This window comes from Calidris pugnax, unplaced genomic scaffold (assembly GCF_001431845.1).
Source record: "Calidris pugnax isolate Ruff unplaced genomic scaffold, ASM143184v1 scaffold41, whole genome shotgun sequence".
NCBI lineage: Eukaryota > Metazoa > Chordata > Aves > Charadriiformes > Scolopacidae > Calidris > Calidris pugnax.
The window spans coordinates 25,358,982-25,503,160 of record NW_015094509.1 but is presented as its reverse complement, the minus strand read 5'-3'; positions in this window follow the sequence as shown (position 1 = coordinate 25,503,160).

Sequence of the window (144,179 nt, the reverse complement as noted above, 5' to 3'; positions counted from 1 at the left end):
ATTGACTGAATCCCTGTGCGGGGTCTTGGATGTTGCCACCACATAACATGTAGACGCCAAAGGCCATGCGAACGCAGCCGGTAGCACATTGTTCATCGCAGTGTTGTCCCATACAGCCCAGTGTGGTCATCTGCACTAAATCAGTCATCCCAATTCTTTCTGCAGCCAGCTGACAAACCCCTCTGTAAGACAATTAAGTCCCCTAATTTCAGGTATTGTAGACTTTTGAGGGGAAGAAATCCTATCGGTTAAAGTTAAGACAGATTACTTTTATATGTGATATATTAGTTTCTCACCTCTAAAGCATGAATAATAGCAATTCCACGCACCAAGGCAGTAAGAGCATGTTCTTAAAAGACGATGGAAGATCAGACAGCACTCCAAGGCAACTCATTAACTGGTGAACTGAGCAGGGCCCAGGAGCAATTCCAAGCACTGGAATTCAATCGTCCGTATTGTTAAATTCACAGAACTGTCCCTGGCATGATTTTGGCAACACTCCCAGATGGTTCCTGGGCATAATTTAGATGTTAGCACTCCCAATAAAGAACTTGGGCACGGCCACCCTGTCTAGAGAATTAGATGACCAGTATGGATGGAAGCCTCTTTGTCCTGCTGCTGGATTCCATGTCAGAGATTGTAGCAAGGAGTGCTTTGCAGTTTTAGACACGCTGAGCAAGTATGTAAGACAAGTCCACCATTGATCCCCAGCTGTATTTAACACAAGTGATTGGAGGTCTGTGGTTGAATGCACACTGTCTTCACAGTGTGAGATTAGAGGAGCATCTCTTACTCAGACTTCTTCATTTATGGATCTCAGAGTGATCTGTATTGGGTTTTCATGGCAAGATTTTGGTAGTAAGGGGGCTAGAGGGGCGGCTTCTGTCAGATGAGAAGCTGCCCCCATGTCCAGCCAGTTCCAGCTGACTCCAAGATGGACACGCTGCTGGACAAAGTTGAGCCCATCAGTGACATAGCACCTCTGTGATATAGTATTTAAGAAAGGGAAGAAAATGCTGCACAACAGCAGCCAGAGGAAAGGACTGGGAATATGTGAAAGCAACAACTCTGCAAACACCAAGGTCAGTGAAGAAGGAAGGGGAGGACGTGTTTCAGGCACTGGAGCAGAGATTCCCCTGCAGCCTGGGTTGAAGACCACGGTGATGCGGATTGTCCCCCTGCAGCCCAAGGAGGACCATGGTGGAGCAGATATCTACACCGCAGCCTGTGGAGAATCTGATGCCAGAGCAGGTGGATGTGCCCTCAGTGGAGCTGTAGCCCATGGAGAGTCCATGCAGGAGCAGCCTATAGAGAGTCCACACAGGAGCAGACTCCTGGCAGGAACTGTGGCCTGTAGAGAGGAGCCCACACTGGAGAAATCCATTCCTGAAGGACTGTACCCCATGGAAAAGAGCAATGCTGGAGCAATTCTTGAAGAGCTGCAGCTCATGGGAAGGACCCACATTGGAGCAGTTCGTGGACTGTATCTTGTGGCTGGGACCCCATACTAGAGCAGGGGAACAATGTGAAGAGGAAGGAGCAGCAGAGACAAGGCATTAGGAACCGACAGCAACCCCCATTTCCCACCCCCCCTGCACTTCTTTGAAGGAGCAGATAGAAAATTTGAGAGTGAAGGTGAGCCTGGGAAGAATGGAGGGGTGGGGGAAGATGTTTTTAGTTTAGTTTTTAGTTTTTATTTTTCTCTATCCTACTCTGTTTAATTTGCAATAAATTAAATTTATTTCCCCAAGTCAAGTCTGTTTTGCCCTTGATGGTAATTGGTAAGTGATCTCCCTGTCCTTATCTTGACCCCTCGTATTTCTCCCCATGTCCTGTTGATGGAGGAGAAGTAATAGAGCAGCTTCATGGGCATCTGATGCCAGCAAAGGTCAACCCACCACAGCAACTTTAAAAACAAGGTAACTGCTGGAACTGCATTTTTTAAAAAAAGTTTTCTTTTGGAAATTAAAAGTGCAGCAATCTTTTAATCATGATTTGACAAAAAAGTCAAAATGTTCGTTATGCACAAAATGTTAAAAAAAATGAAAGGCTGGGAAGGAAGAAATATGGATGGGTCAAATCAAACCATTTCAGTTTAAAAATTAGAAAGGATTTGTTATCAATCCTGTATGCATGACAATATAAATTAATCAGAAATTCAAAATATTTTTTTTTTAAAACTGGGGGAGGGAAAGTCCCTGGAAACATATTGTAGTATCCAGAACTTCATCTTTCAAAATTTGACAGAAGATATCAGTCAAAGCATGTTTTTGCCTTCAGAAGTGTAGGTTCTGATAAATCAGTATTGTCTATTGGAGAAAAATAATGGTAAAAATGAATTACCAACCAGCTGTGGTAAATATCAGCCTTTCATTGTACATCCTGGGAACTGAAGCACAGAACAAGAAATAATTGCAAAGGTTGATTAACAGAATCAAATCTTTACTAGGAGGTGCTATTATTTTGAAACACTGATCCAGAACCAAATGAAGGGAACAGGAAAGAAAATCAGTTATTTTCTTCTGGCTCGGAACCAAGCTTTTAATTCAACACCTAACGGTTTGAATTTGTTGTTTAGGACTTGTGAGAGGAAGGAGTTTGCACTGTCCAACAGAGGACAAGTTTCATCAGGTGGATATGAGGAAGAGGCTCTTACTGTACCTTACTACCATCAGCAAGGAAGAAATATTCATAGGAGGCTATTTCATTGCTGGAATCTCTGCAACTCCATTGTACAGAGTTTATTTTAAGCTGGTTCAACTTGATTAGCACTTTGTGTGACTGCTCACTACTTGCTGTTCTCTGTCATGCTTTCTCAGTTCACTGTTGATAGCTTTTAGCAACACTTCCTTTGTACTTCAGTAATATCAGAACATCACAGAGTACAGTTGGAAGGAGAAAAGGACAAGATTTGTGCATGCTCTGTGCATTACATTGCACTACTTACCAACCCAATCTCCTCTGTCTCTATACTGGATACCTTAACTGCCCACACAACTTTTGTCCTTCTTGTCTTTCTTTTCCATGACTGAACATAAGAAGAAAAGAAACAAGTCGTCAGTACTGAGCAACTGAGAAACATGTGTTTCAGGATAAGATCAGTACTGTTATCCTGACGCAAATCACTCTGTGCTTGGTCAGTCTCAGCAATGTCTACTTCAAACATATCATTTAATATGACGCGACATTTTCTGCTCCACGATGATTTTCCTCCCACGAACTACCAGGAGATTTGACAAACAAGCAAACTAAAATTAAACAAATTCCCTTTTTGTCTGTATGAGAAAGAATTATAGGAAGATCACTATGCACACAAGTCCCAGTCAGGAGTTGCCTTTATTAGAGGAAGGTGAAGCCTGTACTGTCTCAGAGGAGAATTGCCCTGGCCAGCTCCATGGTAGCACCACGTGGCTCTGTCTTCACAGAAGTGAAGTTCTGGAGTTTTCACTCAGGTGACCCAGACTGGACATGTGGTGTGGACCACCTTGGAGGAAAAGCAAAAGGCAGACTGCTTTCAGAAACATTCTTCTTCCCCAGGGCAACATGCACAGATTTAGGCTGCTACAAAATGGGCAGTGTCCTCACTAGTTCCTTTATCAGTGAATTGCAAAATGTCCCTGGGACATGGATGTTACTTGCCAAGAAAAATGTAAATGCAGTCTTTAAAAGAGTCAGGTTGGATACTCCAAGTTCAGTTTATTAAGAAGGTTGCAGAAAACATCAGGAAGAGCCCAGAGGAATCACGTCTACCATTCTGGTCAGCTGCATTCGAGAGTGATACATTCCGACAGGAACAAGTTCAGAGAAAGGCTACTAAGGAGACCCAAAGAATACAAAAAGCTGTTACAGAAAGGGAGACTTAGAAAAGTGTCTTTTAGCTTAGCTAAATGAAGATTGGGTGGGGATTGGATCGTACTCAAGAGGACTAAGCATTAAGGAGGGAAAAGAACTACTTAAGTTAACTGTCAGTGTTGATATGAGAAGAAATGGTGTGCATTTAAGCTAGAAAATAGAAGGTTTCTAGTAATCTAAGTGGTATCTTAAATAGCTTTCCACAAGGTGTATAGGAATCACTAGCCAATCTAGCTTTAAAATGGATCTTGTAGGATTATGAAAAAAACTTTGTGAGGTGGTTACTCACTTTAGGAAGATAAAATATATGATGGTGTCAAAAGTCACATACTTCTCTACCTACTGAGTGAAAAAGAGCATGACTCACAAACTTCATGAATGTCTAGGATTTTTTCTGGCAGTTGTGATGCTACTTGCTCTATTTTTTTCCTACAACTGATAGCACAAATGGAAATATATTGCAGTTTGCACATGAAACAAGTTGGTATTAATGCCTCAAGAAAACTTTAGCATAAGTAAATTATCATAATGTGTCTGAATCCTACAGTCTAATGGCCTTGAGACACTAAAATTGTAGAATAAAATATTTATCACAGAATCAAAAATGGTTGAGGTTTGAAGGGACCCGGGACCTCTCTTTTCAATCAGGGCCACCTACAGCAAGTTACCAAGGACTGTGTCTGGGTGGCTTTTGAATGTCTCCGACAAGGAAGACTCCACAACCTCTCTGAGCAACCTGTGCCAGTCCTTGGTCACCCTCACAGTGAAAAAGTCTGAAAACTTGCTGAGGGTACTCTCTGACCCGTAATCCAGATCAGTAATGAAGATGTTGAGCAGGACTGAACCCTGTGGTACACCACTTGTCACTGACATCCAACTAGATTTTGCACCACTGATCACCACCCTCTGGACCTGGCCATTCAGGCAGTTTTAAATACATTTCATTTTCTGCTTATCCAGCCCACACATCAACACCTTCTTTATGGGAATCTTATGGTAGAAAATGTCAAACGCATTCCTGAAATCCAGGTAGACAATATCCACCACTCTCCTCTCATCTAGCAGGCCAGTCACTTCATTGTAGAAGTTTATCAGTTGGTCAAGCATGATTACCCCTTGGTGAAGCCTTGCTGACTACTCCTCATGATTTTCTTGTCCTTAATGTGCTTGGAAATGATTTCCAGGATTAGTTGCTCCAACACAGCAGCTCCTGGCTTTTTTTCTTAGCGTGTCTAACCAGTTTTCTTGCAATTACTGTGTCAGGTGCTAAAACCGTATGTCTCATGACTTCCATTTCACTTTTAAACAGTTGAACAAAGATCCTCTGTACTGCAAATTCAGAAAGTGCTATATTCCAGCAGAATTTTAGTAAGACTACACCTGATTTTACTGAGAGGCTTGGGTAAGGATGCAAGTTTGAAGAGTTTAAAGAGTTCTTAGAGCTTCATTAAAACAGCTATGGTGGAAATATGCACACAAGTTTGTGGAATTCACTATGCTTAAACTAGTTAAAGGTCATATATGCTATACATTTATTTAGGAAGACTAAGAAAGAACTACATAATTCCTTGCTTGCTTTATTTGCAGTGTCAGACAATTCACATGTCAAAGTAAGAGCATAAACCCCAATCACCTTGAATTATAGTTTGGACCCTGACTAATTACCCACTGAGGCCAATAGGAGATCTCAGGAATTCTGATATCAGGTCTTCTCTGCCTTTCTGAAAGAAATGATAAAATAAAGATCCCATTTTTCCTTCATGCTCAATAATAGCTACGTCTATGATTTTGTTATATTTCTAAGTATGTACACTGACTTATCTATATACACCTATACTGTATTCTACTAAATAAAATAAACCTCCACTTCATATCGTATCATATCTTATCATATCTGACTATGCTGATAATCTTGTGACTCAGACAAGGTTAGCTCTTTTAAGTTGATTCTGATGCAGATAACTAGGGAATAGGTATCATTTGTTAAAGACTGACTCTTCTTTGACTGTCACTAAGGGATGTACAAATACAGTATGATATCATTTATTACTGAGGGTTGTTTAGAGGTAATCCTCTACAGCTGCATTCGCTATAAGGAAAAGAGCTTGCATGTGAAGAGCAGGTACCTTGTGTTACTGTCAATATGGTGTTTTATTGTTTCCTCACTTGTCACAAAAATCAGGCATTTTTTGCAGATGAAATGTATTTATGTCCATGTTTAATAAGGTGAAGAGTTAAAAGATTATCTATGGAATAAAGCTGATATTTTGGATACCTTATATAACAAACATTTTTATCTGAGAAAATGGAACGCACATCTTTTTCTTATGTTTTGGTAATGTTGATAATAATCTTATTTTATATGATGCTGCACTGGTAGCTACCATTATAATAAAGTTGTCAGCCATGTTCAAAACTGGTATTGTAATCTGCACCTAGAGTATATGAGCTGCTGTACCCTTATAGCATTGGCACAGAATACAATTGGGAAAGAAGCTGATTTTACTTCTACCATAAATATAAGAACAACCTTAATAAATTGAAAGAATTACACTGCAGTGTAAATTAGACTGTTCTAATGGATTCTAGCATCATAGTGAAATCGTAACCAGTGTAATTACGTTTTGCTACTTGGAAGATAATAATTTTTAATTTTACCAAAATACCAATTTATTTTTCTTATTCAGTCACCTACATTTCTCATATCTGACAGAATAATTGGAATTTATTCACTGGAATTTCTTGCTGGTGCATAGACATAAGCTTGGGCTAAGGAAAATAAATAAGACCATAGCATGGTATATACAGAAGGAAAATTAATATGGAAAAAAACCCAAAAAATTTTGGATCAAAAGCCAGTCTACCTTGACTTTCTATTAGCTTTTATAGACATTAGGCTGGGTTCCTACATACTACTAAACCACAGATCTCATGGCCATTCCTCTTTGTAAACTTTAACTCTGTAAAGCCCTTACTGAAATGAACTACTTTTAAAATGCCTTGTTTTCTGCTGTATTACTGGGAGAGAAATCTTTTTCTTCCCCTCACGCCTGTAAAAGAGACAGGAGAATGTGGTGCTCTAGACCTTGTACAGAGCAATGCATTACATTGATAAACACAAAACATACACATTGAGGCATGAGATAAGAGGATATTTGTAAGGAAACCCTACAGTGGAGTTAACAGATTTTATAATTAACTTTTCCTATACCCATCACTTAATCTATTGGAGTGCTCTGGAGCTGGTCAAGGCCAGACTGGAGAGGCCCCAGAAGGGCCTTCCTGGGATGGGAAGACGGTCGGGAGTGAGAGGGGAAGACGGGAATGGGGAAAAAGAAGGGAGGAAGGTGGGAGCAATCCTAGGGAGCAATCTAAGAGTCTCGTCAAGAGAAGGACCACTAAGTGCTTTAAAGCTCTTGGTGTGTGCTTTGTATTGAAACTGTTCCCAGTAAATTTGGAATGTATTTTATACATTATGTCATACCAAGGAGCCTATTCAGTATATTTCACCTTCCAGATCAAGTGACAATGGAAAGTCAAAAAGGAGAATTCTGGGTAGAGGACTAAGTTGCTGACAAAGGCCAAAGTTTAAATAAAACATGTTCAGTGGAGTTGAATCAATACTTTATTTGTTAAGGAGAAGTAAAAGTACAAAAAAGCTTGTACAACTAGGCATAAAAAAGTGAGAAATCAATTCTAGTTAATTCAAAATGCTTGAAGAGTCACCTATGCCATTATGTATGAATAATTCAGGAACAGAAATTTATTGCAGACACATATTGTTTGGTTTGGATTTAGTTTTGCCCCTCGTTTGACCTGAATCCTGTAAAGAATGATATTCAACTAATTGAAATAACATTTTGCAAGTAAGACAATACCTTAGGGATATTTCAAGACTAATCCTGAAATAAAATTTGAAAGATAAAATGTCTGATAAAGTTTATATAAATAATGTTATTTTACAGTGTGTTAAACATTGTACGTGAGGGTCTTCTTATGCAAGTTTGTTTTCCCGTTGAAAACAGATCAGATTTCCTTTCCCCTTTCTTTTTCTCAGTCCCTCTTTATTCTTCCCTACAGGCCTCTCTCTCTCTGCAAACGTTGATCATGTTTGGAAATATTTATTGCCCTCCATCTTTTATTCACAAGAGGATTTTTTGCAAGACATTATTGAGAATAACTGAAATAAACTGCAGTGGTACCAGATGCTTTCAGATGGAATCAGCACAAACATATTACTCCTGTCCTGAGATGCTGCATAGATATCTGAAACCATAAAAGACATGGGTTGACTACGCATGTGTGACAGTGACTTCCTGTGTTGCCATCACTGCAACGATTTCTCAAAAAACAAGAAATATGGAATACAAATATGTTTTATTACCGGCTTTTATCTGTATTATGCTAGCATTTTTTTGTCCTAGTGTAGGTCTCTGTCTGTCAGCATCTCAAAATTTTAAAATTATAAATGGATACAAAAAAGCAAAACAGCAGCTTCAGTAACAAAAATGTATCACCCATCACTGGTTCAGAGTTACATTCAAGTCCAGTGCCAGGTCTAGGCTTAGAAACCAGGCAGAGGAAATAATTTTGTGGCTTGCTCACTAAACTAAATAGCTGCCCTCAAACAGGAAATTAAAATCATTCACACACAGCAGGACTCTATTCGTTGCATAGAAGATGTTCAGTGTATTGAATTTATGCAGATACAAGTTTTCAAGAGATGGCTGCTGTAACTCATATAAAACCTAGTGCCGCCCAACATCAGCGTCTCCATTACCAACAGCCAGCTTTAGGGATAGCCTGTGGCTAAGGTCTGAGAAATCCAGATGCTTAATTTGAGATTTAAGTATTGATTCACACACTTGTCTTTCAGGTGGCCCAATCCTCAACACAGTCACATCCTTGGTGCACATAAAGCCCCCTAATACCTCTCTGGTGGGTCTGAATATTGTTTCTATGTCTTCACTCACATGTGCATACATTCAGAAACACTCAGCTTCGGCACTAATACTGTCTCCCAATTCAGACTCTTGCACAGGAGCCCACATGTCAAGAACCCAGGACGTCAGCTCTGATTAGCTATTGACATAAAAGAAGTAAATAAAAAAATAGGCAGAGGAAGTGACAGTACTTATACGTCGCAGAATAGTCTTCTTGCCAGAGCACATGCCCACTTGCTTTGCTTAGGGACTTCAACCCACATCTGCAGACAGAGCTCTGATCATAAAGATGAAGGTCATATAGTGGAACAAAGGAAAATAAGAGAGAAAGATTTAATCTGTCTTGACAGATGGATTCCCCATTCAGTCAAGAATATGAAATAATCCGAACAAAGTTTCCAAGCAAAAGTAAGCTTAGTTCAGGAGCCTACAGCTCACTGACCCTTGTGCAGTAACCACTGATGGTGGGGTTTTCTTTTGTTTTGTTTTGTTTTGGTTTGGTTTTGTTTCTAACATAAAATACATCAACAGCATAAACACCTTGAACTCAAACTCCCCCATGATCAAGATAGGTGAAAAACAGAGTTTTCCTTTCTGGGGACTTATGCCCTAACCAAAGGGCTATTGTGAAGACATTTCTTCACAAATCTTTATTATACTACAGAGGACTCCAACAAACCAGAATCAGAATTTTCACATGAAATTTGCAGTTATAATAGTAGGCAGCAAAGTTAAGAATTGATACAGTAGGGAAAATCAAAGTAACTGGGAAAAAACCCAACTAAACACTGAAATACTTTCAGTGAGCATGAGCTACGTGGCTTGTGAATAAAATTGTAATTATACCAAACATTTTTTATTGAGGCATATATCATTATCCTCTGGGTAAATTATTCCGTGATTCATTGTCTAAAGAAATTTGAGTAATTTGTCACTTATGAAACAATTCTTGAAAAGCATTGTCTTACTTTCATATTCTGTGGGAAGCCCTGTGTAACAGAAGCAACTCTTTTGAGGACACACAGGCAACTCATATCTAATTTTGTTAATGAAGTAAAATGCAAAGCAACAATCTCACTGGAGACTTTGTGAGCTCTGCTAACTCCTGACGCCATTCATCCAAGTCATAAAAGTCATTTTAATCTGGCTGGAGTAGGCAGTATGAGAACATGTTGTAATTGAGAAAGAGAAGGAAAGCCAGTTGTACCATAAGCTGGTCAGCATTTCTTCATTACATTAGTTGTCTCAGCAAAGCAATTTGCCAATTTACTGCACCTACACAGTGATTTTTTTTTCCAATGAATTTTAGGCACACATTCTGTGTTAGAAAAGAGCTGTCTTTTTTTTTACCATTTTAATGGTGGCATTAGGGAAACAAACCCAGTTTAGGATAGAACGCTTCAGATTGTAGTGGATTGTAGTGCTTCTTGAGAAGCATTGAAAATATATTTCCTTAACCAGAACTGTTCTTGAATTATCTCCACAATATTCAGGGTATTTTAAAGGTATAAATGTGAAACACTTGGTTTTTATCCAAAAGGATTTGTGATTGTTAAATTTTGTCTCTACAAAAACAGTGTGTTTGAAACTACAAATGTTGCTCAAAAAGGGATAAGATCTAGTTTCTTGTTTAAAAAAAAAATTGTTCAGATACAGCAAGGTTAAGAACCAGGGCCATATAACTTTTGGCACATAACTGAACTAGCTAATTTGGGGATATAACTGCCCTACACTCATTAAAATGAATGGAGAGAAATAGGAAATCAATGGAGAAATATAGGACATTCCAGAGGTCATTTAGATTTCAGGTGGGTAGCATCAATCTCATTTTCTATAGAGGAAGCATAAACTGACTATATTCCTTTCTTATACATTTCAGTCAGGTGCTCAAATTCCAATGGCCTCTACTGAAATAGAAGGAAAAGCTCCTGTAGATTTAATAACAGCTAGCACTGGGCCTTAGATCAAACCTACTGCCTTGAGCAGAACCAGATGGCAGCATTTACCTTCTCATTGCTTCAGAGAGAAGACCATGTTGACCATTTTCGAGGAGCCATGGTTATGCAGAGTTGCTGATAAACAAATGAAATGTTTAGGTACTTTTTTGGCGGTTTTTTGTGGCCTCCATGATTCAGTGAGGTACATGTAATGCAGGCTTATTGGAGAAAGAGCATACACCATAAATGTTCAGGCCTTTTCTGCGTTCTTCCCTAGGACATTTGGACTTCCATAGTTTTCTAATGGACATCCTGCTCAGCAGCTCCTATGCTTTATGCTTTGTGCTCTTTAGAACTAGCTCTTCCTTTTTGTTTTGTGTCTTCTCCCTCCCTGAAAATATCAAATTATTGGGAATTTCATATTCAACCTCTTTTGACCAGGGTATACTTTTTTCCATATTGGACATGGCACATTCATCTATAATTTTATCAGTGCAGTTAAATTAATACAAATAAAAGTAAAACTCAGGTCGGGTTTGAAATCCAATAATAGCAATGCACAGTACATTATTAGCTCAGTAGCACAGGTAACCATGGGAAATTAGAGATATTATCTCACTCACTAGAGAGCACTGATATTTGATACAATAAAGTGTATATATTATGTATTCATTGTTAGCCAAATAAAAATAAATGCATGGATAAGGAATATAAATTAGAAGACAACTACACCTGCTCTCTCTTATGGCCAGGAAATTCTCTGTAGAGGTGATACTTATGGCTCTACGGTTATGAAGACAGTTTCTCACCAACCTGATAAGCTGCTGTCATGTATGGCTCCTCCTGAGAATATCTGTGAGGACAGACAGAGAATATTAATGTTGTTTTCAGTATCTGAAGCTGGCTTTCTCTGCAAATATCTGCCTGATACACAGTATATGCATTAGGAACTGTCTGTATCATCTCTGATTACAGCTATACCAATAAATTAAGTAGCATCAGAGATTATGCACTAACATCATAATACGATTGTTAAATACAATTTTATTTTATTTTTTTTTTAACTTGCTGCTCAGCGGTTGGATCGGTCTCTTGCTTGGAAAAGTAGCATTCTCCCACACAAGTCCTGGTCACAGTGCTGGTGTTAGCCTCATCAGGAACCATTCCCAATAAACAGTTTGAGTGGTGACTTGGGTTTGGAAGCTGAGAGAGTCCAACAGCACAGATGTGGGCTTTTCCATGCCAGTTGCTCTCAGTGCCTGGAAAAGGTCCCAAAGGTATTTACTCATTTAAGACATAACCTCTATGTCTCAGCTGGGGAAGACAGCTTTGACAAAAGTGTCATGGGATTTTGGGCCAGTTGTTACCTACAGGTGTCCAGTATCCCAGAAGCCAGTCCAGCTTGAAATCTTCAAAGACTAAAAGCAGTTTCAGGGATCCTAAAGACATTTTCTCACAGATAGAAGTTATCCTAAGGCTGGAATTCTAAGAAAGAAAGAAAGGAAAGAAAGAAAGGAAAGAAAGAAAGAATGAAAAGAAAAAAAGGAAGGAAGGAAGGAAGGAAGGAAGGAAGGAAGGAAGGAAGGAAGGAAGGAGGATTGCTGTCATCCCTTTCAGTTATTAACAATCAGTCTGTCCCTCGAAATCCATCATAATTTCTAGAATCACATTCTTTTTCTGTGGAGTTTCAATTTTTTTCTGTTTTCCTAGCCTGGATTATTTTACAAAAGGTTTTTGTTTGGGGTTTGAAAAGAGCTCCTGTGTTCTACCTCACAATTGAGGCATGAAGGGTTTCTGTAAAAAGCACATCCTTCAAACAAACTCTGTTTTGCACTGTTTCAGAACAGTGCCTTCTAAGAAAAAGGTCCTAGCCGCTGACATTAACACCTAATGCTGGTTCTATCATACATATTAATATACACATGTGCATGTACACACACACACAGAGGCACACACATAAGTTTTCTTTTAAAACAGCTCTTCTGTACTAGCAAGAGCCCCAGATCAGTAAGGCGTTATCATTATGATGTTGTTGGAAATATGAAAATAAGGAAATAAAACTGTGAAGAAATCTTTCTCCATGTGTTAGTTTTAGTCCGTCATTATGAAGCTTATAAATATAGCATTAAAGAAACTGCCAGTTTTTATTACAGTCATTGTTATTATCTGCAAAATCTACCTCTGCAAGAATTGCAGCTTCTCAGAGGCAGACCCTCCTGTCCAAAGTGCTTCTGCTCCGAGAGCTGAGACCTTCTTCGTCTGTTTTCTCACCTGTGTGATACTGTTGAGTTAAGGATCACCAGCCAACTCCCTGCTTTCAGGATTTGAAATCCCAGAAGACCTGTCACAGGGAGATGTCAGCAGGAAGGCAGACATCTCCATTCTCTAGTTGAGTGGTCAAAGAGCATGAGGAAATATTGTCCTCTAAATCTCATAAACTGTTAAAATCTGAAGGGAATATCTATGCCACCGACCTGCATGCAGGGTTAGGCAACTGGACAGTAACTCCACTGATCACACAAAGAAAGGTTTTTAGTTTTCCTTTTTTTTTGGTAATACATGTAGACTAAAGAAGCAGTTTTCATTATTTCTCCCTCGGGTCCCCAGTATTGGTCTCTTGTTAGGAAGAAATTGCATAGAGTTGTCTTCCTGACCTTCTCTGCCTCTTTTAATCTTCTTCTGCATCTGTCTCCATGACTCACTGAAACCTGGTCCTACATCCGGAGCGTGGGTGTCTGTGGGCAGCTGCAGACACCCCCCCTCCCGCAGAGCCCCCCCTTGCCATGCAGCCACAGCTGAGCACTGGTTGGCCATTCCCAGCAGCTTCTCATCTGTGCTTCCTGTGTGCCAGAGGCAGCGAGGCACACAGCAACACCCAGCAGCCTCTTACAGACAAGCGTGACACCCATGGCACGATTAAAACAGGCAGATGGGGAACATGTGGCTTTCCTGCAGAGAAGGGGGATGGCCACATGTTCACTGTGGTGTCCAAGCTTTATAGAGCTGGTTTAGTGGGTGTCCAGCTTAGCTTTTTCTCTGTGAAGAGAAGTAGAAATTAAATTCAAACGAAACAAAACAAAATAACCCCAACCAAATAAAAAGCCAAAAAGAAACCCACGAAGCATGAGATTAATTGCAGGCTTATACCACATGCTGTAAAATGTAGATAATTGTCTATGCTCTTTGAAACAGAAATTGCATGGGTGCTAATTGGCCCATTGAATTTGCACTGTCTCTGAGGGTTTAATCCCTTGGCAGTTACGGGTTACAGGCTGAAAGCCCAGCTACTCCATTGCATGCACATCAGTATAAAAGGTCTGGCAGCTGCTCAGACTCATACGGGGGCAATAACATCAGTGCTCCTTCCCCAGTTTTCTCAGGTTCTACCTTCTTTGCTCAGAGGAGAAATACATTTTTGCATACATAGTCTTCATGTCCACCAGTGCTGCAGTGAGCAGCAGGATCTCTTTCTTTTCTTTTCCCTTCTTGTACTGAAAAATTGCACTTCCTTAACTCATAAATAATCTCCCTTGTGGAGATGTACATTTTGTCTATATTATTATTTTCCTGAGACCAGAATATTCACACATTGCAGTGCCTTGGCAAAGTATTCCTGATGGAGGTGCAGATAAGCAGCGCTGACTAAAGAAACCTGTGCCAGTCACAGAAGGATTTGGCCTGTCTTTACCTAAGGAGCTTCTGCCAGCTCACATTTGCCAGTCAGGTGGCAGCCCTGTTGCCACTCTGAAGCTGAGCCAACAGAAGTCAACATAAAGATGCCTTTTTGGAAGTAAAACCATTCCTTGATTGGCAGGAGGGGAAAGCAGGCATTTGCATGCCAGGGTGACTGCAGGACCATGCAAATTGCAGCTGCACATAAACTGGATCTACCTGTAGGGCAGACCTCAGGCTGTGACCGTCCAGGTTTTGGCAAAAAAAAAAAAAAAAAAAAAATAAAAAAGATAACAAAGAAAAGGAAAGGAAAGAAAAAAATAGGAACGAAAAAATAAAAAGAGTAAGAGAGAAGGCATTACTCAGAAGCAAAAGGACAAGGAAACTCATGGGAGGAGCTCATAATTACCAAGGAAATGGTGACACGGGTAAAAGGTTTGGGTATGTTTTATTACTTTCCAGAGAATTAATTTCTCCTTGTGTAAAAAAAAAAAAAAAAAAAAAAAAAAAAAAAAAAGGTGTGAAAAGGTGTGAACAGAAATCCAGGACTCCCGCTGCCTCACAGCTCTCCCTTAAGCACAAGTACATGCTCCTGGAAGGTTGTAGCATCTGTTTTTGAAAGCGGCTCTGTGGCACAGTAGTGTGATATAATAGAGGGCAGGTTCCTCCCTGTCCTACCTTCCTATTTCCCTCTTCCTGATTTTAGGCTGCAGCACACGTCTCCATGCCTGGCCCATCTCCGTGCTGCTCATTAGCTCACAAACGTTGCATTGTGTCTCTGTCAAGATCTTTGTTTTCTGACTGCCGTGCACAGATTCCACTGGGAAATCAGAGAACACAGGTGGACATTCTCGTTGTTGCTTTGTTGTCATTAGGGTAATCTTAAAAAAAATCCCCAAATGCACAAAAATAAACAACCAAAGGACACGTAACATTCTTGTCAGAAGGAAGATGCCTCTTTTGACTGTCTCTGAGAAATGATCTGTTTATGTAAAATTAAATATACTAGGTACTTTATCTAACTGTCAATTCATTTAACTCTTCCACTCTTAATAAGCAGAAATGAGCTTCAGGAACTGGAAATGTGTACAAACAGATGAGATGTGACAATACTAATCTTAAGCATTAAGACAGTGTTGAACCATCCATGGGAAGCCTCATGGCAGGTGATGATATTTTTCCCAAGTGATGGTCTTGAGAGAGATGCGCTATTTTTTATTATTCGTAACACCTAAGAGTTTTAGCCAAAGAAAAGCTTCATTAATCTCTTGAAATAGGAGGAGCTGGTTATTGTTGCAGGCACAGAAGACAGGAAAGGGCCAGGAGATAAGAAGTACTATTTATATATATTTTGTGAGACTGAGAGATTAAATTATGTTCTGAGGATGCCACAGAGCTTACATCTGTATTTGTGAGCTAGTAGCAGTAGAGCATGGGCTTAAATATTGTCTGTGATCATCCATAACATTTGGTAGCGTGGTCCTTTGTATGGCTGTGGCCTCTGCCAAGACACACTGTTTTGCTGGGCAGAGTTTATAGGACATCATGAACCCTCATGGTATGAGCAGTCACCCTGTTTGGAGAGAAACAGAGTTGACCCCTAAGGTTGCTGGTTGTGCTGCATCACTCAAGCTCAGGGCCAGAAGTGGAACTTGTTCCTTATTTAGCTTATTGGACCAAGAACTGGTCTGGTATCTGCTGAACCTCAGATGAAAGAAGATGCTTGCTTGTAAAAGCTTCCTTGTCTATTTCTTCAAGAGCAGTTTTCCTTCCAAACATAAATGCTAATAGGAGCTGTATCTTTTCATTCTTTCCTGGATTAACAAAGGGAGCTAGTAACGTGTAAATAAATCCACATGAGAGGGAGACATCGTTTAATTAGATGGGAGTTGGTGAAGGCTAGGAGGCTTATACTGGATACGATTACTAGCAGGCAGGCAATTTATCTGCTCTCTCGCTCCTGAGACATGTTTATGGTTTGGGTATTCATAGTAATCATTAGCATGGATAAGTGTTGCTTTATTTTGTATGAACAATTTATAGCATGTTTTCTTAATTTTTTCCCCTTTGTTTAACTGCTTAAAAAGCTGAGAGAAATCTCTGTAGAGAAAAAACACAGTAGCTATTATTTCAAAGTACCTGCACCTCCAGGTACAAATTGTTTTCTTTGTGAGCATAAATACTAGCATTTTCAGAAAAAATAGCCATTACAGATCCTGTCCCACCTGTGTGTCATTCATGTCCATGATTGCCTGTGCTGTAGTGGAAGGCTGACAGGGGAAGATACACACTGCCATTAGCTGCACAAATTGGCTAAGAGGCTGGACATTCATTCCCCAGTATCTTACATGGGAGAGAAGTCTTTTTCACAGAATGTGTGAATGGCATCTCAGATAGTTGTTTGGGTTTTCTTAACTGACTTGAAGCAAAGTTTTGACTGGCCAACTGAAAATCCTTGGTGTCATTCTGAAAGTAACGGTTTGCAGACCTTATATTTATTTGCATCACCAAAGGCTTTGTATGTGGAAAACATTTGTTGTTCAAACATTGTCCCTCAAATCCTGATAGGGAGAAAGAGGGAAGACAGGTATGTATAAATGGGCAGAGGTGGGTGAATAAGGGGTTGTGTGATGTGCTGAAGCAAAATTTCTACTGAATTTCTCTATCCAGCTGACCTATGATCTAATGTGACCAATCCAGTGCACATAATTGAGTATCTAAAACTTTGTACAAAATGTAGTATAACAACTTGAACTATTTACAAAAGACTGACCTACTTGACTGCCTCTGCAGGAGCAACTCCTATTGATCATTAGCAAGCATCTTATCTGTGTTCAGTTTGGTAGATTCTGCAGTGGGAACCTCCCAGCAGAGTGCCTGGAACAGCCAGATTGCTCACCAAGGATGTTAACCAGCACACAAGTAGCTGGTTGAGGGAAATCTGTGGGACTGTCCAAAATTCCCACACTGGGGAGTTCCTATAGCAATGAGTCGAATGAGCCACTGTGAAGCCATGTAAGAGTTCAGTCCATTGCGTTGTTTCAGGTGGGCCCATCGTGTCATCTGTGCAGCCAACTAGATGGGAAGTTTCTGGACCAGTTTTATGGGATCTCACAACTTCTGTTTACACAGACACAGCCCAGACATGCAACTATATCACAATTATAAGATAAACCTGAATTTTGTTTTATTTCAATTTTATAGCTTAAATCCTGTAGTTCTTACCACAACCTTAATGATACTATGATTCCTGACATGCTAACTCATGTTTTGGTAGACTATTTCAGCAGTACCTTTGGTTTCAATCTTACAAAGGACAAAGCATCCATTGGTATTTCCATTCATTTTCTCATGAATTATTTGCTCTATTTCAAAGATCAGCTACTGAATTGGTATCTTTTCGGGATCAGATGGTTAGTTCAATTTTTACACTAGCAGGTGACTTAGAGAACTCAGTTAAATAATTTTACATCTGTCATAAGGCTTGAAAATGTCCACCATTGTGTCTACCTCATTTTATTTGACATATAATGGAGTTTTTTGGTGGCTTTGGGTGGTTTGTTGGTTTTTGTTTGGGGTTTTGGGTGTGTGCGTGGAATGTCATGGGATCACAGACAGCACTCTGACTTCTTGTGTTCTGCTTCCATTATTTGTCTGACTGATCCTTCAAAAAGCAGGTCTATCTGCTTTTAAGATTGGAAACTTCAGCATAAATTTATGAAAACTTTTGAAGACAAAAATAAACCCCACAAATGTAATAAAAGTCTGCTTTCATATCATGAAAAAAAAAAGCCTCTAAATAATTTATTCAGTATTTAATTCTTACTCACAGTGAAAGGTATGCAGCCAGCTTTAGTGCTCATCTATCTGTATCTCTTAAGGCTTAGGCCAATAAATATTGTGGTCAAGAAAACATTCTGAAAGCACTTTCTTATTTGAGGATATACATTCTTTTCTGATTTAAGAAATACCATATATTTAAAATCATCTATTCCTCTCATATCTCTGGTTTGAAATAACATGACCTGTTGCTTTGAAAATGTGGGCACAATAGATCTACTCTTATAATAAGTCAACATGAAAGAATGTAAGTTATTCTTTTTATTATCCATTTTGCAAGACATAGCAAAATGTTTGCAGTTTGAAGTCAGGATGGGAGACTGTATCATTTAAAGAACAGCAGCTGGTGATATTTATGCCTAGTAGAGAACAACGTGTGCTCTTCCCTAAAGTACCTCCAACTTTTATCTTGGCAGTGCGCCATACCGCATATGCAAGATAATCAATGGGCTGACTCAATATTTATAATGCAATTCGCAAGATGAATCTATTTGTGATTGAGCTAAATCTTTGAACGCAGCCCTTAGGAGGGAAAATGTCTCAGAACTAACAGAATCTTAGTTTTACCTTCTCAGAGATACATATGTAAATACATGAGTTATAGACAGAACAGTCAAAGAACAGGGCTGAGGTCACTAACTCGCTAGTTTTAATACTTCAAAGAATACTATATGAGTTACCACATACAGCACATTTTATCCTTCTTGCTGTGTGTATATGAGTCCATGTGAGCTTTTGTGTGTGCCTGATGTCCCTGAAATTTCTTGCATTGTGGTTGTGCACACAAGCAAACAAAGTGAGCTCAGTGAAACAAAGGTTGAAGTTCCTTCCTTGCCATCACTGCTCACTGTGATTTCTGAGCGTTATTTCCAAACACAACAAAATAAAGCTGTCTGTCTAACTTCCCTACAACTTTCGAAGTTACCTTGGGGTCTGTCTTAGAAACCTTTGAGGCTGATTGCAGTGAATCACTTTTACAGTCAGCTTAGCCACGGAGGAGACAGAGCTGTCATTGCATGAATGAGAGCTCTGCAACACCATAATGTCTGGAGTTTATATTGACATGACTGGAGAAAATTACATAAGCCAAATTTCCAGTTTTAAGGTGCAGCTTTAAGGGTTCTGCTTTTGAAATATGAGCTTAGAAAGTTTTCCAGCCTTGTGATGTACTGCTAATAAGGTGGGTAGACAATAAATTAAATGAACTACTAATATGCTGCCAGATATCACTATTCACAGATGACTGCTACAATTATTGCTAGGTAGTTTGGCATGACTCCAAGACTCCTAACGTATAGTCTAGGACACTCAAACAAATGAGCAGCTCCTTGGTTATGTGCTGCTGTAAGCACTGCCAGCTTTGCACTTGCTAGGCATATGGCATCATCCTCTGTTGGAAAATACACCTGACTTCTGATACAGACATTTCAGCTCTGAGCAGTATGAAGAATGATATTCCACCATAGGAAAAATATCTTGAATGACGTACTTCCAGGTGATAGTCTTGCATTGATTTTAATACTACAGACAAATGTAAATCTTATTCTGACTATTTTAATTGTTCTTTACTATTATTTTTAAAAGTTCTTTACTCTCTAATATTTAACAAGGTTTTGTCTTAGTTGTGCCTGTAACTTTGTGGCACTAAAGAGAAGTAGAACTGTATTCATTCCCACTTGGGCAAGAGGAGAATTTCCCCAGATGTTGATTCCATGTATGAAGGAGGAGAAAGTCCTTATGTTCAGCGTGCCTCTGTGTAGGTGAGGATGTGGGGGAAAGTAAGAGATGGGAGATGGAGATACGATCTCCCACCACTGCCTTTGGGACATGCAAAAGAGTCAATTGTATGAGTGAAGGAGAGTGTGAGCTCACATACACAACATTTTACTGCTTTACCAGGATCGGATGTGTCACAGTTACATGTCCCATGGTGAACTGTTCGTAAAAAAACCAAACTGCAATAATTGCCCCCAACTCATGCAGGTAGAAGTAGGCTGACTTAGCTATCACTCCCTGATGCAGACTTGTTACACCCATGCTGAGGAACACTGGGTAGATCCGAGACTCAGATGTGACATGTCCATGTCCTGACTCCAGTCCTACCTGAGACCTACCAAACTCACTAGATTTTTACCAAAACTAACAGATGCACATGACTGGGGCAGAAGCCATGATGTTCTCTGAGGAGAGGTCAAGGAACTGAAGTGTGCTGCAGGTTATTCTTTCGTATACATGTGTATTTCTGAAAAAAAGAATGTGTGTTCTACGTTATTCCTGCTAACGACAAAAGTCAATGATTCTAGAGTATAAATGCAATTCAAGAAGAGGAAGTACTTTCCAAGCAAATCCTTCTCTATTGCTCCTATGGGGGCGAAAAACTCCCAGGCAAAGTCAGAGAGATAATGCCTTGTATTACACTAGAATGGATTCTCCCAAGACATGTTGCCAATTTAGATGAGATAATAAGAATTTGTTCTACATTTGCATATAAACAGGTAGAATTCAGAAAGTCAAGCTCAATATTAAATTAACAAAATGTCTTATTTCCATTAAAAAAATAAATGTCTTTCTTAGGGGATCTCTAGAAGGACAAGGCAACAGAGAGTAGTTCTTGCTTGACGTCTAGAAGGTCCATCCTAACCCTTCTTTGATATTACTGGTCATTAGATCAGACATTCATTAATGTCTGTTGTGTCAGGATATATGCATTAACAAAGAATGGCTTCCTGAATAAGAAACTTTCAGTTCCTTGTTTATCTTCTTGGTCTGTTTCTGGCATATTATTATGGAAATATCTAGATGGCATCAAAGTCATGATCTTTCTGCACCTAATGTTAGAAGATTTACAGAAGTGCTCAGGTACTATAGCAATGATCAGAGTGGACAAACTGTCTATAGCCAGGCTTATATTTGGGTGATTTTCTGACCAGCCAGGTCAAAAGGGTAGATCTAATACTCTAGGAAATTCTGATAGGTGACAAAGAACATTTTTTTTTTTTTTTTTAATGTATTCTTACGACAAAAGTCATCTTCCTACCTTCAGGCACTGGGAAATAGGAAAAAATTTGAAACATGGAGAATTACTAGAGAAAGGATAGGCAGGAGCTTTAATGGCACTTTACTTAATGAGGATTAAGTATATTAAGTATTTTCTGTTCATAAATTAAGTTCTGGGCACTTTGCGTGTAAAGATAAATACTGTTAGTTTTGTGAGCGTGTTTGTGTGAATGTGCTTGACACCAGTATCTTTCTAAATAAATAAGAAATTAGCTATTAACCTGTTAGCTCTATCTGAAACAGTGTGGACACAAAAAGATTAAATTAGTTAACATTAAATTAGATTTGATGAGACTAAAGATGAAATTTAGAGTGTATAAAATTATTTTCCTTAGGCTCAAGGTGAGAGATTAATCTTACCTAACCTTAACTGTCTAAAAGTAAGCTGTCTGGACTATCATTTAGGTTCATACTACTATCAATGAAGAGATAAATGAGCACTTCCAAAAGGTCATTCATCCCATTTTAAGATGTCTGTCTCTGGAGTTCCCAATCTGTTTCTTTTGATTCTCTATACAGAGTCTAGCCTGGTAGCTTAGACTCAATGCCTAACTTGGAGCAAGTGTGATTGTAAAATGTTATATTTTCAAAATCTTCAAGTACAACTACGATTATTCATGAATCTACCTTACATATTTACATAGCATTAACTCTTTTCTCCAGCCAGAGATAAAATAATCAACATTTTGGTCATAAATGACAGATGCTTTTTAATACAGAGTAAAACTTAAAGTTTACGGAACTGACATATCACTTGGACCTCAAAATTATGTCAATTGTGAATGTTTTATAAAGCTTCTTCTCTTCTATTTACGTTGCAATTTACATTCTATGTTTACATGATCATATAATTGGAGAATATGAATATTTATCTTTTTTTAAATTTTTAATTGATGTACATAAAATAAATACAGGTGTTGTGAAACTCTTCAATAACAATGCTTTGGCCAAGAGGATCATCTGCAGCCTGAGAGTCGGAGATCAGAGGGACTGAGGAAGCCTCTCAATCACATATAAATCATACACCTAGCCTGAAATCTGAAACTGACAGAGTATTTAGGGAAGTATCACAAACTATTTATTTATGTATTCTTGTTTTGTTTCTAAGTACCCACTGCTGACTGCTATCAGGAATAAGATAGCGAACTGTATTGATATGATATAGCCATTTTTATTTCTTATGGTTAAATCGGTAGTACGCTGGAGTTTGTTTGCTTTTTCCATTGCAAAATGTAAATATATAGTTCTCTATTATTGTTAAAAAAGCATTTCATGTTCAACAGTATTTATTCATTACCAGTGAACCTGGTAATGTCAGCAGAAGCTCAGCCCCCATAGGCTCTGCCTTCTGTAATTAGGCCAGACAGCATTTTTAGAAATGCTGAACTTCCAGTACTAATTGGACTATGAGTAGGAGTAGAAAGAAATTCTGCAATGCATAGCTTCATTGCTTTTTTTTTTCTTCCTTTTTATTTTTTATTTTTTTTATTGTGAAGCCTGAATGATATGTGGTTTCAAGGAAAATCTGGCTTTATCTCCAGCCAGCATGAGGCCATATCAAAACCTCAACTTGCAGGGGCTGCATTGAGCAAATCACCTTTTTTGTGTTGAAACTTGATCCATTTCTGCCCTGCTGTCTTCCCGTGCTGCATACAGGAGAAGCTATACTGCTTTATCCCATTGTTTATAGTGTGGACCCAGTGGCTCACATTGAGTCTTCTGGCTGGTGTAATTGATTTCAGGACACTATTTGAAATATAACGAAGAAATCAACTCTCTGCCCTTCAACACTGCTGACAGGTCCACTTAGGCTGAAGTCCATTCACTAAATATCTGTATAAAAGGTAATATGAAATTGTGGTTGACAGTAGCTTCAGAGGCAATTGCTTTTGATCAAAAAATTTAGATTAAAGGTGAAGCAAGGAGATAAAAGGGGCCATGCTGTCCATGCTGTAGTACACAATTTTCTTTCTTCTCTTCAGCAAAATAGAGTCTTTTGTTGGTTTTACAAGACCTAGGACATCAATCACAGCTGTGAGCTCTTGAGGCAAATGCCTGAACTTTTGAGTGAATAAAGAAGAGAGTCAGAGCCGATTTGCTGCAATATTTTAACTATGTGTGAGATGAACAACGGAAAATGCAAGGAGGGAAGAATAACTTGAGTATTACAGAGTAAGTGGGAACCAGATTAAGTCAATGATATTAGAAGAAAGACTTTTTGGTGGGAAAAAGACCCATTGCATATGACAAAGCAGGCATTACCTTCTTTTGGTAATGTCTACTAGATCCCTCATCCCTATTCCAAAATTCACCACAACATGTGGGTTTGCATGTTCATCTATGCCTTATTCAGTCCACCCTCAGGTACCTAAAGGGGACCAAAACCAGGTGAAGGGATAGTGTGTCACATCATTGCTGGGACGTTGCCCTGTTTGGCTTTATAGATGGATTTGCTTGTACTGTTCTCTCTCTGCTTAAATGTCTGCAGTCTCTCTGTATTTATTTGATGTGACAGCTCTTCCCCTTTGAGTTACACCTAAATTCATTGTCCTCTCCCTCTGCTTTTCCTGCAAAAAATAAAGCCTTTAGAAATCCTGTACTTGTGCAGGGAATGTCAGTATGGATACAGTTACAAAAGTATAATTTGGATGCTACTTAGTAGTTGTTTTACTAACCCAAATCATACATCAGGGCATGTAGAGCTGGAGGCAACATTAAGCAATCATCTATTTCCATCCAGTTCATTAATTCACGAGTATGCCTACAGTTCTGATAGGCATTTCCTCCTCTCAGTTCCTAAGAAAAAGACCAAAGATAAAGATTTCACAATATCACAGTATCTCCATGTGGGCTGTTCACACCCAGCAGTATCTCCTGAGACCCCAGAATGTAGCACCTTTGAAGAGTGGGAAGGAACTGTCCTGTAAAACAGTTCTTTCACCTTTTAATGGGCAAATAGAAAACTGAAGTGAAATTAGCATAGGTGATGGACAACATGCTATATACCCAGGAAAAAAACCAGGGTGAGAATAATGTGGTAAAACCCCAAGAACTTTTAAGAAGTATGAAAACTGTTAACTGATTGATTTACCATTTTTGGGTAGCTGAAATACCACAGAGATAGACGTGCAAGGAATCATTTGTGCCATGATTGGGAACAATGGTAAGAATACCCACACTCTTATCTGATATGTATTTGAGAAACAAATAACCCATTGAAGAGGTCGATTTTATTTGTGGTATTTGCCACTGGTGAATGTAAGAATATGTAGGATGAAGATCATATTATTTATGACCCACAGACTCTTAGTGATGTATTGTCATCCGAGGGACAAGAGGGACACCAAACTCTTGCTGTGTGTATTATCTTGCTGGATGCTGGCTGTGATGGTGAGATTGCTTACTTAATTTGCTATCTGTACATAATAGTAAGTGATTAATCACTGGCCTAAGATACATTATTTTTTTTTAATAAATCTGCCTTATGAATGCTAATCCATCAAGTTTTGTGAGTTCTTAGGTAAATTCTTGCAAGTGTTTAATCACCCAGATATTCAGAAAGTTTTCCTCTTCTACACCATATTTTTTTTTAATTTTTTGAATAAATTTTATTCTTCTAGCCTTTCCTCAGTGGCCACAGAAAATAATAAATCACTAACCCATCTTGAAAATGGAAGTGTTGATCTCATTTTCTCAACATAAGCAAAACAAACAAACAAAAAAATAGAAAAAGAGACCATAAAGAAAGAAATGAGATAACACTTCACAAATTCAAAATGAAAGCTAATACAAGACTCTGCAGTAAAACCCAAGTTTTCTGACCACCATCTCCTGACCTTCATCTCATCCATTGTGGCTTTTGTTTTAAAGGATTCCTCTCTGAGTCCAGGTTTTCTTTGTTGTGCGCATGTATACAAGGAGCAGTGTTCATAAGCTTAGTAGGTTACTAGGTTTAGTGCTAAGGAACCATTATCTGAAGTTGGAGTACAAAAACTTTTTCAGTTCATTATCCGAGACACCAGCCTGCATATATTTATCAAAGTCTGTCTTTGGCATCACTAACATGCTAACATTATGCTACACTTCTCCCATTCTATATTAAGATAGACATCACACATTCTAAAATGCAGTAGGTGTTAGGAGGTCTGGCCAGACCCATCTATTCACTTTAAACCTTTCTGATTTTACACCTTCAACCCATATAAAAGCCTTTCAGCCTTTGTTCCCATCCTTTAAAAGCTTGTTGATCTTTTAAGTCACACTCCTGCAAGTTTCAAGAACTCCCAGGGAGCCAACACGTATGCACAGTGAGTCTGATGTTTGCTCCAGTTCCACAAAAATCACACACAGATGTGCTCTTTTATTTCCTTTGTGATGTTAAGATCAGCTAATCACACCCAGGCATCTTTGTGAAGCTGTGCCGCCTTCCTCACGGCCACCCATTTAGAAAATTAGATCTTTGAATACTGAAAAGTGCACACAGATGGAGTTTTTCTGAAGCTGACTAGACATAAAGGGACAATAGGTGTAAAAGTGACATCTTCAGAAGGGGCCACTTCTACAGACAGCAATCTACTGGGTAACTGGACATTGATTTTCTATCCAGTGTTAATGCCTAGAAAGTAGCACAATCACCCTGTGGAAACGAGGGGGAAAAGGCCTGGAAACAAGCAGGCTCACTTCATGCTGGTTCAGTTGAGTCAGTCTTCCACAAAATGAATGTTCAAGAGTCACAAGTGCACTAAATGTTCATGCTAGGATGCTAGCTGAAAGGGACAACAAGGGCATAATTAAGAGAAGTATACAGGTATGGAGCAGTGGGTGAAAACAATGTGCTAGGAGGAAGATGCAACCACTGGAACACTAGCAACAGGGCAGCCTGAAGAAGTCCCTCACCAGCTGGAAATTTCTTAGATATCTATATTTCTCTGCTTCATGGCTATATCTATACTAAGATTAATGTCAGTGACTGCCTCCAAGCAGTGGAGCTCCATTGTCCTCCCTGTTTAATTGCTGTGGTGCAACAAATAGCACTCACAAACAATTGCTGTGCAGACTTCAGGAGCTAGCTGAGGCCCAAAATAAATTCTAAGAGACAGCTTGCATACTACCCTGTTTCAGAACCTAAGTGAAATTATTGGTATGTGCGGGGACATCTCCATGCCAGCTCTAGAGCAGATCTCAAGCCCGTATAGTTTAAGAGCTATAGTTTTTTCTCTTTCTAGTTCCTAGAGCTTCTACAAACAGAGTAAATTTCAGTGAGTCTACAAATGGAATATATTTCCTTTCTTGAAAGGGAGCCTATACCAGGAATATTCTCGCAAGTGAAAAATGTTAGCATTACTATATGCATTATTTACATTCACATTTTAGCTTGCATTTGCAATATCTGTATTTTTTCCTCTGAGTTCCACTGAAAAAATGATTGCAACATGCCCCTCATACATTGATCTAGCTAATGAGATCATTGTTACAGGCACAGATTTAGAACAACAACAAATGGCTATAAAATGCTACCAACGGCTGGAGCAGATGCATGGAATGACCTTTTGGAGATTGCTTGAGGAAACCTTGTAAAAATCTCTTTTTGTTGGCTAAACCCATGTTTACTGCAAAGCTAATGTTTTTTCACTGCCTTATGTGCAGTTAAAGACAGTAATTTGGACTGACACCAGTCATAACTTTTCATGCTTCGTGGCAGCCCCCACCTAAGCTATTAATTTACCACCTGCTAAAGTTCCTGAAGAAATGAGCTGTCAACAGTTTTTCTTAAGAGTGCTTTCAAACAAAAGAAGGTCTTTGGAGAATGAAATATGTACAATATCCCAATGGATTTCATCAAACTATTTCACACAGTTCATATGTAATTAAAAAGTTGAATGTTGAGATATTTGGCTAACTTCTGTTCTCCACTACCAGTATTTGCTCTGCATGTCTGAAAGTCACACTTAGTAATATTACAGTAGCTGGGTTAAATATGATGGTAGAATAGGGTTGCTATTCATTATAATTGATATCAAAATTGGATTCAAGACATCATGGCCCTGAATATAGAAGTTTACATTTCAAAGCTTGGATGATAAATGTAAACTTTCTTAAAACTTCAAATCAGGAATGTATCAGCCATCTTACAGGCATGGAAGAATATATTTAGAAAAAAATCCCTTCCATGTTGGCTGGACGCTAAAACTTGGGCTGGGTGGTTTAACTGTGTTCGAGATTTAATGTTCCACATTTTTTAGTTATCCTTTATTAAGTAACTGTCTGGGTGAGTGGAATTGTGGCCGTATATTTTGAGTCTTTTGTCTGCCAACACCCACAGAAAGCCACTGAATGGATTTGAAGTCAAATCCACATCCAACTCATAAAACTATATTTTTTTCTTGAAGAATCCAGTTAAGTTTTTATGATGGCTCCAGTGTCCTATATACAACTATACTTTTTAATGGATTTTCTTGGAAAAGTAAATCCCCTTGCTTCACTCTACAACGCAAACAATTCACACAGATCTGGACTAGGAGGCTTCATTTAGTCAAGTGTTCTTGCTCTGCCCATCTCTGTGACTGTGTGACTGTGATGAGCTCCAGCTAAGTTGTGTGTGAACCATTGATCACTCTCACTATTTCTCCTCATTTTATATTTTCTCCCTTTTACTAATTCCTGCCTTCGGGAGTTGCTTCTGCCCTGCAATAGACTCTGCAGGTCTTATAAGAATAATTCCATTATAAAGCCTTTTGTACATTGTCTTCTACACCTGTCCGGGTGCTGTAGGTAAAATCTTATTAAATCAAATATTCCTGTTTTTCATAATTAGACATAAGTAGAATTTTTCTTCACAGGCATATTCACTAGACAGTTGAAAGAAACAGATGTGAACAGAATAGATGTCTGACACTGAGAAGCTGTGAGTAACTTCAAAATATATGTCAAGACAATTTGCAGATGCTCAGCACTTCTCAGGGCTAGTTTCCATGGCTTTATGGCTTTACATGCACAAAGGAACAAGGTCCTTTGATTCTTAGGGAATCCAGAAGGGACTCTGCATTCTGTAGAAACGATCAGCTAATTCCACCTAACTTAAGTAAGCCCTAAGGTACCTGATTTAGGATATAATTTCCCTATCTCTCCTATTATCAGTGCAGAGCTGAGGTATTTCAGCCTGTCTGTAATCTGCAGCAGACTGTGTAATTTCCTTAATCATCTGCACTGCATATAAGGAAGCCAAAGACTTTAAAGGTACATTGGTCAAAAGTCGAAATCTATGTGACGCAATTCTCTTCCACCATCCCCAATCCTTTTAGACCTTAAGTTATCAAACTGTTGAGACACCAGTCAAATGTGATGTCTGAGTCTTGTGTACAGTGTTACTCAGTTATTCATTTAAGGTTAAGCACTTTACTGAAGAGGGTTGAGGGGAAAAAAAAAAGTAAAATGCTTTATTGAATTGAATTCTCTCACTGATTTTCCCAAGGTGGTTTTATTTATAAACAAAATATTATTTTTTTGCCTTTTGGAACAACTAACAATCATTCATTACTTTTATGGCAGTTTATGGATGCTTGTTCCTTGACAGTCAAAATACAGGGAAGTAAAGACATGAGAAGAACAAGATGCCACATAAAGGTTTGTATCACCTTGTTATCTGGACATGTGGAGCAAAAACTTTGCCTGTAACATCATATGAAATTCCACTTGAAAGAGGGAAAGCAGGTTGTGAACACTACATAAAAAAAATAGTGGCTCTAAAAAAGGGCTGAGAGTCACAGAGGGCATGAACTGTCCGTCCCCAGAGCAATTATAAACTGCTAATGCAATCCTGGCTGTTTAAATAAGGAACTTTAGCAGAAAAGAGAGCACATAATCAAATTCCTCAGTAGAATGTGGTTAAGAATAGAGAAAACGTGTCCTTCTTTTGTTCACATCAACAAAAAAAGAATCTTCTAAGTCTGGAGAAGGTAAAAAAAAAGGATTGGGAGAAAACTCTTAATGGTAAAAAATTAAGAGTTCAAGCTGTTTAGTTTTTTAAATAGAATAATGAAAGGTGACCTGGACACTTTTAAAATAATTTCAGTGAATGCCTGATTGACTTTTTTTGTTTTAAAGAACAAATAAGGTATAATGAGAACTAATATCTAGACACTGAAGGTGGCAGAGCTCAAATTAGGAGTCCTTAGCAAGGCTGAAGGAAGTAAAGGATTCTGCGTTCATATCTTTAACTCACCTGATTCCTGTCTTTCTGGAATTCTTTGCTAACATACATACCAAGATCAAGGTCTCAGTAAGTGTTTCAGTTGTACAATGTAGACATAAATCAGAGCCTTCAAAACACAGTCCCACTCCTTCCCATCTTGCTGATCTTTTTTCTCTCTCTCTACCTTAGCTCTCAACCCTGTGGTTTCACCCTATTTCTCAAATTAGACAGATTCTACTTTCTAATACTGGTATTATTCCCCTCTCACCCTGCTAGTGAGATTTCTGCAGGATTAGCCCACAGTTTTGCTTCACTGCATGGTCAGCCAGTTGTGGTCAGAGCTGGTGTGAAGGAGGGGATAGAATCGTGGTGGCGGGAGGGAGCACACAAGAGGAGTGAGTAACCACAGGGCAGAGGAATAATTCTCCTCTAGGTGGGAGTGAGCCATTAGAGTAGATGAGCCATAATGCATAGTACCCTTCCACTCTGCTATTTAATGAGCTCAGTTTCCACTGAACTGTTATAGAACTGCACTTTCTAAGTGTTTTCATAGATAATTGTTTCAAGCTTTTTCCAAGGTGACAAAAAGTTTATTACAGAACCACAGACTAGTACAAAGTTTCTTCAAAGCAAGTATTTGATAAATCAGAGGAAAATTTGAATATTTAAAACAAATAAATAACATTGCATTTATAACATTGGTATCTGTTTTTCTTGCTGTTTTCTAATAAGATTTAAATTTTCTGGACATCTGGTTTTATCAGTTTCCATTTGGAATGTAGTAAATATTTCAATTCATAGTTTCGTTGACACTGAATGCATAAAAGATACATTTAAAAAATGATATTTTTATTTTCATCTAGTTCTAATTTAAAAAGTATGAAAAAATGGCTAATACATAATTTTAAATCCTTAAATATGATATATTTGAAAATGAGTTTTGTATTAAAAAAGCCAATACAAGATTAGTAATATCAGCCTGTTAACAATTTCAAAGTGCAGTACTGATCAAAACACACATAGCCACTACTTCACTTTATGGTCATTCATTGGTTCTTTATCTGTGTCTACATTTTTTTTTTTTTTTTTTTTTAAAGACTGGTTTCCCCCCACTTCTTTTGTTTTTAAGAGTACTTAGTTCAGTTCTTACATATGAGTTGGATTCCTACACCATCATCATCATCTTTATTACTATGATATTTTTTTTTATTATAAATTCTATAGTATAGATCATTATAATTATATAATTAGTTTATCAACCAGAATATACAATGTCTATAATATTATAAGAGCAGGGTCAATGACTTATATATAAAATTGTTCTTTAATGTTTATTAGTGAAACCTTATAATTTCTTCTCACAAATAAAAAGCCTAATTATATTTAAGTATTTTATTACTGAAAAAAAAGCATATTTTCATAAATTATCATACGGTAAGATGATTTTTTTCTTTATGCATTATTTTTTCATTGATTAGCCTTACTCATTGAAATGCGAAAAAGATCTAGGCAAACAACTGTATGACAGAAAAGAAAACATAATAAGTTGTAAATAGTGAAACACATCACTGAAGATAAACACTTTGTAAACATTCCCTCGGCTGATATTGTTCATGTACACCATTTCATAGCATCATAAAATGGTTTGGGTTGGAAGGGACCTTTAAAGATCACCAAGTGAAACCCCCCTGAAATAATCAGGGACATCATAAACTTGATCACTTTATTGATACCAGGTTGGTGTCAAGCCCTTTATTGATAGCCCAAGTTTCCTGGGTGGCCTGCAGTTCACCATGCCACTTTTCCAGCGGATGTTGGGGTGGTTGAAGACCTCCAGCAGGACAAGAGACTGTGAGAGAGAATTGAGAAAATTATTAATTATTTTGATAATGAAGGTCCTAAGTTAAAAATGACTTTTCCACTGATTCAAATTCTTTCACAGGTGTAAACAAATTAAAATGAACTTAAAGAAAATCAATCCACACTAGTTGATAGAGCACATTTGTTCATATTATGTAAAAATCAACACTTATGTATAGTCTAAGCAAGGATATACATTATGAAAGGTTCTGAGGTTTTCTGAGTCACAAACCAAAAAGCAATAATGCTATGTAACTACATTAATTTTCTCATTGTTGTAGTTTAATTTTCACTTTGGCTACAGAGCTGATGAAATTGTAATTTGTTTATTAAATTATTTTCCATTCTAAACTGCTACTGTATCATAAATACTCCTGCAAGTGAAACCAATTTAAAATGTTGAAAAAGAAATACTAAGGTTAACCTTTCAATTTGGATTCTGGGAATAATAATTATTCAGCCATTAGCTATAGCAGAATGGTAATATAACTGCCAAGAATTGTTAAAAGTGTTTGTGCCATATTAGAAGCAAATAAATAAATAGAGACAATATACAGTAAATGAAAACATATTGACCTAATTTCCTAGTGACTGAAAAATCTGCAGGAAGAGGAGCTGCTGGTATAAATTATGTATTTCCTATGAGAGTAGAGAAGACAGGAATGAGTGGCTGGTGACCAAATTTCCCCTGATCATTATCTTTTTACTTTTCTTCTGTGCCTTCTGCGAACTGGAAAAAGTTAACAGGATTGCATTATCAACATCAGATTTAGCATGCTGGATTTCTAATGAGCTGGATGTCTCCAGAAGAGAAAATTGGGCATAGAATAATAAACAGCAATGCAGGACCAGGAGAAAAATGAAGAGACCTGGTTCCTGCCTTCAACTTTCAGGAGCCCAATGATGGTAATTAGAGAAAAGCTTATCTTGAATAGACATGTATCTTCAATACTAGCTGGAAAATATAATTGATCCATTCTTCATAATACATAACCTAAAGAACTTCATCTGAAGGTAAATAACTTGAATCATGCAAGCAGCATCGTAACTTATATGAGACTATTCAGGAGCTTCATCCCTATGCCACATTGGTAATGTTTTCAAAAATCAGGAGTTGGAGCCAAACCCTGGGGCCAGTTTAAATGCCAGGAGTCATGTGCTGGTTTTTTTTACAATATTCTTCTGGTTGTCTTCTCAGCCTTGAGATTGAGGTGACTTCTCATTTTCACTTCCTATCTCTATGATCGCAAGGTCTGGAAAAGTTTATAGCACACACCTAGAAGAAAATAAAAGTAAATGACAAACATCACATTATGGAATGGAGAGATAGTTATTAATGTTCTTATGCAGCTAACATGTCCATAAGACCTGCAACAGCTCTAAGTCAGTAGATCCTGCCTGAGCAGGTACTTCGTATTCCTCCCCTCAGCCCTCCTCCGGCGCTCTGCTGCTTCCAGGACAAGTATCCTCTGTCAAACCTTCAAGCCTCATGCACTCTAAACCCTGAATTAGCTTGATTTTGTTGTCACTAACATTTTTCACCACAGTTTTTGACTTCAGAGGAGAGTTCACTGATCTGAAACAGCTTTGGAGCGGTGCCGCAGGGTGACGATTTGCCATTAAGCTCACATTAGGGGATGCTCGTCCTTGCTCACTAGAAGTGATGTCTTTTTAAAAGGGTTTATGCCATTTACTCTATAGTCTTTGGATTCAAAACCAAGATGTACAGAGGAATTGTGTCCACAATTCTTAGTACTAGACTGGTAACACTTGGCCTTGGGTTCCATTTGTACTGCATGCAGTGTCCCAAAATTCCTGATGCATGCTTAGGTGTTCTTTAGTGTGTGTGTGGGGGTCATTTTGCATTGTTTTGCTTCAAAGTGCAGCAATAATGAGAGGGCTGTGCTGCGGCCTTATAAAGTGTTGGGGTTTTGCACCACAAACCTGAAGATGTGAATTGCATTCTGTGGGTATAGGATTCATAGAATCATAGAATCAATCACAGAATGGTTCAGTTGGAAGGGACCTTAAACATCATCGAGTTCCAACCCCCCTGCCCTGGACAGGGACACCTCCCACCAGACCAGGTTGCTCAAAACCCTGTCCAGCCTGGCCTTGAACACCGCCAGGGATGGGGCATCCACAGCTTCTCTGGGCAACCTGTTCCAGTGTCTCACCACCCTCACAGTAAAGAATTTCTTCCTAATATCTTATCTAAATCTACCCTCTTTCAGTTTCAAACCATTACCCCTCATCCTGCTGCTACATAATCCAATATAGAGAAGCATGGGAAAGGAAGAAAGCATGGGAAGATGCTCGCAGATGTAAAAGCTGCTGCAATGACATATAGAACTGCTGAGGACAAAGGGAGCCAAAACTACCTTTTATCTGCTATTTATTGGGACAGGTCCCCAAAGCAAACTATTTGCAGGAACTGAGTTTTGTTTTAGATGGAATTGAACGTTTCACTCCAAAATATGAGAATATGTTAGCATTTATGCAATCTGGAGAATGAGAACTGTGAGCTAAGGTGTCTGGCAGGGTAAGGATATCTTTCATATCAGAAATACAGTCGTCCTTGGAGTTGGGTTTATATAAAGGTAGCTTATTTTTATTTTGCTTACCTGAAATGAAAACAGCAGGGAAAAGACAGGGAAGGGCTATCCTTTTTTTCTGCTACCTACAAACCAATTGCTGATAGAACCTCAGCTGTGGTAAACTGCCCATTTATCTGGCTTAGCACATGATCTACTCCTCAGTACCCTAGAGCTTAATCTAATATTCTTAACACTAAATTAACTTAAAATATGAAATTAAAAGAGAGGGAAATCATGCTCTTATAGTGACAGAAAACAGATCGTAATGATTTCATACCTCTGGCCTAAAGGTAGTCAGTGTAAACCTTAAAAAAAAATCTAATATTGTCCAAAGAAGTTAATGATTTTAAAGAAAAATCAGTAATATTTGAATTGCTATTTAATTTTCATTCTTGTTTTCCTGAAAACATTTATCTTTCTGAACATGGCAGTGCAAAAGAGCAGTCTTACATTAAGCATGCCTATTTCATATTGATGGTAGAAAATGGGTGGGATTTCATTGTAGGAATACATCATAAACAGTGGTTCAGACATGTCACAGTATGCTTTAAAATAATCTATGTGGTATTGAAGGAATCTGAAAGAAACAGTTCCTGTTTCTGTCACCTGCCTAAATATCAAATGGCGATGAGACATGGAGTTGCATCACAGTTATTGGGTTTGATTGTGTATTTCCCAGAGGAACAAGAATGCAGGAGGCATCAGAATCCTCAGTCTAATTCACATTTTCTTGTGTCATGTCATGCTGTTGCAGCTCTAAATCCTCTCCTTTTCCCTTACCCAGGGCATACGCTGATATGGACACCTGCCCATTTTAATTATATGGGAAAACAGGAGAACAGGTAGCATCACACAAAGCTCTATCAAATTCTTTTGAAGATCTGGGAGCTGAGGGTTCCTCAGAGAAGTGTCCCTGAGCCACACAAGCTCTCTGAGCTCATCGGAAGGAAGAGGTCAACATAGTGGCCTCCCAGTGTCACAACACGGGCTGAAGAGCTGAGAGATCAAGACAGAGTTAGTACGAGCAGGGCCAATGCTTTTGTTGTGCAGTTTAGAGTCAGAAAGCTCAAATTCTGTTGGCAGAACCCTATGTAAGTTTGTCATAGTATAAACAAAATCCAACTTAAGGTTGCTGAGCCTATAATCACACTTAGAGCCCTCAAAGATTTTATGGCTGCCTTGCCTTATTGGAGACTTGGCTCTAGCTTGAAATCTCAGTTGCATGTGATACAAGTGCTCCAAACTGTATCTCTAGTGTTAAAATGTAAACCACTTCACCAAGTTCAATTGGGTTCAAATTTTATTTCAGTTTCCAGACACTTCTAATAAATACCATCATTAAGAAGTTGCTAAAGGAACTACACCACAGAAATTATTAAGCTTCTTAATTCAGAAATGAGAGATCAGTTTATACTTCTTAAATATTTCAAAGAAGTTTCAGGAGATGAAAACCTTTGTATTTGTTAACTACTCACAATATTTCTGTCCTATTTTACACCAAATGCAGTTCTCTTTAAGCACTGACATTAAACCAGACTGTTTATGAGCCATTTTAAATGTGATTAGAAGAATGTTTCAGGTTTTCAATTATTATTTGCTGGAATCAAAGTAACAAAAAGTACATATTCCCTTGCCCAGGTTTATTGCTAAAATCCTGTGTTTGAATGCAGATGACAAACATCATGCTCCTTTCTTTATAGCAAATAATAGTGAATACCGTCAGCACCGTGTGTGCACCTCAGCTCATAAATGACTAGTTCAGTTACAACTACAGCGCTTTTACATGGATATATCTTTTCTGTTAACAATTAAATAAAAGCGCATAATGAAATAAAACCACAAAGATCAAACCTTATTTTTACAAAATATAGAAAACAGTATGTTCTGATTTCCTCAGACTTGCTTAAACATTTTAATTTACTGTGATTCATGCATATTTACAAGATGTTCCATTAAAGCCAAATGTTCACTTTTTAAGAAAACTTTTCAGCTAAAAAAAGTGATAGCTTTAGTTTGAACTGGTGACTAAAAAAAAAAAAGTTATTTGCCTTCTCAAATATCATATCTGAAATAGCACTTATTATTTACATTAGTAGGTGACTGTATGAACTAAAAAAAACAAAACAATTAAGTGAAAAAACTTATTCCAAAACAGCGTTAAGACAGGAAGTTTTAAGACATATATCTAGTCAGAGACAAATACTGAAAAATTAAAAGTCAGCTGAAACTTCTGTCACAGTCATCCTTTTGAGCAGGTGGGCTAGAGACATATTTACAGACTTCATTACTTTTCCAGGCCTGTGTTGAGGGAGTCACAAAATCACATTGGTATGATAAGGGAGCCACATCAAGTCACTGCCTGATGTTATGAAGACTGGTTGTGGGAACCCTCTGAGCTAGCAGGGTCTGGCAAAGCAATAAAATAAGACTTTTTTTTGAATAATGATTGCATGGAAGACATTCTGGGGTAGGCATGAACACCACTGATGCAGAGGAAAAATCTTTACTGAGTTGTCCTACAAAGTCACTTACCAGGAGCAGACCAGCTGGAGTCCCATTGATTTCAACAGGGTTATACATGTCGTGTCCAAAGACACAAGTTTTAGACAACAAACGTCTCCTAAGAGAGAATAGGGTTGAATGAAGAAAGGCAGAAAAGGAGGCAGGCTGATCTCCTTTGAAAAGTTACTTCTGTTGAAGAGCCCAAATACAAACCTGGTACTTAGTCATTTCTTGATGAAATGTAACCCTAAATATCAGTGGGTGATTGATTTGTGTCTGTTTGAAGTCTCAATGCCTATTTAGTGTTGTGTTGTACCTTCTGAAAAAGAACTGCCTTTGGCTATTTAAGGAATTACTTTAAAAATAACATTAATCCAGTAATTTGTCATAATTCCAGTGCATTATAATGTGCCTTGAGTTTCTTCCTTATGCACCCACTCACTTGTATATGTTTCCTTACTTCTAGAGGATTTGATGATGAGATATGATAAACCAGAATTGAAGTGTCTTGTCAAAGCCATTCTGATATGAAAAGTTTGCACATACCAGCCTAGAATTATCATTTGTTATCAGGTAAGTCATTGGGTCACAGCTGTAGAAAACTCACACTAGAATCAAGAATTGCTTCAAGTTTTTTTAATGAGAGAAGGGTCTGAGACATTTTACTGATGGAAGTGAAAGAAGGAAAAGAAAAAACAGAAAGCACAATGAAAAAAGTTAATACTGTATTCAGAAACCTGTTTCTCTGTTTATAAGCTCAATACAGGCATTAATTGAATTATACAATTAAACTACAGTTGACATGAATGTTTGAAATGTTCAACCTAAGGAAAAGAAGAAAGAGAAGAAAGGGGAAAAACATCTCAAGGACTTCACTATGTGTTTACAAAGGTCAAAAGTCATGTGGATTTGTAAAAGCTGACTGACCCCAAAGGAGTGGAGGTAAAAAGGGGGCCTAAAGTGTTTCAGTCCCAAATCCAGAAAAGAACAGCACAAAAGCAAATGCTTAAAGTAGATCCCTGATAGGAAGAGTTGTGCCCTGTATCTAAACAATACCAAATGCAGTGCTAACAAAGGAAAGTGAGCAGAAAAGGAGGGAAACAAGTCCTGTTCCAGTGGTGGAACTGAAAAAAATCCTTTATATAAATATTATATTAATCAGAAAGTAAAATTCTGGTCTTGTGGGGCTCTGTTAGGGATTCTGGAGAGAGCAAATAATACCTATGATTTGATTCACTAAGGTGAGAGAAGAAATTTCACATTTCTATCTGCTGCCTTAGGCACAGCACTCACACTGCAAGTGGGAGCAATGCCTGAGAAAATTTCACCCACTTCATTTTGCCTTCACTAAGCAACAGATTACATGCTGCTGCCTTGTTCAGATTCTCCTGTTGATACTATTCTAGATATATGTATATAAGTAATTAAAATTGTTCCAGGGCCAGGGCAGAAATTTGATTGTGTTTGAAGAAAAGGAAAAAGATTTATCTGTATCGTTTTAAGCTCAGCTGCATCCCATAGATACATTTGCCCTGAGAAATACCAACAAGTGTTCTCTGGACATTCAAATGTGATTTAGAAGTTGTTAATGTGTTTGTATGGTCCCATCTTCCCAGACACAAAATTTAAACTTTGTTTTTACTGTGAGGATGTAGAAGCACTGTAACAGATTGTAGAGAGGTTGTGTAGTCCCTGTCATTGGAATATTAACAAATGATTGGACATTGGAAAAATTTGAATATTAGAAATATCCAAAACATGAATGGACATTGCCCTGGGCAACCTGTTGTAAATGACCCTTCTTTTGGAAGGAAAATAGGACTATATCATCTCCAGAGATATTGTCTAACCTAACCTCAGCTATTTTGTGACTGTATTCTCACGCCTACCTGCATATGGTAGTTTGAGACTTCACTGACTGTTGTGTGTTTTGCAAATAAGCAACTGTCCCAGCCCAGCTCTTTCTTTATGCAAATTCATCACCTGCTGTGGATGATGAATTCTCTGTTTTCCCTTTAGCATGCTCAAGTGAAGGTGATTGCTGACTTTCAGTCCTTTACAAATAAGCCTTAAAGAAGCAAGAGACAATTTAATGCCAGCCTCAAACACTGTTCCTCTAGGGCTCAAAACATTTATCAGTGTTTAATTTGAAACAGCAACAACAAAAAAAGGATATTTGCTATTGTGGCAGCTGTGAGTTTTGATCATTAGATGAGTAATCTGATGAAGTAAACTGACAATGGGCAAACAAACTAAACACCTATTGTGCAGACAAGTACTAGATGAACTGCTTTTGCTGTCAGTACTTGGGGATGCATGGATTTATTAACAATATTTTAGTGGTATAGGTCGTACCTCAACAAGTTAAATCAATAACAGCACCAAAATCACCGCTGAGTCTCATTTGTAATGGAGGACTGGCATACCTGACCCTGGCCCTCTCTAACAAGCAAGCTGTCATTAACAGAATACATAATGAAGGATAAAAGCAATATATCAAACAGCCTTAGAAACAGGCTTACAAATTAAAGCCTCATCATGTAAATTCACAGACTGAATACCAAAAAAAAATATCCAACACGCTGTTGGCTCTTTTATGCTATTACCACCAGCCCTGTACAAATGATGAGTGCATGGCCTGCTCCAAAAGCAGGGATAAGAGTGGGAACCTTGCTGTTCCTTTTGGCCCAGAAACGAAGTGAGATAAATCAGGGCTATATTGTATCCTTCTTATTCCTGGAGGGGTTGAGCGGTTCTGTGCATTGGAAAGACGAAGTCAAGTTTTACTCAATCCCTTTCACAGATTCAAGAACAATATAACTCTTTTACCCCACCCAAGCAGAAATTTAACAACAAATCTACTAAAATAACCTTCTTTCCCTGCAATTTGTTTTTGTGGATTTTTTCTTTGGTATTTTGGTTTCTTGTTTGTCTGTTTGTTTGTTAGTTGTCTTTAAATTCCCTTACAGGAGTTACCTTAGTGATGAATTGGAACCATGCTTACTGGTACCAGGTTGAAAAACATGGACTGTGTGATAAAAAACTGGACAGCTTTCAGCAATATCAACAACTTCTGCATCATACATCTATTTTAGAAAAAATAACCGAAAAGTTGTTCACTTTATAAAATCATTCCATACAATGATTACAGGCCTTTATGAATTAAGCCCCTTTCCTTATTATTTTAACAACAGCTATAACACTATATTTATCTTTACCTATTCTAGAATATTATGTATCATTGCATCTGTGGTCACCTCTGTGTAAAATGGAGGGCGCTTGAAAAGTTCACCAAAGTGCTTAAAAATTTTTATGGCATAGTAATTTTTTAGTGGTGGAAACTGTACAAGGTGGAGCCTCGTGAAAGGAGAAGGTATGACTTTTCATCAGATTAAGATGTGGATTTGTACTTTAATTTTCCCTTCCTTTCCCTTCTCTTTCCTGTTTCAGAAAAGCTGCACTTTCTTTGCTAAACGGGGGGCAAATATTCAATTTATATAGAAATATGTATATGTGCAGCCTCTGGAAGACAACAACTAAAGAGGATAAGGAGAAAGAATAAAATAAGAAAAAGGAAATATATATATATAATTTTTTTTTTTTGTAAGAATTGCAACACAAATCAGAATTAAGTTATAGGTGCAAATATGTAAATCTCTGATTTCCTGGTGACCAACTTAGGTTGACTTTATAGTTTGGCAACCTATGTGGTTGAATTTTCAGTTTTGGAAGAAATGGAAATATCAATGGAAAAAAATTTCTGTCAAACCCGAAGTGAAATAGCTACGGCTTTGTGGGCAAAATAGAAGTAAAATTGTTATCTTGTTTGGCATTGACTTTAGCAGAAGAAAAAGGATCTCCTATCATTTTGAGGTCAATTAACCTTTTAGTTTAAACTTGTTTCTTCTAAATTAGATAATTTCTAAAAGAGATAATGCTGTTTTGAAGAAAAGAGTTCCAAAGCTTTATTTTACTGAAGGAAGCCCTTTGAACATTTGGGGAAAATTTCCCCAGTTTTGTTGGTTTTGATGCTGTTATTTTGTGCATGTGTTTGTTTTTAGCTGAATCAATTCTACAAAACCTTCTCAACTTTTTTTTTTTTTTTTTTTTTTTTTTTTTTTTTTTTTTTTTTTTTTTTTTTTTTTTTTTTTTTTTTTTTTTTTTTTTTAATTTTTTACTTTTTAAGCTGGTTCTGAACTTTTAGACATTTTTAAAAGAAAAGAACCAACTGTCTATCTCATTCTTGTTAGATTGTATTTTATCACTAAACAGTTCCAAAGACTTTGAGTCTCAAAACCAAGAGGAAAAGACAATATGCAATCAATCTGGTACTGATTGGCCATGGCTTTTAAGTTATATGCAAAACAGTCAGACGGATGAGCCAATTAAGCTGGTCATTTCCTCTGCTGCTATATAAGCCAAAGAAAGATGGCTGATTGGGAATTCAGTGCCATCTCTGTCAGCCTTGCCTCACAGGACAGATGACCCAGACCTTTCAGCACAGTGAAGGCCCCTCACTGGACTGTCCTTAGTATGCCCATGTCTCTGGTGTGCTCGGGAGCCCAGAACTCAACACAGCACTCCAGGTGTGGCCACTGTGGACCAGTGCTGAGTGAAAGGGAAGGATGTCCTACCTCAAACTGTGAGCAACACTTCTCCTAATGCAGCCCAGGACACTCTTGGCCCTCTTTGCAGCAAGGGCACATTGCTGGTTCGTGTTCAACTTGGTGTCCCCCAGGACCCTCAGGTACTTTTCTGCCAAAATATTTTCCAGCTGGGTGGCCTCCAACACGTATTGGTGCATGGGATCACTCTTCCCTGGGTGAAGGACTTTGTAATTCTCTATGCTTAACTCTCTGAACCTCCCAATACTAGTAGCTTTAATTCTTTTCTAACTATTCCTACCTTGCTATATTGCTTCCTGGCCCAAATGGATAAAATTAGGACCTAGCCAGCAATAAGCAGACAATAGTAACTATTTTTTTTTTCAGTCTTATTCCTGTGGAATCACACTATATCCAGGGAGAGGGCCCTTTGTGATTAGCAGGGCTCTGAAGGTAGCCAAGTAACTTGACAGAAAATGGAAGCAGGATATCAAAATCCAGGCACAAGTGAGGTGAGGAGTTATCAATGCGATGGAAGGAGTCCCCTTCTCATAAAGCACAGATTTTCCTGTTGTTCAACAGCTGCTCCCTGTGGCAGCTCACCCTCTAGGGACTTGGACAAAATACTGGAGAAATGATTATTCCTCAAGGCAACACACCAGCGGATTATCTAGTGTCCCAAGGGTTAAAGTATTTAAAACAGAAGCACGTTGACTATGATGTTTTTGCCTCTGAGTTGTTTGCCAGAGCAGGACAGGATTTGTTAGGTATTTCAATGATATGGAGAGGATTTAGGTACGCTAAATTTATCCCCTGTTGAGCACCTGCAGGCAGCACATAACTGGAGTATATGGTTTCAGCTTTTATCTCAACCTTGGTGCCTGGGAATGGGTACTACCATCCTTTCCTTTCACTGTAAAGTTGCTTTTAAGCACTTATTGGCTTGCATGCCTTGATGGTGTCCCTTTGAGTGGCTTAAACATTTAAGAGTTTATTAGAAGTGGATGTAAAAAAAATAAAACTATTTTTATTAGGACATTACGTTGTGCTGCAAGACCAGCAGAACAAGTGGCTCAGCGAGCTGATGAAGCTCAAAGGACAAACAAATGAATGATCTCTGATTGGGGAACAGTAGAAAAATAATACAGGGCAGTGAATCACTTTTTGCTGCTGAAAAGAAGAAAAAAGAAAGGGAAGTTAAGAGAGTCTGGCTTTAACCTGTCTAAACCTAATTTTGTATTTTGGTTAGCTAAATAGCAGTGCACTCTTGAACTTGGTCAGGCCTTCGTACATAAAGTACAGATTTATTGAAAAAATGAAAATGTCTTCATTTCTGTTTCAATGGGAACCAATATCCTTTTCAGTTGTCCTGCAACTTACATACATGTAGAACATAGTAAAAATCGTACTTATTTTAATGGAGTCTTTTTTTGACATGCTGCAGATAAACAGGAAACACATTGCTCTTTAGTCTTTGACAGTGGAAGTAAATTTATTATATAATTTTATTTTTATCCTAATTTCTGAACTGTCTGACTACTGCTGGTGAAATTGTTATAAAATCCAGGACATATATGTGTCTAAATAAAAGGTGGGCTTCTGACTTTATTTTATTTTTAATGGGCAGCTGCAGAAAGGCACTTCTTTATTTTTAATGGGCATCTGCAGCAAGAAACTTTGAAGGCTCATAGGTAAACTTGTTTTCCTCTGTGGATATGGGTACCAAACTTTAAGCTTCAGTCTGAACATACTTTTCTTCATGATTCAGCAGAGCTGCAAAAAATGCAACATTTAGAAGTATTTTTTTACTGAGGTGTCAGGAGTTAAAATTCGGTTTAGTCTTGTTTTCTTTTGTTTTCATTAATGATTATCTAAGAAGTCTCGAGCACCATAGAATCTGCATAAGACAACAAAAACACCTAATGAGCTGGCATTGAACTCCAGCCATATTTCAAAATTACCGTATCACTGTAAGCTGCAAGACATGTACCTCAGAGAGCTGAGATGAGGGAAAGGCACTGATCCTTCCCAGCAACATTCCCAACCTCTCCTCCCTTTTACACTGCAGTAGGGCAGGTGTGCCATCATGATGTTGGCACAGCATTAACAACAGATATCCCACTGTGCTCCCTCTTTCCATGGAATGGATGATTTGGATTGCCCAGTTGCCTCCAAATTGTCTTCCACCTGGGCTAAGAACTATTTTCCCTTCAAAAGGGCATGAAACCCTCCTGCCTTGTGGCTCAACAAGGCAGATGAGGAGCTTTTGTAATTCTAGAAAACCTGATGGTGCAGTCAAAAATAGGTCAGAAAATGAAGAATTTAGTGGCAGCCAAAGAAAGAAGGTAGGATTCATAACAGAAGTGTATCTTAAGGTGAAACTTGAAGGCAAGAGGTATCTAACAACCCAAGATTCAGGCACTGTTGTAAGAGAGATCCCATACATATGTTTGAGACATGATCATGCTAGTTTTTCAAGGCCAGTAGGTAAGTGTGCATGACAATTCATCTTAAGGGTGCTTTGATGAGATGTTTCCCAAGGTTTGCCTTTCAAAATTCAGTGAATTATTCATGAACAGTACAGGTTGATTTCATCTCTACGAAAAATTCATGACCTCTTTATTCACTTCTGTGCTGCTGTCATGCTCCTCAGGGCTCAACAACTGTTTTAATAAAATGTCATTCCAACCACTGTGCATCATGGAATATGAACTTTTCTGGAGCTAAGACAGGAGCCAATTGCATTCTGATTTTTCCAATATTATTGGATATTATATAAATTAAACTAGAGCTGATAGTTATGTCTGTATTAAAGGTCATCTATAGTTTTGCCACAATCCCTGACCCAACTGCTAAAGTAAAACAAAACACAAACTTCTTAAGTTTAATAAACAAGCCTTCATTTCTCTCTGTTTCAAAAGCAGTCAGAATGCATTAATTTTAGGGATAATAGATTTATAAATGACTATTGCAAGATGTTGACTAATGCATTTGTCCCATCCACCATAGTTACATTTAGCTGAAAATTATCTCCTTTTAATGACAGCTTTATGAAATGGATAAACATCAAAATGGCCAGAAAATATGTTTTTTTGAATGTACGGCTGTGGTTTCTTATTTGAAAATTACTTAATTGTTCTGATGGCCTAAGATAATCATCACGGTGTGGAGAAAACAAAGGGATAGAAAAGGATATTTAGGAAAAGTCTTATATCAGCCTTAAGTTGCTAATATTCAGAATGTGTGCTTGTGAGTTAGAAACCCCAACTGTCCCATTTCCTCTCTGTCCTTCCTGCCTGTGCATCATTCTCACAAACTATTGTCATTCTCAGTAAATAAAACTGGTGATTAAACAGCATTACTCTGGTAACTGCTGAAACTTAAGCCTCCTCATTTGCATGAGAATGAAACACAGAAAACAGAAGTAATCACATTCGAGATTCTACTCGGGTTGGGTTTGGTTTATTTTTTATTATTTTCTTTTTAATTTATATAAACTAAATCAGATACAGAAATGAAAAAGTGTGAGAGCTTTAATTTTATTCTATAATGGCTTAGCAAATTCAGATGCTGTTTGGGAAGTGATAAGGGTTTCCTGTACGGGTACCCTGCTGTAAGCGGAACAAACAATTGTTAGACACAGAGACCTGTGAGACAACAAATCCACATGATGCTCTGGAGAGGGCGTGTGGAGATAAAGATACATTTTTATTTACTGTGAAAAAATATTGTTTCAAAGGATCTTATTTCCAGCCAGGATCACTTCTGCAGAGCATCAAGTTTAGAAAAATGCCTCAGGCACCAAAACAGGTGTGGGCTCAGAGCTTATGCTTTTAATTTACGATCATATAGTATTCACAAAACTTTGCCACCCACTCTAGTTTCTTATTGTTCAATTTCTATGATTAAAATAGTTCTCATTTCTCCATCGCTGCCAGTCTGAGGCCTCCAGCCTGCCAGTGAGTAAACAGGCAGTATGCTAGAGGATGCAAGTCATCCGACCGAGGTATTTACTGTATGCAACTTTCTTGGCTGACAGGATTATTTGAACTCCAAATCTAAAATCATGAGCTCCTCATATTTGTGGGTGAATTGTGACCATCATGACATGTAATCTTTAAAGATCAGGATCTGGTGGACCTGTAGCTTCTGTGAAGCAAGCTGTGTTTCCAGGTGCTTGTCCTCATATAGCGATTGAGGCACTATGTGACATTGTGTCCTTGAGTTTGAAGTTTCAGAAACCACAACTGCTCATTTACTCTTCTCCAGCTAAATCAGTAATAGTCTTTCTACTCATCTGTAATCAATTATCCATGGATGATGAACCTTGGATTAAAAAAAAGTACTTTAAATGTATTTTTAAATAAATAACATTCTAATAGCAGAAATCAGGCTTGAAGAGATCGTAACATATTGCACAGACAGAGAGGAACAAAATGTCCTGATCCACAAAGAGATCTGAATTACTAAAACCCACTTACCACCCATGTCATTCAGCTGCACTTTCAGCCTCACCTGAGAACATCAGTGTTTTCACACTGGGTGCTTTCAACATTTTCCACACAAAACCTAAGTATTGATGGGCTAACACTGCCTAGAAAACCCATTCCAGTGTATCTTCCAAATGCATAGCTACTGAATCAGACATCATAAAATCAAAAGGAAAGGTAATGTTTTCATTTCATCTCTCTTTGTTCAATTATTTTTTGCCTAACACCTTAGTGGCTTCTACAGACTTCTTGTGTAGTACAACATTATGTGTTTCTCTAACAATTTTCCTGTTTATATTTGTATATATTTTATTTATATATGTATATTTTACTGGGCTTTAACTTAATTTTCCTAAGGCAGCTAGTACCATTCACTGGATCATGTGGACCCAGTTTCTCATGAGTCTAGTAATTTTGGTTGCGTAAGGAAGCATCCAAAATCAGTTGAGGTCTGCATAAAATTTCCCTGCTTGGCCAGTTTTTATTAACATCTGATAAGCCAGCATTTTCTGCTATTCCCTTTAACTTGGAGTGACTTTTTTGCCACAAGCAGCATGATTATGGCATACCTTTTTCCCAGGATCAAGATAGTGTTTGTATTAATATTAGGAAATAGAGCAGAAAAGTTTCTCTTATTGTGTCTCATGCTACCTGCTGGCTTTGAGAGCTCTGAGAGATCCCTTGTCAGCAGTAGGATGGTCAAGTTGAACAGTGGAATTCAATTCTGAATCACTCAAGTCTGCTTACGTCTTTGTTTTAAAACCTGTTGGCTGCATTGATTTGCATCATCTGAGGACATTTAGCTGAACTAAAATTAAAAAAATCCAAGCTTGTGGGGGTTTTGTTAGTTGATTTTAGTTGTATTTGTTTGTTTCTGTTATCCTCTACAATTGTTAAAATGATGTTAAAATGAGCTTCAGGAGCTCAACATTAAATATTCACATACTAGAGAAATCACCATCTATGGTCAATGACACACAAGACCTCGAGTTTTAGGATGACAGATTACTGCATAAAGTACAGCAGAGATCAAGAAGTGGGCAGTTTATGCAAAAACACACCAGCTACCAAAATTAAGTGGCATTTTATTTTAGCTTGGGCATAATAAAATGTCTCCAGGAAAGACACTTATGATTGACAATAAGACTTCACGTGTTTAGTATGTGTATTGGATGACCTTCATCTGTTGTTCTATTAAAAGAGCAAAGTCATTACCTTCTCCAATAGGCAAAGGTGATATATAAAATCTCATTTTGTACTGAGATGCCACCTGCCTCAGAAGAGGCATCCTCTGTGCTGTTCCTTGGAGATGGGACTTGTCCTTTTTTCCCCTTGTTTTAAAGACTACAAAGCACATTGGACAACAACATAAGGCCTTAGAACCCAATAAGGATTTTCTCTGCTCTCAGATAAAAATTAGAGGCTTTAGGAAAACTGATCTTTTGGTACAATTTCGATTTAAATTATGGACGAATTAGCGGGGCAGATTGTCAACAGATGGTACTTGTTGCAGGGTGGGGAATACAAGCTCTGAACGCACCTTCAAAATTTCAGTAACACAACTTTTAATTCCCTCTTACAAAAGTGGGTAAGGGCAGTGGAGGAATTGCAGAACCAGAAAATAAAGCAAGGTTTTTTATATGCTGTAGAGTACAACCGTCTCCTTGAGACACAGTATACTGAGTCTTACATGTAAGCACACATGCATATGTGCACATAGAACATGTCCCCTCTCCAGGGGATGTGATCCCAATTTCTCTGCTGTGCTTCCATCCATGGTTAGGTTCAGCAATCTGCTGATGGATCTGAGGAGTCTCCCCTGGACCTTGTGGAGGCTGGGTGTCTGGCAGGAGAATCTCCGTGCTGTCCCAATAGTCTCAGGGATTTCTCTCTTGAAGTCACAGCGCAGCCTTGATGATTTTTGTGCTGTGTCTGCTCTCCCTCACTGGAGGCATCTCTGCCCCCTATCTTCAAGCTTTCCCTGGATCATCTTACTACTATCAAATTGGGATTAATGTGATTTATGTGAAGGCTTTGTTTCTAGGGAGACATCTTTCTACATTTTAGGCTAAATGATAAGATAATTTTGTAAAATTTAATCATACTGTATTGTTAAGCATGTTAATATTCTGATTAGAGGGCATGAAGACTTCTCTACAGCACTTAGGATAAGGGTAATTCAACCCACGACAATTTACTAGTTGGTTGTGGCTGGAAAACCAGGCTTCCATTGCATTCCTATTGATACATGCAAAGCCTCATGAGATATTTGGCAAGATACCCAGGAACACAGGAACAGAAAAAAATCAGTGTTTATTCTTCACCTTCTGTTCTGACTATAATTAATTTGCTTTGCTTTGGATTTGGGTGCTTTTTTTCTCTGGGGGAGGTGGGTGGTTTTTGGTGGTGTGTTTTTTTTTTTAAAGATGTAAAGGCATCAGGTTGAGATTACATAGGTTAACGTGAATGGTGTGTTTGTCTAGTGTTAAATCCACAATGACGTAAGAATCTGCCAGAGAACACAGGGGAGAGTTGAAAATATATAAAAATTAAAATAAGAACAATGACCATGACTCTCATTACAAAGTTCTGGAAAACAGCTTAAATTTCCTTGTGCTTATATCTTAGAATTAGGGACAAATTTGAGTTTTTATTGCAGTTCATAGGTGTACTTATTAATGAGCTGGTATTACACTAGCCCTGGTTTGGCTGGTTAGCTGCTAACTACAAAGTCTGGCTGCACAAATCCTTCAGTTAATTTAAGCAGTTTCCAACAATTTGATGGGAAGCAGTTCTGGGTACCCAGTGTGGTGATTCAAACATCTGTCACGGCATGGAGATGCTGCTTTGAGAAGCCTCCTCAGTTCATCCTATTTGACAGGGAGCATGTATTCTTTTTGACTCCCAGCCATACACAAAGACTTGACTTATTTCTAGGGCAATATAAAAGTCATGACTTTCTGAAAAGGGCCCACATCTTTCTTCTTTTTTTTCTCTGAATCTCCATTTGTCATCAAGAGTCTGAAAGATGCAGAAGAAAGTGCAGCTGAGGAACTCACCTGAGGTTAAAAAAGATTTCTCTACCATCTCTATGAAACTTTTCCTGGCAGAAGCCTTGCTTAAAGCATTTGAGAAACAGCATTAATGAAGCACAGACATTACTCAGAGGAAAACAGAGTCATGTTTTCATGAGGGTCTAAAAATTATGTGATAATAAATATCTGCATATTTAGTTGCAAATTATTCCGGTTTTCCACATGCAGTGGCTAAATAGAAGTTGTTCTGTGACATCAGCCACGGGGACAATGATAAGACAGCTATTATTATTGTAAAGAGAAGAAATAGATTAATAACTAGTTTTGAAAAAAATGAGAAAAAATGAACAATGTGAAAAATCGATCCCTTTGCTCTTCAAGTTGCTGTTGCTAAGTGATCATTTAGTACTTCAGGACAAGGGGATTATTGCTCAATGTAGTGTTTACCACCAAGTTTCTTTTCAGCTTCTGTAAATCAGTATTATGGGTTTTTTTAGAAGAGGAATTGTATTTTGACAGTCTAGAAGGTTTTATACATGCCTGAAGCCTTTCAGAGGTACCTTCAAGTACCTGATAAAAGCAAGCTATATAATTTATGAAAATATTTTCATGTTCTTATCTTAGCAAAAGTGTCTTAGAAGGCAGACGTTATGAACAATTATGTATGATTAGCAAGTACCATGACTGGCATTGCATAGATAAACTAGAGTAGTTTATGATCCTTCAGGTGAGGTTTGTTCCTTTGTGATATCTAGTGGGTTTGATATTGACTGATGCTGCTGAAGGCAGGTAATAAATAGTGCAGTCCTTTTAAAAAGATTATGACTATTTAGTGTAGAGTTCTTAAAATATGGTCATCTGAAAAGGAGCTCGATTTTTTAAGGATCTCCAATCCCAGGTAGTACTCTAGGGGTTGAGTCCCAAACTTTCCATTGTCTAATATTACATAAGCATTTGATACTTTGTGTTCTCCAGCATCTCTGAAGGCTGACATCCAGCTAAAAGAAAAAGCAAGTCACAAGTACAAATTAATCTGTCTAAATATCATCCTATGAGCTCTCACCCATCATTTTCTGCACAGCCCACTGACCCACTTCTACACGCTCCATGTATAACTCAGAATTTCAACTTGAAAAATATTCCCTGAAAAAAAAAAAAAGCTAGGCAAAAGTTACAGTAATGCGCTGTTTGGACAAGGAGGGTTGGAGCATAGGAACCAAACCACTGTCCCATAAAAAAAGCTACTCTGGGATGTGATCAACTCTAAAGAGTGCCTGGAATGAGGAATTTCACAGAAGCATAATGCATCTGCTTCTCTGGGGCATTCTGCTAGAACCAAAATACTTTTTTTGATAAGGTCTGCCACTTCAACCCTGTTTCTGTATTTAAAGCTATAAAAATTGAGGAGCACCATCACGAGACTTTTCAGCAATGGACACTCATGCAGACAGTCAGTGTCACAGTAAGGAATGGGAGGTGTAGGTTCAAAGCCAATATCCTTTGGGGTTTTTTTACCTAAACAAACACCCAAACCGAGGCGCGCTTCTTGCACTCCAGTTCACAGACACGCACCCCAAAGATCAAAACCAAGAACAAAGAACATGCTCAACTCCTTTGAATTTTGAATAGAAAGATGGTTAAAAAGCTCAAGCTGAATATAAAACTAAATACAAATTCTAACCTTGGGTTTGTTTTTTGGGGGGGACTATAGCTATGATATTTATGTATATTTTACTGGGAAAAATGCAAAAATGAAATTAAAAGTGAAAACTATGTTCTGAAAATAAGTTTTGGTAAAACTATGTGTGTGTTTGTGTGTAATAATGTTTTATTCCTAATACAATCCTTCAGTCCTAAGGTGTAGAGATTGGTTTACAGCAAACTAAATCTTGTGTAGAAAACTCACAAAAATATGAGTGATAAACGTACTTCTTCATGAAGACTCAGGACTCACCTGTAAATCAAACCATGAACCCCTCTTCTTTTCTGTGCTCCACAGAAACTGCAATCTGATCAGGGAAGCTGGGTTATGTAGTGTGATCACATAAACTGCTGTCACAGGAAGAGGTAGCACAAGAAAAGAATAACGAAGGAAGAGAGACACTAGGACAAATCTCAGGACTCTACAGTGTGTCAGAGAAGTAGGCCATGAGGGAAAAGAAGCATGTCCAGTACTTGTGCATGGGAGAAAAATGAAGAATTAAAAACAAAAATTAGAGAAAAAATAACTTAAAATAAATACAAGAAAGACAGACAATATAAGGGAAAACTGTGAGAAAGATCCCTCATTTCAAAGATGAACAAAGAACATGTTCCTGGTGTAAGTTATCAAGAACTAGGAGTGCTTGAAATTAAGCAAATGCATATGTGGTGAAGCAAGGTCTTAGCAAAGAGAAAGAGAGAGCTTGATGGAAAAGAGGAAGAAAAAATCAACAAGAGATAATGGAGCTACGTGGAAAGGAAAAGACAGGAAAAACACAGACTCACACCAGCTGCCTAGCTACCAAGCACTCCAAGGACTGTGCAGGCTTGTTTCTGCTGCCTCTTTACATTGCTTTCTGAGGTCATTCCTCACTTTATGTTACCAGCTGTGGAGATGAAGCCCTGAAGGTGTTAGTGGAAGGAACAACATGCAGGCAGCGGCTGTGCTGTTATTACCATGCACCGAGGAAGCAGCTGAGCAGGGCAGCTGACACACTTGGTCATGTTTTTCCAAGTTTTATCATTTTCTGACAAGAATTGGAACAAAATCCATCATGTCTGTGGGCAAAATGGCTTACTTTGTGACAAACTGTTTTGTTGTACCTTAGCCAAGCCCAGGTCTGGGAGACAAAAAAAGGAGAGGTCTCTCCTTGAGCTTACTGTTGCCAAAAAGACAGCAACAATTACCTATAAAGCAATCTCACCCTGCAATGGTGGGGTTTTGTTATTCTTTGAGGGAGTTTGGGGTGGTTTAGGTTGGGTTTTGGGGATTTTGGGGGTTGGTTTATGTTTTGTTGTTTGTTTGTTTTTTAATCTGACATTTAATTCTAACCTGTTAACTCTGGGTATGGATTTACATAATTTGTTCAAGAAATATTGACAAAGATTTTTACAGGTATTTTACTACCAAACTAATCTAATTAACACCTCTATTAATGCTGTCTGAGTTATGTTGCTATTTAAGTTTCTCTTCACTCCAGACCTTGACAGATGAGACTATTTGTTAGTCTCCTGTTCATGGGAAGACACACACATCTGAATTCCCTTTCTTGCATTTTGACAGTTAATAAAATCAGAACGTGCAAGGGGAAAAAAAAGAAAGGGAAAAAAAAAAAAAGGATAGAAATAGATGAAGAAAGGAGAATCCTGGATGTAGAAGGAAATCCAAACAGCCGTCACAGAAGGCAGATTTTTTTGAGGGTTTTTGATGTTAATTCATGATACCGTATTTAAGGTGCTACATCAGGAGTAGGAAGACTTAGTTTCATATGCTTGCAGCTCTACAGACCCTTAACATCATGATTCACACCCTTGTCTTGTGCCTGTATCTTCAGCTTTAAAAGGGAGACAATATTTCCCTTTCTGTCAGGATAAACTGATGAATACTTAAGTACCTACTGTTTAGGGAGCCTTTATGGCTGAAAACCAGCCACTGCCACTTGTTAATTAGACCTCTGTGTGTAGTGCTCTGGTATCAAGACACATTAGATCAAGCAAAATGATCTTATTTAAAAATATATTTTTTATTAATATAAAAGCATTCAGAGCTACACCCTCTATAAACAAAAATTATACTCTTCATTTTGCTAAATTAGCTGAGAATGAAACCTCTCTCTGACCTCAGCTCATGCAGTCCTATGTAAATCCATCTGTCAAGAGTATCATGCCCTGATAGCCTACCAGTGTTTGCAAACCCCTTTGCATTTAAAGAAGGGAAATCGCTTCATATGGAAGATTCCTGTTATGCATCCTACGACTCCGGATGTCAAGTGTTCTTCACCCAAATTAGGAGTGTGTACTGCAGGGCTTGTCTATACTTACTTAATAATAAATATCATTTAACCTGGACAAGCATTCTTTGTGACCTCCTGTTAAGTGATTTACTAAACAAAACATTGGTGACTTGTTTTGTTCTTAAGGGTGAAAGAATTATGCAGCCCAAGGGAGTAGTCTGGTGAATAGATTAATATTCTGTCAGGTCACAGGCTGTTTACATCATGGCTGAGGCTAAACTCAGCCGAAGTGGGAATGGCCAAAAATCAATCTTTTGTAAAGGTTGTAAAAGCCAGAAGCTTAGTAATTGTATACACAATTATTCAAGAAGTGTACAAAAGTATTTTTCTGCATAAATCTAACATAAATCAGCACAGGATTATATGCTGCTGTCAGTTCTTGGAAAAGAGCAGCGAACATATTTTATGAAATGAGAGTGTCTTTGCTTAAATTACAGAAGAACAAATCCTTTCAAAAGATGGGACTAGAGTCATACACAAGATGCATACGTAAAAGGAGGACAGAACTATCAGCTATTGCATGCCAATGTTTCTCCAACGCTGTCTATCATGGGTATCACATTCCAAGGACAAGGACAAAAATTAAGAAAGGACACTTCTCTCAGTCACCAATGCAAATTAAACCCGAGGTAGAAATAATGATACTTTAATGATCAACTGTAATTATGATATTATGATACCATTATGGTTGTTTGAATCTTTTTTTCTTTTTTTAAAAAAAATGAATTTGCAAGTCTCCATACCATTCCCCAGGGATAAAAGTGAAGCCAGACTCTGAAAAAAAAAAGTAGGAAAAATGAAAAAACTCTTCCTCATAGAAAATGGGAGTCTTGTAAAAATAATCACTGTTTGTGGAAAATAGTGTACAATTTGTTTCTAGGGGAGCCCTCACTGATTAAGACTTGAGCATGTACAAAGGTGTCATGGTTTAACCCCAGCCGGCAGCTAGGACCACACAGCAGCTCAAGCCATTGTCCCTATTCCCCCCAGAAGGACAAGGAGAAGAGGGAGAAAAGGAGGGGAAAGGAATGGAAAAAAACCTCATGGATTGAAATACAGAAAGTTTAATAGAACAGTAACAGAAAAAAAACAAACAAACACAAGAACAATCATAATAATATTGGTAAAAGAATATAAAAGATGAAGTGATACAACACAAGAGACTGTCACTACTATGTGAATTGGTTTCCCAGCATGTCCTGAGCAGTGATTGTAGATTCTGGCCCCTCGGCCAACCCCTGTTTATATACCAAGCATGATTTCTATAGAATGGAATATTCCTTTGACCAATTTTTCCTATCTATGCTCCCTCTCATCTTCTACAGGAAGCTGAAAAAGTCCTTGACTAAGGTAAACATCACTTGGCAATAACTAAAACAATATGTATTATCAACATTTGTCTCATACCCAATCCAAAACACAGAAGTGACTAGATTGAAAATTAACTCTATCCCAACCGAAACCAGGACATCTAGGATAACATTTTAGTCAGCTGGGGTCAGCTGTCCCAGCTGTGTCCCCTCCCAACTTCTTGTGCAGGCCCAGACTACTAACTGGTGGGGCAGACTGAGGCTGTGTATGCACTTTTCAACAATAACTAAAACATGCCGGTGTTATCAACACTGTTTTGGTCGCAAATCCAAAATACAGCACCATACAGGCTGCCACGAAGAAAATCAACTCTATCACAGCCAAAACCAGTACATGTTGTTACAAAAGACTGTTCTGTGTGATCAACCCTGACTGCAGGAACAGGTCCTACTGACTACTTGCAAGCATCTTCTCTGTGTTTAGTTTGATCATTTCTGGAGCAGGAACCTCCTTGAAGAATCTTTGGAGATCGGATACTCTGGATACTTCCTCCTTTATCTGTTTCTTCTTCTGCCCTTGCCATTGTCCTTCCCATGCTTTTCAGACACTGTCCCTCTGTTCCTTAGGTCATGGTTCCTGTATTTTATTCTATCCTTCCTTTCACCTTTTTATGACATCTGCCCATTTACCTCTTCTCAGTCCTGTTCATTTACTGAAGTATAGAGGTTTTCAAGAAAGGTAAGAATGCATTAACACAGACAGGACAAAGTAGTTTTATTAAACTTGTTCTCTTTCTGTTCTTTGTATTGCTAAAAACTTTAGCTATTATATTCCTCGCAAAGTTAAATGTTAGAAATAAGAAAATCCTTTTAAAGTCTGGCCAAAATATGACTTTGAAAACTTGGCACTGAATTATCTTAACTCCTCAAGCTCTGTTTACTTTCTTTGTAGCGTCCTGCAGCATCCTCACGTCCTCAGTGGCCTCATAAAGATGAGGCCATTGACAGTTGTTGCCCTCAATGGTGTTTAAGTCCCCTATCTTCTAGAATTTGGTGATGTCCTGTAATTTCTTCAGTACCTCTTTTTCCTCAATCTCTTCCACTGGTCTTCTGATATAGCTTTTTGTTACCGTAACATATCCACAGTTCTTTTCTCTGCCTCTACTTATATTTATGACTAGATAGCCTTTGATGGTAAGATTGAACACTACTAAACTTATAATTCAAAAGATGAGTATTCCCTTTTTGCCATTGTATCCCATGTGTTTTTCATTGATAAAGGCTGAAACTTTTCTGAGCACACCTGGCTTTCTAAGTTGGGACTCCAGTGCCTAAAGCCCACCCAATATCTCAATCACAATCTTATCCACTTTTTTGCTAGGACTGCTTGGTTCCATTCATCTGTGTGGATGTCAGCTTTCTGAGACAGTTTGGTTCCAAGGCCAGGACCTAGCCTGCCATTCCTCTCCCTCTCCCTTTCAACATTAGAAATGTAATCTGTTTGGTTTTGGTTTATTTTCTGGTGTTTTGTTTTGGTTTTGGTTTTTGGTTGTTTGGTTTTTTTTTTAAATTCATTGGAGATATGATTTCAGATGTATAAGTGCTTTAGAGCACATCAAAGATAATCTTTCACTTCTCCAGTTGTTGGGCTTAGTGGTAGACTCTTACTGAAGCAATGTCTCAACAAAACTTACATTACAGAGCATGATGTTACTATGAGGAACTCAGCCTCAGAATATGAAAGATAATTAGGCTTTATTATGGAGAAATATTTGGTCATAGCTTGAATCCTAGATTTAGGCACAAGTTCTTTTACCATTAAGGTAGTTAAGGCTTCAAAAAGCCACCACAGACTTGCTCAGAAATTGCTTGCTTTTTTAATGATGGCTGTGTGGGGAAAGAACAAAAAAATATTTCCCTGAAAACACATAAAAAAAATGTTTATTCAGAATTGAATGAGTGAGATAAATTTTGCAATTTTTTCAGCAAATGAAGTGCAAAATACCTCTTTGGCCTTGGGAACAGATAGGGTTGATTCAAAGTGCAAAAAGAAAGGTCTTGAAGCTTGAATTTTTATTTCAGCTAGCTGGATTTCAGGCCACTTCATATATTCTCCTGGGAGAAGGTGAAAGAACTAGAGGAGGATAAATAGTTTTATCATTCATTTAATGTGAAGGTTGTCCCCATGAGGTGCTAATCTTATTCACTTGTCATCGTCAATCAATTTATGATGCAAGAGGGAAAGGTGTGGGTGTGGGCTTTTAAATCACTGACTATTATGTGTGAGTGTGTCTGGGAGCAGCTTTGGTTCTACAGGAAAGTACTGTAGCCTCTTCAGTTGACAGCACTAGCTATAGAAAGAAATGTGAAATCCTCTTTCAAGCTTGTCACCTTTAATTAGAATCTTTTGAGGACTTTGCAGATAATAGTTCCCATTTCTTTCATAGTAAATCACTGAGTATGAGAAAGCTGTGTTGGCTTTCCAGTGCCCAAGACAAATAAAGCTTTTGGTCTCCCTTCAGAAGCTTTGTCTTTTAACAGAAACATTTTCAAATAAAGAGTGTGTAGCTATTACTTACATTGCTGTATAGACCGTCATTGTTGACTTGAAGAAGAGGGGGAGGAATATAGCCCCTACGCATCCCAAGAGATTGATTGTTAAGAAATCAATAACAGTATTGCTGCATTTTTGTGTCATTATTTTTTTGCTTTGACTTGCTTTACCACTTTTCCATAACAGCTCCAAGACTTTGTGGTCAATAGCTTAAGAGCAGCTTACTGAATTTCTTGCCATAAGCTATCCTTTGAAAACATAAAAATGTAAAAGTGCTGTTTCAGACCAAGACTCCTTCTAGACCAAGCTCTTGCTTCTCAATGGGCATAAGCAGACCCCAAGAAAAGGAAGAGCAAGGCAGACATACTTGCCTGGAATATTATTTTTACTTTTGTCTATTACCTGCTCAGGGCATTTCCTGAGCCTGATGGAGAATACTAACCCTCAGAAAATTTCTTTTCCTCAGCCTTTCCCCTCATGGTTCTGACTAAACCTGGGAAATTTGGCTGCATTACTTCAGTTGTGCTTAAATTCATGCTTCATGATGAGAATGTGATTAGAAAGTGATCTCCATGTATGTATTTCTGTTCTGCCATCTCCATGAAGAATTTCATAAGGTTTTGCCAGCCATGACTGCCATGGAGGTTGGACTTCTGAAATGGGAACAAGAGTGGTATTTTCCACTTTTTAGAGGTGACTGCCCAAATGTAACCTTTGATCTCTGCTGGACAAGAGCACAAAGTAGATTTCTGCAAGTACAGATATTGGTACACTTGTAATACAAAATTTAAAGAACAGTATGTTTTGGTTTCATTTTTTTTTGTTTTGTTTTTGTTTTCCTTTCCCTTCCTTGAATTTGTAAGCACTAAGCACGAGGGAGCCATAACACATAACCAAGACATCTACCATCAGTGACTGGAAAATTAATAACCTCTCCCTGTTTCTATAAAGAATCATATTTCCATTTGGTATGGACTGGCAACTTTTAGCAACTTTTTTCAGTTAACTTTGAACATTAAAAACACATTCAGAATTTAAATTTTAAGAAACTTGCACATTAGGATAAAATCATGATCCTTTAGAGATTTTAAACAGCTGCAAAAATACATACACGTCAGAATATACTGAAGATTCAAATCTGTGAAAGTTTATTTCTTTATTAAAATATTTAGAATTATAACAGAAGAAATCAAGTAGCTTTATGTAAATAAAAGAGTGCCAACTTAAATTCAAGAGCGAATTTATTCCCATGCTTTGTTTTGGATTGTCTCAACTAGACCTCTCCAAGGAAAAACAGGCAGATGACATTGTGGAAGGCCTGTGCTAGGAGAAAATGTTAGACGTTTGTAGTCAATCTGTGTGCATAAAGAGCAATAGGATGAAAAGCTAGAGGACAGTAATGAGATTCAGGGGACATCAACTTTTTGCATGGCCCTGCTACCATATGGTCTTCATCGAATCATGTCTTCTGTCTATTCCTCTTAATTTCCACCCTTGGTTGTCACTTCTTATTTATATTGTGTGTTTTTGAGGGTGGGGATAATTTCTGGGACTGTGTTTGTATAGCCTTTAGTATTCCAATTCCATGTCAGGTTTCAGGCTTCTAGATGCTATTGTGTATATATAAATGATATATATGTTTATACTGATATATATGTTTATACTGATAACATGAATAAATGCATTTGGTATGTAAATAATCTCCAGTTTAAGACCATGGCTATGGTAAGAGCCACCCAGCTATAATTCTCTAACAGGTTATTTTATAATCTGAATTAGCTGACAAAATTCCCTCCGTAGTCAATACTTGAGGGGGAAACTTCCACGTAAAAGTTACCAGCCACGTACATCACACACCTATTTTTAGCCTAAATAAATTGCCTTCAAGAACATTCTGTTTCTCTCTCTGACTAATGGAAGGATTTTAAACAAGTGGCATAGCCTAAACCCCTGATTTTTGTGTCTTTACAGTGAAGGAAGAAAAATATCAATGTATACCTGGTGTAAATTTGGTATATCAACATTACATTATTCTTTGGTGAAATAGTCTGATTTGTAGCTCTTGATGTGATATCTTGGTGTGAACTAAACATTTCACTGTAGCCATCCAGACTGTTTCCTATGTTGGCATAGAATATTTTTTCTTGTTGGCAACTGTACGAATATGGTTTTCCAGGTGACAGTATTTCCATAAATTTCTTGGATACGATCTTTTACCTCAGCTTTTTGATTCTCAGTGAGACATTTACAGCTCCTTGTTTTGCTTTGGCAAGCTATCATACTTCCAGTCTACAGTGTTTCTGGGTTTGCGTTTTTTTGAGGGTGGCCATGTCATTGATAAAGGGTAGGTGGTTGGGAGGAGGGAAGTGATCAAGTAATCTTGTATTTTTCTGTACATTCATGTTTGTATTATAAAGCTGCTACTGCAAAATTCAGAGACCTTATCCTGCATATATGTTTTAGATTTGTAGATCCAGTAGGGATGCAGAAAGCCTCTCAGAGATTTCAGTTCTGTAATATTAATGCAGCAGAAGGGCCAGCAACATAAGCACAGTAGCTTGAAGATGTCACTTAAAGTGATGTTACCTTTAAAATCTTGAACAGACATGCAGAACCACAGCAAGGGTGAGGCAAGAGGCTACCCCCAGTTTATGGTAATGCTACACACTGCCCAGGAAGGAAGGTGTAGGACCATAGTTGTCACCCTGTATGCCAGGAAGTCAGGAAATCCATAGGTGGATGTGGTTATATGCATCTTAAAAACCAACAGGTCTCACTAGGAAGTCATACCTGAACTATCTAGAAATTAGCCAGGTTCAGGTACTAATAGCAGTGATATGCAGAGAGCTCAAAGCTTGCACATGCTGCTGGGACCTTGAGGAAGCACCTGAGCTGCTACCCCACACCGTGTTATCAGAACAACACAGCCAACATTAATGAGCTTTAAAGACAGGCTGGGAATGCCCTTCTGCTCTGAGTTTCACCTTTGTGAGCTGTATTCACACGTCCCCCAGACCCCACGGTGCCATCAAGTCTCTTTACATTGACAAAGCACAGGTTCCACTTCATCTCATTTCCTTCTTTGCTCCCTCAGTAAATGGCAGAAAAACAGGTGGTGGGAGAATTGGTTGTGCTGCTTGACACCAGCTGAGAGGTCCCTTATGCCATGGAGAATTATAGACCTTTGATTAGGGTCTCTGAGCAGTGTGAAATGGCAGGAAGACGAAGAGGGATTCTGGCATATGGCTGCACATGCTGCCTTCATGTTGAAAAGCTTGAGCTGGAACAGGAGCTGAACCCAAGGATAATCAGGACAACGTCTCTGGGTTGTTAGGGATCCTATGGTCATATGAACTTGGGATAAAACTCTGAAGAAAAGCCAGGCAGAGACTCTCCTATATAGGAAAAATAGTTAAAGCAAAGCTTTTGGGATTTTGATGAAAATGTTCTGCAGTTCTGACGTGACTTTCTCCGCCTTGATCTGAGTAACTCTCTACTCTCCTGTTTCCAACCTGCTGGTTGGTTTTATTTTTTCAACTTAAACATAGTTTTGGACAGATCAGGAACAGGGATCTTATCAGACCTTAAAAAAAAAAAAAAAAAAAAAAAAAAAAACCAACTGCAGTACTAATTTGTAATAACAAAGTGATCATCTTTATATCACATGTAAAGAAGCAGAAGTTTTGCTTAAAAAAAAAAAAAAAAAAAAAAAAAAAAAGAGATTAAAAAGATTTAAAAGATTAAAGTAGATGAAAGATGGTGAAGGGAAAGTTAAGAGGTCAAATGAGCCTCTCAGGGAACCTTTCTCTTTTAATGCCTGTGCAGCTGATAAGTTGGGTGGTATTTAGTTTGTTTATTCTAGACATATTTTAAAATCCTTCTTACAGACAGTTCACAGAAGACATGTGTTTGTTTTATGTGAAATGCACTGGGGATATTTTACTGGAATAATAATTTGCTCCCATCTTGTCTGTCCCTAACTCCTACAGTGATTGAGACTCTCTTACCAGTTATCTAGTAGCCTATTTTACAGTAATTTAGTTTTGCATTGCTTTTGATGGCTTAATAATTTCTAATTATTTTTAGCTGTGGGAGGAAGCCAGGTGAAGGCAGAAGAATGAACTGCTATATATTACTTGTAATCTTGTAAAGTTACAGTTTCAGTCCAAAATGAAGGTCTTATTTTGATTGGCATTACATGGAGAATGATAATCCAAATAGACAAGGGAGGAGGGAGAATTGTATCATTATTAGCCCTGTTTGGACTGAGGAGGTGATTAAAGATGCATCCATTTACTGCATGTCAAAAAGTAACTTCCTTTCAGAAATAATATTCCAGTCCACCTTGCCAGCACCCAACAGACTCATCCCCTCCTTACTTTTATTTTCTTATAAATAATGGGTCCTATGTTGCTGACAGCCTATTTCACTCATGAGTAACATGAACAACAAACAGATTGAGGAATCTCTCCACTGCAACAACAAACGTTAGCAGCCATGAGCAGAAGCATAATGCTCCTAATTTCTAGTACTTTTCCGTACCCTGGTTTTGGTAGGTTTCTCATACACTTCCCCTCCCACCCACCCTGTAACAAATGTGGGATTGAGTTGCCTCACCTCAAGAATCTAATGTTTGAAATTTCTAGGGAATCACACCCAGTCTGTTTTGGAGCAAGGATTTCCATTCCAGGTTACTTTGATTCATACTCAGCACTCCCAAGATTTCCATGTCAATTTGCTTAATATTTCATTAGATAATTACTCCTCACCTATCCTCCTCCTGTCCTCTTCATTCTCCAAATTCCCTCAGCAAAAATATCCTCCAGACTTTAATAAAACAAGCTCTAAACCTGTCAAATCTATAAAATATTTTAGCTTTCATGAAGCCAAATCCAACAGTAGCATTTAATCTACAAAAAAGTAGCAATTAGCTGCAATGTTGTGTAGCATGCCATATTCTGGCTTTACTAATGTAGAAACATGTACATCTATATCTAGAACATTTCTATATCTAGAAATATATATGACATGCTTATGTGTATATATATACACACATAAGGCTCAAAAATACAGATTCATCTGTGATTTTTTTAGTCTGAAACAGCAAAAACCAAATCAACATAGATTATGTTTTAGGTACTAGTGCATGCACACATATACACAGCCAAATGTATGCACAAATGTAATATTGTGGTGCTTGGCTCGTTCACACCCAAGAAGCCAAAAGCATACATAACAAAAAAAAAAAAAAAAAAAAAAAAAAAAAAGAGAAAGATCCAGGCATCAGGCTCCAGGCCAATGACACAGATTAGAAAAAAAATAGAAAAAAGGGAGCTGCAGGCCAAGCATTGCTATGTTTGCCAGCTTTGACATATTGGTTGACAACATAATACATTTAGCCCTAATCTAACACATAACCCCATTGTAATTAAAATCTAGCACATTTTGCACAAGGTCACATTTAGCTTTATTGACCACTGTGACGCTGGAAAAAGATTTATGAAGATGGCTTGAAATGTCTCAAGTGTTAAAGCAAATATATGTAAAATGTTTCTCACTTGAAAATCAGGTAGGTAATTGTCCTTTTCTTTTGTGATTTTTGTAGAAATCTCTCTTGGTCTGATGGCTGCGATATACCAGTCAGAAAATTCTCTGTGCCATTATCACTAAGCTTAAGGTTTTTGAAATGTCAACTATAAAGTATGGTTATAACAGTGTGTTAGATTATTTTTTCTCCTTTTTTTTTTTTTTCTCATATGCAGCTGAATTTTGTGAATATTCTAACAACCTCAGGACGGAAACACAAAGCAGTTTTTCTGCTGCCTTTTGATGTGTTTCCTTTGAGTCTCCTGCTAAACTGAGCGTGGCTTGAACTGGTTTTCTTTTTCCATTCTTAATGTAGATGGGGTGGATATGCTGTGAGTTGGTTAGTATTGAGACAGAAATTGAATACTGCCAATTCTGGCTTTGTGCAAGATCAGCATTCAGAAGTTGCGATCATATTTGAAGAGGTTTGAATTCTTATTTAAAAGCAACACTTACATCCTTCTTTCTAAGTGTGTAAGGCCTAAAGAAGCAAAGCAACAAGGCTGAGCATCTTTAATATCAAACTTCAATATTACATTTGGCTCTAAATTCAGTTTGAATACCTTGCATTGTCTGAGCCTGCTTCAGCCAGTGGAAATAACCAAATCATAGTGATAGTTTGGTCACTCCCTCTTTTCCTACGGTTACACCCTCAGTAATAGAAGAGGAAGCAAAAAGCAGTAGCCAATTTTCTAGCAGCTATCTAAATTCTTGAATCAATTAGTACTCTAATGATAATGATTATCAGTACAGAATTTGGGATGAGAGGAAGTTTTAACATTCAATATAAATACTAAAATGCAAAATGCTCTTCAGCCAAGTTTCTGTCACTTAAGACAGTAAGACTGGATTGCAGTTTGAGATGACATCACATAAATTTAGGTTTCTACATGTTAGTGTCTGCAGGTACTATGCGAATTGGGTAGCCCTGCACATATGAGTAAGTGAAAATTAGGAGTCCAATTCGTTCTCTGCTTAGACATTAACTGAAGTGTTAAAATTATGAATCTGGCTGTTTCAAATTGTCTCATGTGTCATCAGAGAGAGACGACTGCCTCCAGAGAGAGCTAAGATCTAAAATATTTTCAAGGCATACTTCTCTTTGTGTTTACTGTAAGCAAGGTCTGAGATAACAAACAAAGACAGCTCCTTAAAATGGTAATGTTGGATGAAATTAATCCAAGTGCAAGGTTGACTATCAAGTTAAATTCTGGTAAATTAAGACTATGAGGGTATCAACTGTGTTCAGTATGGTGGATTACATACTAAAGTCATTATAGAAGTTGAAGCTTCAGCATCATGTGCAAAATAATTGAAAATGTGAATTTCTAGGGTCTAATTTCTAATATGATTGAACTCCATGTGTATTACAGGCTGATACAATGAAGCTGTCTTCAAATTGAAAAGAATGTGTTACCTCAGTTTGGTATTAACCGATCTAAATAGGCTCTGATCATTCTATACCCCAAGGTTGAATCTTGTGATCTGTGCTGGTTCACATCCTACCCTTTTAGAGCACAGATCAGGTGTTGCAGACAACCCAGTACATGACTCAGTTTTCTAAGTGTCTGAGGAAAGCTGGAATATGCTTTTTAATACTTGTTAAAGTATGTCCAAGTCCTTTGTTTCTTTCTCCAATTCCTTCCCTTTACTAGTTGCAATCACCATATTTTGTGAAATGCACTAATATTTAGTTCAATTTCATTGGAGGAACTAAACTGATAGAAAAAACCCATGAAATAAGAATGTAGGAATGGAACTCTCATTTGTCTGAAAAACCTTCATTAATCATTTCCCTCTGTTTTTAAAAGATGTCACATATGTATTGAAAAAAGAGATTTATTGTAACTTGAATCACATAATCTGACTTTTTCATGACCTTGCCACAGACAGTCTTACAAGAGCTCTGGATATGTGAACAACGATCTATGGATTTATTCAGTAGTGCAGCTGAGATTTCCTAGAGCAATGATTAATGCTAGGTTCAGGCTGTCCATTGTACATCCTCTACTGTGGTATGAGCACTATATTCTGAAATCCAAAACAATGTTGTAAATGTACAATCATAGCACCACTTGGTATGATAGCACTGAAGGTAGTTGCTAACTGCAATTAATTACCATTTATTTTAATGGATTTATGATGTAGTTAAAACAATAGGAACAGATTAGTCTAGGATCCCCCAAAGAAACAGTTTATTGAAATGTTACCTCAAGCCAACAACCATCAATCATGAACAAAATTAAAAAGTTAGATTGAAATGCTCCTGAATTCTGAGATTTAATATTTAGACCTGAATCCAATACAAATATCAGATGTTTGAGTAGTCTGATCTGTCTCCACTGCAGGTAGAAACCGCAACTCAGTTCTGCCTTTTTAATAGATTTTAAGAAATGTTTCTGTAAGATATAGTAGGTGCATGATCTCATTCATACTTCCACCTCTCACTCTCCTGAGCCTGCCAACATGTGGTCTCCTCTCCAGAAGTCCATGGTTGTCAGCTTGCTTTCCATGCTCCTCCCTGCCCTTAGGATCCTGAACTCCACCAGCTGGTAGTCACTACAGCCAAGGCTGCCTTTGATCTTCACACCCTCAATGAGATCTTCTATGTTGCTGAGCATGATTTTGCTGCGATCTTCAACGTTATCTCAGCAATATGTCTAAACCTGTAAAATCAACAACAACTTTACATTTCTTCTTGATTTCTGAGGGCAGTGTTTAACAGCATCAGTTCTAGTATTGATCCCCATCAGTCTCCCCCTAGTGATAAATGCTTTTTGGAATGTCAATTATCCATTTCTTATTCAAATTGACTTAACATTGCAGCTTTTTTTCTATTATTCTTAGGTTTTCTTCTTATCTTCCTTCTTCACACTCCTGAATAATTTTCTTGTGCTCCCAGACTTCAACGCTCCAACAGTGAAAAGTCTAAGGTCTCTGATCTGCAGCTTGCTTACTCTATTGTCTTTTGTCATATTGATGGAACAAGGATAATTAAAATATAGTATGTTGTAGCTATCCAAAAGTAACCCAAAAAAAGCCAATGAATACTTCCTGAGTGCCATTGGCTTACACCAGAGGAACTGCTTACAGAATGTATGGTTTACTATACAAGAAAGGAAAGAATTAAATAATATTTTGCCGCATTTCACACAGAGCATTAAGGCACATAGAACAACAAAAAAAAAAGAACATGTTTGAGAACCATTGTTTTTTTAACTGCAAGAAATTAAAAGCACTACAAACTTCTTCTTTGAAGTTTGTTAATCTAGACCTCATTAATTTAGACCTCATTCAGGGTCACAAGGTCTTGCTCAGAATATTGTAGCACAGTTAAATGTAGCTGGGAGGCTATTTAATCCTTATAGACAGATATAATAAAAAAATAATAGAAAATGCATGAAAATGCCTGCTTCAGTAGGAAATTATGTTTTTGGAAATATACAGAATGGATGAAAAACAAGTTCAATTTCCCCTTATTTTTTCACTAGTGCTAAGGCACAGCTATTTTAGTGTAAAACCTTAGTAAGAAATATGCAGGGATAAGTATTAACTTTGCATTTCTGTATGACCTGGAGCAATTCCAGATTTCACTGTACCACTGCTGGCTCTGATCAGATTAGATTCATCTCTTTGTAGTGGTAAACTGTGATTATTAATTCATTTTACAAAAAGAAGAAGAGAGACAAAAGTTAGCTGCATCCTTCTATTTAATCTATGGTCATCTACTGTAGTCAGATCATGCTTTTTGATATAATTTTATGACAACATTTGTTTGGTAACTACATATTATGATAATCATTTGGCTGATAAACAGACTTATCCCAATACCCTAGACTGGACCAGAACAGACTATAGACAGAAACAGAGACAAAATTTATAAAGGGAACTTCCCCATAATCATGGTTTTCACATAAATGTGTCAGAATTCCTTGTAGCAACCTTAACTTCACCAAACTTGTCTCTTTGTTCTTTTATATATATTTGAGACGGATAAGCAGTGGGCATAATTTCTCATGTAGACTACCAGTAGAGACAACACAGAGCAGGAAAGGTTGCTTTGAGGATAAAGAAATCCTCCATTTTTCTTTATATATGATGGTTGGATGGTGTCTTTACATTACATGGGCATACAGGCTGTGGGAGAGCTCTTTCCATCCAGCTATCTTCTCATTCAAAGTGTGACACACAACTCAGGAGTTCTCAATGTAGTTTGTTATTGCGTCCTCCCTTATGCCATTCAGTACAAATGAAGACTCATAGCACAAGAAAAATCACTGCACTTGACTGAGCCATGAAAAAACAAATTCATTAATAAGGGGAATATTCTGAAAACGTTTCTGCTTCACCTAATTTTAAATGGTTCTGTTTTCCGTAGTTCATCATATTTTATGCTGTATCCAAGCTCACAAAGCTACTGGGGGGTTTTTCTTGGGGATGTGGGGTTTTTTTGCTGGTTTGGTCAACACAGGTCAACATACATCCTTTTCAAATACCACATTCTTCAAAGAAATTTAACAACATTTCTGGAAAATACAAAACACTTGATACAGCTTTCATCTACCTATGCCATTTTTAAAACACCATTAAAACCGCAGTACAAAACATGCTGAAAAAGGGAAAATCACTGCCTCTATTATTCATAAAAAACACCAACTTTTGAAAAATGTCTTCTTTTCTAACAAAATTTTTCGTCCATGAAAATTGATATCTGTTTTTCTCATTATTGTGGTAGAGTTATTTATTGCTCACTTCATGTATTTTAAGTGATGAATTACATTAAGCATAAAATAAAATAGATATGAAAATTTATCTAAATATCCTTTTGCTACATGCACTGGAATGCATTTTTTTCCTTTATCAAGGTTTAGTACTTTCTTTTAACTTTTTGAATACTTTCTTAAAGAAAAGAAAAATAATTATGCTAAAAGGTTTCCTGCTAATTGAGTAATCAAAGGTTTATTGTCATAACAGTTTTCTCATGTTGAAATTTTAACTTAACAGCTTACATTACTGCAGTCTGGTCTATGCAAACACATCATTGTCTTATCTCCATCTGTGACTAGTAGCTTTCATTTCTGGTATTGTGGATTGTTGTTTTTCTTCATTTCTTATTTTAGGTAAGAGTCTAGATAGCCGTCACAGCCAAATCCAGCAAGAAGAGTTCCCAATGGCATCTTTCTGTTGCTTGAATCTGGTGGTCTTCTGACTGTTTCTTTCCCAAAGACAACACTGTCTTGAAAGAAATATAAAACAACTTCTCTGTTGGGAGAAGAGTATTTTTTTTTTTTTTTTTTTTTTTTTTTTTTTTTTTTTTTTTTTTTTTTTCCCTTTTTTTCCCCCCCCGTTGACACCCTCTTACACTCAATTTCCTTTCCGATCCAAATCATCCATATCCTCAGCCTGCTTCCCTCACACTCTCTGGGTCTGTCAGTTGTGATTATTTCAAATAGAATGCATTATTTTCCAGTGTTTTAAAGTAGCCAGATTCTGTTCTCAGTTCTACCTTGCTTAAACAAAAGGAAACTCCATTATCACCAAACATGCTAACCTTTATAGAAATGATCAGCTAGAAAGTAACTCTATTTACAGGGTGTATTGGCATCTTGGTTTTGTCTAAGTTTGGATATGATGTGGTCCTGTGGAGTGTATTCTAATTTTTTTAGTGTTGAAGGAATTGATTGCAACCAAAACTGTATTTTTATTCATAAAGTGATTCCAGTAACATAAATGGACTATGAATTTCTCCTTTTCCTTGCTGCTTTTCTCCCTTTCTGTTTGCCTGATGTGTTCCTGTGTTCTGATCCTACAAGCACTTGCGTGCTGCCATGTGAAGTGCATTGGAGAGCTAACCTGGGTTAAACATAAGCGTCATGGGGGCAAACAGAGATTTAATTACACAGATCACAAAAAGCCCAGTGGCAGTAGTGGAGAGGGAGGGAATGACAGGATCCTGTGGGAATGAATAGCGAGCCTGGGACATTTGGTGGGCAGAGGACAAGAACCTCCTAAAAGGAATTGAAAAGCCGTAGGCTGAGAGACTGTGCTCTCCAGGCTACATGGATCTTAGGTCTTGACAAGAAGGTGCTACATGTTACTGCAGACCATCCAATTTTTTCCAGTTGTTCAATGAGTAATGAGAGAGGGTGAGTTCTTCAGGGCCTTAGTTGTCATTTCTGTTAGAGGCTGAGCAGCAAGTTGTTAATGTTTCTAATTGACACACTGAGATAGATCTTGGCTGAGATTTCTTCACAGGCTTTGAAAAGCTCCTCAAAGTATTTACCTGTATTCTTTTTTATTTTTGCTATTGTTGTGTTTTATCTGAATGGCTCTAAATATCTAGGTCTATATGTAAGCCTCTTGCAGCTGAAAACAGAATATGTCCTGCTCACAAATGATGTAATACGTTTTCCTAATGCTGCAAAGAGCCATAAACCATAATTTGGAAGTGTTGAACTATGCTAGTAGACTTCATGGGCAATAGCCAGGTGTTAGGGATAACGTTATTTCTCATTAGCTTGCTCATCAAAGTAAAGAAGGAAGGAAAAACATAGGCTTCACTATGAATCATGGCATGCACTTCACAAGATGGAAGTCAGCCCTAATCTAAACATGAGTAAAATTTAGAAGACCAATTGAACAGATGTGAATTCATATATTGATTAGGATAGAGACAATAACCAGCTAAATATACATGGCATATGCTACCAATCCTAGGAAAAGCTGTAGTGAGGCAGAAGTTCAAATGGAGCAAGCTCAGCATAATATTGGAGGCAGTGATATTTATACCAACTTGTTTACGACTTACAGCGCTATAGAATTACCTAATCTCCATCTGCTTATCTCAGAAACAGAAGAACAGAAATAGCAGAGCACCAGACATGCAAACCATTTTTACTGGCATCCGTATGTCATTCCGGAAAAAAGAAGCATCAAAAGTGCAGAACACACACATACCCTAGTGCTGCTACAGAGGAAACAAAGACCAAACCCGACTTGCTTATCATATCTTAAAATTTGGTTAAAAAAAATGTTGGATAGTTTAACTGGGTCCTTAATATAATTGTCCAAGCATTGCATTTCACTACCAACTATGGACAGAATTGTAAAAGACTCATTTTTATAGGCAGAGGAGATAAAAACACATGTAAAACAATAGTAGATATCAGTAGATGAAGATAGGTTGTTCAGGGAGCTACTCCTTGTCAAAGGAAATAGGTTAGGTATTTAAAACAAGCTAATACTGAGCAAGAAGTAAGTCTGATCATGTTTTCCTAATTGACACTTCACTTTTAAAAATTAGGGAACATTTTTCTACCTACCTGCAGGTATTTAAGAGATGTACATTTTGCTTTTATAAGGTCTCTTTGCTCTGTCCAAACAGAGTGATGGGACATTACCTGGATATAAATGCAATCTGCAATGCTTGTAAAATAGATCCAATCTACTGGCATTGTTTTCATATATGTGCAGTATCGTGGTCTTAACACTTTCCTCTTGTTTCAGGGAAGGTAAAAGTTTAATTACCAAAGCACCTATTCCATTGTTTAAATTGAACTCAAGTCAACAAAACACAATTTATTAGCAATTACAACTGCCCTCTGCTTCCTGTGTAGTATTCTAGACTGGATAGTTATTTGGAGACTAAATAATCCCTTGTTTGGAAAGAAAGTAGACTCCCAGGTGAGACTGTGTCTCTTTCATCATCAGATGAGATGAAATGTACACCATTAAAATAATCTATATGCATGTTAATAGTAATAACAACAACAACAACAACAATGGCTGTTACAAAACCTTTCATCCACTAAGAATTATATCTTTCATTATAGTTATACTCACAAGTTGTACTAATTAAAATGTCTTTAAACTGGACAAAATGGGGAAAGACAATTAAAGAATAAGCATAAAAAAATAAACAAGAAAAGTTTTGTCGTCTACCAGACTTGCTTCCGGGGTCTGGGAGAGAATCTATGGAGGTATCACATATGCCTGCCCAATTATTATGTTTTATTAACTATTAACATACTACAATATTTGCAGGAGACTGGATCCTGGAGTAAGTGAAATGGTAGTGGTTAAATTTAGGTGGTGAAGCCGTAAGCTTCTGCTTCTAGCAGCTGGACATTCATGTCCTACTAAAACCTGAAGGTACATGAAGTTCATCACTGCACCATCTGCTGCGAATTCCATGACCTGTGAGACAGAGATCCTCCACAGAAGGACCTCAGTTTTGATAAGATGGAGTATCTGAATGTGTGGCACACACCTCAGTCTGAGCAGGCTGCAGAAACAAGGGGTAGGACTCATCAATCTCACCTGACTTCCAGTGCAGTCACCTACATTTGAACTGTTTATCTGTGCTCCCATCATCATTCAGTTAATGGAGTTTAGGATGCAATTCCTCTGAACAAATGTAGGCACCTGTTTAGGATGAGATGAATCACACCCTAAATTCCATTGTCTATATTACTAGATCTTCCCTGACAGTAAAGAGACCCAAAAGTGCTTTGCTGACATGCACATTAGCACCCACATTTAGTCAGATGAATCCTAATCGTAAGGAATATCTCCTGAAGAGCTCATTATGATAAATGTTCCAAAAATGTGCCTAACCCAGCCTGATAGGACTGAGCAGATCACCAAAAGGCTGCTCTCTTTTAATCTTGTAAAGATAGAAAAAGAGGACTTTCATTTATTTTCTCTGCAGCATGGTAGAAGAAGAGATGACACTTGAGACATAAATTGGGAGAAATTACACTATGTAGCTATCTACAAACAAACAGACTGGCCATATGAAAATCTGAGGTCAGGCCTCTCTCAAAGAAACAACATGTTTTGTTCTGACTTTTCCAGGGGGAATTTCCCACCCTTGGAATAGGTCTAAATAATTGTTAAGTATTTTACAACACATGTTCAGCCGCCTTTAGAAAATCAAGCCAGTATCACTTCCCACAGGCTAATTTGCATTATAGTGTCTATGCCCATGGCATAAACAGGCTGAGAATCTTGCTAAGTAATTATACAACACAGGGAGCTCTGAGATAGACTGATCCAAGGATCTGAAGTAGCACATCATGTCTAGCAAGCAGAGGGTCAAACCCTTAGCTCAAGTACTTTGGCACCTTGTGCCACACAGTGTGGCAGATTTAAGCTCTATTTGTGTTTCCATGACACTTGTACTGATCCATACCCAATATCTCTTGAGGCTTGTGTAAATTGTGCTGCCTGATAACCTGGTAACAACTCAGAGTTCGGCTGAGCACACAGAAAAACCCTGGTCACATTCCCTTTAGGCCATACAGTCTTATTGGATATGTACACCAGAGGAATAATTTCATTTCTGTTTTCATATCTCCCTACTTGCCCCTTTTTCTCCTTAACTCACAAGGATGCAAAAGAAATTGGAAGACACTATTTTTTCAGCTGCCATGTTCACCCTCCTTAATGTGTCTGTATTTCGAAAAATAGAAAGGCTCAGAAGTGAATACCAGCGATTGTTATATTCATTAAGGCCAACATGAAAAAAATAAAATAGAAAAAGAAATGAAGATGAGGTATAGCTGGATGTACAGGCACATAAATATCACTCAGTGTTTAACCAGAGCTCATGTTGTCTGGTGTAAAAATCCAATAAACCTCACTCTTTAAAGGCAAGTTATTTACAGTGTTTTTCCTCCCTTAGGGGATACATTTACAAGCTGAATGCCAATAATTCTAGGCAGGAAACATTGTGATTACATCTGAAAATAGTGTTCAGCATCAGATGAATTAGCTGTCCCCTTTGCTGGCAGATAACTCTGTTTGTGTTCCCATAGCTATTGTTTTAGTTTAAAAGTAATTTTTAACAGTTTATCAGGGATTAGATTAATGCAATGTCACACAGGTAGAATAATTTTGCTGGAAGGAATCTCTGGATGTGGTATGGTTCAATCTACATCTCAAAGCTAGTCTAGTATGAAAGTTAGATCCACAAACATCCAAATATCAGAGCTTCAGGGGTTCCGAGCATCTGTCAAAGACCTGTGACTGTCATCAGGTCAAATTCCAGTTTGAAGACTCGTTTTTATAAAATCTTTTGTGGTCTGGTATCCAATCAACCTTCACTAGAGTATGTGGAGAAGTGATTTTAGAGGGCACTGCTACTGCAAGGCCTGAACTTACACCTCTGGCTAAGTCTTTCAATGATTTTGAGTTTCCAGATTTGTTTCTGGAATGTGTTTCTGATTTGTACTTAGCCAAAGGAAACATTTATATCATAAGTTCTAAATAGCAGCCTGTCAATAAGAGCATGAAATCTAGAGAGAATATTGGTCGGAGTCTTGAGGGAACCTTTCTCTACTGAATTTGGGTTTGATATCATTCTTAGCCTGCAAAGCTGAAGGATGAGATAATGATGCCGAAGGTGCCACTAAACAAAAGCGGTTTATGTTATTCACACTCCTAATGAGAAATCCACATCTAGGCAGCCTGAGAATCACCAGAGACCAACTACATGACTTTAGCTGCTTTCATTATCCTCATATCCAGTTTCCAACTGTGCCACAGGTGCAGTTGGCAATAAAACAAGTATGAAGGCACATTGTGAGCGTTTTGAGCTAATACAACAGCAGAATGTCATCTCTCCTTTTGCAGGCCCCGGTGCAGAGTAGTTGTTCCCAAGATGAAAGTTAGATTGTGGTAGAAGCTAATATCAGAGTAATGGGATATGAGAGATTTATATGACAAGGTTTTGGTAGTGTGTGTGGGAATTCTGTGAAAAGTGGCCGGAGGCTGCCCCCATGGTGGACACAGTCGGTTCCAGCTGGCTCCAAAATAGATCCACCACTGGCCAAAGCCTACTTCTTCGGCAAAACTGGTGGTACTTCTGTGATAAAATATTTTTTTAAAAAAGTGAAAATCACTGTGTAGCAGCTGTGAGAAAGAGGAGTGGGAAAAAATGTGAGAGAAACAACCTTGCTTTTTCACCTTATTTTCTCCTGCTGTCCTGTTGAGGAGGAGTAGTGACAGAGTGGCTAGGTGGGTATCTGGCAGCCAGCCAAGGTCAAACTCACCACAGAGACTCTGAAATAAATTTCACGAACAAATAGCAGACCACTGGCATAGATTAACGTGATGTTATTCCTGCTGACTGTCTTCAGAATCAGCCCCTTACTCACCTCAAAAGTAATATGACAAAAATGTCATGAAATGACAGTCCCTTTGAAGTCTCCATCACCTCAGCTGGTGCCAGGTACTGTGATTTTAAAGGCTATCATCCCTAGCTGTTGGATACTTGCTCCATAGTTTAGATACAGGAAATGGGGACATGCAGGATTTAAACTTGTTTTGATACATAGTAAAAAAAAGTTAATATAAAAAAACACCACTGAAATTCAGGCTTTTATGGTTTGTTTGGGATAAATTAAAAGCATCACACATGGAACACTTGAGAGAAAACAGTCATTTTTCCTCAGCCTTTCCACTTTCCTGGAAGTCAGGAATACTGAAGAATTCTACAATTTCAAGAAGTGACGTTTTTTTTCTTTTTCATTTACAAAGACTAGTCTGTTCAAGTATCATGTGAATTTCTTGCTTAGTTCCTTTGTCTAATCTTCGTTCCTCTTTTTAGTCTTTGTTCCTCATGCCTTTGGTGGTGGCATATCTGCCAGACAGTATAAAAAGGAATTATTTAGGAATGTGAGGGAATATATATGAAGGAGGTATCTGTTTTGTGTGATCACGCAGTAAAAATACAATGCCTCAAACCCCTTACTTACCTAAGAGTACCTTATTTGCAGGACTAATCTCCCTGATTTACACAGGAATATGTCACAGCATGAAGAAGGAAGACCCGGGAGAGGTGCTTTTGTAGGATCGGGCCCTCAACTGACCCTGGTGATTGCTTTCTCCTTTGGCAGCAAACTTTTGTGAAAACAAATTGCCCAATCTACAATTTGTCCCTATAGTGTTCCACTGTTTACGGATCATTTACAACACTCTTGTGAGCACCTTGCTAAAAGTACTTTGAAATATCAAAACGGACATTATTTGTGTAATGAGGTTTGGGGTTTAATAGTTTCATTCACACATGAGGAATTGCAGGCATTCCTGATAGGCATCTATTAAACAAAATGGTTTGCAACCTCTGCTTGAGGGGAGAAAAACCTTTGTGTTACTGCTCTGGCCTGAGATTAAATAGGGTTTATGTCTGAGCAAGAAAAAGAGGCACATTTTTACTACAACACTTTTGTTAGGGTGATGACTGAAGTGGGAAATAATCCATGCTGCTGTCAAAAAGAAGAAAGGGGTTGGGAGAAATGTTTCAAGAACATGGGAGCCTAACTCCCAAAAGTATGCACAAAGGCTCAATTTCCAACTTTATTAGCCTTCTTAAAGTTGCAGGTGTGTGCCCAGGAGAATTTTCTGAAATCCTACCATTCCCGTCTTATTCTAGTGGCCAAAGAAATTCCAGCCTTAGTCCAATTGTGCCACCAATGGCTCTCATCAACATGGGATGAACAAAACTGTCCCTTTCAGGTACAGCAAGCCATTTACTTGTCTTTAATATAAACCTCTTCACTATGTCTATTCTAGTTAATTAAATGGCTTGAAGGAACACTCAAGTGTTCTGAAGTTTCATTCCACCGACAGTGAAATTGTGATTAACTTTGGCATGATTTTAATGTGGGCTGGCCTGTACATTTTTAGACCTTAGTACAAGCTTGAGATCATTCCCAACAGGCAGTCTGGATGTGGCTGCTCTGACTTGGAGAGTAGGAGAGTTTAACAGGACAAACATTGGCCATTCTGTTTTACTCAAATTTAGTGCCAGAGGAAAATTCTGATTAAATTTATCTTAATTCGTTGTCTGATGGCTTGCTTTCCAAGTTTAACACATACACTCTTAATACTGGCACTTGCTACCATACCTTAAGAGACTATTGACCTGATTCAAGTGTCCACCCCGGGGTATCTACTGCAGTTTGAGATGCTTTAGAGTACCATACGTGGCTTCTACTTTCCAGAAGGGCATAGGTTCTGTATTATATTTGCCAATCCCATCTGAAGGTTTCTGACAGCTTTAGACATCTCAGAGGGTGCTAGGCCCCTTTGTATAGAAAACTGAATTTAAACTCTGGTGAAAAATCATTAACTATCATGGAAATTTACAGCTTGACTTACACCTTAAACACATGAAAGTATTGTGATTTGCTCTGGTTTATTTTCCCCCACCTCAGATGCCACTGCAGAATGGCACAGGTCCTATGACATATCTCCCTAGCTCCTTAACTCTCAAATATATATGACATTTCACATGGCTTTACATACCAATGTTTAGGCAATCCCTATGTTGATATGCTTGTGCAGTAGGTATTTTGACCTAAAGTGGAATTTTACCCTCAGTGACTGTTAATCAGAGAGTCTGTCCTGAAGGAGATACTAAAAAATCATTGCAGTGAACAGATATGACCGTGTCCATACTAATAAATTAAAAATGACCAGGTCAATGGCTTGGGTCAACTAGCACTTTATCGAGTAATGCCTGAGGACAGTCAGGAGTTAGTTCAGATCATGGACTACTGGAACTAGGCTCTGAGGACAGGGCCTCACTGTTTTGAGTAAAAGGATTGTTTTATAGTGTGGACATGAAAGCTGCTGTGCTAAATGATCTCAGTGCCAGAGAGTGTACTTTATTCTTTATTTACCAGTTTGGGTGCTTTCTGTGTGAAGACAAGTTGCAATTTTGTGTCACGGTGAAAGTGATCTCACAGCTTGGTCTCTCCCTGCCACAGGATGGTCTCATTGCCTTTCTCTTCGTGCCCCTGAGTAACTTTAATTTTCTTCTGGTCCTTCACACCAGTACTGGGGCTTGTCTGATCCCTCCAAGAAGCAGTTCAGTGAAAGCTTTATATTTTTCTACTGTATTTATTTTATGGGTCACCTGCGGGTTTCATGCCCACGGGGATCACACTTACGCAAGTGCTTTCACAAAGGAAATGACCCATGGGTGCATTGGGCCACAGAAGGGAAGGGGAAAAGCAGTATGGCTAGGAGACAATAAATCATCATTTCCTTTATCCGTACTGTCACAGTGCAGCCTGAGGGTGCAGATATCCTAGAAGCTTGTGTCAACTTAAAAATGGTAGTGCAGTGGGGATGTCCCTGAAGCTGCTGAAGCCATGTCCCCTCCTTCTGCCTCAGCAGTGGGAGCTTTCAGTGGTGATTTTTAGCCTCAGCATACAGTGAGACAGGTCAAGTGTCTGTCTGCTGGTAACTCACTCTGTCCGGTGGGTTAGTCTCAGCCCCCTTCCCCAGCCACTCTCTCCCTCCTCCTTCTCAATAGCAAAGGGGGAGAAAACAGGATGGAAAAGCTCATGGGTCCAGATAAAGACACAGAGATCACTCACCAATTCCCATCTCAGGTAAAACAGACTTGACTTGGGGAACGTAATTTTTTCCTTTCTCCAAGTCCTGCGGGCCCAGACAGCAACACTAATAGGTTATGGCACATATCCATCTTCTAAGGAGTTATCCTGGCTATAATCCTACATGAAACTATACCCTAATTTGATAAATTTATTTTGTTTTTTATTTGTTTTAGAGGAAAATTTAGTTAGGGATGCTTTCATTCCATTCAGAAAACCAAATAGTGTTTTCATATATTTAAGCAATGCATTTTCAGATAAGACCTTTAATTCTGATTAAATTTATTGAAAGTCTCTGTGTAGGCAAGTTCAAAAACTCACTTGAGTAACTATTAGAAACATCAGGGAAATCTGGAATAATGGACACGCAGGCAAAATTACATCTTTGAAGTCCATTTCATCACAATAAAATAGAAGACAAGAAGAAAATTACATATGTACATATAAACAGAGCTAATCTTTACCCTGCTGCAAGGCAGTAGTAGATTACAACAAAACATACCAGAATTTTCTTAACTTAAAACCACTGTGAAATAGGAAATAATCAGAAATAACGAGGGTAGTTTGAAATGATCAAGAAGACATGCTTCTTTAAATGAAGATTGCATTTAAAAACAAAATGCCGTGGAGATTGCTTGGATATTGTTGTAATTGAGCTAGTCAGGATCTGCATCAGTCATATCAAGAAACTGAGTCATGAACATATTGATGGAGTGTCCTGTGGGCTTTGTAATGGTTCTTAGCTAAGGCCAAGAACTGTTTCTGTGAGGCTCTTTTGTGTGTTTTCATTTGCAACTAGCTCCCTCCTTCTGCCTCAGCAGTGGGAGCTTTCAGTGGTGATTTTTAGCCTCAGCATACAGTGAGACAGGTCAAGTGTCTGTCTGCTGGTAACTCACTCTGTCCGGTGGGTTAGTCTCAGCCCCCTTCCCCAGCCACTCTCTCCCTCCTCCTTCTCAATAGCAAAGGGGGAGAAAACAGGATGGAAAAGCTCATGGGTCCAGATAAAGACACAGAGATCACTCACCAATTCCCATCTCAGGTAAAACAGACTTGACTTGGGGAACGTAATTTTTTCCTTTCTCCAAGTCCTGCGGGCCCAGACAGCAACACTAATAGGTTATGGCACATATCCATCTTCTAAGGAGTTATCCTGGCTATAATCCTACATGAAACTATACCCTAATTTGATAAATTTATTTTGTTTTTTATTTGTTTTAGAGGAAAATTTAGTTAGGGATGCTTTCATTCCATTCAGAAAACCAAATAGTGTTTTCATATATTTAAGCAATGCATTTTCAGATAAGACCTTTAATTCTGATTAAATTTATTGAAAGTCTCTGTGTAGGCAAGTTCAAAAACTCACTTGAGTAACTATTAGAAACATCAGGGAAATCTGGAATAATGGACACGCAGGCAAAATTACATCTTTGAAGTCCATTTCATCACAATAAAATAGAAGACAAGAAGAAAATTACATATGTACATATAAACAGAGCTAATCTTTACCCTGCTGCAAGGCAGTAGTAGATTACAACAAAACATACCAGAATTTTCTTAACTTAAAACCACTGTGAAATAGGAAATAATCAGAAATAACGAGGGTAGTTTGAAATGATCAAGAAGACATGCTTCTTTAAATGAAGATTGCATTTAAAAACAAAATGCCGTGGAGATTGCTTGGATATTGTTGTAATTGAGCTAGTCAGGATCTGCATCAGTCATATCAAGAAACTGAGTCATGAACATATTGATGGAGTGTCCTGTGGGCTTTGTAATGGTTCTTAGCTAAGGCCAAGAACTGTTTCTGTGAGGCTCTTTTGTGTGTTTTCATTTGCAACTAGCTCTTTGTTTGTTTGTTTGTTTGTTTCTTTTTTAATGACAGGACACTTCATTAGGAAAAGTTGCTTATCTGTAGATGAAATTGAGCAAGAAGGTGTGCATACATTGGAGTAGCAGGGCTACTTCATTAGGATATAAGAGGCTCAGATACATTTCTTCACTTTGACTAGTGTTGAACAGTGATTTGAATGTTGATTCTGCCACCTGAACATTTTCTGAAGTATTTTTCATCTCAGATGAATTACTTCATTTATATAGTCCGTCAGATCCCTGTTTTCTCTGGCCTTGTGGTAAGCAGGAGGGAGACCACAGCTTTAATTCCTTATCCTCTGCATTTGAATCTGTTACCCTGTTGGGGTTCTTTTGTATGGACTGTGTACTTGTCTTAGATTTTTTTCTATGACAGACTTTGAAGGATGTGATTTTCCACCTGATTTGGAAGAAAAAGCTTTCAAACCTTATATTTTGAAGTCATTTCCTGCCCATCTGTAACCTAGAAATACCTAGAGTTTTCCCTAAAATAATGTATGGCGTAGACAAGATAAAAAAGTTTTTATTAAGCCCAGATGAGTAAGCTGTCTTTCTTATCCCCTTTCTAGAGGATAAGCTGTTATGGTTGTGTTTATTTAAATAACCATCTCAAAGACTTTAAAACCCTGAGACTAGGGATACTTATGTGAAGACTCTTCACATCTAGAGGTAATCCTTCGTGGAAGTATCATACCTTTAAACAGAAAGAGTAAATCCAGGCAGTCTCACATGTGTGAAGGAAGCAGTTACAGGGAGTTATCAGGAGCTACAAAGTGGTTCTATAACAAATAAGTAGCTAAAACAACAGGATAGCAAGCAGATGTCTATGATGTTTGGGGAGGGAGGGGGAAGGGTATCTGAGACTACAGATATTAAAGGCTTTTTCTATTAATGACTTTGTATTTGAAATATTTAATTTATAACTTAAAAATCACATAAAATCAAATTTTTTTTATTAGCCCAGAGTATCTTTTCACTACAGAAAACTCCCTGTACAGACTTCCTGTTATCCATTGCGACTAAATTGATCCTACAAAGTTCTTACACACTCTAAAAGTTGAGTTTTCAGTGTGTCATGCCATTCACTCAAAAGTACTCAGCAATTTTGGCCTTAATCTCTCAAGCCTCCACTTTGCAGCACATTACTCTGTGCAGAGGGAAAGCTGCTAATTCACACACGCACATGTATAACCTTTAAACCAAAGTGTTAATTGAATAAAATGACTGTGGGGAGCTAGTATGCACCAAATTGATCCCTCATTGAATTAATTCTACTTCATAAATAAAATTTAGTCTTAAAGGGGGATAAAAATGACAAGGGCAGTAAACCTAGATAATACCTTCAATTTAAACTCTCCTAATACCTGCCTGTTGTGTAAAAGTCAATTAGTCATCGTGAGACATATTTTCTCAAAATATTCCCCTTGGAAAATATATTTAAAGGATAACAGTGATTGGCAAGTGGTATCAACAGATGGATGTTATTTTTCAAAAGCAGTATTTGCAAGTGCTCTGGGAAAAAGTTTGATGAATACCATACGTCAACAAACTAAAAAAAAGTAAATTTTGCCACAGATACACTAGAAAAGTAGAAATTTAATATTATTTTCATTTGGATAAAGAATATTTTTAATTTAATGTTTTGTGTCTGCAGCTCAGAATTAAACTCAGTTTCATCCGTTTGTAATGTTTTGATGCACAAACAGCAGACAACATCTGCACAAGGTCCAGGTCTCTCCCTTCTACAGTTTAAGACAACATCTTTCCTGATCAGCTGCTTAAATATCTTCATCTGATATCTGAAGACAGATCTGAATCTGTTGATAGACTGTTGGTTTTTTTAGTCACTTTATGATTAAGGACTTACTGAGAATGTATGAATCAAACCTAAGTTTGATTTCTTTCTCTTCCTGCTTCAAACACATGTATATTTTCTTGACAGTGAACTAAACATCAGGTTAGGTCCTGCTCCTCTCTAGAGGACAGAGGAAAGATGCCCTTTAATCACTTTACCAAAAGAAGGACACTATAGGAAATGTCATGAGATCAGGATATAATTTATAAGGGAGCATGAAAGAAGCAGAGTGATTAGAGCACTTTTACCCTCTCTCATTCAAAAGAAGGGAAACATGATTTCAACTTTACTTTACTTACTTTACTTACCAGATCTCTTCCAGTTGTAATGGGAACCTAAATAGTTAGATCAGATATTGCCTGTTTAACAGGCCAGAGGAGAGACAGAAGTTGCCTCCATTCTGTGTACAAGGAGAAGGAGGACACATATTTCCAGCCCATCCATAGATGGCCCATGCAAAAGTTTGGGAAAATGCTTGGTTGCCCTAATACTGTAGTTTATCCTAGAGTACAATTAAGAAATCAAGTTGTTTTGCCTTTTTTTTTTAATGCTCACTTCAGTTTAACTAATTAATTTAATTTTCAAGCACATTCTTTTAATTTGAGAATTTCGTTTTAACAAAAACTGCGTAGCATAGAACATCAGGACCTAAATTTCTCACCTTGTGTCTCCTCTGTGAGCTATGGGATTGCATACAATTAGGAAACAGAATTGAAATACCTCCATTAACATGGTATTGGCGTTTTAAAATCCATTTTTGTCATCAGCAGTTTTTATTTATCATATTGGACTACAGCCCAGACACTCATAGGTCTTTGAGTATTCAATGCCCAAAATTTCACAGCAAATAGTTGCTTTCAATAACACTGAAATCCCTTTTGAAAAACACAGGCTTCATTCCTGCCAGAGCCAGGTCTCTGGAGGACAGCAAGAATCCCAGAGCTCAACAAGCTTTGCATCAGTGCTGCAAGGTTTTGTTGTTTCAGAGCAACAACCTTAGCTTTATCACAGCTCCTTTAGGAAGTGCTTTCCAGACATACACTCTCTGGGTGCCAATTGGCTTGCACTCTTCATTATTCTGCTGCTATGGAGTAAAAATGCAATCAATCCATTCTTAAAGAGTCCTATTTTGACACAAGCTCATAGAGTTTCAGTTGACTGAATCCATTTCCTTTTTGTTTTCTTCATATGGAGTGTGGTAAAATTGAGTGTCTGTTTGGTCTAGGGAGCTTAGGAAATCTCTTCAAGAACTTCCACTGTTCATGCAGATAAAAGGGTCTATTTTTTTTAACAAGACTGGAAAACTCTGCCTGACGGCAAATGACTGGTACTGAGGTAACTCTCAGATACTGGTTTATGAAGAAGGAAGTGTGTTTTTCTATTACATGCAGACTGGCTTTCTGATAGTATGAATGACAGGCTACAGCTTCTCTTTATCTTCTACAGTCACTGAACTCTCTTCCTCGAAGAACTTACTAAAAATGTTGACCAATGTCTCTAAACTGGTATATGTCACCCAAATTGTCATGGACGGTCCCACTTCTCAAACATAGCTGTGCAGGGCTTTGGTGTCACTGGTATTACTCAAACCTTTACTCTTCAGTGGTGGCACATCAAGGGTGTTGACTCAGTCAGTCACTCTTAATTTTATTTAGTGCAAAGGTGACACATAGTATGTTACTCACAGCCTACAATTTTGCATGATCCTCTGTTTGTTTTTCTTTTTTTTTTTTCTGTCTGTCCTAGTTACTTTATATGCCTATTTTTGCAATATAAGTGGGGAAAAATAAAAAAATCCATGCTCAGAACTTTCTAAATCTGCAGAAAAATGCCACTAGTGATTCAATCTCTATGGCTTAAGCTTATCTAGTGTTACAGTGTGTAAATCTCCTATCTTCATTGTATTGTTCAGTGCTTTATCCATGCAAATCTCTCCATCATCCCCCTCTCACAGCTAAGTAGTTGCTGCATCCAAAGCCAATACAAATATGAACAACTGCAGTGTGCTTAGGTCTGTCATGTCTCTCCAAATACCCCTTTCAGAACCATTTTCTAAATTGTTCTGGCAAAGCTCTGTGGACACCTTGCTTATGGAATGCTACCTCATACCATTGTTTTAGGGAACTATGCTTGATCTATGCAGCTGTGAGGGTATTATTAAGAAGCATAAGTCATGCTTTTGAGAGGGATGAGCTGATTTCCTGAGATGTGCATGGATTTGCATAGATGACTGTAGAGAAGAGTCCAGCAGAGCACTTGTGGAATCAAAGGGCTCTTATTTTCCATATCGCTTGCTTTTCTGGACAGCTCAGGGCCAGCAGAATGAAAAGCCATGTTGACAGTTGTACATCTCCTTCATCTCCCAGCTGGCTGGATGAAACTCCTTGTGTCCCATCTGGGTCCTTCAGTCACTGGCTTGGCATGTACCATTGTACTTGGTTATAGCACCACCTTGAATAGTTGTCCATTTATTATGTGCTCAGTGTCCATTAGCACTGTACCAAATTCTGCCTCCTGGGGTTACGGTTATATATAGCCCAATAGATTATTTTAATGTTTATCATTTTTCCTTCCTTTTTGTTTGCAAATATTTTGAAGAAGAAATTACCTCCTTTCTTCACAGTCAGAAGAATGTGTTCCCCTGTGTCCATATCCATGGGAAAATGGATAAAATGTTGTATGCTACACATGGGTTCAGCTCTAAGTCTAAGGTCATGCTAAAAATACTCCTGTTCTGCTTAGCTAACTGAGAGTCTGGTGGAACTAGCAGCATTATGTTGTGCTAGCTGTAGTGTGTCTTAGTGTGCTGTTATCTAACAATGCCGATCTTAATTACAACAGCCTGGTAAGGTGCACGTACTCAGGACAAATATTAGATCGTCACGGCACCACAAAAATGTTTATTCACAGTAAATTAAGAGTAAGTGCTCTTTATCTAAGATGGATTGCTCTTTCTAGATAATGTATCCATGGAATAATACCCACAATTTTGCCATTTGAGTGCACAGGTTATATCTATATGAATAAATTCAACATATTCGAACTATACACTGGCACTGAAATCTTATGTCCATGCTGTCAAAATTTTAGACTTCAAAACTCAGTACTCACATGCAGACTGCCTGCTGGGAATAGTACCTGGCCTGTACCACCTCCTAGAACTGTATTCTGTGAATACAATTTAGCCTTGGTCAAACTGCACCAGGCATCCCACTTGCCACATACAGGAAGGTACCTTGACACTTTTGACTTACTATGAGCATACCTATAGAAATTTGTGCATGAGAGCACAATTAACAACTCTAGGCAGCAGATATCTTGCTGTATTTTAAAGCATGTAAAACAGACAGGTATAGCTTATTGACAAACACCGACTTCACTATGTTACTGAAAATTAAAGAAACCTCGGTGAAAGGCAGCTATGCAAAGCCATTAGAAGAGAGGATTTACTTAAACAAGAATTGTCACATTCACCATGGTAGATGTGTTAATGATAGCAATGGTATATTTTTACTCTTGTCGTGTTGTTTGACGTGATGTGCATTACTGTATCATGACAGTGTAGAGGCAAATGGAGTTCGTATTCCAAACATTTCACCAATGCTAAGATTTTTAAAGGACCTATAAGAAAGCCATTGCCCATTTTCCCCACACAATGAGGCTTGGAGATTCTGCAGCTCTTTCTCACAGTGCCTGAGTATTTTTCTTTCATAAAGGCGAGTAGATTTGTGGTCCACTCTTTTTACACCAAAAGAGGTCTGAGCTCTCAAGAAAAACAGAAAGAAAAAAATTTATCTCAATAAAAAAGAGTATGGTGGCTACACTTCTGGTAGCACTTTAATCCAATTAATTCACTATGGAAACGGTGTTTTATGTATTCTGGCTCTGGACATTGATACCAGTGTTGGTAAAATTAGGGCATCAAACAGTGCCAAGGAGTGTTTCTAGATAAGGAAATATAATTGTTCCTACTATTAAAATGCATCCTGTGACATTGTTGAACTGTGCCAGCTATCAGTCTCACCAAAACTGTTGGGCATGGTTTGGGAGTTAAGATGGGCCAGGAATCATTCCCTGAATACAATTTGCATGTGGCCATGCAAAGATAATTTATAGTATAATTGGAAGACATCTCATGCCAACTGGCCTCAGAACCAGCCCTGGCAGAGCTAGTATAGGAGTCCAGTCCTAGAGAGCTTGGACAAGGAGGACTGTGCACCCACTTCTAGTCATGTCACTCAATGCCAGCATCACTCTGTGCTTCAGTCAGCAGTCTGAGAGGAGGAGCTACCACTTCTGTTATTACCTTTTTTGCTGGTGAAACTGGGTTTGAATTTGATAAGGCACTACTAATATCTTACCAGCATATGTGGTCATATATTTTGGTCATATCTTCCGGTCATATATTCTACTATAGTATTTCCTGTTCTTTGTTCTGAGCAAATTGTTGGAAATTTTCTTCCTCTTCATTCTCCTTTATCTTCTTTGAGATACAAGTCAATAAGAGGGCATTAAATAAGAATAGAAAGCAGGTTAAAGAGAGGAAACATTCTCCAAAATTAAGTTCAAATAGGATAAATCCCAAGAAGCACCATATATTTATATCAATGCAGCAACAGTAACCACCAGGTGCATATCTGCCCAGGAAATATACTCCTCCTTACCCTTTATCTAGTGGGCATTTTCTGTATCTCCATCATGTCTTGAAATATCACTTTTCTTTCTAAGTGTAAACCACTTTTTATGGTCCTTCTGGAGCTACTGAGCAGTCCTTCAACCTAACCAGAGGAGAAAGGGCTTTGCCAGCAGTAATTTATCACCCAAGTAGAAATTGTTTTCGGAATATGATGCTGCCTTTGTTAATAGCATTTAGGAAAAGCTGTCTGTAATTACTGTCACTGTGTTAATTTTTGACAAATTACCCCAGGATCTTGGTCAGCCTACTCTGGCAGCTGGATCTTATTGAGAAGGCAATGACTAGCTCAAGTATGGCTTTAACGACATCAGGTCCACCCACTGACACAGGAGGGTGAGTCTGTTAGTGACGGTAAAAGGAACACAGCTGAGAGATGATGTATTGTCAGTAACTAATATCAAAATTGCTGCAGTAGGAAGGATGGATACTTAACATTCAAATGTTGTAATTCTGACTGACACACCTGGACTAGTCCAGTTGACATGTTTACAGTTTTGTGACACTGCTTTATATTTAGCATAACCTGATGAATATGAATATTATAAATGCTAATGTTATCTATGCTACAGTAAATATTCCAATTTCATATCAGAGCTTTTCTATTAGTATTTTTATTCAAAAGCCCAGACAAATTTTTATTCAAATATCCAGTACCAAGATATAAAATGTATGTTATCCTAATGAATTATTTTGGGTCAGACGAAATGTGCTACAACTTTCCCATTAACTTTTAAGACAGAGGATCTGATTCCATGCCATTTGGTTATGTTCATAGAAGGAGACTATTGTTTCAGAATTTATATAAACAATATTTATTGGATGGACAGATAGGTAAGAAAGAAATCCCAAACAAATACTCCAAAAAATATGGCTTTTAAGTGCAAAGACAACATAGACAACATGGGATGGGGGAACATGCTATCTAAAGTTAAAGGGTAGGAAGAAATTCTCAAGCTTTTATTGAAAACATCTAACCCTGACCACTTACTTCTCAGATTAATTAGTCGAGGAAGATACATTACAGAATCTCTGAAACTCACAAATTTCCACCTGAAGATTGGTTTGCTATCTTGCCTCTGTTGATCCTGGTGGACAGATGTTTCAGGACTTTACAGTTTAATAAATTAGATTCTGATTCAAAGAAGCCTTTAGAAGTCTAAGGTACTGTATTGCCTGGAATTAGAGTAATAAATTGACCTTTTTATTTTCCTTCAGTGTGATTTATTATGAGTATGTTAGATTGAATTATGGAACCTGGGCAACCCTTTAAACAGGTGTAGACATACCTTCAAGCTCTGCCAGACACCCATGGTCTCTTCAACAAATTGCTTCCAATTTTCTTCTTCATGTTTCCTTCTTCTAATTGCCAGTCTAAATGTATTCTTGCATGTAATCACTATAAACAGAGCAATTACCAATTATATAGTCAATTAGTATCCACCATGTTTTGAAAAGGCCAGGCAGAACCATCACCTTGCATAATCAGTTATATTAAAACATTCCTCTCGATCAGTTTTCCTCAAGATATATTGAATAAATCTCATGAAGTGGAAGAAAGGAACACAGGTGTCGGTGGTGCAAGCAACTGTTACAGAAAAGCAAGAAAAGGAGACTGAAGGGAAAAGGTTGTTACCCTGCTCTCCATTGCTGACTGTTTCATAGACATAATGGTGTTACTGAATCTTGAAACAACATTTCTGTAGGGCAAATAAGCTTGTGGTGCTCAGATTTTTATAAAGGGGAAGACATTTTGCTGTGGGTTTTGACCTTTTTGTGTTTTTGAACTCCAAGAATGTAGCACCGATGGTGTATAGTTATCCTACAGCCATGGAACCGTGAACTATTGCTGAACTGAAGGCAACTGAGTGAATGGGTAACATGAAATGTGTCTTGAGATTCATTTTAACCTTCTAATGGCTCAAGAATTCCTTTATTTTTCTCTCATTTATACTAAAATAATTAGGAATAAGTTCCCTGGATCCTCCTTGGTTACACTGATGCATGGATCATTTAAGCAGAGTCAAACCTACTTTTCGTATATTTGCATGCATAGTAAAAATTAGTGCCACAAAACCTGTTCAAATCTCAGGGTGTATAAACACAAATATGTATGTGCAGACACACATAACTATACATATATCAAATATAACTTGGAGTTTTGCACTAAGAAGCTTTGTCTAGAGGAGTCTGCACGTGCAAAAAGACTGTGTACCCATACAGGCTCTGCAATAAAAATACAATTAAAATTTTATGAATATTTTCATCTTAGGTATACTGAAGTGATAAAGCACAGAATTTGATCTGAGTCATAAACCCAGGAAAATAGCCTTTCCACTGCTGTGGAAAACTCCCTTTTGAAATCAGAAACACCAAGGTGCCCATTAAGAAAAGAATGAATGTCATTGCACAGAAGTAAATTGCTCTCCATGCTTCAGCATCCTTCTGTAATGGAGGAGCAGGTTATACCCTTTCTGTCAACCACCTTGTTAAGAAAGGAATTGTCTGTGTTTGTGAAACAAATGCCTCCCTTCATCTGTCTTTGTTCCTCATCATGAAAGAGTCATTAATACTTGAATCAAGGCAGCCAGAATCTTCCCATCTATTTCTCCTTACTGCAGCTTCTTGGAACCATCAAAGAATCAAAAAAAAAAAAAATTCCTTAAAAACATTGACAGATAAAGTAAGTAAATAAAAATAACACTTGCACTCTGAAAATCATCAGTGCTTTAGGTCTCCTCATTGCTCTTTCTTTTTCAGAGAATATATTTTCTCACTCTTGCTATCAGTTGTGAGCAACAAACTAAGGACAAAGGAGTTGCTCAAAAGATATATGTTGTTTGTCATATTTATTGACAAGCGAGGAAGGTTAAAACTCAGATCTCACTGGATATCTGGGTGAGATGGCTCATGCACTGGGCACAGAGAACACAGAAGAATTAATTCCTCCTTGCTGGATTTCCCCTCCAGCTGCAGTCACATCTGCCTTTCCACTGACATGCTTATTCCAGCTGAGTGACATCCAGCCTACTGTCAAGGGCAAAGTCAGCTGTTTTCAAATAGGTCCCCTATGCCCTGAAGACAGGACCGAGGGCCTCCCCAATTCCTGGAGCCATTCCTGGAGACCAGGGAAGTGGTCTTGAATAGCTGGTCTGTGTCTGATATACATTGCAGTCCCTATACACACAAACCGTATTGACAGTACCCAAAGCACAGTTCTCTTGTTCATCATGAATCATATCAGACTAATAGCTCCATTCTAAAACTTTAAGATTATTTGTCTTCTCTACTGTCATCCTCACCTCATCCCTTCCAATGCAGATCTGCATGCTTTTATGAGAATTTGGAACACTTATTAGGAAAATGTCAACCCCCAAGACATACATAAGAAAGCAAACTAGCTTGCTTTCTATTGCAATGAATTAAGCATATTTGCATAGTTTCTTAATGCATCTCGTTTGAGAACTGGTACCATCTTGCAGAGGAATGGCAGTTTCTCCAAATGAGACAAATGGATGGCAATTCACTGCTGGAAAATACCTGATAACAATGTATAGGATTTTATTAACAACCTGTTGATGTCCACCTGGATCAAGAAGCAGAGTTCAGAGAAGTGTCCAGATGGTAGAAAGGATAAAACAGGTTATTCAACCTGTTTGAAAGGTATGTAAAATATTACTTTCAAGCAAAAGGCATTAGCTCACTTGATCAGGATGACATTGGGAAATTTTATTTGTTGTTTTCTTTTTCAGGTGATACATGTGAAGTAGAAAGCATCAGGTAATGAAGAAACTTGAACAAATTGCTTTCCTTTTCAGCACATGTGCTGGTGTCAGCCCCAGACAATGAAACAAGCAGATTCTGATGAAGAAAGCAAAAGTGTTGATCCTAATTAGAACAGACAAAGGCATTTTTCATCCTGGATCCCTTGTTTAAAGGTTGACTCTTGGCAGGCATGTGATAACTCAGTGCACTAACGGCACTGGTTACCAGGGCATCCATCACACGGGGGATGTGCAGCAAGTTCAGAACCAGACTTCATGCCTGGAACTGAAACGCCTGCCAGAAGCAGATAGGTCATTCTCTTCAAATGATGACAGAATAATTGCCTCCCAATGGAAGGCTAAAATCTGCTGGCAGACCTTTTTGGGGGTTCTGCAGCTATTGCTTATCTGCCTGATTATTGCTGAACTTCAGGAGACCTTAACAGGTTACCCAGGAGTCTTCAGCATGACACTAAACCTAGAAAGTAAGTAATTTTGGAACTTAGATCAAAGATTAAAACTTAGAAGCAGGAGTCCAAAATGTAAATGAAAAAATCCAAATGTACAAACAAAGGCTTTTGTAGGCATTTTCTAATATTTTCCAAAAATCAAGCACAGGATCTTCCTAAGAAATAATGTAAGTCATACATGTGAAGCAATCCTTTTTATTTTATTTGCTCTTGAAGTGTCTCACATGAGCAATCACCAGCCTTATGTCATTGGTTTTAAAGTGGTATAAGGGACAAATGCAAAAGAAATTCAAAGTGAGAGAACATTCATCAAAAATTTAGTTGAACGACTGCCCAGTGGCATTGGGATGACTCCAAATGTAAATGTTCTTTCTCACACTTTGTTTGTTTAAGGTCAGAGATATTCTAGTGGTTAGTTTAGATTAAATATTTTTTGTCATGTTGGCTTCACTGGAGCACACAACGGTGACAGATTTTATGTCTGGAGTGGTTTCACAAGGGAAACCAATGAGGCAGTCCTGTTGTGCAGATGAGTGCTATAAAAAGCTGCTCTTGCAAGTGTAAATGTGGTACTGGATCTTGTCTTCACAGTTTGGCATCAAATGGATGATAATGCATTCCGATAACCAGGGTTAATATCTTCACATTTTTTAGGACAGTTTCTAAAGTGGAAAAGAAGGACAGATAGAGAATCAAGAGATAAATCATAGAATCATAGAATCATTTGTCTTGCAAGGTCATCTAATCCAACCCCCAAATAAATGAAAAGACAGTTTTCTTCCCTTTTCCATATCAGAGCCTTGTACGGTAAACACAGCATGGTTTTGATCTGACCATGATTAGAATATGAAAAGAATAGAATGAAAGGAATATTTTTACTGTTGTCTAATTGCTGTTTATGAGGCTAATCCTTCTCTATCACTCCGGTGTCTCATATACATCCGCTGATAATCACAGCCACATATTTGTGATTTCCCTTTCTGTAAATTTCAGGGAATTTTCCTTTTCCTACTGTTCCTTGAATGTAACGATATAGAAAGGGAATACAGGTACAACCCTCTGAGAACAGTTTGAAATTCAACCCCCAGAAAAGTTACGTCCTGACTGATACAGGGGGAAATTACTTTGCACTCCCAGGGAATGGGGAAGGATGGCTTCAAACATTCACTGCAGCATTCCTCAGTGTGGGTCTGCAGTTGTTTCTGTGACAAAACAATCTGAAATCTAAGCAAGGTAAGATACTTCATTTATACAGAGAGCAGACTAGATCTATGTCTAATTGTAGGCATAAGCTGATAGATCTTGCAATGTTCTCATCTTCATTTGCATTTCTAACTAGACTGTGAAGAAAAGCTTCTTCATTTCTGGCAGGTCATAGATATTTAAAGTTAAAATAATATGATGATCTAACTGATATTTTGGAGGCAATGCTTAAACTCAGTGGCAGTGACTTCAAGGAGGAAAAAGAGCTTAAAAAGATGAAATTGTCCACTGTGGAAACAAACAGATGAGAATAGATTCAAATAAGTCACAGAGAAATTGCAAATTAAAATTTCTTTCTCTTTCATTTTCTCTGTATTTACGTATGTATAAAACAATGGGACTAAATGTCATCTCAGGGTGCTACATCATTACCTGATTTAAATTATCTCAGCCTCACTGATTTCTGTAAGACTGTATACATGTATTATAAAGGGGGACATTAGCTGGTGATTTATTTTCATATCATCAGTCCATCATACATTCTTACAGTAACTCTTCTGAACTAAATTGCTGGGTAATGCACATTTCAAGTAGAGAAATGTTTTGAAAAGTTCAGTCAGCACCTAGCAAAAAACTAGAACAGAATGTGAGAAATAGTGTCAAGTATTTTGCCAACCAGAACTTTACAGAGTGAGGAAAACGACAATGTGTATCTAATATTTTGAAATACTCAATTGCGCACAGCTTCATTTCCAACTTTGTTCAAAACTATCCAGTGTAGAAAAAAGTGACTTTGGTTTATGACTTCCATACAGAGTGCTACTAGTATTTTTTTATTGCTGCTTCATAGCAATATCAGCTTCTCTTTTTTAAGTAATATTTCAAAGTATTTCTGGTTAAGTGGTAAACTTGTAGGCTGCTGTGTTTATTCTCCAGGGTGTTCTTGGATGCGATTAATCAAAAAGAGACAGAATCTTTATTAACCCCATTTGCTGGAAAAATAAAATAAAATAAAATAAAATAAAATAAAATAAACTACTCATAGGACAAAATTAAGTGCATTTCATCTTGGATTATAACGCAGAACTCTTGCTACAAAGTGAAGCAAATATGCAGTTCAAGATTTCAAGTCCCAGCTGTGTGTTGCATGACTCCAGCTCTAACATAATTCACAGCATCCATACGGTACTTTTGAAATGTAACATGCTGTTACTGAGATCTTTGTGGGACACTTTTAGCTTAAGGGCACTTTTGAACAGAATTCCTCCATTCCCTGTTTCTTTATCTGGATAGACAGGCAAAGAGGGAGGGAGATGAGGCGTTTATATCCCTTATGGAGTTGCTGCTCTCCCCTCCATTTCTGATAAATATTTTCCAGGCTGACACTGCAACAGAGATGAAGCCTGATGACTTCATTCCCAATCTGATCAGGAAAATGAATTTCTGTCCTCAGAAAAGATCAGTATTTGGAATAAGACATTAAAATTATTTGAGAGTTTTGTGTGTGTGTGTGCGTGTGTGTTGGGTTTTTTCCTGCAGAACTAAAAGACTTTAAGAAATTCTTTTTCAAGAGGGAAAATGGAGTTTTTGTAGCTCGTCAACTTCCTGCCAACTGAACACTCCTGTCAATTTCACCTCCTGACCTCTTCTCAATTTCATTTGCTGCCAGAAGGCAGAAAGTGACTCCGATGAGAATCTTCCAGGCAGGGAGCCAGAGCCAGACGCTGGTCACCTGCTTTCTCTACCTCTCCAGTTCTCAGCATCCCCACCTGGACCAACCCTACTTCCAGTTCCCTAATTCCTCACATGAAGGGTCTTTGGCAATCTTACTTTCTTTTTTTCTATTTCTTTTTTTTTTCAGGTAGATAATATAAATGGAAACCATAATCAAAATTTTTCAACTGAAAATCCTAAGGATTTCCCTCCTCCCCCCGCTCCCCTTCCCCACCACAGAAGCTTGAGATATTTTTTTTTTCTGAAAATCATTCTGCCATAAAATTGACTATCAGCTCCATTTCTTTCTTCCTCCTCTAATGCCTAAAATGGGGCTTAGCTGACTCCAGAACATGCAGGAATGAAGCTTCCTAATGTACTCAGCATGGCTGCTTGTGTTGGAAATGAGATGAAAGCACTTGAATCATTTTCCTTTTCAAATGGCAGTCTAATTAACATATAGATCAGCTGGCTAACACTTCCATGAAACATGCACGGTGCTTGTTATTAAAATACAAGCACTCTTTGAACTTCAGCAGTCACTTGAAAATTTTTAATCTTCCGATTCTGCCTTTGTTTGTAATAGTTTAGATAAGAAATTGGACAGCCAGGGTGCTAAACCTAAGCAATCATTTGGACACTCTTAATGTCGTGGTTGTGCTTTTATTTGTTTAACAGCATATATTATGCATAAGGAATCCCAGTCCAAGGATTTATCTAAATTGAATGTGCTATAGCAGATGACAGCAAGAGGATTTCTTTCAAAATTAGCTTGTGTCTTTTTAGGCAGACTGAATTATCCTCAGGTCCCATGAAATCATCTTCAATAGCTTTCAGTGGCTCTTTGCAGCAATGGTACCTTCTGCTGAGACGAGCCAATCAACTGGAATATGCTTTTGTTGCTGGACCTGAAAACTGCATGAGATTGGAGCATGATGCATGGAAAACAGGGCAAAAATCCTGAGGGTAGTGTTACTGCTCACAGACCTGCACAACCTGGATATACAAACAGGGTGAGTTTAGTGTTTGATTCATGGGGGGTGGGGGGGAGTGAATCTACATGAGCAAAAAACTGTTTAAGCCCCTAAGTGTTACACAATAGGTAAGAGAAAATTGAGTCTTGATTTGAAAGCGTTAAGTATCCTCTTTGTTTAGTAAAAAAAACCCTGGTATAAAATGACCTTTGCTCAATATTTATGATGATTGTTCAATTTACTTCTACTTAAACAGGGACGACAGATATTTGTAAAATTGAAACATTGGTTTAAGTTCACTCTTTCTATTCACTATGTAGTCTCCGGAAAAAATAAAAATATGATTTTTTTTTTGTTTAGGTGGTTTGTTTCGTTTTGGGGTTGGGTTTTTTTTTGGTAAGTGGTTTCAGCGATTTCAATGAGCAAATCACAACATGTTAACAGAAAAAAATTATTTGGCTCTTCTTTTTTTTTTTTTTTTTTTTTTAGGGTGAGTTTAGTGTTTGATTCATGGGGGGTGGGGGGGAGTGAATCTACATGAGCAAAAAACTGTTTAAGCCCCTAAGTGTTACACAATAGGTAAGAGAAAATTGAGTCTTGATTTGAAAGCGTTAAGTATCCTCTTTGTTTAGTAAAAAAAACCCTGGTATAAAATGACCTTTGCTCAATATTTATGATGATTGTTCAATTTACTTCTACTTAAACAGGGACGACAGATATTTGTAAAATTGAAACATTGGTTTAAGTTCACTCTTTCTATTCACTATGTAGTCTCCGGAAAAAATAAAAATATGATTTTTTTTTTGTTTAGGTGGTTTGTTTCGTTTTGGGGTTGGGTTTTTTTTTGGTAAGTGGTTTCAGCGATTTCAATGAGCAAATCACAACATGTTAACAGAAAAAAATTATTTGGCTCTTTTTTTTTTTTTTTTTTTTCTTTTGTGGATATGAAGAAGTTGACTAAAGTTAACTATGGACAGTTCCAGTGGACATATTTCAGAGCTCACCAGATATTCAAGGAATTTAACAATGTGCTTAATTTGAAGCCACTGGGATTGAGACATCTGGTAATATAGCTAAACCAAGCCCTTTAGAGGACTTCTTTTTTTTTTTTCTTTTCTTTATGAACCAAACTTGGCCTTGATCTTCAAACTTTATCTCTGGTACCAGTTTTGCTCATAGTTTTCCAGACAGGGAATCACAAGGGAAAGCGAGGAATGAAAGGCAGGTGCAAAACTAGAGGGACAGTTCATTTCACATGTCAGACTGGAGCCTTATTTGAAACTACAGCTCTTCAGAGGATGAAAAACCTCTAGCAAGGGTTAAAATTCAGTCCAGGTTTTTAAGATGCTTGCTTTTCCAGATAAATGTAAAAAGACCACTAAAAATATCCTTTCTGAATTTAATCACTTTCTTATGTCAAAACTTATTTAGGTTTTGACACTGAATAGAGACTAAATTAAACAATAATAATTTATCTCTCACTTCTGCTAGTCTTCTAGGAGGTGTTCCAAAAGAATAGTCCATATACAACAGATAGACACTTAATATACCCTGACTATCTGGCTGTCTTTTTTCCCTTAGGCCCACTCACCCTCACTGCTGCCCTTGCGTTGCCGGCAGCACGAGGACCAGCTGAAAGGGTGAGTCACTGCTTTTCACTCTGCAAATGCAGAAATCACATTGTAATCAAGATGGTTAAGACATTCTCCATCAAGTAAAAACCAAGATAGATAGCACAAGCACAGAGAATGCCATATATTTTATAGATATATTTCAGTAGTCACAAATATTTAATTGAGTCCAAGGGTTCACCCATTAGCACGGGAATGCTGCACCCTCTTTTCCTGAATATATCTTTACTATGTTTGAGGCCTGCTCACAGTATCTTCTGTCCAATATTAGAGGACAGATTGCTGCTCTTGAAATTGGGTTGCATGTTTCAAGCTGATAAGAGAATCTAAAACCAAATCTGTAAGAGCCAAAGACCAAAAGACCATGTACCTTCCTCCATTGAGAGATAAAAAAAAATAAAATCCATGACAAACATTTGTACTTCCCAAAAATAGACATTTAATTTACATTCCTTAGGCACTGCCTTTTGGTGCCTTTGTCATCAAAGGAAAGTTAGAATCAAACAAAGGACATTTCCAAGAACTAAAGTTAAGGTCTTGTTTTAAATCTCCATCTGGTGGTTGTGAATATCACTGTTAAAAATGCCATCTGGAGATCAAAGAGACACCTGACAATTAAGACAAGGTGGCATAGTACCAGCTTGACATAACATGGTACTTGCAGTGGAAGAGAGTATTGCTTTGATTAAATGCTAAATAAGGTTGATCTGTTTTTTAACTGATTGGTGGTGGATTGCATTAGTGCAGATAATGCCAGATGAATTGTGGTATTGGATAAGGGTTATCATAAACTGGCCATAAAATATTTTAGGCTGGAAATTCAGAGTAGGTTCCAACGATCTGGAAAGAAGAGATTTGGAATAGAATTTGTATAGGAATTATAGGAAATGGAAACCCTAATTAATTGTATGTGGAGCCTGAAGAATTTATGAGTATGAATAGATGATGTGGTTCCTTGAGTTGGCAGGGAGTCTATTCAACAAACCATGAAATAAATCCTTGATGCAGGCTCCTCTGATAACAGCTGAATCATCTATATTCACTAGGTTTTGATTTCATCTTTGACTGAGCATTTATTAGCATTGGGATGAAGGATTAGTCTGGATCAACATTTCTTGTGATTATACTTTGAATTTGTCATAGACATGGCAGACTTTGTGCATACGTTGCAAATGAAGTATAAATATACGACTTTCATTAATTACTCTTCATTACTATTATTTTATTAGCAACATTCTATGAAGGCATTACATCCCAAAACACTATCTCAGACAGCACTTTTTGGTGACCTGTTTCTGGAGAATTTAAACACTGGCCTAAAGAATACCAGCCATGTAATACAGTAAGAATGATAGCAAACATACCAATTAAACAGCGTCTTCTTTCTCAACTTCATAGTTTCATTTCTGGTAAATCTTTCTAGCCAGTGGGAAGGTAAAGATTAGCTTGAACAAATGTTCAGTGTTGTTCTGAGAAGCTACCTTCCTTTCTACTTTCAGACAGGGGTTATGATTAAATCTGAGTGTTTAGGTGATAGCTCAGAGAATAAGTTAGCAAGTTACAGTGGATTGAGCTCTAGCAGTCTGACACTTAGCTCTTGGTGACTTTGTTTTACGAGGTTATTACTGCATGAGATGCTTAGTACTGAGTAGTTTCAAGTAAATTCAACCAGAAGGTGAGAGGGACCATAATGTAACTGAAGCACTTCTTGTATGCCTTGCCTTCAGAACACGACATTTTCGGATTCTCCTGTCTGTGCTGCTTGGGGCTGACATCTTAGGAAAAAAGTACTTGAGCTGTAAGGGTTAACAAAGGAACATCAAATAAAACGTGTCATCCTTCTCTGGATTGGAAAAAAAAAAAAGTGTCATAAATGACTCTGAAAGAAGAAAGACTTCAAAAAGTAATTGTGGCAAAAATGCATGGCTTAGATGGTCCTAACAGAGAACATAGTACATTTATGATTGATGCCACTCATAATTATTTTTTAAATGTGATTTATTTTCTACATGTCTGCATTTGTTTTTTCATGTTCACATTTAATAGATGTTAGGCAGTGAGACATGTCTTTTCCTTTAAATGAAGGAAATATGATATAAAGACAAATTAGGTTTTCTCTCCCCAAAACTTTTTTCCATAAAAACATTCCTTCCATATGATCAGTCTATATTTCACAATCTGTATCAGATAAAAACTTTTTATGACTTCAATTCCTGTCAGAAGGTGACTGGATTTTATCACAGTATCTTGAACTGTAAATCACAGCAATGGTAGGTTTAGCTGCAACAGTTGATCTTAATCCCCCTATTTGTATTATCCTCTAGGATACTATCCTAATAGTATATATAGGCTACCATCCTAATAGTAGGGAGGATTAATTAGGGTATAAAACCACTTCTCAGCTTTCATGAAAACTGACTAACCCTGAGTTTGTTATGGTTGCATTATAAACACAGCTGTAGGGTGTGAAGGCTGAAAAAAGAGCACATTCCATTTAACCAATACAGAGATTTAAAAAAAAAAAGAAAAAGGCTGCTAAAATATTCTTCCTTTTTTAGCCACCTTCAATATAACCTGTACTGATGTATCAAAACTCATGGTATCTCTACTGAAATTATTCTGTGCAGTGTGTACATTTAAATACAGAGTAGAACTGAGCTTTAAAACCACTACTACCCCTCTGCCACTAGACGATCAGATCAACAACAGATTCTGATCTGTTGGGTGCTGGGAATATCCAAATCAAGTGGAAGGCAATAAAGCTGATGCTGCGTTTTGGCCACCTTCTATTTTCATTTTGTCTCCAAGCTATTTTGAGGTGATTGGAGCTCTTAATTCTCCTGCCAAAATCTGTCAGTCCACTGCACATGTTACATATTGGAATGAGAAGATAACCTGTTCACCCTGGATACCCTCATTAATCCACAATAGGGCTGATACTACAGGATGCATGCATATATATATAAATGTTCTAAATATACATCTACACATAGATAGACATATACAGCAGATTTTTAAAATTATCTACCCACAACAGGTTCTTCTGCCACCTTTGAACTTAAACCATTTCCAGCTTGAATCTCTACACATGCTTACATAATTTTTCTTCTGTTTGAATTCTCGTATTCCTTATTTTTCTATACACCTCTCATGATCTTCTTCTGTAGGTGTTTGATATTCTGGTTGATCTCTCTGTCCTTTCTTTCCCTCTGGATATTTACTGTCTGGTCCTTTTAACAGCCTCTTTTTTGAGTGTAGCATGAGCGCATTTGCATTTCACTAAGTCAAGCTGTTTATACATTTGAAATGACATAACATAAATTCACCAAGGCTCCATAATATTTACTGGTATTTCTGGTTATTTATGATTTCTTAAAGTTAGTAAAAAAGCCTTGAATTTGACCTAACAGTTTTATGCTGGCACTGTCTTAATATAAGTAGCTTTTGGCTGGTACAAAGAAAAATAAAGGATTGTTAAACAGTCTGGTTCAGATTTAATCATGAATGTTTCTTGAAATAGAGCAGGAATGATGTCCCTGTAGAGAAGAAAAAACAATCTAATTCTCCTGTCACTCTGGTAGCTTTGTGCATGGTTTCTTATGTTCTTGCCAGTGATGCCTGAGTTCCTGCGTGAAGGGCAGGATGAACTGGATGAGCAGGCCTTCCAGCTAAACTGTGCCAAATAATGACACTTACTTAGTCCCTTTTATCTAGACTTTTCTACCTCTCTTTCACCTCACCTAAATTTCTCCTGTCTCTTCATTTAGATGGCATCATAACAACTGGGTATTGAGCACAAACTAAGTATTTACTTCAGCAGCTGATCAGTGTTGAAATCCAGGCTGCCATCTCCTCATGTTTATCAGTATGTAAATAGATGCCTGGGAGACAGGACCAGGCATGTTCTCCTATGCTGCTGTCATACGTTGAGTGATCGGTCAATCCACCAGCAGTAGTAGAAGAGCTATGACTAGTCAAAATCCTTTATCCAGGCCCAAGGGAACAGAGACCAGCAGCTCTCTCAGATTTGCAACACGATCAAGAAAGTAACACAAAAAGGAACTGACAGTAGGAGGAAAAATGCATTTCCCTGACTGAGAGATCATGGTGTGGACAGAGCAGCAAAACAGATGGGAGCTCCTCTGACCTTGCCGGCTCCGAATTTATCACTAGACATGTTTAATTAAAAGCACATCAGATTAAGTCATTTTGTTATATGGGAAAATGTTGGAGTCCCTCAGGTGCAATCCCTGTTGGAAGAAAGACAACAAGGACAAGATTCCTCATTGCAGCAACAGAAATCAGCTACAAAAATAGTTTAAAGCCCATCCTACTGGGGAATTGGACAAGCATGAGATAAGAAAGTGCATTGGCTTATGCTCTTTGATTTCTCTGGTCAGCAAGAAGACAGAGTAACTTACAATAGGTGTGAAACACCCAGGTGAGAGAAATTATGTTCATGTCATTCCTTTATTCCCCTATTTCTCTTATAACCTATGTTTCTCTTGTATCAACTATTTTTCCAGCTCCATTTGCCCTCTCTGGGGCTGGCTGAAACTCATAATAATTGAAAGCCACATACGAGCAAGTTTTTGTAAACTGGGAAATAAAAAACCCAAGATATTAAGAAACAAAACCCTGATAATACCACCTTACAGTATGTGCTCTTCAATGTGATCATCAAGAACACCAATTTCTCTTGCGGTAATAAAATGAATTTTAATTTCATCTTCAGAAATGAGAAACTATTCATTTAATGTGACACTGGACAATTTATTAAAAATTGCTATTAATGGGTGCTAATAATAGAATTTACTATGTGTAAATTTCTCTTTAAAGTCTTTTTAAATGCATGCAGTCCTTATGGTTAAAGCTATATATGTATACAGGAAATAAATATGTGGGTTCTAAGCTACAGCTGACAGACAATAACTCTCAGAGTAATGCCAGTGTAAGCTAATCACTTCATATATGCTAAAGATATCTCTCTTTCCCAATACAAGCAAAAAAACCCCAACTAAACAAATAAACAAAAAGAACCCCCAAAAACCACAAAACCACAAAAGAATAAACAGCAGGATCTACAAATTCCATGCAAAAGTGAGACTGCTATGATAGAGCTGTAAGCAATGGAAAGCGGAATCCACTATTGCAATTTCCTAACTCACCATCCTGATCATCAGGAAATCAAAAGTAATCAATTTTTTTAACAAATGCAGTTCCTACTTTTAATTGCAGCTCCTTCTACTAATGAAATGTTAATGTCAATAACACAGGGATATTGAGCCCACATAAAGTTCTAATGATACCTTCAATAAACCTTATACTTACATTGATAAATAGACCTTGGGTTTTTTGATATCTAAAATGGTCTTAAATTATCAAAGAAGCTCACCGAATACATAAACATGACACCACAGAGATTATTAATATTAAACATGAAATCTCTGTGAAGATGACATAAGGGATCTGATGCGAACTGACAAAAGCAAATGAATTTCAAGTTAAACTTGCTACCTTGTCCTTAATTCCCTTTGGGGTGTCTACCAGTGGTGTTGGAATTGATGTAAAGTGGCATGAATGTTTAGGGTGCCCATTGGTGTATTGGCAGAGGGCAGTGTCTTTGGGCTCTTTTCTTAGTCATGTGGAGGATTGCTCTGGTTCCCACAGATTTAATTCAGACCTTTAAATGTTATGAAGTTTTAAATATTTTCTTAAAGCTCAGTCCAAACAATTAAAAATACAATGTGCCACAAAACTGCTAGTTTGGTTTTGAGTTTTTGTTTGTTTTTTGTATTTTGGGAGGGGTTTTTTGTTTTGTTTTGGTTTTGTTTTTGTTTTTTTTTTAAATTTAATTATAATAATCTGCCTTTTAATTTTTCATTCGGTTTCCCAGCTCTGGGCATCTTCAGATTTTCAGCTCTTATCTTTAATTGGAAACAATGTTCTTCCCTTCCTCTTTCCCCTCAAAGATTGGTTTCTAATGCTGAGGTGCTATTTTTATTTACTCAGTTAAAGATTTGAACATTCGTCTTCCCATTTCGCAATTTGATCTGGAGAACATGGATAAATGTCCTGAAGCAGACATTAACAACAGACACAGGATTGTCCTTAAAACTCCCCCATAAGTAGAATGCTTAGGGGACTGACCAACATATATTTCCTTCAGCTGTGGAGCTTCTTTAAGACATCTCCTATTCCCAGCCTCTTCTTTCTAATTTGGCTAACACTTCACTTTAGTGATGCAATACAATGGTTTGCCTTATCTGGTGAATTTTAGCACTTTACTGAACTCAATTACTTCCCAAATAGTTTCTGTTTTTCCACAATGGAGGTTATTTTGATGATGTGGTGTATGGTGTGCTCCTGCAGCAGCTACTTAAGGACAAGGTGAGAAGAAAGAAGCTGGGTTGTGGAGGAGCCAAAACTCTTCCATAGAAACTCACTTGATGCAAAAACGAATTTTTCATGTCATGGAGCTGCGAATTTAAGAGCATTCAGGCACCTAAGAGTAGAGATGCATTGTAACACAGCCTCACCATGTCAACTGCTAGCTTGATAATATAATAGCCTTCCTCTATAAAGCAGTCAAGCAGATTTAAATTAAATTAGAAAAATCACCTCTGGAGGGGAAGAGAAAAGAGGATCGGGACTACCAAGTGCCAGAGTCTAGTCTGATGCAAATTAAAAGACTTAACATGATAAATCCCTAAGCAAATGGGCTTTTATAGCTGAACTACCACCAGTCCCTCCATTTTAACAGTGCTGCCAAGCCTTGCCATATGAAGACATAAAAGCGATCATCTGCTGTGTTTGGTCTAGGTTCAGCTCCCTCCTCTTTGCTTCATGGACCACATATAAACCATTTTGGAGACCAACTGACATCAGTAATTAGACCCTCCCTCGCAAGAACACACTGACAGGTACCTCAGGCAGTTCCAAGTCATTCCATTCAGATTTATGCACCCTCTGTCCTGAAAAAGCCTCAGTCCAACCTTCCCTCAACCTACCCAGAGGGAGCTAAAAGAAAATTCTCAAATAAGGTAAAATGCAGCTACAAGCAGAAATATAAAAAAACAAAATCTCAGAGTTCATCAGTGGCTTCCAGGAGTGCGAAACACCATGGAAGTGAATTAGGGTCACACTTAAAAGCATTAGAAATGCAAATCTCGAAGTTTAAGCTAGGCAAAGTATTACAGAAAACATGATTTTTAGAGCACCTCTCTGTCTTCACAGTAAAACTCTCACATTAGTCTAATAAATCATTGAATCAAGCTATCTCTTCACAGCCACGCTGCCTGCATCAAGCAAAAGGGCACAGAAGCCAAAAGTAATGAGAAATCTATGCCTGTTTCAGGTTCTGGGGATCCCTGAGCAGTCCAGCAGATCCCCATTTCTCCTTCTATACACTGAGAAAAGTAGTCATCCTTTCCTGATGGCTACTAATCCCTATTAGCAGAAGCACACCAAGGAATGGATGCTAGCTGCTACGATTATCTCAGGTGAAATACATGCTGAGTGGAATATCTAATTTCTAGTGAAAAATAATGGGAAAAGCATTCTCAATATACTCATATATAAGTCAAGATACTCAAAATAATCTCACATGACTGCCTAGTTGGTGCCTAAACCAACTACTCAGCTATGTGCCCCCAGAGTCACCCCTTCCCACATAATTCACCTCCCAGTGAAAACAGCAAGGCCAACTTACTGATCTTGCACAAAGCTGTCTTGCACAAAGCTAGACAATCCATCTAAGAAACTGTTCTGAGCGCAAGTTTTTCTAGATTCAGACATGAAATGGCCTGTCCACCTTACCAGGGAGAATGAGGTCCACACACATCTTGGAACATGAGCACACTGAGAACCCACTGCAAAAGCAAGAGTTCAGTGTATAGTTTCAATCCTTTTCTAGCTCCAAATGAAGGGATAGCAATTATTAAACTACTGCTAGGCACCATGGAGGCACCTTCATGTCTAAACAAAGAGAAAAATTCTTTAGGCACATGAGGAGAAGATAAAGTCCAGCTCCTCAGAAAGCTCACAAATAGCTGCATCCATATACGTTTGATCCCTTTTGCTGCAGCTCTTAATCACCTTTTCTTTTTCAGGGGACAACTTGTATCAGAAGATCAATCAGATCTAGTACTACATGAGGTTAAATACCTTATCCCAGCTCTGTCTTCTGCGTGTTTTTTTTAGCTTGGCTTCTTCCTGAAAAGAATCACTTCTTTAGATACTCCTGTGTGTCCTGCCTGGTTATATAATGTGACTGAGGATTTAATTCCATTAGGAGTTCAGCATTAAGACATATGAAAAGTTTGAGGATATTCTGACAAGCCATTTTAAGTGAAAATCTTAAATCTTCTGTAGCACAGAAGCAGTATCTTAAATGCAAAGATTACTCTTGTAATTTCTGAAAGTCCTTCCATTGGCTCCAGTTGGCTCTAAATGCTATTCTCAATAGAAATCATTATTAGTGAGCTTGAATTCTTTGAATGAGATGAGGCCCATGGATAGTGATATTGTCTTTTACTAGACCATATTACACAGCTGAGAAATATGGAAACAGCAAGCCTTTTTTTCTCCATGTAAACTTGGCCTCACTTCTGTTTTTAGGGCTAATCATCACTCCAATAATTTCAGGAAATTTAGCATGAAGTGGAGTGAAATTAACAGGCTATTGCTCAGCCAATTACCTATCAGTTTGGAAGGATTTAAGATGTGTACAGTTTAAAGCTATTACCCTAGAAAGAAATGTTTCATACTAGCTCACAAACTGTCCAGCTCCATGAAGATCAAGTAATTCTCTAAAAATCATTTTACCATGACCTTTTCTTGCTATTGTTGCTGCAGGTGAAAAGTACATCTCTGTCATCTCAAAGGACTGGAGAGACTAGAAGGTTATCTAAATAGAAAAGGTACCATGAAGCTGCCCAGCTGTCAAATCCGCAGTAGCTCCCAAATTCCTCACAGTTAGCAGCACATCTACAAAATGATTTATCTGTCCTAGGACAGAATGACTCATGCCTCAGAAGTGACTATTTCTCTACTTTGACTATAAATGAATGAATAGCTTAGACTAGACATCTACTTTTAGATAGCTAGTTAGAGCAGGTTAGAACAGCTAGTTAGAACAGGTTGTTCAGAGAAGTTGTTGAGGTCCCATCCCTGGAGGTGAAGAAACACAAATGAAGATCTAAGAAATTGCAATTCTAAGGGATTGTAGTCATTTGGGTAAGAACTGTATTCAGTGCTGAAAGCTCACATAATTCTTTTAAAATAAAATTTATAACATTTCCTTTGTTTTAACAGAGGGAAGCTTATTAAATCTCTGTTAAAGCAGGGGAGGTTATTCCCCAATTCCCATTTGGGAGTTCAGCTCTGTGCCTTAGTATCCTGTCCTCTACTCAAATTCTACCACTGTGAGTGTGTTTTGCCTACTTAGACTACAGTGATCTTAGCAAAATAAACCCTGGTAACTTTGTTCCTTTCTGTATTGTTGTAATGCAGATAGCAATAATATTAATTAATAATAAAACTTTGTTTTTCTTGGTTAATCATTTCAATCATGTTCCATATGTAAAAAGGAAAAGAATACTTTCTCAGAACCAATAAGAAATACTGGAAGGATATTCATCTTATGACTATTTAGTATCTCTTTATTCTAACATGAGCAACTGATAAATTAAATGACACTGGGTTAAAAAGGACTCAGTTGAAAAGAAATCTGACTTAGTTGAAAAGGAACATGAATGGCTTTGTAATTCAAAAACAGGATAACATTTCTTTTTTAAGCAGTATCACAACCTAATGGTATCTACACACATCAAACCCCTTTATTTATAATACAACAAAGTGGCATAAGTTAAAGGATGAAACACCTCCTTGTTGATGAAAATGTAAATTGCTACATGCTGGTTCCCTGCTCACACTAAGTCTCAATTTGTTTTTACATGGGAACAAATTTTGACTGCTGAGAGGTAATACGCTCATTGAAGGAGCCTTGCTTTGCAGTAACTCTCACGACCCTCTCTAACATCATCAAATAAGAGTCAAAAAGTGTTTTTATAAGAACAGATGACAAGAAGGACTTTCCCATGTTTTAAGTTTCAAGTCTCTCAGTGTAGACCTTAGGCAGTCTTAAAGGCTGTTCCAGAATTTCCCTACACAAATATTGAAAAAGAAATAAACAAACAAAAAAACTCCTTCCAGTTTTCATCCTCTTATTGGCAAAAGTCATTTGGCCATTTGGTTTTGTGCTCATATATTGTCTCTTAGCTTAGATAGCACTGTTCCTTCCCTGGTGATTATTGCCACTCACCAACCTCGGTTTCATAATACTTAGGATCAGAGCTTTGGTTCCCTTCTATCCTGTATGTCTCAATCTCCAAGGCATGCTAGGAGCCCATGCCAGTCTGGAGCAGTAGGCAAAAGTCACACCAAATACCCTAAATGCTAGACACCTGTGTTTAGGCATTTGTATTTCTTCCAATGTCCTATAACTCTGCAGTGTGAAACAGATAACAGCAAAACCAAGCCACTGACAATTAAATAAAAAAAAAAGTTCAAAATGGTAATAATCATTCATGCTTTGGTTGTTGAGACAAGTAAATGACTATTAATTTAGCCATGAACTGTTTAAATTCTCTTCTGTTACTTTCAAGGCAAAGTGCTTTTTCTAAGGTAGAGTTATTTTCTAAGTATTGGACATCGTGGAAAAATTCCAAAATTAGTGCCAATGTTAAGTCAGATTAAATCATTATTCCTGGCCTGATATTACACTTCTGGTTGGTCCTAGGCAATTCCCATTTCTTCTGTGTATTTATAACAACTGATTAATTAAATATGTCTAAAACCATAGCTAGGTAAGAAATCACTCCTGCACTTAAGTAACCATTCCCATACTATTAATATTATGCATGGACATAGTTCATTTATGCACTCTGTCTTCCTAGTTCCCCTGTACTACCAAAAGCTCTTTGTAAATACAATTTTTGATCCCTAAAACAAATTATCTTTTCAAGAAAGAGTTTAATAGTCACGAACATAGAAAAAGTAACAAAAGCCCAATTCCATGAAGGTTAAAGCTTTTCCAGTTCAACTCTTGCTTTTTTAGATCCCTTTAATTACGAAGCTTCTCTGATTTATATCTCAAATCAGGTTTTTATCTTATATTCTACAGTGAATTAAGACATTACCTAGCATTTTCTTAATTTCAGCAGCCCATTTACACATAAATGAAAAATCCACAGTGGCATAAAATGTGTTTGACTCAGATCTCTAACTTATTGTATTGAATATTAGTCTGTTTTGGAGTTATTTGCTATTTTTTTTTTTTTTTTTTTTAATCCTAATAAAGATAAAAAGAATATCTGAAATCTTAGCAACATATTTGGGTTAGAGACACTCCTGTCCTGCACAACTGTATATACATCTACCTATAAATGACATGGTATAAACCATTAAAGACCTCCACAAGGCCATCCAAATGATCAGGGCTCATCACAGTATTGACTGAGGCTGTAGTTCAGGCTGGCAGAGTACTGCAATGGCCCGCATCCTTTCAGTATCCTCTTCATGAGATCTTATGGAAAGAGTTAGACAGGTTCTCTTTCAGGAAAAAGTGCTTGAATACTTCTCCCTTCAGTAAATCCTTGATGCATTTGGCAGCGCTTCAGATGTAGGGCATTTCAAACTGAAACTACTCTGGGACCAGGTGTGGACTTTGCACCTTGGGCTGCTACATTCCCAGCATGCCAGAAGCTGCTCATCGCTCATGATGTGAGGTAGCACACACTTTGCATTTGGGATGCCAGCAAAACCAACTGCTTGGTCCTCTTCCCCAGTGGAGGAGTCAACATTTTCAATCCTGTACCCATAGCACCTGTAAAACTCAATCGTATCTCTTGGGTCACATCTTTTGATGTGGTTTTGACTAGATACCCTCCTGCTCTAAATTGGGTGCTGGGTTTGATGATGTACCCAATATGCTCTTGGAAAAGACAGAAGTCATAGAAGTTTGACTACTAGACATAGAAAAAACTTGTTTTAATCTCTGTTTATGTCACTAACTATGTAAGTGTGAGTGGAGATATTCAGAAAGATACCAAGATTCTAGTAGTTACACAGCAAAAAGGAGAGTAAATAGCTAAGACAGGTTAAAAACATAACCTCTGTCTTCTTTTGCCATGGGGAAATATTATGTGTTTAATATAACATCTTGTTACTGTCTCTATTAATTATAAATAAGTTTTCCTTTCTATCAGAAGTCAGAGAAGAAAAAAAATGCTATAAATTACAAACCATTTACACCACTCATTGATTAACTGATGACTATAGATATGTTTTCAACGGTTTAGATTACTTTGCAGTTTTCCTATTTAACTAACAATGCAGATATAGCTGAATTAACTACACTTATGTCACATTGGAATTATTTATCTCTGGTAGTGGGGAATTAAGAAAAAAAAGCCTGCTGTATTTATCATAGAAGGTTGGTGTGGGATTCAATCGACCAAAGATAGATATGTACCTTATAGATAACTAGACCTAACTGACTTGTGTTCTCCTTTATAATCAATTAAGAGAAAAAAACACAATCAGTGCAGTAAATCCCATGTTAAAGTAGACATTCATAATAAATCAGAAGAATTGTGGCCTTGAGATGCTTCTTTCTCTTCTTTTGCTTTAAAGGAAGCCTGAATTACCTAGCTCTTGTCTCTGCATTGCATTATAGACACCTGAAGACAGGTGAGATAAACCTACACCAGTTATCTAACTATGATATTGTAAAAAAAGGAGTTTTATCAATTATTTAAATCTACCTGTAACTATAAGGACTGTAACTGTTTAATCTTAACATAAATACCATCCATACACATTGAAAAATTTGAAAAACCTGTGACCATATGAGCAGACCCCATCCAGATTAAATTAATTTCTCCATGACACCATAGTGTTAAGAGTCATGCACACAGAGCAAATATTCAAGTGACATATTAAATATTGCTGTTATGGAATTGTACTAATAGTTATAAAATGAACTTTGGAGGGACAACATGCTTTGCTGTGAGAAATAGCAGCCATCACAACAAAACTCCAAATGTTTACAATGCAGTTTAGACATCTACAACTACACTACATAGACGTACACTAGTGCTTACTGTGCCAGATTACCTTCATGTGGATAAAGAGGCACTTTGATGAGTTGAGTCATCTAAAGTACTTTAGAAAACCATTACGTGGAGTAAGAAGCACTTAGCTTTGTGCAATCATTCCCATTAAGTAGCAACTGACAGGCATGTGGAAGTGCTACATGTTTCTGGATCAGAAAGCAGCAAAGCCCATTTCTTCTATTCTGCGTGTTCCAGAAGATGACATCCCATAGCAGCGATATCTTTAAATTTTTAGGCAGCTTCCTGTTCTTTCACCTCAAAAGAAATAAAAAAAAAAGATAAGAGGAACAAGACAGAAAGCTTTCCCACTAGTTTACTGAAAAAGGAAAATAATTTTATGAATCTAACACTGTTTTCCAAGCTTTCTTATTTGGGACCTTGTGTATGTACTGATTATTTTGGCTAATCCCTTTAAAATAGCATAAAGTGTGGGCGAACAGGATTGTGGAAGAAGCAGAGACCAGAAGAAGGAATAGAAGCAGCAGGAGCATGAGCAGGGTAAGGCCCGTTAGGAAGTCCTAAGGACCCATAAAGAATGCCTGGTGGCCTGACTGATGGAATTCTGCCCGCCTGGCAGTTGAGGGTTGCAGGGGCGTATCAGTTGGGAAAGAACATACATTAGTACTATATAAACTGCCTGTTTGTTATAATAAACAATTCTGGTTGCATCACCGAGTGGGATCCGTGCCTTCATACACTATAATAAAGTATATGTGACTGGGAATTCCACTTAAAGATGCTGATACTAAATGCGATTCCTTCCTAAATCACTGCCTTCACTATTTGCCAGATTTTGCTTAGATAAAGTTGCTCACCAGGAAACAAACAGGTAAGAGAACAAAATAAGGAAAAGATGACTTACATTCCCACTTTATTTCTTTAAATGAGCAAAAAAGCCTGACTATGGGCAGGGCAAAAATATACAGCCACTGCTAATACTCTTACATGTATTTATTTCAATCGCTAAGGTCATAGGTTTAAACAGTCCTGATTAGAGAGAGGTGTGACGTACTCAAAATTGTAAAAGCTTAGGGCATGAACACTTCCAGCTGTCAGTGTAGATTCTGAACTGAATCTTCTTTTCCATTCAGTGTGAGTAGTGACGTTGCATCCTTTCCAGTGAAAAGAAAGGTTTGGTTTGGTTTTTATTTTTTGTCTGACACTCTTGGCACAAGTAGTGGACGCATGCAAGAAACTGCTGATTTGAGGTGGGAAATTTTACAGAAACACTGAATGTTAAAGGAATAAATGGAATGGCACTATGGAAAAAATCCCCCCCCCCCCGGCAGAAGTTTACGTAAACATCCATAAATTACTGTTCGGTTTTTGCACACCGCTGGGAAATTGTATTGATTTCATAAATAAGAATGAACAGTCATTAAGAGTCCTTAATTTCTCTAAATGATAAAAGGTATAAACCAGAGAATAAGGTATTTGGCATTGAGATATGAATTGCTTTCTCCAGAAGGGTAGGAAAAGATGAATCTCTCAAAATAATATTTTAACATAAAATAGGACTACGTGCAAGATTTCACCCTTTGACTACACAAATAAATTGCCATATTTAAAATGTTTTTTACCTGCAGAGACCCTGGTGTTGTAACTGCCAGTCCAATAAGATAATAGCTTTAATAGAATATGTAAAGGAATTGCAATTTTTACTGGGTGAATCTGCCAGTAGTCTTTTTATACACGTGGTTCTGGTTTAATGTTCAACTGTAAAAAGCAAGAATCTTTTAAATAAAAATACTATTTGCATTTTTGAGGGTGATTTTTTTAATCTTGACAATTCTAATGGATCTTACCCTAAAAAAATAAATCAAGGAACCAAAGCAACCTCCTCTGAATCTTGCTCGAGGTACCTGCAAAGGAACTAAGCTATTGAGATTTAAATTGTATTAATTGCAGAATCATAACATTACTTATTACATGGCTCTTCAGGTATTCTCTATGGGAAAGAGTTAATTGAAAAATTTCAGAAGCTTTCTTAGGTATTATCATGCTAAGGAAATTGTTCTGTAATAGTGGTTTTGGTGGCCTTCTACAATTATACTCATTCAACTTTTATCTGAACACAGAATGCTCTTTCAGAGTTCATTTGAAAACCAAAGGATTACATAAAGAGAATTTTTATATTTCTGCATTATAATGATTTTCAGCCAAGAATCCCCTGACAGTTTAAAATATTAATTGAAAGAGCATGTCTGGCATATAGGCAAAGGTTCTGTCTTATAAATGAGTAAACTGATGTAGACAGACTGAACTGCAGAGACAGATGCTAAGGTCCTAGCTCCAGACTGTCTTCAGCTTGAGCAGCATCAACACACGTTTGTAATTTTAAGTAGTAATTAAGTGTTATTCCTGTTAATTCACATGCTTATGTTCTGACTGCACTAGAAATTCATGCAAATAGTACTTAACTGCTGTCTCAATTCGAAGTAAGAGATCAAGGAAGCATGTGGTAGATTCAGACCTCAGCTAACCTGGCAGGTTGTACGCTGCAGTAGCCAAGAGGTCTCAATGTCACCGCATCTACAAAAATATAGCCAACAATGTTGACAAAAAAATGACTTAATGAAGTGATTTGAGGAACATCCAGAAGCTTGTCAATAGTCTAGAAGCTACTTGAAAAACTTTTAAGCCTCCACAGTCTGTACAGAGGGAACTGGAATATTTATCCTAAGGTTCTATATTTATATCTTGATCTTTCCATTTTCGTCTGGTATTTAATTTGTCCTGCTTTCTGACCTCTTAGGACTCTGGATCTCTCTAAAACTCAGGAATTATTTCCTGAACTTGGACCTTTGTCCCAAAAGACTTCAATCTTTCTTGTTCCTCTTTTCCCCACCACCATGAACAGCCTCCATGAAGTTTAGTAGGAATTACAGGTATGGGGATGAATATTTCTCTTCAGGAAGATGTGTTGTTAATACTTATCTTACTGGGATTTGAACATAGCTTGTTAAAGATGAAAATCCAGATCTGTGTGTACAGGCACCATGGTAAGTTTTGGGAATGTGATCGATTAATCTGACCTAGGTATATGTCATCTCAAACACTGAGACCCCTCTGAGTATGCACTGGGAAAAACACTTATCTCCAAAGAACAAATTATTTCATCTGTTGCCACAGACAATTCCTGTAACTTGCTTAGTGGTTCTTCAGTCTACAATTTCCATCTTGTTTGTGCTCAGCCTCTTCTTGTGCTTTAGTTTTCAAATTACACTATTATTAACATGCAGTTGACCATATTTAGAGGAGAGGAGAGGAGAGGAGAGGAGAGGAGAGGAGAGGAGAAGAATATTCCAATTGGAAGGGACCTACAATGATCATCCAGTCCAACTGCAACTGCATATTTAAATTACCTTATTATGAAAGAACCAGAGTGGTATTGGTTTCTGTCATCTTTTTAGTTTCCTTTTCCTTTCTCTCCACAAATTCTGCAATTCAGAGGTCTGGTCTTTTGTGGCAAAGTACCACCCATGCCCAAGTTTTAAACTGTTTTGTTACTATTCACTTACTGTATCCCACCTCTGGCAGACAAGGATCCAATTAAATTTTCTTTATATTGACAAGGAAGGTAAAGGAAGAAAGACAGAGATTGCAGCATGTGATAATTAATCAAATTGTCATCTATACAGACACACAAAATAGTGTAACTTTTGCTTATATTCAGAAGCTCAAACAAATTGCTATTTCTTTACACTTATGTTAGCAAATAAAAGGGGTCTTTGGCACAGAGGGCAAGTGGTGGGGTATAGTTCTTATACCTAGAGAGGAACTCTTTCTCTCTAAAGCACATGGTTTTGTCCATTCATCTTGGTAGCACACGTCCATTTTTTTGTTGTGTTGGCTTGGCTTGTGCTGCCCTGGGCAGCAGTTCTGGGCATTGTGGGAGAAGGCTCAATGTCACAGGGGACACGCTGGATGATCGTACGTATAACCCACCTCCATCAGATTTTCTGTTAGAGACACATCTTCTCCCTTCTGTGTTCTTGCCGCTGAACACTGTGCTGATAGTGGGGCAGAATTAATTTAATGGACAGGTAAAAGATAATTAATTAACACTTAGATACTGAGTTGTGCTATGAGGAGGTGGAAAGAAAAAGAGAGAAGCTACATGACTAGCTAGCTAGTATGTATTGCATATAACATATTATCTGCATCAGGGAAATTGAGAAGAGGAAAACAGAGTGGGTGTCCAGTTAATGGTGTCTTGGGATATTCCAGACACAGTAAATTGAGTTATTGCATCCAGAACTACAGAGACTCAAAGCAATGAGACAAATAACAGGAACTAATAGAAGAGCTTAGACAGCTTGTACATCTTTATCAGATAGCCTCATATTTTGTGTGATTTTTGAGAAAGTTATGCAGGATATGTTTTCCTGACTACATTACAGGTGCCGAGACGCCTTAAAGTTACCTTTCTGAAAGTGATTAGATTTACTGCTCTGCCAATTAAGTCTTCTAGAAGACTGTGACACATTTAGTTTCCTGTGATGCTTTAAAATAACCTGCCTTTAAACATATGAATCGCTGAGCAAATTAAATGCCTTTTCCTGTAACAATAGCCATAATCTAAAGGCTTTGTCTGGGATTCCATCAATACTGTACATTTGGCCAGCAAATGACTCATGTTGCATTAAATTACATTTCTGTTTTCCTGGGCTGCCTCTTCAAATTTTCTTGACACTTCAATTCATTAAGCAGATGGAGATGGAACATGTGACTGAAATATTTTGTTCAATAATACTTAAGTTCATTCCCTGCAAACCAGTGTAATCCACCGCTCTCAGAGCAGGGTTGTTTCACTTCAGCACCTTTCCTAATAACTGGTTGAAGGCTCCCTTACAGAAATCCATTTCTGGCAATTCATGCATAGTTGATTAAATACCTCTATTTAACCCCGCCTTTCCCTTGATAAATGCAAAGAGGCTGAAACTGGAAAGTTGTTGATTAAGATGATATTGGACAATTAATTATGCATTGTAATAACCTTTGACCCAGGCAAACACTTCTTTTTTCTTTTAATCAGCTGAAATGAAAAGTGATCAAATAATTACATGTTCTTGTCTTCCAATCAAGTTGTAGGGAGAGAAGAGATGCTGAGAGGAAATCATGCAGAACCTTAAAGAAAGTAACAATAATAATGAAGCAAAAGAAGAAGAAATAAATCACTTGAAATTAATAATTATACTATTTTTTCACTCATTTCAGCATCATATAAACAAGTGACATATAAACAAGACATCTTGGGATGTCTTCTGTTCTCAGGTCCTTATCAGTGCCACTGGGACATGTGAAGCTATTCCTGATCTCTGTGTTCATACTTGACTGAAGCAGACCCCTCATTTAGGAATGATTCTGCACTTGATTCTTCAGAGGATCCTTCATTTATGTCATTATTTCCCACAGTGGGGGAAGGCAGGGGGAGGGAAATATTTCATGAAGCCTTCTCTGCACAGGCAGAAAAAGGGGTAAAAATGAGAGGGAAAACCAAACCCACAGTGTGTTGCATTAAGCACCACACAAGAGGAATGCCTGTATATTCTCAGATCCCTCAGTCTTTGGAAAGTCAGTATCAACCTTAAACTTCTTCAGCCATTTTGATTCCTGGGAAGTGATTTTGATCTTACTCCTTGTGGAGAAAAATTGTATTGAATTTAATAAAATGCCAAAAGTGAGATGAAAATTTTGTATGGATTTGGGTTTTGGGTTTTTTTGTGCAGTCCGTAACAATTAATCAATCCTCCACTGGGTAAACCAACATTTCTCAAGCTGAGGATCTTGATCAATAGGAATATGTGTCTCTAGCACAGCTGAAAGCAAAGCCCCACACAGCTGCTCACTCACTCACTCATCCCCTGCCCCCAGTGGGATGGGAGAGAGAATTTGAAGAGTAAAAGTGAGAAAATTCGTGGGTTGAGATAAGAACAGTTTAATGATTGAGATAAAATAAAACATAACAATAATAACAATAACAATGATAATAACAATGAAAAGAAAAATAATTTTTAAAAGTTAAGCAAACGCCCCAAGCCCCCCAGATAATGCAAATAAAAAGCAATCATTCACCACCAACTGACAGATGCCCAGCCGAGCATTGGCCAGCACGCAAACTCCCCCCAGTTTATATGCTGAGCATGACATCACAGAATCACAGAATCACAGAATCACAGAATCACAGAATCACAGAATCACAGAATCACAGAATCACAGAATCACAGAATCACAGAATCACAGAATCACAGAATCACAGAATCACAGAATCACAGAATCACAGAATCACAGAATCACAGAATAGTTTGGATTGGAAGGGACCTTTAAAGGTCATCTAGGTCCAACCCATCTTCAACCAGATCAGGTCACTTGGAGTCCCATCCAACCTGACCTGGAATGTTTCCATGGATGAGGCACCTACCACCTCTCTGGGCAACCTGGGCCAGTGTTTCACCACCCTCAGTGTAAAAAATTTCTTCCTTATATCTAGCCTGAATCTCCCCTCTTTGAGTTTAAAACCATTCTCCCTTGTCCTGTCACAACAGGCCCTTCTAAGAAGTTTTTCCCCATCTTTCTTATAAGCCCCCTTTAAGTACTGGAAGGCTGCAATAAGGTCTCTCCTGTTTCTGAACATACAGAACCATACATGATATGTACAAGTCATATGGTATGGAATATCCCTTTGACCAGTTTGGGTCAGCTGTCCCCCTCCCAGCTTTTTGTGCATCTCCAGCCTTCTCGACGGCAGGGCATGAGAACCTGAAAAATCCTTGACTTAGTGTAGGCACTGCTTAACAACAACTAAAACGTTAATGTGTTACCTACATTATTCTCATACTAACCCCAAAACACAGCACTATACTAGAACATTTTTCTAATGCTATTTTTTCTTTGATTTTAACGAAGATTCAGAAAGGTCCTCGGGTACGTTTTGTTTTATTTTGAACACTAAAATAATAATAGCTATATTTAATTCAGTGTGTAGTAAACTACTTGTTTGGCTTCATATAAATGTGTTTCTTCCTTTTATAAAATCATCATGCAGATATGAACATTTTCATATTCTTTTTGAATGTACTGGTAGGATATGCAACATATAGTGCTGAGGAGGGATGGAGTACATTTTTCTCTCATGAATATCACTTTTGATCACATCATTAAGTACACAATCCTGCTATACAGATGATCAGTGTGCTTGTGACACAGTGATGTGGATATTAATGAGCATCTTCCCTTGCATCTGACTTTGATTGAACTTTCATCACCTTTGCTGTTTGGAGAGCTTTGCATCAATTCCAGTTAAGTCCTTGCAGAACTCATTTAATTTCTTTTACATGACTGACCTTTCTCACACATGACTGGCTGTCACAAGCTGAAGAGAGCTGGGCTTCTGAATCTTGAGCCATTTAATTGCATTTAAGAGGCATTTTGCTGCAGGATAAGAAAGAATGTCCGATTACTTAACTCATTATATGCTTTAAAAATGATGCTGAGAGGTCAGACACAGACTTTCTAAACTGCTTTGGGTTTTTTGTTTGTGGTTTGGTTTGGGTGTTTTATTGGGATGGTGTTTACATTTGTCCCTCCCCCGCCCACAACTTAATGATAAAAATACCTAGAAATCATTGTTAAATGAACCAACACTCAATTTAAATGTCCAGATCACCTCTTTATCTTTAGGAAGTATGACAGAATACATATTCATCAATTGTTAATAAACCTTATTTACATTATCTGTATACCTGATCTTATATTCATTGGCTTTTCTAAATCAATGGACACTGTTCCCCTTTAAAACCAGACACATTTTCTGGTGGTGAATGACTGAAGTAAGTTTGATATTTGTACTATTTTCATTGCAGTAAAGATAAATTAACCATATATTCTATTCTTTCGAAAAGAGTACCATTTTTACTAATCTAGTCTAAGATCAAAAAATTGTTTTAGAAGCTGTGATGTGTCCAATATGTTCAAAATCTGTTTTTTTGTTTGTTTTCGATTGACATTACTATTCATCTGATATAAGGTACATTTCTAGAACTTAAACATCTAGTCTAAGCTAGTCTTTACACTCCCTCTAATGCTTATGCAGAGAAATAACCTCCTCTAGAGTGTAATTTGTCCTAATTATCTTGGATATCATAGATTTTGATTAGGGACTTCTGGTAAATAACTGTGACTCATCTCAGGAGCCTGGTGAAGGCTATGTGATGCAGACACCACCCCATAGGTTGTGAGATACAGATTCTTTCAGTCAAGAACTGTACCAGGTTTTTCAATATCTGAGACACATAAACCATGTGGAGCTTCTCGAGAGGCCTCTCCTTAGTGTCCTTCATGCTACTGATGAGCCTCATAACTTTGTAAGCTTCAAAGATATCACCATACTGTACATAATTCCACATCTACATTAAATTATAGAAACACAAAGAAGAGGACTCTTTGTCGCTGCTGTCAAAGAAAATTCTGCCACAGTATCTGCTTAAGGAGTTAAGCACAACAAGCACACCTGAATATCAGATTATCAGTTTTGTTTTGTTCTGTTCTGTTTGCATTAACTATAAATGGAGGAATAATGCAGACAAAGAGCCTTGAATTGACATTTATGTTCGGACTCAGTGTGACTGAGAGACTGTGTGCACAATCTCTGAATGTGCACTCAGATGATAATTTATTTTTTTTTTCACAGCTACAAGGCAACAGGAATTAAAACCAGTGAGATTCAACCCCATGAATTTAGTCAACAAATCATCAAAATACTTAACTGGAAGAGCAACTCTTGGAAAATAGACAGGTAAGTAAATTCCCCATCTATGCCTTAACTTTTGACCAGAAATCTATAAGGACACATGTAGCACATTAAAAAGATCAAACACATTCAAACATTGGCTCAGTTACTCTCTGCAGTTAATGGATGTTCTGTCACTTTCATGCAACAACTAAAGTAAAAGACCCCTTTCTCTATGAAGCCATAATTGAATAAAATACTGTAAGATAGATTTATGTTTTAAGAAAATAATAAATAATTCCATGTGGCACAAAGAAGGCACTAAAACTTCTACATTTTATCTGTCAGATATAAGGCAAAGAAATAGAAGTTTATATTTTTGTGGAACTATTTTACCAATCTTTACACTGAAAAAGGAGATTTAATCAGTATTTTCTTAAAATAAATTGGCAAATCACAACGTATTTGTATTGCTTTATTTTTACAATCTGAGGGTTAAGCTGTTCCCAAACTGGCCTGTGCAGCACTGGGCTGTTAAAATTGAGCACCAATTACATTGTTAGAAACAAAAAATTATTGGTTCATGTATATTATTCCAAAACTTTCTGCAACCTTAAGATGGAGCTGCTGGATTCATTCTGGTATTTGATGTAGGGGAATTATCCTGGGATATAAAATGACAAAAACTGTACAAGAAGGTGGAATACATAAGAGCTTTGGAGACAATCACATTATTTTTGTAGAAATCACAGAATCACAGAATCACTGAATCACCATGGTTGGAAGGGACCTTTGAGATCATTGAGTCCAACCTTAAACCAAACCAAAACAAACCTAAACAAACAAACAAACAAAAACCCCACAAAACACAACACCCCACCACATCACACCCACGGCACAAACCAATAGTCTTGGGCAGTAGAGCATGCCCTGAAGATCCATGTCTACACATTTCTTAAATACCTCCAGGGATGGTGACTCCACCACCTCCTTGGGGATGCTGTTCCAGTGCCTGACCACTCTCTCAGTAAAGTAGTTCTTCCTAATATCTAATCTAAACCTCCTCTGCTGCAACTTCAGACCATTTCCTCTGGTCATTCACTGGACATTATTCACTTGGGAGAAGAGGCCAACACCCACCTCTCTACAGCCTCCTTTCAGGTAGTTGTAGAGGGCAATGAGGTCTCCCCTCAGCCTCCTCTTCTCCAAACTAAACAAGCCCGGTTCCCTCAGCCTCTCCTCATATGACCTGTTCTCCAGACCCCTCACCAGCTTGGTGGCTCTCCTCTGGACATGCTCCAGCAGCTCAATGTCCTTCCTGTAGTGAGGGGCCCAGAACTGAACACAGCACTCGAGGTGAGGCCTCCCCAGTGCCCAGTACAGAGGCACGATGACTTCCCTGCTCCCACTGGCCACGCTATTCCTGATACAGGCCAGGATGCCGTTGGCCTTCTTGGACACCTGGGCACACTGCTGGCTCATGTTAAGCCTGCTGTCCACCAACATTCCTAGGTCTTTTTCTGCTGGGCTGTTTTCTGCTGTTGAGGTTTAGGCTGGGGTCACCACTAGACAAATGACAGGACAGATGTTTTCTATCAGTCTCTCTCCCTTCAGTCCAAGGAAGATGATTTTAAACTATTGTATCGCCAGGAAAGTATACAGTAACTTAGAAAAGCTTTTGTTACCAGTCTGCTGATACACAGGAGTGATTTGTTTTTCTGGATTTGCTGATGTTCAGGATTTGCTTCCCTTTTCCTGGGCCACTGATTTACTACTCTAGTGCAAAAGAGTGTTATATTTAGCTCTGTTGGAAAGTACTATTTCTTGAGGATGACTTGGAGCTCTTGATTCCCAGCGAATAGACGTGTAGCTCTCCCGAATTAGTTGTTTGTCAGATGCTTTCCTATCATCTGCCAAATCTTTCCTGTTGCCTGTCACAAAGCAGCACTCTCTATATGAAATTTTTCACTTCCTTCGATTCACTGTTGAAAATTAGCTATTATAGATTATAGTGATAAATAAGTATTTGGCATTACCAAGTGTATAGTTCTCAGCTATATGTGCTTAGTTTAGGGGCTCTGTTTTATATTCCTGAGGCCAAGCAATTTTTTTAAGAGTAACAATCCCTAAAATAAGGCAGCTCAAGGAACTTGGCTGTAGCTCATCAATGTCTACTAAGGTGAGTTATTAGCAGAGCCAGAAGGAAACACAAATATTTAGATTCTCAGACCATTTTTCTAGACACAAGTCCCCTTAGGCAAGAATAGATTAATTTTTAAAAGTTCCTTTCCACCATAACAAAGTTGACTGACACTACGCTGGAAGCTGGCGATGTTAAAATGAGAAAGTTCATCTGCTGTCTTCTAGGATAGCACAGAGTTATGTGAGTATGTATTATCAGATGTCTGCACTGTACGTCCAGAAGCAAACCTCAAGCTTTTATTCCTCACCTGGGTACATGGGGTTTATACAGACAGGGAAACAAAGATACACATTATTCTCCCAGTGCTCTATGACATTTTTTTTTTTGCTTCACATTATGGAAACAGCTTCAAGAACAAGGGATGCTGTGACTTTCCTTCCCAAGGTCTTTCCTTTAGTTTAATTCCTAGTGACTCTGTCACAGTGTTGTAGGGGCAGTGCAGATGGTAAAATCACACCTGTCCCATATTTTGCACCTTGTCAGAACCTACCATGGCACACATTCTCTGGGAGTGACAGCATTATTAAATATCTTCTGGCAGAAGCTTCAGAAATCAACACTCATCTCAGATATGCCATGAAGATCTGCAATATTTTTTTCTGAGAACAGAAGAAAAACAACAGCTCTCTGCTGTGATACAGAACTACAGAAGGACAAAGAAACACAAGAGAATTCCTTTTTTTTTTTTGGAAATACTGTGTGGTAATATAGCCTAGTAGGAAAAAAAATAACATTTTTGAGAAAGAGAGAGTGAAAAAATCTCAATGATCAAGATTTTTAGGGTAATATAAGCCTTGAAATTTGTTAACTTTGATTAAAGCTTGGCATATCAAAAGCTCAGCTGATTTATTTCAAGAGAATTGTCCCTATTCCTTCAGCTTCACAAACATAGCCTTAACTTAATTAGTTGGGAATCTGGAATCACCATGTTGACATCACAAGAATCTTTTTAGCTTTATAAAATTACCTAGAAAATCAGAATCAGTTTAAGTATGTCATCAACACACATAATCAGTGATGCACTGATTATGAAGGGAGCAAACACGTTTTCTACCCAACAGCCTAGGAGAAAATTTCTGTTAAATCAGAGGAACATCATTTCATATGTGAGATTTTAAGTAATAGCACTGAAGAAAATGGCACCAACTGAAATAAATAAAGAGGTTTGTTCCTTTATGGTTTATGGTTTCACACTTTCGCCCCTACTTCTGGCTAATGAGAGTGGAAACTATACAGCAATTCTGAAAATTGCCTACCGGTAACAACTAGTTTTGCTGGTCTCAGGAGCCAAGGAGATTGCTATCATGTTTTATACACTTTATTACTTTAGAGATTTTAATTTCGGCTGTAAAAGGTCTTGGCAAATGTTTAGTGACCAAAAGACCCACCTTATCAAGGTTGTGCATCTATTTGCCTTCCTGAAGATTCCATATATTCCATTAATAGCTACCAAATCTCAAGATTCAAGACTTTAGAGCAATGTTACATTCTCCAATGTTACAATTCTCCAATGTTACAGCTCCAAATGTCCAATTCTCCAATGTTACAGCTCCAAAATGCATGTCTTCCTCTCCACTCATTAGGGAAAGGAAGAATTGATTTAGGGCTTGGCAGGAGTTAGTGCTTCAAAAACATCTGCTGATGTCAACTAAACTTCTACACAATAAAACATACTATAAGATTCACCAGATTGCTACTTGCACTGAGGTGTCTGGGAAATAATAGAGTCCTTTGCATGCTAAGTCGATGGACGTAATTTCTCTCTCAATAAAGGGGTCTCCCATTTCCATCCTCTACCTCCCCCTCCTTTGCCACTCTCCTTGCACCAAGAGCTGTGAGCTTAGTTATCTTGCTTCTTTCAGATGCGCTGGAAAGCAGACACCCCATCTCTTTTCTGCTCTGAACCCTGCAAACCCACAGCACTGCTGCGGGGAACAGGTCTGTCCTGTGAAGGGTTAGCAGTCCTGTGGTAGGAGCTGGGCTCAGAGCAGTGTGCTGACGTGAAGGTGGGGAAGGTGGGAAGTAATGAGGTCCTGAGGGATGAAACATGAAGAGCAGGAGTTCAGCCCTTCTTACAGGACTGCCTCTTCCTCCTTTCACCCTGTCAGCCCTCTTGTTTCTCTGGGTCACTGGCTTCAGTTTACAGGCTGATCTTTCTCTGAATAAATCCATCATCCCGCTAATATTTCTTCTGCATAAAGCAAATAAAAGTAGAGACTTTGGAGAATTTCACTCCTGTGAGAGAGTCTGAGTGCTCAAATACTATGACACTGGTTATCGCAGCAATGTGAACAACACTTCTATGTTTACAAAAATTTTAGTATGAGAAATTAAGAAAATATTAAATAGATGAGAAACTGGCTGAACTCTCTGTTCTGTGGCTTCTCACAAACATTTCCTTAAAACTGGATAGGTTTAGAAACTGGAGTAATCAGAAGATCTGGCCCTAAAATCCCCCAAGATACAAAGATCTTGGAGAATTGGGTGAAAGTACTTTCAGGCTTGATATATTCATTTTAATAAAGCAGTAAGTTTAATACATTAATATCCTACTGAAAAACCAATATTTTTTTCAACAGCATAAACGAGTTATTAAAGTTGTTTTTTAATTAAAATCAACTCAAGTGCATTTGTGCACAAATGGACAGCACAGGGCTTTTAAGGTAATTACTCTGAACACTAAGAACAGCTAAAATTTTATCTAGGGTAAATTGAATGTATTTTTTCTCTTGAGATAAAAATTGTGCTTATACCCAGAAAAAAAATGTTAAAAAAAAAGTTAATCGGTTTAATTTTATTTCCACATCTGTATGAGCTCTAATTTTCTTCCTCTTTTCCCAGCCTCATCAAGGTGAATGCAGTGCTGCAAGCACTGAGGGTCAGGGTGTAAAGTGTCCAAGGACAATTCCCCTGGCTCTGCAGCATGTCAAGAGGAGTTCAGGGATGGGGTGGACTTTCATATCCATTTTCAATTGCAGTATGATCTAAGGTGGTAGAGCCAATGGCAAGAAATCAAAACAGCATTTTGTTGATTTGATACAGCTATTTGCAGATGGCACATTGGACATGTTTTTGTTATTAGCTTTAACAAGTAAGTTTTACCATAGGAGATAATCTGCCCCTTTACTGGTAGTATGTCTGAAAAACTACCTTCCATCCAGTTACAAAATTGTCCAAACTTCAATGGACTTCTGCTCTTAACTAGGGCTATTCTAATTGGAAAAAAAGAATAATAAATCAGATATTACCTCTCTCTGTTATGTTGAAGATGTTCCCATCCTCTTCTTCCCAGGTGCTCCTTGTTTTCAATCTCATTAAATAATTTGAACCCTATGTTGACATTTGCCACAAAAACCAAAATGATGTAGCATTTGCACAGCATGGGGAACAAGGAACCTCTCGAGCTGCACCACTGTTTGACAGAACAGACACCTTCTGTCTCTGTTCCTGGTTCAGCATCCCAGCCTCGCTGTCTGCCACAGGCTCTCCTGGCCTCAGCTGAACCACTCATCTGTATAGTTGAGTTCAAGCTAAAGGGTTTGGAGTTGTCCAGTGAAATGTATTTATTATCACTCCTTTGATCTTTTTTTGCTTATTTTTTAATTTTATTTTTCCAGCCAATCCCCAGCTGTGCTTACCTGTCAAGAGTAACAGTGCTACTCCTAGAATAAAAACTGAAGACATAGACTTGGAAATGTCCAAGCACATTCATTTCCCAAATAATGTGAGTGTGAAGTGTGGCAGTCAGAGGTGCTGGTCTGTCAGTCAGAGCGTGTGGTTCACTGTTCAGGTTTTGCATTTGATGGCAGCACTGATGAAAAGAGAAATAAAACAGCACGGTGTGCTGTGCTGGACTGGAAAATTTAGATTGCTTTTCCTCAGTTTCCCACAGCCATGTTATTATGCTTTTGGAGTAGGTGTGCTGACGCGCATAACTTTGCCTTACAAGTGCATTTATGGCCATTTCTGGAGATGTCCCCTGTACCCCAGTACTAAAAAACTCACAATATGTGATTTGCCCAATGACCACTAGATTCAGCAGGGCTCAGATTCTATCCCTGAAGAATGTAAATTAGGAGAGCAACGCGCAGTGACACAGAAGGCACAGCACATTAAGAAAACAATATACATTTTTTACAGGAAAAAAAAAGCCTTTAATTTAAATCAAAGAAAATAAAGACAATCCAGAATGAACTTATAATTGAAGTTTAATTGTCACCTTCCATAGAAGTAAAAATGCATATGAAGAAACTTTAAGAGCAGCAATCACAGTTAAAAGCATAACATGAGCATCTGGTTCTTCCGCATTATGGATGATATGTTAATATATGATCTAAACATCATCTCTAATGTTTTATAAACAAAGATAAATTAACAGGATCAATTTTCCCTAGCAAATGTTCTCCACCTAACAGGATAATCTTTGAACAGTAATAAAATAAACCACAAATCATATTTACTCTTGGGCTTACTCTCTTGCTGCAATTTAGACTAGCTTGAGACAATATGGCAAACTCTATTAGCAAAAGCATAATTTACCTTTTTTCTCCAAAGAATTAGTTTTCTTTTAAGGTGGTTTTGCATAGATACAGTTAGCCTCAGAGTAAATGAATTGATGATAATTAATATTTACTTATTAAATTAAATAATTTAATTAAGTCATAAGTTAAATCATTAAGTTAAATAATTAACTTAACATATGCATCCAGTATTATGAGCATTCATGCATCAAAGGTTACAACTGTTCTTTGTATCTAACAAGAAGAAATTTATTCACCAAAGTGCATAGCTGTATTATCAAGTCTGTGAATTAGAACTATGAGGATTATATGTATGTGGTAATTCAAAGCTAGGATCATTTCCTGAATTAAGATTCCTGTTCAGAATAATAACAAGTAGTGCAATGTACTTCATGGATGGAGAGGCCGTTCTTCTAAATGTATTTGGTTTTGACTCAAAATCCATTCACAGAACACTTACTATGATTGTTCTAGTGGGGGTAAAAAATGGAAATTCCATTCCACGGAAGAACTTTGCTTTCCCAGTGAATCATCAGGTAAAGGTCACCCAGCAAACGAGCTGAAAAACAAATCCCCTCATTATGAAGAGCTGTGCATATGTTTACATGGTCACAGGCGACAGAAAACACATTGAGGTTACTTGAGAAACCACGTTTTATCCTCTCAGATGGAGATTCCTACTCCTCAGCAGATACATTGTTCCACCTGACCCTTGTCACTGACACTGACACAGTCAGTCAGTTCTCTGGTCTTACCTGAAAGAAAATGAACAGTCTTTTGAAAAGTAATAGTTTCTTTGAGTACATGTAACTATGCCTTTTGTCTAGGCAAACTGCCAGAAAACTGGGAAGGTCAGAAAACAGGTGAGCAGAGACATGGGTAAACTGTACCAGCCAAACTTCCACAGTAAAACAAACAAACGAATGAACAAACAAAAACAAACAAAAAAAACCCACTGCCCCAAAAAACCACAATGAAACAAGCTAGTCCTTTGATTTCAAATGGGAAAACAATGTACATGGAATCATTCCACCAAGGTTCCAAGTCTAAAGTCTTAGTTGTATACCATATAGAAAAGAAACCACCAGCAGGATGGAACTATCATTTCCCACTGATGTTTCATGACTGATTGTGTGTCTTGGAAAGGAAAACAAACAAACAAATAAACAAAACCCCAAACCAGTAACAAAATCCCCTAGAGTTGAGATTATGAAGGGACTGGAATATCTTTTGTATATAGAAAGGCTGAAAGAGCTGGGACTGTTCAGCCTGGAGAAGGGTCAGGAGGGTTTTATCCCTCTGTACAAATCACTGATTGGACGAAAATGAAGATGAGGAAGACAGACTTTGCCTGGAGAGTTCAATTGGTATGACAAGGAGGAATTAATTTAAACACAAAACCAAAAAAAAAAAACAACCCAAAACCCCCAAAATACAACCACATCATATTTTGTATGAATACAAGACAGCATCTTCTTTTACTGTGAGGGTGACAGCACTGTCACAGGTTGCCCAGAGACACTGCAGTGTCCATCATTGGGTATATTTAAAACCCAGTTGAATGCTGTCCTGCATAATCTGCTTTATCTGACCCTGCTTAAGCAGGGAGTTGGGATTGTTGAACTCAAGAGGTCCCTTCCAACCTTAACAATTCTTTGATTCTGTGGTTCTGTGAATTAGCTGTACCTTAAAATGTGGCAAGCTTTGTGTAACTTTAAAGTTTTAAATTTATAGCTGATGTTTTCATGGAAAATCTTACCTTTTTCTTCCTGATATCTACACAGAAAAAACAGTAAAGTTAGATGGATGAACTTTCATTAGCTTTCCTCAAAATGTCATATCAAAAGGATGTTGTCCTGGAAACACTGAAGGGTGAACAAAGAGGCCATCTCAAGTGCTTACAGTCTTTTGGGACTGTATTCCAGTTCCTACTTTATGTAGGAATAAGGTTGAGAAGGCAATATTATGAAACCTTTCTACTTGCCTTTAAATGCAGATATGGACAGCAGAATTCTCACAATGTCTTCATCTCTGTTGCCAAGATTAATCTGTATAATTTACACACAGTACAGATATCTGAATTAGGTTAGTCACTCCAACTTGCCTTTCCAGTAAGATTTATGGCCCAGAAGATGGCTGAGATCATAGTCCCTTTCAGAAAGGGACTATTCTTCCTTCCTCTGTTGCTTACTTAAAGTTAAGTTTACTGTGCCCCAATAGAATGTCTGATACATAGGATTAATCTTGTTCTACATGATGGCATCCTGCGATCCACAATACTCGGCAAATGAAAAATAATTGGGAAAAACGTCTTCAAAAAGTTGTTGCAATGAGCTCCAGTCCTCTGTGTATTACTAGAATCACACCAGAAAATCTACTCTTTAGTTTTCTTTCTCCCTCTTCATCCAAATTTGCTTCATACTCTTTCTACTTAGGAAATCAAGCAGATAATTTTCCATAAACCAGGCCCTCATTAAAAGGTCTTGTACTACCATGTTCTCGCATTGGGATTCATCGCAATTAACTTTAGATCTGTAGTACATAAACACCAGCATTTGAGATGGGCATCTCAGTGCGGTCAGGAGACCAGCTCCCACTTCATGCTACTTGAAACTTCTTTCTTTTCACTAAGCAATTTCAATATTGTTTGTTTGCTTTCCTGAATATATTTTAGTCAAGTGTATGGGGTTTGATTTTTTTGGTTTTGTTTTTCTTTTGATTTTAACTAAGGTTATGGCAGAGAAAAAATTAAATCTTCATTTTTTAGTTAATTTCTGAGGGTAGAGTTTTCAAAAGAGAACAGGATAGAAAATGGGATCAAAGGTTTCATATAATAGAAATATTTAAAAAAAAAAAAAAAACAAAAATAAAAATCCAAACTACCCAAACCCTCCACAGTCAGCAGCGTTCCTCACCAGCTCTACCTGTCTAGGAATAACTCTCTTATCCTGTAGTATCTCAAAGCATACCTTTTTTTTTTTTTTGGCCTGTAAGACAAGACCCTGTCTGTATGTAAGCATTAAGAGACTGAATTTTAAGAGAATAGTGGGAGAGGAGGTTCTAATTCCATGCTGGGCGTTTTCTGGTGTGTCTAACCCTGAGTACACAAATGAAACAGAAAAAAATAATGGGGAGAATGATGCTAGATACTAGTGTGTACATGACATGCCAGACAAAGTTATCTATTTGATGTTTTATTTCTCTTCCCCATATGAATTGTTGCACATTATAGTGAGTTTAAGAGCTCAAGGTAGTTTCTGTAGCCGCTGCCTGACTGATGCTCCCTCTGATTAATACTAAACACAGAGGTAGATCCCTGTCCTCAGAGAAGGAAGAAAAACTATTTTGGCACTTCTGTTTGAATCTATCATCATCTGGGGGGTGGCATATCATGTATCAATGCAGGTGTGAGGCACCAGGAGTCATGTATGGATGAAGAGAATCTGGCAGGTAAGATATCTGATAAATCTGCCCCAAGTAATACCAGTGCATCCAAACAGGAGCAGAGCAGTGGTTACTCATGCTGTGACTGAGGTTCAAAATGTATGGTCCCCACTCTCTGTCTTTGTGAGCTTGTAACCCAAGATGATTGACAATCCACCAGCAGGCCCATTTTCTTCTCTTAGGAAAACAGCAACAGCTGTCTCTGAAGCAACCTGCAGGAACCAGTAATATGTCTTCAGTCATCCTTTCACCAAGGAAATTACAGTATTCTGGACAGGGTAAGAAAGAGGCCATCTGTTATTCCTCTTGATGAAATGTTTAGTGTGGGAACATTTTTTACCTTGCAAGGTGGCCTCAGAGGCATAAAGCAGCTCTACCACACATCTGTCTGTCACCAAGGCATTACTTCAGCTACTTAAGCCTTCTCTCCTGCTCACATTGGATTGATTTATATTTCAGTTTTGTATTTTCTTATTTTTTTCCTTCTTTCCCCCGACCCTTTTTTCTAATTACAAATTTTGGTTGTTGGGGTTTTTTTCTGATTTTTTTTTGGCTTTTTTCACATCTGTCAGTGTGGAGTGGCTGAACTGACAACTCAACTGATGTTCCAAACTAAAGATTCTTCTTCACACATTGCTTTGCTATTGGAGGTTTCCTGTGTTTAATACACATTTCAGTGGAAAGCAGACTGGATTTCAAATATAATCATGTGAACTTTCTAACAACACCTAGTGTCCTTTTATTCTTCCATAATTTGAAGTGTAAGCAACATATCTCCGGTCCTTGAGGAATAAGTGGAGACTGGTTCCCAAATTAATGTCCTGCAGAATTGTACAGACATGATTTTGGTAGGGTTTTACAAAAGTTTGTGAAAGGAAAATATCCGTTCAAAACTCTAGAGAATAATAGAAAATTGCCTGATTTCTACAGAGTTTTTTGTATGGTCTAGTAGAACTCTGTGATGTATACAACAGTAACCAATTAATGCTCATTTTGTAAAAACCTTGTCCATTAGTAACAAGCAGATTCTTCTATAAGATAATAATATACATTGTTAGCATAGCCCTAACAGTATATAGCACAAGTCAGAAAAACCCAAAAGTACTATTAAGTACTTAGCCAAATAAAGGTGTAAGCCAAGAGTTGAGACACCTGCCCCGAAGCAATATATAGAACTTTTGTTTTGATAGATGTACATGGATTCTGCTTCAGCTTCACATTAAATGTTGCCAGACAGGTAGTTTAAAAGGAAACCTCTATAAATTATTACTTCCATGTGTACAGCTAGAGCATCACAGATGTGTCTTTGATACCACATTGCACCTATCACTTGCAAACTGAGCGGTACCTGCTCTCAAGTAACCCCTAACTGCTCACAAACATTGGAACCACAGAAGGGCATGATCAGACCATTTTCCTCCCTGCTCGCTATAAAAGGTTCAGTTACTTCTCTGGAACTCTGCAAGGTAACAGTTGTGCTGCTTCAGGCCTGGCTATATGCAATGCTCACTCATGTAGGTCATCTGACCTTCTAATTTGATGCTTTTAAAATACAGCATCCTCCAGAAATTCCCTTCATGTGCTAAAACATGTAACTGCTACTTCAAAAATCTTGGTTTGGCTCTTGCAAAATTAAGTATCTGAAGCTTTCCCAAGACACAAACCAGGCAACAGTAAACAATTCCAAGAGTAGGCCAAAATGAAAAGAATAAATGAATGATAGCAACTGTCTTGCAAACTCCTGACCTTCGCATATGTCTCTTAACGGCTATTAATATTTTAAATTTCAACCACTGTGCTTGTCCACTGAAAAGTACTGTGGTTTACAGCTGACAAAACAGGTAACAGGTTTGGTCCAACAGGCAATATGAGAGATTCTTTAGGTTATTCATTTTCCCTTCATTCTCCTTTTTCCCTCCACAAATAATCTATTTTATTAAACATTACAACGTATTACAGACACGGTATTTTTATTCTGATGTGTGACGTATGCATTGCACGAGCATTATCTGTTTCAATAGTTTACATACTTTAGAGATTGTAGTTTGCAATATAGCTGCTGCTATCCTATGCTTCTGTGTTTAGAGGAGTGAAACACCTCAGGATAATAAATATGAAGATTAGGTTTATCTGCCTTGTCCAAAATGTGCTGATTCTGCTGGAAAACAGTTATATTATTGTCTGTCATGGGCTTTGGTCTAAGCCTGAACTATTCACAGAATTAAGAGAGTTAGGCCCTGATTCAGAATTTGCTTCTCACTGATGGAAAGATTAAAGCCACTGAACTCAAAAGGATTAAGTGTGTGCTGAAAATAGAGCTGTTGGTTAAGGACTTTCCTAAAGGAAGAGTTTATGCAGACCTCTGCTGTTTTGCTTTATTCTTCCAACAAACATCTTTACCTCATGGTCACTTTCTAAAAAAGATTAATACTAATGCATTTTTAATGGTCAGATTATCTGGATTCTCTTTGACCCAGTTCAATTGATTCTTTACATGAAACAGTACATTATACTTTCAGTTGCTTTTCCTTCAGTTCAGTTTATTTATTTTTAATCATTCATTAAAAATGAAATGAGAAATCAACAATATTCCCATGTTGAAGCCCTGTTTTGTATGCAAGAAAGTCAATGGTAAAGTGTTTATTGAATTAAATGAAATAATACCTGGTCCTTTATATGTATTGATCCAATAAGATAAGGTCTTAACTATTTGCTATTTGCAGAGTTCAACGTATCCTTACAGTATCCCTGGAACTGATAAAATCAGACAGCATGATATGAAATGCCAAGATGCCCATAGACTTTCAAGAAGAATAGAATGAGCAATAAGATTCTTTTCTATATTGTGTGCCTATGTCCAAAGGCTGATTCAATGTTAAGAAGTAGTGTGGTGCAGCAGGGGGAAATGTGAAACAGTTAGTGAAGATAGTTCAAGGTCCATATAACCTGTTTTTCAAGGTTTTTATTTAAATCTGTCTTGATATTAATTCATGGACTGAATATATGTCTGTGGCTTGAAAACTGTCCTGAAGCTGATCTTCCAGTTTCATCTAAAAGGAATATAGTGTGCATGCATGAAGAGCATCCCCTGATGAGGGGTATCTTGAGGGATATTCTTCAAAGGACCATTTCTGATCTGAAATCAAATGCTAGTGAGGTGGCGATGTCAGTGACTGAGTGAATGTCAGTTCTCTTGAGTTGTAAGAGCTGATGACATGATAACCTGAAGCAGAAAAACAAAATAACGTTAGGAACACAAATTGTTATCATTACTGCTATTATTTTACCTTCCTTCATTTGAGATAAAATCACAAGATTGTAAAAACCCAGTCATTTGTTACAGTGTTCTTTCTCTTTATAAGAAAGGGCAGACTTTCAAGTCATGCTGGGGATTTTCTTTCAAATTCATTGAAATTCATAGAGTTGGAAAAAATTCATATCTACACTTTGACTTCTTCTATCCTTCCATCCTTCTAAAGAGATGCAGTAAAATTACATTGGTTAGTTAGAGGAGGCATGAGAGCATTTTGACATAGAATCAAATAACAGCCCCAGTTGGAAGGGACCTTCAAAGATCATCTGTTTCAACCTTTTATGGGAAATGGAGCATAGGTGAGATGTCCAATAGCATCTTAAAAACCTCCAGTGATGTGAACTCTACCACATCTCTGTGGAGGTTGTTCCAGTGATTGTTCTCACTGTAAAAAAATTCTTTCTTATACCAATATGAAATCTCTCCTGCAGCAACTTGTACCTGTTGCCCCTTGTCTTTGCCACGTGGCTCCCTTTGAAGAGAGAGCCTCTGTACTCTTCGTGGCCACTCTTTGAGTACTGGAATACTGTGATGAGGTCCTCCCTGAGTCTTCTCTTCTCCATGGAGAGAAGACCTAACTCCTTCAACTGTTCCTCATAGGGCAGGTTCTCCAGAATTTTGATCATCATCATGGCCCTCCTTTGAACCCTCTCCAGTCTGTCCGTGCCTCTTTTGAATTGTGGGAACCAGAACTGGACCCAGTACTGACAAGAGCTGAGTAGAGTAGGATAATCAGGTCTCTACGTCTGCCCCTGTGGCCTGTTAGCCAGCTTCCCAGCCATCTTCCAGACCACCCATCCAATCTGTATCTTGCCGGTTTTTCCAGGAAAAGGCTGTGGTAAACAGTGTCAAATGCTTTGCTGAATTGCAGGTAAACCTTATCCACTGCTCTCCCAATGTTGACAGAAAATGTTATTTTGTTGTAAAAAGTGATCAGATTAGTCTGCCATGATTAGACTTTTGTATGGACCGAAGTTAGACTAATGGGCCTGTAGTTTCTTGGTTCCTCTTTTGGCCCTTCTTGTAGCTAGCTATGACATTTGCCTTTTTGAATCATCAGGGTTATCCCCTGATCTCCACAACTTTTCAAAGATAATAAAACAGTGGCCTTGCAACAATGCCAGCCACTTCTCTTAACACCCTGGGGTGGATTCCATCCATGCCCGTAGATTTATGTGAGTGGGTTGAGCCCTTGGGATGACTTGTGCACTGCTGTATTGTCTTCCCAATAAATATCTGGATAACTGAAGTCACCCACGAAGACCAGGTTCTGCTGGCCCAAGACTTCCTTGGGCAACCAAAGTAGAGTTTCGTTGGCTTCATCTTCTTTGGTCAAAATTCTTTCATTTAAAAACATAACTTAGAATTTGTAAAGAGATGGAATGGGGGAAATAGAGATATGAATCCTGTCATCGATATTTTAATTAGTCACATAGTTATGACATGCTTACTTGAGTGTGTCACCTTGTGGGACATACCATCTTGATGGAAGAAGGCATATGCCTAAAACAGCTTGCAATTTATCTGAAAACAAGATGCAAGAAAAAAGAGATAATAAGTTTTGGTCCTGATTCTTAAAAACATGAAGTCCTACCACAATTAACATTACTCACTCATTTGGAATAAAGTATGGAATACTTACCTTATTATGCAAGTGACCACACAGTGCAGACAAAGAAAATAAACCAAATAAGAGTAGCAACACAGTAAGATACAGTGACTGTAGGTATTTTGGCATCTTGTGGAGGAGGATAATATGGGGGCATCTTGCTTCACTCTGGATCTGAAGGCAGATTACATTCGGAATATCCAAAAGAAACTATTTCTCTTAGAGTGCAGGGGTATTTGGACTGGATGATGTTTCAGTATAGCTTAACTGATGTCAGCAAGAGCTGTGTACTTCCACAAGATATATTGCATTGCGTCTTTTGGATGGGGTATTTCAGGTCACTGATAGCTGAGGGACTGCTTCACTGTGCTCGGCTGAGCAGAGTGCATCACCTGTTTGGCTGGCCCTGACAAATTCAGAGGTTTTCTGTTCTCTGATTTTTGTTTGCTTCATTTTTCCCCCAACCTTACTAAAAGACTTTGAGCATTTTCATTCACTTTAAATAAATAAGGCCAACAGTCTCACTGCTCTGAATCTCGGTTACTTGTAATTGGGTGATAGAAATTTTTTTGGCAATTTATGTATTATTTTCTCTAGCACTCTTATCTATTCTTTCAGTCACATAAGGACCCTTAAATGGGCATCAGTGCCTGTGCATTGACAACAAAAGTAAATAAAATATATTTTCTTGCCAATGTAAATTGTGTTGTATGATTCTATTCCCCAAATATTTTGAAGGCACATTTGCTACAAAATATTGTGATACATTTCTTATTGTATACAAATCAATATATTCTCCTAGAATTATGAAGCAATCAAGATTTGTCTGCATAGACCAAATATTTGTGAAGAAATTCCATAAAAATATAGCAAATAGCAGATTAGTAGTAAGTACTGGCTAATGATGTATTTGACAAAATTTTCTTTCTTTAGAAGTTAAGTCGTTGATTATATTTGATAGACCGTGTTAATTACTGCATCTCTGAAATTTACTGAACAATTAAAATAAAGCACAAGAGACTTGTTATACCGAAGGGAATAATCCTACAGTGGGTGTTACACGAAGGGACAATTAAATGGCCTAGTACCACTGAGCCTGTTCCAGCTGATAATTCCACATATCTATTAACAGAGTTGGAGTCTAAACTTCCTTCTATGTTTTGTCACTGCATTAGTCACCATGTCCAAGGATCTGACCTAAATTCCTTTTTAGTCACTGGCAGAACTCTCTCAGAGTGCAGTGTGCTTTGGATCAGGCATCCCAAATCACCCAAATGACTGACTTTTCAGTCTAGAATAATGGAAGTTCACCAAACTGATTTGTCACCTTTGCCGGATGTTCACACATACTAATGAGTTCTGAAAATGTTAATTTGCTTTGTGCCCAGATCAAATGCACAGCTCTGTCAGAATAAAACAAGTTCAGAAGCAAAAAATTTACATGAGTGTAGTTTATTCTGAAAACATTTACATGTCATTAATACATTAAAATAATATGATGTTCAGAGCATATTTAACCATGACTGAGATGTTCCTGATTAAGAATTGTGGACAGTGGAAAGATCACAACTTCTCTGTGTTGTGGGTTTTTTTTGGCATCCCTGGATTACCTTACATCCAGGGAGCTGACACCTTCTGCTGAAGTGGAAATTGGAGATCACAATGCTTTAAGCTATTGTGTTCCTGTGGGATCATCTATTCTTACTGACTACTGATAGTTTTGAGTTTTGCTGGACACGTGGGACTGGATTCAGTTGTCCAAACAGAGGTATCTAGTGCCATTTTACCTTCACTTTATCCTGTTTGGCTCCTAGTTCTTCTTTGAGAGGAGAATGTTTGTATCTAATATCCCAACAAAAACTGACTGAATACCATAAGGAACCTCAAATAGGCATCAGTGCCTGTATATTGACAACAGAGAATTCTTGGTCTTCCCTGTCTATAATGGAAGCATGAACACCTTGGCATATGTAGATAGCAATATATTCACACCAGAATTTAAGGTCTTAATCTGAAGCTGAATCCTTCCCATGGTCAGTATATATGAACCCCTTAGAGATTCCTAAAATTCCTTTTGTGCCAAGCCTAACCCTAGACAGTAAGGGTAAGCAAAGTCTTTCCTTCCCAGAGACCTTCAGTCAGATCTCTCTTGAGTTTTCTTAGAGTAGATGTTGGGAAAACTCTCCTTACAGTTTTCTGAAGAAAAAAGGGCTGTGTGACTTTGTATTGTAACAGCAGAGAGAATTTGCTTGAATGACGGAACCCAACATTCTATTCTGCTGCACTTGCTCTGGAGATGCTTTTTTTCTGTCATAGTTCGAGTGGCTTTTCTAACCCAGTGTAGGGCTATCCCCCCCATTTATACAATTAAAGTGTTTCACCACACTTCAGATGACTAAATAGTGGGTTGGAGGAGCCATTACAGTGATCCTGCAAAACAGATTCTTCTCTCCCTTGCATTTATCTCATCCTGTTGAACAACAGTTCTCCCCTCTGAAGAAGCCTTCTTTGACTGACAAGCAGCTGGACTGCTGCTTCTCACTGCTGTGAGAAGTTGTGAGGGGTCAGGGAAAATCCTGGGAAGATCAGACTTCTCTTGCACTTGGCAGCGAAGCCATAGCTGTACATGCCACCCTGAACTCCTGGAGAAGCCTGTTCCATAAATTAAATCTTTTTGTCAGCAAAGTCCAAATCTTAACTACTGGGAGCTGAGTGGGAGCAGCGGCTGCCAAAGCATATCTGCAGATCACAACATTCATAGCAGGGAGGGAAAGGAGATGGTCCAGAGCAGGTCAGGCTCAGGTGGCTCACCTGTTTTCAAACTTCAAGCAGCAGAGTCAGAGTAACCAGCCGAGCCTGGGATCTGACTGGCAAACCAAACAGGCTCTGTACGCATAAGCAGGGTCAAGGATACTGCTTTATGGGATCCTAGAGACGGAAGAGAACCAGAGGAGGAATTTAGCAAAGCAGCTTTGCAGTCAAAACTACCTGCCTCTGATATTAGGCAAACTTTGTGTACAGGGAATGCAAGCAGGAGGTTATTTTTCATCTTCAGCCTCAAGTCACACCTGCTGCTCAGTCGGTAGAGCCAGTATTTTTTAAGTGTAGCCTTTCTGGAGGGCGATGAGCAATTGCGTTTCTCTTGACTGAACAAGACTTTTTGAGCAGCAACGGGCTGCCTGGCAACAGGATGGCTCCTGGCTGGCAGCAAGATGTTGACCAAGGCTATGTGTGATGTCACCCGGCAGCTGCCAGCCGTGAGCTGATTACAGTCGCACGACAATCAGCTGTTTGGATTCACACACAAACAGCTCGTTCATGCTCAGCTGCTGCTTTCTTCCCCCGGTAACAAAAAGGGCTCTTTGATACAATGATGGCACAGGGAATATCATCAGACCATAAGAAAGAGCCGTTAACTCCATCACATTTTTGAACAATGATTCGGAAAATTACTCCCCTTAAGGTGCAAATAAAATTACATTGCCAAAGTCACAATGTGGCAGCACATCTTAGTGGTACTGACTGCCAAATGGTACTTTACAGCACAATTGTAGAATCTCCTGCACATTATAGGTTGGGTGGGTAAGGGCAGGCGGAAAGAGAAAAGGATCAATATGCCTTGTTTAGAGCTGTCTGCCTTCAAAATGTAGCAGACCAATTAAAGCTGAGGCTCAAATACAGCAACAAACCAGAGTATGTGGTCAGCACTAGTGCTGTGGTCACATTTAAAACGCTGTCAAAACCCACAGAGCTGTTACAGCTCATGACCATGAAGGATGAGGTTTGTATTACATGCAGATATTATGACAATGGAATTTGAGACTGTTCATATATAGATTTATGTTTATCACATATTGCTGCAATAGTTCATTCTGGAATAAAGAGAGCTGCACAGATAAATTGGTTTCATAGTCCACACTACCCTGATTTTTTTTCCCATATTCAAAAAGTAGATTTCTGCAGGCATGTGGAGGGCACCGCTGATATTAGGAGCTGTGTTACTTGGTCCACACCTTTATTGCTCTTTCATGACAGAAGGACACTTACTCAGCATCATTAAAGTCAGTGTACACATTCTCCATTGAAGCTTTGGCTGATCTCTGGGATGCTATTTTTAACTTTATAGTGTATGTATATGTAGTGCTGAGGGACATGGTTTAGTGGTGGACTTGGCAGTGCTGGGTTAACGGCTGGACTTGATCTTAAAGCTCCTTTCCAACCCAATTGATTCTGAGAATCTATGATTCTATTTTATCACATATGTGTATAGTTGTGTGTGTGTAAAAATAATTTGTCAAGGGACCTTTACATTTTTGGTGTTCATGCAGTTTTACTTATATATCTTTGCATCAAAGAAGGCTGGATTGTGCATATCAGATGAATTTTAATCACCTCCTTTCTGGGTTTTTTTCCTTTATTATTTATGCATTTGAATTGCTATTTTATTCATAAGCCTCCTAATTAAAAATTTAAAATTATTGTTTTCTCATTTCTGTTGTTTATCTTAGTCTCTTTTTTTTCCTGAAATTTCCAAGTTTTATACAATGAAAAAACCCATTCATTCTTTTCACATTTTTTTTTCAGCTAAGAGCTCGGGATATTTCAACATAGATGTATGGCACTAACATGAATTTAAAAGGAAGAAAAAAGTTGCAACCATGATGAAAACGAAGTATTAAACATAGCTCCCATAACACCTTGGAAGATTGATACCTTTGTTCTAATGGTGATTATCTGTAAAGCGTGAGTGTTTTGGGTGCATTTTTAAATGCTCTGAACAAAAAAAAAGAAAAGAAAAACAACAGTTACATCAGACACTTAATGTCTTAAATTACTAACTGGCTCTGTATTTATATCACGCTTGTCAACTCCGTACAGAAATAGAATACTTAACGGCAAGTTGTTCACAGTATGTCACCCTCTAGTGGCCATTCCATTTAATGTGTTGATAAATAGAGCAGGCAGAATATTTTCCAGAAGAAAAAAAAAACGGTTTTTAAATTACAAAAATGGGCTTTCTGACATACTTAATTTGGCTGGTAGAACCGATTTTTAATTAATTAATTAAGTGTATGAAAGTTGAACTATCTCAAGTTCCAGCTGATCTGTAAAGATCAAGAATTTCTCTGAGACAAAACCTCCCCATGTAGAAATAAATTCTGGTAGTACAAGAGAGAAGGGGACCAAAAGAACTGCTTGCTCCTTTTGAGGAGAGAAGGCACACGGGATAGCTTACATAAATATTCTGTAGGACACCAATAAAAGTTTATCTCTGAATGAGAAGAGTTTAAATATCAAATTGATATTTCTGTGGAGAAAATTATACAATATTAGAGAATCATGGAATTAGGGAGTCACAGAATCTTTGAAATTGGATGAGACCTTCTGGAAATCATCCGGTCCACCCTCCCCTCTCAAGCAGGGTGATCTACAGCAGGTTGCCCAGGAATGTGTCTAGTTGGGTTTTGAATACATCTAGGGATAAAGACATCACAACCTCTCTGGGCAATTGGTTCCAGTGCTTGACCATCCTCACAGTAAAAAATTTTTTTTCTTATGTTCAAATGTCTGATATTTCAATTTGTGCCCACTGACTCTTTACCTATCCCTGGGGAACACTGAGAAGAGTCCATCTGTCTCTGCTTCTTTCACCCTGTAAGATATTTATCCACATTGGTAAAATTCTTCTGAGCCAACTTCTCCAGACTGAACAATCCCAACTTTTTCAGTTTCTCTCCTCATACAGAAGATGAATCAGGGTTTATCTTCATTGTACTAATGCAGAAAGAGGGATGAGGTGGTTCAAGTCACTGTGTTAGGAGTTAAGGCAACATTGTTGTGACCAAGCATCCTGGCCCTTTTCAAAATATTTTATGCCTGACCTATTCCTATTTCATATAATTTCAGGAATAAGCATTTTGCTGTGGTCTTAGTACTTCATTGGTGTGTAATGCATGCTAAAAGGAAATAATCACAGTGTATATTAAGCACTCATTTTCTCTATCCTGTAGAGGAGACAGCTGTCAAAGAAGGGTTTTGATATATCATGAAACCTAACAAATTACAAAGAAAACACATATTAGTTACAAGTTATTGTCATGTAAATAATCCATTTGTTTCATAAATAGTGTCCTAATTGTCAAAAAGGCAGCATGAAGCACAAACCGATGTGATTAGACTGAGATGTAAACAGGAATATAAAAGATTGATCAAAAACATTTAAAAGTTACTCAGAATCTAATAATTTCTGGATGGAGCTTGCTCTGGGAGGAAGTGAAAATAACAAAGAAATGATTCAGAGAGGGAAAATATAATGATCTTTGAATAACAGGATGCTGAACAAATAATGTAATTTCATGCTAGGGAAAGTAAACAATAGTGAAATGAAAGATGAATTCTCTTAAGAATGATTATAGGGAATTAAAGATGGAGGAAAAAGGAAAAAGCAAATATATTAAATAATTACCATCAGTCAATATAAACGGAGAGAAGGGTGAAGAACAGAGTTTGCTGAAATGAAGAAATGATTTCCAGAGAAGAGCCCCTTGGGAACTCCACAACGCATACATAAAAGAAATTATGGTTGGTCGCTTTTATAGTTGTGAAAAAGGTGAAGACCTTTTAAAATGTGAAAATGACAAATCATTAAATGACTGAAAGCCTTTAAGGGAAATGAAGTTTAAGAAAAATTAAAAATATGGATTAAAATGAGAATCATATGTTCCATACATTCATGTAAAAAGCCTATGGAATGAGTCAGCTAATTTAACTGCTTAAAATGGAGACGTGGGAATATAAAATGAGATACTACTTTTTCATGATGGAGATCACTTCAGAAACTATAGAATCAAAGGATCATTTAGGTTGGAAATACTTTAAGATCATCGAGTCCGATGATCTTAAGCTAGCACTGCCAAAACCACCACTAAACCGTGTCCCTCAGCACCACAGCTACACATCTTTTAAATACCTCCAGGGGTGGTGACTCAACCACTTCCTTGGGCAGCCTGTTCCAATGCTTGACAACCCTTTTGGTGAAGATATTTTTCCCCAGTATCCAATTAAACGTCCTCTGGCACAGTTTGAGGACATTTCTCCTTGTCCTATCAGTTGTTACTTGGAAGAAGAGACTGAAACTCACCTCGCTACAATCTCCTTTCAGGTGGTTGGAGAGAGCGGTAAGGTCCCCCCTCAGCTTCCTTTTCTCCAGGCTAGACAACCTCAGTTCCCTCAGCTGCTGCTCACAGAACATGGGCTTTAGACCCTTCACCAACTTCATTGCCCTTCTCTGAACGTGTTCCAGGACCTCAATGTCTTTATTGTAGTGAGGGGCCCAAAACTAAACACATATTTCAAGGTGTAGAATTATGTAGGAGAATGTTTTTTAAAGCACCATTGATTGACTTGATTAACAAATGGAGTGTTCATGATTACCAATATGATACTTTAGAGTGTTACCTAACATTTATTAGACAGAAAAGTAATTTTATGATGAGGAAAGAGTACTGGTCTGTATACTCAGCAGCTGTCAGCTAAGGTGCACAATAGCTGTGGGATATGGGATCAGTGATTTAATGTCTCTATGAGATTTTGTCTTGACTGGTGTTCAGCCAGATCTTGATAGTGAACTCAGAGAGGCTTGAATTTCTTCTCTAATTCTCTTCTCTCCTTTTGCAGTAAGCTTTTTGGAACATGGACTGCCTGTTGATATGCAAAACATAATAGCTTTTAGCTACTGGTCTTCTGAATGCTACTGAATTCAAATAATTAACCACAGTAAAATTGTATTAAAAAAGTTAATGAGGAAAAGGCTGAATTGTGCAGGTAGATATGAATCTGTCTTCTGAATCAAGATTGCTTAAAAGAAGCCAAACACAGACAGAAAGATCAAAAAAGGAAAAAAGAATGGGGGTAATGCTGAAAGTGTCCTTTAAATGTGCCATGAAATATATGGTTCCCAATGAGCAAATGAAGAGAACGCCATCTTCGTGTGCTATGGGAGGCTAGTTTAACTCTTCGGAGGTGGTATCATTGCTGCGAAAGGCACTTGTTATACCTCATCCAGAGCACTTTCTGCAGCTTTTGTTGCAATACCTCAGCAAGAACATAATTGCCCTTGAGCTGGTAAGAAGCAGAGCAGCAAGAATAATATCCTTTGAGATGTGTCATAGAGAAAGGTTAAAGGACTTTGGTCTAGTGCATTTTAAGAAGACATTTTGTAACAAATTAATTGAAGTTGCTGGGGCTATTAACAAGCTACCAGCCATCATTTGAGAACAGAAAATCTCGGAAAAAATAAAGCTTATTAGAATGGTTTAATTTTAGTACTTAGTCTGCTAAAAAACACAACATGCAGTAGACCAGATGCTCATCTGGGGAAGCTTGAGGTCTGGCTACGAATTCCATCAAATTACTCTAATTTACACCTGCTGAGGATCGATCTTGCAATTAATTTGCCCCCAGAACATTCTTGTTCATATTAAACTTTTTCATTTTAGTAAGTCTAATAACTTATTGAAATGGATAAATAATTCCTTCAAAGTGACACATGGAAAGAATATCAAAGGAGTTTTCTTTTCTTTTGTTTCATTTTATTTTTACCTGGGTGTCATGTTTTCTTTTGTCTTTCTTTCATTCAAAGTCCACTAAGCAGAACAATCGAGACGGATCAGAATCGGGTTCTTTGATCAATCAGGTTTTAAACAGAAGTTATGGGAAGACTTTTTTCCTCTCCATGACACTGTTCAAGCATTTTGGGATCTTCTCAATGTCAAGTTTAATTTCATTTATTTCTTTATTGTAGTGAAGTACTTGCCTGGGGGAAAATAGTTACTTTGGAAAGATGCTGCCCTTAGATCACATATTAAACTGCACGTTTACTTGACATGTTTTCAAAACTTAAGGTTAATCTGGGCTGACATACACTGAGTAACAAAATAAGGCCTATTGTTTTGTAATACTGTGTCTGCTAGTAGTTAAACCTTCTCCATAGTGCATAATTTGGAAAAGTTACTGTATGATAATAATTTCATTCCTTTTCAGAGAACATCCTTGGTCAGACCTGGACCAGACAGATTTGGACATGAAGATAGAATGTTCTGAGAAGAAACAAAGGCATATGAAAAAAAAAGGTAAATACAAGTGGGTAAAGCCCGAACCCAAGTAAGTATTCAGATAATGACATTTTGGTTTCATTAAACATTAAGACACTCACCCATTAGAACTGACAAGTTACCTTAGATGAAGGGATACTAGCTGATAATAGATAAAGATAAATTGAAATTACTGTGTTGTTGTTTTTTTTCCTTTTGGCCCATCTGAGGCTTAACTCATTACATTGGGGATGCAGAGCTGTGTCTGTACCTGGAGTCAGATCCCCACTTTCTGAGACACAGTTTAAATAACGGACCTTATTGGTGCTGTTAGTAAAGGGTGGGGACAAAAGTAGCCTCATCTCTTGCCTGAGTTAAATACACTCCTGATATCTTCTTTAGTGCTGTAAATGGATTTAGATTTACTTACCATATAGCACGGGAAAGGGAGGAAGAGTTTCCCCCTCAAAGAAGCACTCCTTTTTGCTCATCGACTCGCAATTGCTACTCACTTTTGACTGAAGTGGGATTATATGATTTACCTTTCTCTTACTGGCTTTTCTTCTTATCAGTGAGAGAATCACACAACAGCTGTTTCTTTAAAAAACACTGGGAGGAGGGGGGGAGGAAAAAAAAAATAAACAAAAAAGAAGGGGCTAAATCAAAGATCAGCACATCCACAACTGAACCTGCACATCTTGTACCCAATTTGAAATGTTTCCTTTTTTCAAAAATGAAACAAGTGATGCAGCTGGAAAACGAATGAATCCACTGGGCTTGAATACTCACAGGCAACACTGAGGAAGACTAGATTTTTCTTTTTTCTCTGAGTAAGTGCTGTTGCACAGACTAACCATGCATTGCTAATCATATTTACAGAGCTGATGTGCTCAAAGGATGTACTGTTGGGAAGCAGAGCGTGGGGAATATGACCTCATGCTTTATGCATTTCAAGGAAATGTTGCAACAGGTTGTGAGAAACAGCTGAAATTGGAAAAATTCTATTAATAGTGGTAGGAAAATGAAGATAGCTTTAAAATGTGTACCAGCTAAGGAAAATAATCACTTGAAGTTAATTGACTCTAGTTGAAGACCTGAGGCATATGTTTTGATCAGTTCACAGCATTTTTTTTAGAAGTTACTTCCTGTTTCTTCCCCTTTTTGAAGACACAGATAAAGCTGAAAACCCAATGATTTCTATAGTCTTTGCATTAGACCTTCATATAAAAATGATCAATGCTACCCTTTACAAGTGCTAATGGATCTAAGATCTCAAATTTGGGATAATGAAAGTTTTCTGATTTTCAGGAAGCTTTTTTTTGTTTGTGGCTTGTTTTGGTTTTAGTGGATTTTTTGTTGTTGTCTGTTTGTTTGTTTTCTTTTGGTTTACTTATGTCTTCTGGAATATTATATTTCACAAAAAAAGTCATATATACATAGTCTTTGTGCTTTTTCTAAAATCTTGTCCATCTAAAAGTGTTTCTGACCTTTCTCACTCACTGGCTACAGTGATGATAGGAAGGAAGACTCTTTCACACCAAACTGAATCTAAGGTGTAATGCGCAAAAGGATTAAGGTAGTGAGTAAGGTATAAGGACAGTGACAGAAGTAGTAGCATAATATCCCTACATACAGCCCAGATGTACATGGGCAGCTCATGGTCACATATCTATTTAGAACAGTCTCATGGCAGATTACAGACAAGTGACTTTATATATAAATCAGGATAACTGACTTGATAGCCATCACATGTACGTGCAGAAACCTTTCAGCCCACTCAAACCAGTTTTTGGTGTCAGGCTTGTTTCTGTTCCCTGGAGAAAAAAGCAGTTTAGAAGTTTAGAAGGCAGGCTTAAATGTGCCTTAATCTAGTTATTTTCATAGTCACATTCTTTTCTCTTCTCAATAGATCTTCATCCTGACCTTGACCTATCTCATACCATTGTGCTAGACCTAAAAAGGATATTTAAGTATGGAAGAGAGAGATTCCATACCTATGGTGCGACCTCTCAGCTAACTTCAAAGGGGAATTAAGGTCAGTACTGCAGTGTTTAATTTTAGTGGTTTGTCAGAGGACAGGATCTACAGCCTGGTGTTATCGCCTGTCTAGGCTTTTAAGAGTATAATCTATAAAAGCCATAATACTGACCCTGGAAACCATCTAAGATGGTTAATTGCAGATACTAGCAGCAGGGTGATGCTTCTCAGGAATTTTGCTGCATCTTTCCCTGTACAATTTACCACCCTGGTGAAGCAGTTAATTCAACCAGGCCACTTCTTAATCAAGACAGAAGTGTGTGTCCTTCTCACAGCCAGTCATTAAAAATGCTCATCTGGAATATATGAAACCCTGAATCAATTTTGCTCTCTGAATTAAAGCAGGGATTTTGATTCCAAATCTCCAGCATCCCAGCCGAATCCACAGACCATTTAATCAGGGAATGTGCTCAGGTATTACTTCCATAATATCTAGCCATGTTTAAAAAGTCATGCATAAATTGGGCTACTTGCAAAACAAAAGGAGTCTGAGTGTCTAACTTAATAGCAGTGAAACTCATAGGGGAAAGACAAATACAATCCTAAATTTTGCCTGAAAGTATTTGCACTCAAATAGCCTATGAAAATTCACTGGAGACCAGACATGGTCATTCAGGTGTCAGATTTTCTTATGTTTTTTGTTGAAGCTGTTTCAGTTTTTGTAAGTAAATAAATATTAATCATCTGAGACTGTAGGAAACCATGACAGCAATCATTTAGGACAGAAGATTGGCACTCTGTTCTTAAACATGTGGGTAGCAAAAGATTATTATTTTTTGGTTTATTTATTCATCTGTGTATTTTTACAAAGCTGGGTGTTTTCAACAGGAGACAAATGGGAAAAATATACCCTCAAATACCTTATACTCTAATTGTTAGTGCATTTACTTAAGGGTAGGTTTGATACAGATTAGACAGAAAGAAGATAGAACTTAAACTTTTCCATTTCTAGAAGAATATTTCAATTACTTGACTATCTAGCTATCTTCTGCAGGAAATTACTGTCTTTCTCCTTTCTCACCTGTTTTTTAGAAAAGGGTTTAGCTATTTAATTTCAGGAGAAGGATCAGTTTATGAATCTTAAGAAGGCAAAGCTATTTGGAAGTTCAAAGCCTGCTTCCCTCAGAGAGTGTTAATAAAACTTCTGTTTTCTGAAAAGCAGGAGTTGGGAGACCTACCTTTCCTCTGGCACCATATAGGAGAGCTTGGGCAGGGATCACTAATTCCCCTTCCCAAGAAAATGCTTTAATCCTTACTGCAAGTGAAACCTGAAGTGTTTTCTTCCCTTTTTCTTTTCCTTTGAATGGTACCATGAACTCATCTAACAATCAATAGGAAATGCATGCTTTGAAGGTTGGATACTGATGTGTTACAGCTTTTAAAAAATGTGTACACTTGCTGAAATTTTTCACCTCTAGAAGGATATCAAAGCTTTTCATTGACTAAG